General features: G+C 58.2%; 8 protein-coding genes and 2 long non-coding RNA genes across 19 annotated transcripts in view; 5 read left to right on the forward strand and 5 right to left on the reverse strand.

Moving 5' to 3' along the window:
* ADAM12 (ADAM metallopeptidase domain 12) overlaps nt 1-2,721 on the forward strand; it is a 92,214-nt gene extending 89,493 nt beyond the window's left edge. For both annotated transcript variants that reach the window (XM_045582190.1, XM_036438015.2), the window contains one exon: nt 551-2,721. In XM_045582190.1, the coding sequence (XP_045438146.1) occupies nt 551-611 (61 nt within the window). In that variant the 3' untranslated portion in view covers nt 612-2,721. The remainder of the gene's footprint in view (nt 1-550) is intronic.
* A 4,592-nt stretch (nt 2,722-7,313) lies between these two features.
* Nucleotides 7,314-31,891, reverse strand: FANK1 (fibronectin type III and ankyrin repeat domains 1). The gene is made up of 11 exons (XM_036438016.2): nt 31,802-31,891; nt 21,251-21,428; nt 19,298-19,422; nt 13,525-13,606; nt 10,628-10,702; nt 9,637-9,702; nt 9,251-9,416; nt 8,725-8,868; nt 7,958-8,035; nt 7,835-7,879; nt 7,314-7,733 (listed from the first exon to the last, which is right to left on the reverse strand). Exons 1-11 carry the CDS (start codon nt 31,812-31,814, stop codon nt 7,578-7,580), a joined length of 1,128 nt encoding a protein of 375 aa, XP_036293909.1. The 5' UTR covers nt 31,815-31,891; the 3' UTR covers nt 7,314-7,577.
* Nucleotides 31,892-36,965: 5,074 nt separating this feature from the next.
* Nucleotides 36,966-48,714, forward strand: DHX32 (DEAH-box helicase 32 (putative)). 3 transcript variants are annotated; one of them, XM_036439332.2, is made up of 12 exons: nt 36,970-37,396; nt 39,141-39,334; nt 40,354-40,726; nt 42,925-43,170; nt 43,697-43,796; nt 43,886-44,044; nt 45,060-45,251; nt 45,811-45,960; nt 46,508-46,695; nt 47,293-47,474; nt 48,258-48,458; nt 48,501-48,575. In XM_036439332.2, exons 1-11 carry the CDS (start codon nt 37,118-37,120, stop codon nt 48,421-48,423), a joined length of 2,229 nt encoding a protein of 742 aa, XP_036295225.1. In that variant the 5' UTR covers nt 36,970-37,117; the 3' UTR covers nt 48,424-48,458; nt 48,501-48,575. The 3 variants fall into 3 exon arrangements, with proteins under 3 accessions (XP_036295226.1, XP_036295227.1, XP_036295225.1); XM_036439333.2 differs by lacking the exon at nt 47,293-47,474 and having other exon boundaries at nt 36,966-37,396; nt 48,258-48,575; XM_036439334.2 differs by lacking the exon at nt 42,925-43,170 and having other exon boundaries at nt 36,968-37,396; nt 48,258-48,714.
* Nucleotides 48,530-55,874, reverse strand: LOC118719594 (BRCA2 and CDKN1A interacting protein). Of its 2 annotated transcripts, none has more exons than XM_036439340.2 (7): nt 55,661-55,874; nt 54,160-54,234; nt 53,592-53,672; nt 52,348-52,437; nt 51,377-51,564; nt 50,156-50,330; nt 48,530-48,952 (listed from the first exon to the last, which is right to left on the reverse strand). In XM_036439340.2, the coding sequence occupies exons 1-7, from the start codon at nt 55,835-55,837 to the stop codon at nt 48,785-48,787; spliced, it is 954 nt and encodes a 317-aa protein (XP_036295233.1). In that variant the 5' UTR covers nt 55,838-55,874; the 3' UTR covers nt 48,530-48,784. The 2 variants fall into 2 exon arrangements, with proteins under 2 accessions (XP_036295233.1, XP_036295231.1); XM_036439338.2 differs by having other exon boundaries at nt 48,530-48,955; nt 55,661-55,873.
* A 270-nt stretch (nt 55,875-56,144) lies between these two features.
* Nucleotides 56,145-64,219, forward strand: UROS (uroporphyrinogen III synthase). 2 transcript variants are annotated; one of them, XM_045582194.1, is made up of 10 exons: nt 56,145-56,391; nt 57,536-57,620; nt 57,743-57,826; nt 59,046-59,142; nt 59,955-60,029; nt 61,213-61,287; nt 61,537-61,617; nt 61,808-61,893; nt 62,627-62,760; nt 63,766-64,219. In XM_045582194.1, exons 1-10 carry the CDS (start codon nt 56,327-56,329, stop codon nt 63,821-63,823), a joined length of 840 nt encoding a protein of 279 aa, XP_045438150.1. In that variant the 5' UTR covers nt 56,145-56,326; the 3' UTR covers nt 63,824-64,219. The 2 variants fall into 2 exon arrangements, with proteins under 2 accessions (XP_045438150.1, XP_036295230.2); XM_036439337.2 differs by having other exon boundaries at nt 56,149-56,391; nt 62,662-62,760; nt 63,766-64,215.
* Nucleotides 64,220-65,315: 1,096 nt separating this feature from the next.
* LOC118719596 lies at nt 65,316-67,511 on the reverse strand. Its single transcript, XR_004988185.2, has 3 exons — nt 66,687-67,511; nt 65,854-65,994; nt 65,316-65,479 (listed from the first exon to the last, which is right to left on the reverse strand). It is a non-coding gene; the product is annotated as an uncharacterized LOC118719596 (long non-coding RNA).
* Nucleotides 67,512-69,107: 1,596 nt separating this feature from the next.
* On the forward strand, nt 69,108-75,457 carry MMP21 (matrix metallopeptidase 21). Its single transcript, XM_036439335.2, has 7 exons — nt 69,108-69,356; nt 69,643-70,195; nt 71,282-71,421; nt 71,601-71,742; nt 72,626-72,883; nt 74,180-74,352; nt 75,013-75,457. The coding sequence occupies exons 1-7, from the start codon at nt 69,204-69,206 to the stop codon at nt 75,313-75,315; spliced, it is 1,722 nt and encodes a 573-aa protein (XP_036295228.1). The 5' UTR covers nt 69,108-69,203; the 3' UTR covers nt 75,316-75,457.
* Nucleotides 75,458-76,984: 1,527 nt separating this feature from the next.
* On the reverse strand, nt 76,985-101,859 carry EDRF1 (erythroid differentiation regulatory factor 1). 5 transcript variants are annotated; one of them, XM_045582192.1, is made up of 25 exons: nt 101,621-101,858; nt 100,095-100,303; nt 98,246-98,312; nt 97,613-97,738; nt 96,745-96,869; nt 96,337-96,493; nt 92,847-92,948; nt 92,457-92,578; nt 91,719-91,830; nt 90,520-90,667; nt 90,334-90,442; nt 89,918-90,029; nt 88,414-88,674; nt 87,182-87,253; nt 86,821-86,971; nt 86,258-86,446; nt 85,754-85,954; nt 84,428-84,646; nt 83,350-83,573; nt 81,836-81,994; nt 81,528-81,677; nt 80,528-80,681; nt 79,585-79,700; nt 78,535-78,686; nt 76,985-77,726 (listed from the first exon to the last, which is right to left on the reverse strand). In XM_045582192.1, exons 1-25 carry the CDS (start codon nt 101,726-101,728, stop codon nt 77,573-77,575), a joined length of 3,699 nt encoding a protein of 1,232 aa, XP_045438148.1. In that variant the 5' UTR covers nt 101,729-101,858; the 3' UTR covers nt 76,985-77,572. The 5 variants fall into 5 exon arrangements, 4 of the variants coding, with proteins under 4 accessions (XP_045438148.1, XP_036295219.1, XP_036295220.1 ...); XM_036439326.2 differs by having other exon boundaries at nt 76,985-77,729; nt 101,621-101,857; XM_036439327.2 differs by lacking the exon at nt 87,182-87,253 and having other exon boundaries at nt 76,985-77,729; nt 101,621-101,857.
* On the reverse strand, nt 93,215-95,868 carry LOC123652409. Its single transcript, XR_006741747.1, has 2 exons — nt 94,074-95,868; nt 93,215-93,865 (listed from the first exon to the last, which is right to left on the reverse strand). It is a non-coding gene; the product is annotated as an uncharacterized LOC123652409 (long non-coding RNA).
* Nucleotides 101,860-111,274: 9,415 nt separating the features above from the next.
* TEX36 (testis expressed 36) lies at nt 111,275-116,612 on the forward strand. Its single transcript, XM_036439341.1, has 4 exons — nt 111,275-111,325; nt 114,568-114,699; nt 115,527-115,607; nt 116,220-116,612. Exons 1-4 carry the CDS (start codon nt 111,275-111,277, stop codon nt 116,610-116,612), a joined length of 657 nt encoding a protein of 218 aa, XP_036295234.1.
* Nucleotides 116,613-121,896: the final 5,284 nt, after the last annotated feature.

The following is a 121,896-nucleotide window of genomic DNA, read 5'->3' on the forward strand; positions in this document are numbered from 1 at the left end:
GGGCCGCGCTCCCTGCCCTCCCAGGCAGGGTGGGGAGGGGCAGTCGGGAAAACCCCAGAAGGAGGGTGAGTGTGAAGTCAGCGTGTGTCCAGGGGCTCCCGGCCAGGCCCCGGCCCCCAGGAGGCTGGGCTGGACCTGAGCTACGGCTGGTGAGACAGGCCACGTCCCCCGGAGCATGCTGTTGTGAGGGCTGGACACGCACCCAGCCCTCGGGGGCTCTCCCGCCCCGGGTCCTGAGGAGTGGGGGGCGGGGGCGGGGGTCAGGTGAGCGAGGGGACCATGAGGAGTGAGGCTAGCCCAGCTGCCGTGGCCCCCTGGCTCTGGGAGCCCCTGGGGACTCACCTGAGGGACGTCCCGAAGCCGGGTCACCGCGCACCTTCCCGAGGACAGGGCGCCTTCCTGGCCTCGCTCACGGCCAGCCGCTCGGGGTGTCCGGAGTTACACACCAGGAGCCGAGAGGGGGTGTTCAACCCGCCGGCACCGACTAATCCTACCCTCCCAGTGACCTCCTGCTCCTCCTCCTCCTCCTCTTCCTCCTCTCTCCACGCAGACCGGCTCCCAAGCGCCCACCCCCCGAGACCCGGCCCGCCCACACCGCGCCCTCCCAGTGAGCAGCTGGCACCGCCCTGTGGACAGTCTGCGCTGCCGTTCGGCTCCGGGAGCCCCTGCACCAGCCCCGGGGAGCCCCGTACCAGCCCCGGGGAGCCCCGTACCAGCCCTGCACCAGCCCCGGGGAGCCCCACACAACCCCGGGGAGCCCGCACAGCCCCTGGGAGCCCCACACAATCCCGGGGAGCCCCGCACCAGCCCCGGGGAGCCCCGCACAGCCCCGGGGAGCCCCACACAATCCCGGGGAGCCCCACACAACCCCGGGGAGCCCGCACAGCCCCGGGGAGCCCTGTACCTGCCCCGGGGAGCCCCGCACAGCCCCGGGGACAGTCTGTGCTGCCAATCGGCTCCGGGAGTCCCTGCACCAGTCCTGGGGAGCATGTACCAGCCCCAGGGAGCCCCACACAATCCCGGGGAGCCCTGCACAGCACCGGGGAGCCCCACACAATCCCGGGGAGCCCCGCACAGCACCGGGGAGCCCCGCACCAGCCCCAGGGAGCCCGCACAGCCCCGGGGAGCCCCACACAATCCCGGGGAGCCCCGCACCAGCCCCGGGGAGCCCGCACAGCCCCGGGGAGCCCCGCACAGCCCCGGGGACAGTCTGCGCTGCCGTTCGGCTCCGTGGAAGCTCGGCACTAGCCTGGGCTTCGAGGCGGAGAATGCGATCTGCGGCCGGCGGCCGATGCTCGGTGCTGCCTCAGGTACTCTAAGTTATTAATTTATGCGGACGCCGTGGTGTCCCCATCACCGCGTTCTCCTGGCTCCTCACAGTTTTGTGAACCTGGACGGCCACGCCTGGTTGACAGAACCGGCCAAAGACACAAGGCATGCGGCCCGCGGGCCACGGGTTTGACATGCTTGCCACAGACAGAAACAGCCGCTGTCACAGGGGTCAGCTTCTTAACGATCAGGCGAAGGAAGCCCTACGCTTGCAAAAACCGCACCCAGACGCCCTGCTGGGTTCGCCGTGCTGGGTTCTCCCCCCCCCCTTCCTCTCTGAAGCGTCTGAAATCACATGTTAGCACCCATCGGAGGAAGAACCCTAAGTTACTCGAAAGTTCTCTGGAGGCGTCCTATGGTCCGGGCTCAGCTGCAGAAAGAACACTTGCAGCTGCCTGTTGCGCATCACAGAGCGAGATGGGTGACGTCCTCATCCTCACTGCCATGAGCCATCCCTCAGCCTCTTCCTCTCCAGCTGTCTGCCGCAGAGCCATTTGCACAAGGACGTCCTGCGGACACTGTCCGACGGCAGGCGAGGCACAATCCCGCGTCCGCGCTGTCCCCTGGGGCAGCGGTCGGCAAACTCGGCAGCCCACAGAGCCGACTATCCCCAGCACAACCATCGACATTTCTTTGGAGAGCCAAGTTTTTAAACTTAAACTTCTTCTAATGCCACTTCTTCCAAACAGACTCGCCCAGGCCGTGGTGTTCTGTGGAAGAGCCGCACTCAGGGGCCAGAGAGCCGCACGTGGCTCGCGAGCCACGGTTTGCCGACCACGGCCCAGGGGTCACGGCAGCCGTCGTCAGTGCCTGAAGCAGAGGCGGAGCGGACCAAGGACCCCGTCTGCCGCCCGCAAACGAGGCCTCAGCGAGCTCCCCCGAGCCCCCCTCGGTATCTAGGCAACAGGGTACTCGGGACCGTGGGTGGTGAGGCCACGGCACACATGCGCACACGTGCACACACACACGCACATGCACACACACACGCATGCCGCCAGCTCCTCAGCCGTGACATCAGGACTAACTCCCTGGAAGCACCGCGCCGTGGCAGGCGGCGTTACTGCCCACGAGCAGACACGGGGTCGCTGTGACCGCAGTTACACTCAGGACCAGTGTTAAGGCCAAAACAGACGCGGAGAAGTTCTCAGACTTTTTAGGGTGTGTGTGTGTGTGTGTGTGTGTGTGTGTGTGTGTGGAGACGCCCCAGTCCTCCTGCGGGAGGAAGAGGGGGTGGGCTGGGCTGCGTCGGAGAAGCCATCCCCGCGTCATCGCGGGCCCCGGACGGCTGCAGTCACGGCAGCCCCATCCCTGCAGCTCTAGCCTCGCACCCCTGCTGCCCGCACGATATGTTAAAGGGGCAGGACTTCCAAGATGCAATACCCTGTTTCCCTGAAAATGAGACAGTGTCTTATATTAATTTTTTCTCCCAAAGTTGCGCTAGGTCTTATTTTCAGGGGATGTCTTATCTTTCCATGCGCTAGGTCTTATTTTCGGAGGATGTCTTATTTTCGGGGAAACACGGTAGGTGTCCTTAATGTGCAAACACAAAGCGTCTTTAGCAGTAACTCCCGTTCGTCACCGGAGGACAGGAGCCAGGAGCCGGGCCCCGGGCACTACCCCTTCCTCCTCGTACCTCCTCGTGCCGAGGGGAACAAAAGCCAGCTCTGTGTCCACGCAGCCACGCCTCACGCCCGGAGCTCTGGGGCTGAGGCCGGCCCAGGGCCTGGACCGCGGCTGCCCTCCCTGCCCGCTCTCACCGCCGCTGTCCGTCCCGTGGTGCGGCCAGCCTCCCAGCGGCCCGTTGTTCACGTCCCTCGGTGTTTCTGGAAGCTGTCTCACAGCACACGGACACGGGTGTGTAGCCACCGCGAGGAGCACGCCCAACGTCTCCCGTTGTCTGAATGCCGCCCCCTCCGTGTGCACGGCCCCGGCTCACACGTGGCCGACATCACAGAAGCCACGGGAGCAACACACTCCGCCCCATGAGCACAACTCCTCACCCAGCCTCAGAGGGCCTGCTCCCCGCAGCCTTCGCTCCAGGAGCGACCCCGCTGTGCAGAGCAACACCCGTCATCACCCGTCCCGGGAGGCCGGCTCACCCCGCCTGGGCCTCCTGCCGATGCCTCCCTGCCCCTCCCCCCATGTTCCCGAGCATCTGAGCCACTGAGGCCGACGGGCACCCCCCAGCACCCCCGCACCCCCGCCCTGCCGTCTCCTCCTGAGGCTCATCTTCCTGGATCACTCCCTGGGGGGTCAGGGAGCCCAGGCTGGCTTGGGGGTCCTGTCTCCCAGCTACCAAACCACCAGCCAAGCCCGAGCGGCCCAGCTCACTAATGCCTGCCCTCCCGGAGCCTCCCAGTGCCCATGCAGCGCCCAGTGTGACCTCAGCCGTGGCCTCTGCCCAGCCTGGCTGCCTGTGGGCGGCGTGGCAGCAACCACCTCGTCTCCTTCCCACGTTGCAGGGCCGGCCTCAGCTGCGTTGCCCCCGGTTCCCGGGGCCCCTGTTCCCTTCCCACCTGTCCCAGTGCCCCCCCGTGACCCCAGTGCCCCCAGTGCCGGGCTAAGAAGGCCCGTGAGGCGGGGCCGCTCCACGCACCTCCCGTGAAGAGGCCAGCTGTGGCGGCTTCTGGTCCCGCCTTCAGAGCCTGTTCCCTGTGAGAAAAGCCAGGAGGCGCCCGTGTGAAACTGGCGTGATCGGCCACGCCGGGCGGGGGTGGCCGGAACGCGGACCTGGGGGCGATGTTCTGGGTTAGTTCTGGGTGCGGCCCCGTCCTCCGGGCCGAACACCCCGAACCGCACTGGTTCTCGCTTCGCCCTCGGAACCGGCCCTGTGGCCTCGGGGCGACCCCCTGGCAGGGGGAGTGCTCAGCCCCAGGGCCGCTCACGTCCGGCCCAGACCGGGGGATGCGTCCTTTTCGCTTTGCACAGACGTGGGAGGGCCTGAGTTCGTGGCCGGTGACCGGCACTGGAGCGGGACGGTGATTGGAAAGCGGATCCAGTCAGGAAACGCGCTCCCCTCGGCGTCCGCGAGGACAGGAGGGCAGAGCTGGGCCCCGGGAGCCGCGGGGAGGCCGTGGGCGTGGGGGGAGGGGGGTGCGGCCAGCGCTCCGGGCCGGCCCGGCTCTCTCGTCCCCGCGGGGCCCGGCGTGCCCTCGCGGCCTGGGGTGCTGCCGGCCCTTCCTGTGCATCCACCCCCCGTGGGTCCTCCAGGCGCCGCGGCCGCCGTCTCTGTGGGAGAAGCCATCGTTGGGAACACTATAGCAATAAACGGTATTCAGGTGAGCTCCGAGCTCTGTCTCTGTCACTGTGAGTGGCCCCCAACTGTGTCCGTGTCCCTGTTCTCCCTCGCCTGTGGGTGCAGAAGGGGATTCCGGAACAGCTCATCACAAGGAACTAAGGAATGGTGAGCTGGGGGCCGGGGGTCGGGTGCCAGCTGCCACCCCATGAACTGGTCACGTGACAGGACGAGCCGGAGGATGGTTCCCACGCACACGTGGGCGCGGGGTGGGAGGGGGAGGAGGACGCAGACCTCTTGCCGCTCATCTTACCCACAGGAGAGAGCGAGCCAGGGAGCAGGCAGGCAGAGAGGAGCCATTTCCCAGAATGAAAGGCTAAGCAAAATGGAAATCTGGTTACAGTGGTTAAAAAAAAACTGCATCTATCAATATCTTCATAAAGACCCGAAGCAGATAGAGAGAAAAATAGGTACACAGAATGGGAACGAGGTCTTTATATTCCCGGACAAGGCAAGTGGGGGAAAGTAACTATTTAGAAGACCTCAGACGTGGCTAATAGCGTAGATAAAACTGACATACAGCAAATGGAACACTTCAAGCAGACACTTCAAAGGGGCTGTGGAAAGTATAAGTATCGTTTTGTACGTGAAGTAGCAAAGTAAACTCAAATTCTAAGGACTGCAGACAAATCCCCGCGTATAATGCACTGGAAGCAGAGAATATTTCCGTTCTCCGCCGTGGAAATGTGACAAATGGAAGATGGGGTGTAGATCACCCAGGCGACACCACCGAGGCCCCCTCTCGCTCCTGAGCTGCGAGGACTCGCTGGACGCTCCCTGAGACCCAAGGCCGTGTCCGCTCCCCTGAGACTTCGGTTCGGGGGTCTGAGATGTGGCCCAGAGACGAGGGTTTTAAAAGAATCTTTTCATGGGGAAAGTTGACGAAACTCCCTATGGGAATACAAGTAGCTCAGTGCTGAGGGGGAATCCATAACTCTAAATTCACATGTTAACAAACAGAGAAAAAGGAAATATCCACCCTAAAAAGTTACAAAAGGAATCAATAAATAAATAAATCAGGGGGGCGGGGGTGGAGGTAGAAGGAAAAAATAAAAAGTAAAAATTAGCCCGGCTGGTGTGGCTCAGGGGTTGAGCGTCCGTCTATGAGCCAGGAGGTCACGGTTCCAATCCCGGTCAGGGCACAGGCCGAGATTGTGAGCTTGAACCCCAGGGTGGGGTGTGCAGGAAGCAGCCAATCACCGATTCTCTCTCATCATTGAAGTTTCCATCTCCTTCTCCCTTCTTCTCTGAAATCAATAAAATTATTTTTAAAGTATAATTAGAAAAAGTAAAACTAATAAAAAGCCATAGGTGGTTTCTTTGGGAAAATTAAAACATGAGATAAACTACCACCTAATCTCGTTGAGGAAAAAGATAAAAAGCAGAGGCACTCAGCACGTGAGCAGACAGAATCCAGAGACCATGCCAACCCAGCGAGATGACCTCCGTGGTACAAGGATGGCTCAACAGCCAAAACCTAGCCATCCATGCCCGGCCGGCCGGCTCCGTCATCAGAGCGCCACCCCACACACCAAAGGGTGGCAGCTCCCTTCCCGGGCAGGGCACAGCCCAGGCTATGGGTTCAATCCCGGGTCGGGGTGCATGTGGGAGGCAACCAGTCAATGTTTCTCTCTCACATCAATATTTCCCTCTCTCTCTCTCTCTCTCTCTCTTCCTTCCTCTCTGAAGCATCTAAAATCAATAGAAACATGTTTAAATCTAGTAGTCCCAGTCTCCCGATGGATAGATTGTAAGAAACATGCCATCGTATGGTTACAGAGATGCCAAGAAGACATCTGATGAAACCGGTATCCACCGGAGTTTCTAAGCGCCTGGGTAAAATAAGACAGGAGACCATGGCGCCTGGGAGATGCCCGCGGGTTTGTGGACAAGTGTGTTCACAGACGTCCCACGGGGCCCTGTCGGCAGCCGTCTGCGGCTCGGCTGTGCTGCGGTAAGGAACCCCTGAACGTGGACATGGACCGCTGGGGGGAGGGGGACTGTGTGTCTGTGAAAGCCCCCACCTCCGTGTCTCAGCTCCCCGCCCGCCCTCGCTGCGCTGCCTCCCCCTGCCTCTGGGCGGCGCCCGGCACCAGCAGCGTCTCTGCTCAGAGGCTCCGTGTAACGGCTCCTCCGGGCGCGCGGGCAGCCTGCCAGCCGGTGGTGCCGCTGTCCCAGCGGACGGGCCAACAGGTGCCCCGACGGGCTGCTGGGCAAGGGCCAACTCTCCCCTGGACGGCTCCCGAGGGCCGCATCGGAGTGTGGACACGGGGTTTGTGCTGGCGGGAGACCGGCTGCTGAGAGGAGGCCTCGCATGGGGGGGCGTCACTCCGGCAGGAACACCCACAGGGCGCCACCTCCGGGGGCCTGGGGGTGGGGGGACACCGTCACTGAAACCACGCCAGGGGAAGGATCCCACCAGATCCTGGACAGCGGGGACGGGGCAGGATGACGGAGGCCCCGATGTTTATGCAGCTCCGGTCCACGGATGGTCTGAGTCCAAAGGGCACAGGTGTGCCTGGCCACGTGGCTCCGCGGCTGATCGTCAACCCAGGAACCAGGAGGTCACGGTTCGATTCCCAGTCCGGGCACAGGCCCCGGTTGCTGGCTCCATCCGCGGTGTGGGGCCTGCAGGAGGCAGCTGGTCCGTGATTCTCTCTCATCACGGATGTTTCTATCTCTCCCTCGCCCTTCCTCTCTGAAATCAATGAAAATATATATTTCACAATAAATAATTATATTTAAAAATGTATAACGTAAACGTAACAACAGGACGATAGATACACGAATAAATAAATAACGGTTTGGAAGGCACGCGTGCGAGCAGCCCCCCCGCCCCGCCCCGCGGCGCCAGGGACCACACGCTGGAGAGGTAAGAGGTGTATTTCACTGGGGGGCGCTGTGTTACAAAAGTCACCGCGAATCTCTGGCTAAATAAACACTCCACGTCGGCTCAGAGGCGCAGGCCCTCCTGCTCCCGCTCCGCGGCCACGCCGGGCGGCCGGCCGCCCGCCTTCCGCAGACACGCGGCGCCCGGGCCGGCGGGCAGCAGCGCCGGCCGCCTCTTGGGCTTCTGCCGGCTCCTCTCCTCCAGCAGGGACACCACGTTCTGCGGACGGACAGGGCCAGGGCCAGGGCCAGGGCCAGGCGGCGTCACCGGGCGGGGTCCCGGGGCTCCCGCGCGGAGGGGCCGGGGCGGGGGGCACCCACCTGCCTCTCGAACACCCGGGCCATGTCCAGGACGCCTTTGCCGAACTGGAGGGGAACAGGCGACAGGGTGACGTGGCGCCGAGCGGGCGCCTTCCCCCGGGGGCACCGGGCGCCCTCACTCACCTCGTTGGTCACGCCCGCGTCCGCCCCTTTGTCCAGCAGCAGCTGGACCAGCTCCTCGTGGTTGTTCAGCACGGCCACCTGGGCGGGAGGGGACGGACAGGCTGGGCAGCGGGCGCCTCGCTCCGCGCAGGGAGGGGGCCCGCGGTGGGTGACCCAGAGGCGGGGCCGTGGCGGGCGGGCGTGTGCGCGTGAGGTCAGGGCGGCGAGGACTGGGAGGGACACGGACGTGGACCTGCCTCTCCCCGCACGGAGACGGCGCCCTCTGAGGGACAGACCTCTTTGGTCCTGCCTCGGCCTGGGCCCGGGGAGCAGTTCTTAAAGAAAGGGCTGCGGTCCAGCCGGCGGGGATCAGCGGTGGAGCCCATGACCCAGGAGGTCAGGGTTCATTCCCGGTCAAGGGCACAGGCCGAGGGCACCCGCCACTCGCCTGTCCCTGCCGCTGCCGTTCCGCAGGTTCACGTCCGTGCCGGGTTGTGGGCTCCACCCGTGTGGGGCGGGCAGGAGGCAGCCGGTCCACGATTCTCTCCAATCATGGATGCTTCTATCTCTCTCCCTTTCCCTCTCCCTTCCTCTCTGACATCAACAGAAATTATTTTTTTTTTTTTAAAGAAATAGTTGTGAAAAGACACCAAAGTGCGATGGTGACATGGTCAGGCCTTTGCTGACAGGCCGATGGGGAACACCCCCCCCCCCCAGGCCCAGGGCGGGGACACAGCTCAGCGCCCAGAACCGCCCGGTCCGCGGGGAGCCCTGGCCAAGGGGCCCACCATCAGGGGGGTCTTCCCGTCTTTGTCCTTCGTGTTCACGTCGGCGCCGGCGTCGATCAGCAGGGAGGCGACCCTCTGGCTCCCGGAGACGGCCGACACTCTCATGAGGGGGGTCCAGCCCGAGCCGGCGTCCACGGCGTCCACCTGGAGGCCACAGGGAGTGCTCACGTGGTTCCTCCTCCGTACACACGTCCGTGGGAACTTACAGACGTGAGGACCTGCCCAGGTGCCCCTCATTCAGACACGTCTCCCCACTCGGTGAGGCCGGGGGCTGGCGGGTGAGGGTCACACTGACGCAGGAGAAGCGAGGTGGGGCCCTGTGGCCATGCTGAGACGCCCCAAGTGCCCACGGGACCCCCACCCACGTCCCCGCCTCAGAGGCAGACTCACAAGCCCTCCCACATCTCCCGTGGCTCCCTGTCCCCACACCCAACCCTTTATTTCACGGCTTTGAGTGGGGGGGGGGCACACCTGGCAGCTAATGGGGGCCTGTACCCCACAACTAACGGGGAGGGGAGGGGCGTACCTCGCAGCCGTCCTTCAGCATCCACTCCACCACGTGGCAGTGGCCGCCATCGGCCGCCCAGTGCAGCGCCGTGCAGCCGCCCAGGTCACGCGCCCTCCAGGAGGCGCCGTGGCCGCGGAGGCACTTCACCACGTCCAGGTGCCCGGCGTAGCACGCCAGCATCAGGCTGCGGGGGGCGCGGCTGTGAGCGGGCCCCGCGGCCCCGTGGCCCTGCGGCCCCACCCTGCTTCCCCCGAGGAGGAAATCCCGGTCCCTGGGGACGGCCAGGCGGACACCCATCGCCCGCTGGGTGAGGGCACGGGGAACTGTCCCCCCTCTCCTGTGGGGTGCAGACCCGCGGACGAAGCCCAGGGACGCGCCGGGGAGACTGTCTGCCCGCCACTCGCCTGTCCCTGCCGCTGCCGTTCCGCAGGTTCACGTCCGTGCCGTTGGCGATGAGGATTTTCACGAGCCTGAAGGAGAGGAGGCTGGGCCAGCAGCTCCGACGGGAGGGCCGGCCGCCGGCCAGACGCCCCTCACCCGCCCTCCGCTCCGCTCCGGCTCAGCGCTGGCCTCGCAGACCCCATCGCTGGGCCAGCAGCCGGAGCACTGCCTGCCCCCGCTCACCCCGAAAAGGGGTGCCTTTCCAGGAACTGCTCACTGGAAGCAAACTCCGCCTCGTAATCGGAACCACCAAACTATGGTTCAGTCTCCTTAGCGCCCACGTGAAATGTGTTTTAAAGTGGCAGCACTTCATGAAAATGGAGCTCTATTTTGAAAAGTGGGTTGTGGTTAAAATGCCCATGTGACTGACAGACAAGCGATCGGTGTTAAGTCCATCTCCGTGTGGAATAGAGACGATGGTGTGGGTCTCGGAGAGTTAGGTCTTAGCATCCCACCGGGGAGTGTGTTTTCCAGAATTAATATCCTTTCCCCCCTTTTTCCAAAAAAGGAATTTAAATCCCAATGAGTTTTTCCAGGATGAGGAAAGTGTGGTCAACGGCGCCCTCGCTCCCTCGCCGTGAGCTGGGAACCTGCTTTCCTGCTGCTGCGGTGTGACTTCCGGAACCCAGGGAGTGTTGTGTGGGGTGCAGTTGGAAAGAGAAGAAAGCGGGGTTCGTTCCTCCCCACCCCCTTCCCTCCTGCCCCAGCCCCGCTGCAGCCTTCGGAGAAGGCCCCGCCCATCAGTGCAGGTAGGACAGGAGCCCTGCCCATCAGTGCAGGTAGGAGAGGAGGCCCCGCCCATCAGTGCAGGTAGGGGAGGAGGCCCTGTCCATCAGTGCAGGTAGGACAGGAGCCCCGCCCATCAGTGCAGGTAGGACAGGAGCCCCGCCCATCAGTGCAGGTAGGAGAGGAGCCCCGCCCATCAGTGCAGGTAGGACAGGAGGCCCTGCCCACCTGGTGTACCCTTTCTGCGCAGCCACCATGAGCGCGGTGAGGCCCAGCTTGTTGGGAATGTCCACCTTCACGGTGCTGGGAACAGAGAGGAGAGGTCAGCGCACACACACACACACACACACACACACCCGCCGGCAGCCTGCAGCCAGCAGCTGACGTCCCCTGGCACAGGCGGCTGAAATGGTTCATTTTACCAGAACCCCAATCTCTTCCGGCCGAATACATTCAAACTCACAGGAAAAGGGAGAAAACTGCTGTAATTTCACTTCAAATAGGCGCTCCCTTCAACTCGGCACTTCCCCCGAGCTGATGAGGCTCTGGAGGACACGGCCCCTCGAACGAGCCGGGGGCGGGGTCTCCCGCAGACTCGCAGCCCCAGGGACCGGAGCCCCCACGGGGCGCCCGCTCCGCCCCGGTTCCCTTGGGCCCCTCCCTGCACGCAGCTTAGTGCTTCGACTTTTGGGGCCTTCTCTTCCCCGGAGCGCAGAGCCGCTGGTTCCAGAAGAGTCCCTCCTCCTCAGCCGCAGGGAAGGAAGGCTTACCTCCTGCGGCGGCAGGGAGGGGCCTGGAGGGGGGGGCCTGGGGGAGGGGCCTGGGGGAGGGGCCTGGGGGAGGGGCCTGGGGGAGGGGTCTGGGGGAGGGGCCTGGAGGGGGGCCTGGGGGAGGGGCCTGTGGGAGGGGCCTGGAGGGAGGGGCCTGTGGGAGGGGCCTGGAGGGGGGGCCTGGGGGAGGGGCCTGGGGGAGGGGTCTGGAGGGGGGGCCTGGGGAGGGCCTGGAGGGGGGGCCTGGAGGGGGGGCCTGGAGGGAGGGGTCTGGAGGGAGGGGCCTGGGGGAGGGGCCTGGGGGAGGGGCCTGGAGGGGGGCCTGGAGGGGGGTCCTGGGGGAGGGGCCTGGGGGAGGGGCCTGAGGGAGGGGCCTGGGGGAGGGGCCTGGGGGAGGGGCCTGGGGGGGCCTGGAGGGAGGGGCCTGGGGGAGGGGTCTGGAGGGAGGGGCCTGAGGGAGGGGCCTGGGGGAGGGCTTGAGGGAGGGGCTTTGGGGAGGGGCCTGGGGGAGGGGTCTGGAGGGAGGAGTCTGGAGGGTGGGGCCTGAGGGAGGGGCCTGGGGGAGGGGCCTGGAGGGAGGGGCCTGGAGGGAGGGACCTGGGGGAGGGGCCTGGGGAAGGGGCCTGGAGGGAGGGGCCTGGGGGAGGGGCCTGGGGGAGGGGCCTGGAGGGAGGGGCCTGGAGGGGGGCCTGGAGGGAGGGGCCTGGGGGAGGGGCCTGGGGGAGGGGCCTGGAGGGGGGCCTGGAGGGAGGGGCCTGGGGGAGGGGCCTGGGGAGGGGCCTGGGGGAGGGGCTTGGGTGGGGCCTGGGGGAGGGGCCTGGGGGAGGGGCCTGGGGGAGGGGCCTGGAGGGGGGCCTGGAGGGAGGGGCCTGGGGGAGGGGCCTGGGGAGGGGCCTGGGGGAGGGGCTTGGGGTGGGGCCTGGGGGAGTGGCCTGGGGGAGGGGCCTGGTGGGAGGGGCCTGGGCAGCACAGCTCAGTGAGTTAAGCCCCAGACAAAGATGGGCCCTATGATCGCACTTACATGTGGAGTCTAATGAACAAAATAAAACGAACCAAGAGGACAGACTCAGAGATAAGAGAACAGACTGACACTGCCAGAGGGGAGGGTGGGGGCCGGTGAAGAGGGTGAAGGGGTTAAGCAAAGAACAAAGACTCCAAGACACAGACAGCAGCATGGTGACGGCCGGGGGAGAGGGGGCGGGAGGTAGAGGAAGGGAAGGGGAGCAAATGGTGACGGAAGGGGACGTGACTGGGGTGGTGAACACGAACTACCACAAGCAGGCGGTGATTGTAGGACTGCACCCCCGAAACCATAGATCTTATTCACCCATGTCACCCCCCTGAGCTCTACAAACTCTTACAGGGAAACGAGGAGCACAATCACAGCTACAACGGCAAAAAGAAGGACGAGGAGGAGGAGAGGAGGAGAAGGGGGAGAGGAGAAGGAGGAGAAGGAGGAGGAGAGGAGGAAGAGGAGGAGGAGAGGAGGAAGAGGAGGAGGGAGAGTGGAGAGCAGGAGGAGGAGGAGGAGGAGGAGGAGGAGGAGGAGGAGGAGGAGGAGGAGGAGAAGGAGAGGAGAAGGAGAAGGAGGAGAGGAGAAGGAGGAGAAGGAAGAGGAGAGGAGAAGGAGGAGAAGGAGGAGGAGAGGAGAAGGAGGAGAAGGAGGAGAGAAGGAGGAGAGGAGAAGGAGGAGAAGGAGGAGGAGAGGAGGAAGAGGAGGAGAAGGAAGAGGAGAGGAGGAGGAGAGGAGGAGAGGAGGAGGGGGAGCGGAGAGCAGGAGAAGGAGGAGAGGAGGAGGAGAGGAGAGGAGGAGCAGGAAGATGAGGAGGAGGAGGAGGAGGAGAGGAGAGCAAGAGGAAGAGGAGGAGGAGGAGGAGGGGAGGAGGAGGAAGAGGAGGGGAGGAGGAGGAGAAGCCCGATGACATTGCCCGCACTTCACTTAAGAGGCGGCTTCAAACCACCCGCAGCCCCTGCAGCCACACACACACACACACACACACACACACACACACACCGGTGAGCCGGCCTTGGCGTGAGCAGCAGCCGGCCGGGCCCTGGGCTCACCGGGAATGAGACAGGGACGTTGGGGCTGAACTTGCCTGCAGGCTGCGGCCGGTGAGCGAGCTTTCTGGGAAGGAGACACTGCACTGAGGCCTGCCATTGCCTCCCTCCGTTTTCATTAAATAATTACCAAGCGGAGCAGGGACACGGGCGGGACCATCGCCTTTGATAACTGCGCTGGGCTCACCGGCCGCCTGAGCTGCGTGCTGGGGCGGGTCCCGGGCCTGGGGCTCGCTCCGCAGGTAAGATAAAGGGCAGCGAGCGCTTCTGGCCCCACGTGGCGCTGGGCCTCACCCTCCTCGCAGAATCCGCAGCAGCAGGTCCTCGTCGTTCACGTTCACCGCCCGGTGGAGGTGCTCGCTGCTCATGGGCTCTCCTGCGGGAGCAGACGGGGGCGGGGGTCACCCCACACCACGAAGCCCCATCGCAGCCCTCCCTCCCTCCCTCCCTCCCTCCCTCCCTCCGAGGAGGCGCCCGCTGTCCCAGTAAGCGGACCTTGGCTCCCACTCAGGGATGTCATTTACTGACAAGGACCTCATTTCCACGTTAAGAGAGACGTAGCCCGGCCAGCTTGGCTCAGTGGTTGAGCCTTGACCTAGGAACCAGGAGGTCAGGGTTCGATTCCCGATCAAGGGCACAGGCCCGGGTTGTTTGCTCCATCCCCAGTAGGGGGCGTGCAGGAGGCAGCCGATCGTGATTCTCTCTCATCGTTGATGTTTCTATCTCTCTCTCCTTCTCCTTTCCTCTCTCTCTCTAAAAAATCAATTAAAATACTTTTTTAAAGAGAGAGAGAGGAACCTTCAGATTATCCTAAAGGCTTGGGACATTTTCACACTATAAACGTGTTGCCTGGAGACTGCTCAATAGCATTGGGAACAACCCCTCGGCTCTGTGAGCCTGAGCAGGTGCCTGGTGAACAGGGAGACACTCCCGCATGCACTGGGCTCGGTCCACGCGTCTCTGAACCATTTAAACAACAAGAGGCTTCACAGTAACAGCCTCAGGTCTCCCGGGAGACGTCCACACGCCTGTCTCCCCGGAGCTGGGGGGTGGGGGACCTCAGCCGGGAGAAGCAGGACACGGTGACAAAGCCGTTAGGGAGCGAGCCCACCGATGGCAGAGCAGGAGGCCGGAGCCTGAGGCCGGCACAGGACAAGGTGGTGGCAGAAGGCAGGAACTCCCAGAGAGAGAAGGGGCAGGGGGCAGGCACAGGGTGAGAGAATAAAGGGACGCCCGCCCCCAGCCTGCCCCCGGGACTCAGCCCACCCCGACCTGCCCTCTCGCCCCCCAGCCTCCCAGGGCCCTGACGGCCAGGCGGGAGGAAGATGCCCTCCCCCAGCTCCCCACGGAGGAAGGACCAGGCCCCGGGAGAGGGCCATGTTTCCTGGCTTCCTGGGAAATGCCGGGCCGGCGGACGGCGGACAGGGGGAAGGGAAGCAGAGGGATGAGGGTGGCTGTCCTTTAGCTGACAGCCTTTCTCCTTTTCGGAAAACAAACCACTGAAGCCAAGCTGGAAATGTTTGGAGTAACAATTCTGTCTGCAGGGCAAACCCTGAAGACGGTCAGCCACGTCTACCTCCTTCCCGTCATTCCTCACGTTTCAGACCAAAAGCTTCAAGTGAGCATGGTGGCGGGCTGTCCGGCGAGGGCCATGCCCACCGGGCGTTGTGCTGGGGCTATGGGAAGGGCAGGGCTTTGCCCAGACACTGGGCCAGGCTGAGGGCACGGCTGGTGCCGCTGGCATCTGGCAGGTCCAGGCCAGAGGTTCCTACACTGCACAGGACGGCCCACACCAAGAACCACGCAGCCACGGCATCCGTGGCGCCACGGGCAGGACCCTGGGCCCAAGGAGCAGCCTGAAAAGCTCAGCTGTGAGGCCCGCCCGCCTCCGGGGACAAGCGCGACCCACGCAGGCCCACGGAAAGGAGGGCAGGCGGGGTGCGGGGGGGGGGGGGGGCGGTGAGAGGCAGAACGATCCCATCTCACCAAACAGCCCCCGCTCCTGTGTCTCCTAAAAATTCTGACCCTAAAAATTGGGGGGCAAAACAAAATAATTTGCGTAGAATCATCTGGAAGAATGTAGGAAGTTCATCCCATTTTGTCTCAGTTGAGGAAAATGGCACCCCAGCTGAAACCCCATTCCCAGGCTCTGCCTGGGACCCACAGAACTTCTTGGCTCCTCTTCCAGCCCCACCCCTGAGAGCTGGGCGGCTGAGCGGCTGTCCCTGGTCCCCCTCCGGCCAAGGCCACGGCCACGGCCGCCCTGGGGTGCCTAATGCGCTGAGGTGCGGCCGATTCCCCGGGTGCATCCACTCCACCAAGTTTAAAAAAACACTTTGTTTTTATTGATTTGAGAATCATGGACCGGCTGCCTCCTGCACGCCCCCACTGGCCAGGCCTGTGCCCTGACCGGAACCCAACAGCGACCGCCTGGTTCACAGGTCGATGCTCAACCACGGAGCCACGCCGCCCCTGGGTTCGATTCCGGGCAAGGGCACATGCCGAGGTTTGGGGCTCCATCTCCAGTGGGGGGCGTGCAGGAGGCAGCCGGTCAGTGATTCTCATCATGGGTGTTTCTCTCTCCCTCTCCCTTCTCTCTGAAATCAATAAAAAAACATTTTTTTAAAACTAAGGAAGGCAGGCTCTGCCTTTTTCTAAGTGTCCCCCTCCCCCCCCAGGCTGCAAATACAGATGTGGGCGGGGCCCCCAGGGCTTCCCTCTGCTGGACCCCATGAGGCAGGACCCCAGGGTGTGGGAGGGAGGGGGAGAAGGCCTCCCGGTCCTGAGAGGGTCCCTGAGCGGCAGAGGGCACCGCCGGGTCAGCGCTGGGACGCCCGGCCTGGTGGAACCGCCGTCTCCGTCAGGAGCCGGGAGAGAGGGCCGGGCGGCGGAGAGCGATTTGCCGATTAACAGGCAGCAGCTGCTCGCCCTCCTCGGGCTGCGCTGATGAACACTGACGCCCATTCCAGCCGGCTCCGCGCTCCACCTGGGCAGAGGCAGCGTCCTTGACGCAAACACAGCCCGCGCCCGCGACTCCTCACAACGCGCTCCCCAGTGCGAATGGCCGGCCGCAGGGCGGAGGGGCTGAACAATGTGCACATCTTCGTGCCGTTTAGCATGAGCCGCCTCCTGGAGAGACTGGGCTCCGGGCACATGAACCACAGCTGAGGGGGCAGCGAGCAGCCAGGGGGAGAGGGGCCCGCAGGGAGCCCCAGACACACACACAGAGACACACAGACACCACACACCACACACCACACACCACACACCACACACACACACAGACACACACACACAGACACACCACACACCACACACACACACACACACACACAGACACACACACACACCACACACACACACACACACACACCACACACACAGCGACACACAGACACACACACACACACACAGACACACCACACACAGACACACACACACCACACACCAGACACGACAACACACACACGCACACAACACATCAGACACACACACAGACACACACAGACACACACACACAGACACACAGACACACACACTCAGACACACACACACAGACACACCACACACACACACACACACACACACGCCACACAGCACACACAGCACACACCACACACCACACACCACACACACACACACACACAGCACACACACCACACACACACCACACACCACACACACACACACACCACACACACTCACACACAGACACCACACACACACACACACACAACCACACACACACACACCACACCACAGCACACACACACCACACACACACACACACAGACACGTCACACCACACACCACACACACACCCACACCACACACAACACCACACCACACAGCACACACACACACACACACACTACACACCACACACCACACCCACACACCACACACACCACACACACACACACCCACACACACACACACACACAGACACTCACACCACACACTCACACACACACACCACACACCCCACCCCACACACCACACACCCACCCCCCACCCACCACACACACACACACCCACACCCCACACACACACACCACACACACACACACACAGACACACACACACACAGCACACACACACACAGACACACACCACACACCACACACCACACACACACACACCACACACAAACACAACACACACAAACAACTACACCCACACACCACACACACACACACACACACACACACACCACACACACCACACACCACACACCACACACACACACACACATCTCACACACACACACACACACATCACACACACACACACACACACACACACACACACTCACCACACACACTCACACACACCACACACCACACACACCACACACACACACACACACACACACACACACACACCGGCGCCACACCTGCTGCTGAGCCAGCACCAGCCGATGCCCGTGCGGCCGACCTCGGACCACACGGAACCTGGTCCCTCCAGTCCACAGACAAGTCCACGCACCGGGCTGAAGGCCACGTTTCAGAGTCACAGGAAGTGCACACGCATGTGCAATCACACGCATGCACACACATGCACGCACGCCAGATGCTACACTGAATGACACTTTGAAATAACTTTTACTCACTGGAGAATTGTTCCCTTTGTGCAACCAAAAATAACGCAAACAAGGCCCGTGTGCTTCCGGGAGGGGAGAGCATTTCTGACCGTGTGACCGTCACCGCGTCCAGGCAGGGAGGGCGCCGGAGCCGCCTCCCGGAGGAGCTGTCACACTGCCGGCAGAAGCACGATCTGCAATCGCCCAGGTGCCCGTCAGCAGATGACTGGATCAAAAAACCGTGGTACATCTACCCAATGGAATACTATGCTGCCATAAAAAAGAAGGAATTCTCATCATTTGCAGCAACCTGGATGGAACTGGAGAACATCATGCTGAGTGAAATAAGCCAATCAATGAAAGAGAAACACCACATGACCTCACTCATTTATGGATAATAAAGAGCATTATAGACTGATGAACCACGAGATAGATATAGAGACAGTAAAACAACAAGCAGACTGTCGAATTACAGCGGGGAGGGTGGGGAGATCTGGGGGAGATAAGAGATCAACCGAAGGACTTGTATGCATGCATATAAGTACAACCAATGGAGAGAAAAAAACTGCCAGCAGAGCCATCCCGCCCCATCTGTCCTGGGCAGGGGGGGGCGCGGGGGCTCCCTCCCTGTTCTGGGCAGAGGCAGCGCTGGTCTTCCTTCCCCACTCCCAGCCCCCTGTCCCCAGAGCCAGCGGTGTGTCCCCCAAACGCCCCCAGGGACCGCCGGCACCTGGACAGGCATCGGGGGCTCCGGCCGTTCCCAGGGAAAAGACCCGCCCTTTTGTGCCCATGTGCCAGGACGGGCCTGCACAGAGCCAGCTCTGACCGGTTAAGCCAGGGGTCGGCGAACTCATCAGTCCACAGAGCCAAATATCAAAAGTACAATGATTGACATCTCTTTGGAGAGCCACATTTTTTAAACTTAGACTTCTTCTAACGCCACTTCTTCCAAATAGACTCGCCCAGGCCATGGTGTTTTGTGGAAGAGCCACACTCAGGGGCCAAAGAGCCGCCTGTGGCTCGAGAGCCTCAGTTTGCTGACCACGGGTTAAGCCGTCAGGCGTCCCCAGCGACGGCCGGGAGCACAGTGCCGGCCGGTGTGCCCCGGCGGCCGAGCTGGAGCCAGGAGCCCAGGGCAGCAGTTCCCTCCCCGCGGGCACTTGCCTGGGTGGCAGGCACTGTCCCCTGTGGGGGGCCCGCAGGAGGCAGCGAATCAGTGATGTTTCTCTCTCATCGACGTTTCTCTCTCTCTCTCCTTCTCCTTTCCTTTCTAGATCATCCATGAAATATATATATATATATATATATATATATATATATATATATATATATATATATATATTTTTTTTTTTTTTTTTTTTTTTAAAGAAACAGAAAAGAATGGACCCGGTTCTGCTGCTGGTGCTGCTGGTGGGGCCGAGCAGGAGGCGCGTGCTCTGCACGCCCCCCCCCGTCTCCCCCCGGGCCTGGGGGCTGCGTACTCACGGGCCGTGGACACGGAGACCGCCGGGCTGTGCACAGACCCCCCCGAGGGGCTGGTGACCTTCAGGCGGAAGCGGTACAGGGTCCGAGGCTGCAGCCCCTCCACGACGTGCCTGGTGGCGTAGCCCCTGGACGGAGGAAGCAGGACACGGCCACTGGTGCGAACTCCTCTGAATGCTGCCTGCTCGGCAGGCCTGGCCCTGGCCGCTGGCTGCCGCCCACACGTGCCAGAGGGCAGAGGCAGGACAGGGGCAGAGGCAGGAGGGGGGCAGAGGAAGGAGGGGGGCAGAGGCAGGAGGGGGGCAGAGGCAGGAGGGGGGCAGAGGCAGGAGGGAGGCAGAGGAAGGACGGGGGCAGAGACAGGAGGGGGGCAGAGGCAGGAGGGGGGCAGAGGCAGGAGGGGGGCAGAGGAAGGACGGGGACAGAGGCAGGAGGGGGGCAGAGGCAGGAGGGGGGCAGAGGCAGGAGGGGGGCAGAGGCAGGAGGGAGGCAGAGGCAGGAGGGAGGCAGAGGAAGGACGGGGACAGAGACAGGACGGGGGCAGAGACAGGAGGGGGGCAGAGGCAGGAGGGAGGCAGAGGAAGGACGGGGACAGAGACAGGAGGGGGGCAGAGGCAGGAGGGGGGCAGAGGCAGGAGGGGGGCAGAGGCAGGACGGGGGCAGAGGCAGGAGGGGGGCAGAGGCAGGAGGGGGGCAGAGGCAGGAGGGGGGCAGAGGCAGGACGGGGGCAGAGGCAGGAGGGGGGCAGAGGCAGGAGGGGGGCAGAGGCAGGAGGGGGGCAGAGGCAGGAGGGGGGCAGAGGCAGGACGGGGGCAGAGGCAGGAGGGGGGCAGAGGCAGGACGGGGACAGAGGCAGGAGGGGGGCAGAGGCAGGAGGGGGGCAGAGGCAGGAGGGGGGCAGAGGCAGGACGGGGGCAGAGGCAGGAGGGGGGCAGAGGCAGGAGGGGGGCAGAGGCAGGAGGGAGGCAGAGGAAGGACGGGGACAGAGACAGGAGGGGGGCAGAGGCAGGAGGGGGCAGAGGCAGGAGGGGGGCAGAGGAAGGACGGGGACAGAGACAGGAGGGGGGCAGAGGCAGGAGGGGGGCAGAGGCAGGAGGGAGGCAGAGGAAGGAGGAGGGCAGAGGCAGGACGCGGGCAGAGGCAGGAGGGAGGCAGAGGAAGGACGGGGGCAGAGGCAGGACGGGGGCAGAGGCAGGAGGGAGGCAGAGGAAGGACGGGGGCAGAGGCAGGAGGGGGGCAGAGGCAGGCCATGGGGAGGCCCAAGGGAGCTGCAGAGGGGGCACCACGGAGCTGGGCCACGGCTGAGAGAGGAGAGCCGGTCAAGCACGGCCACAGGGTCACGACGGGCTGGTGGTGACTGAGCGGAACCAGGAAGTCCAGAAGAGGCTCTGGAACCCACCACCCAGGCCCAGTGTCCTGCCAGCGCCTGGTAAATCCGCAGCAGATCCACAGTGCCATGCTGCCACCTGGTGGCCGGGCCTGTGCTGCCCGGGGCTGGGAGGGAAGGCTGCTGTTCCCAAAGACAATGGGGCCCAGGGCCGCACTGGGGTCCCCGAGAGGCGCACGGACAGGGACACCGGTCGGGCTTGGTCCCTCGGGGGCGGCGACCCCCTGGCCGCCGGGCAGCAAGGACGTAAATGAACCACACGGCCTCGCCCGCACAGCCTCTGCGGGAGGCCAGAGGGTGACTTTCTCTTTCCCCATCGAAATCCTCACCGGGGGACCCGCCCTCACCTGCGGGCAGGCCGCCTGATGGGCCCCCAGCCTATGCCACCAAGCCCCCCTTTAATTCTGGCTCTACGCTTCGGGATTTTGAACGCGAAGCCCAGGAAGCGCCAGGGTGCGGAGGTCTGGCTTCAGCGTCCCTCCATTTCCCGGGAATCCCGATTCCTGAAGGCTGGACGCCAGTGGCCCCCGAGCCTCCAGCAGCCCCGCAGCGAGCGGAGCGGCACCCACATGTAAATGACCCCGTAGGCGTGCGTCCGGGGGTCCTCCTCCTCAATGGAGAACTGGGCCCACTGGCCCTGCGGGCCCTGCCGCTTGGCCGTCCTCGCCAGGTCCCAGTGCAGCTCGATGCTGTGGTGGGTCACCTTGCCCACGACGGGCGGGTGCGGCCCCGAGGAGGGCGTGGCTCCTGAAAGAGAGGGGGCCGGCCTCAGGACCCGCTCTGAGGGGCCCCGCTCCCCAGGACCCCGCCGAGCGCGTGGCAGGTGCCCGAGGCCAGGCGTGGGGGGGGGCGTCCACCGTGACCTGGACAGCCGCTGGGCAGCTTCGTGACCGGACCCCCAGCAGGTGCAGGGAGCCGCCAGGCTGTCCCACAGGCAGACTGGGTCACCCCCCGCGACTCCTGTGCATTTAAATGAATGAATAACGAGATGTATGTGTAAATGCCGATTTAAATAAATAATAAAATGTATATGCAAGTGCAGGTTTAAATAAATAATAGCACGTCAATGCCAAAGGCCAAGGGCACCCAAGATCAAGGGGGAGGGTCCAGGGCGGGCAGACGCTTTCTGATTGACGGACGAGTGATTAGATGGCCAGCCAAATCCGTACGCTCCCTGAAGCCCAAACCTCACAGCACCCTGTCGCCAGAACAACGGTCGTCCGATGTAAGTGTCCCCAAACTTATTTTAAAGGAGACACAGGCTTTTTAATAATATGTGGCAAGCTGACTTTTAAATGCATTAAACCCATACTGAGCCTCTTTAAAAAAGAATCCCTGACCCAGAGGCCTGTCTGGCACCGCGGGCCTCGGTCTGGGTGCAGTGTGCCCGGCAGGCCGTGAGCAGAGCCGCCGGGCAGGGCCTGGGCCCCGGGCAGGCGGCGGGCGCGCTCCCCGGCGCCTCCCGGTCAGAGCCGGCCCCGCGTCCCGTTTGCTGCCAGCCTGGCCCGTAAGTGGCACAGAGAAAAGGAAATGTGCCAGAGCCAGCCCTCCCGGGGGGTTGCCCTCTCACAGGACTCGCCCAGCCGCAGCAAACTTATAAGAAAGGCTTTTTTTTTAACCCAGAAAAACATTATCAGGGGGAAAAAATCCCTAAATTTCCTCCTTACTAAAGCGAGTGAATGGCCAAGAGTGACAGATCCATCTAGCCCAGTGGTCGGCAATCCGAAGCTTACGAGCCGCATGCGGCTCTTTGGCTGTGAGAAGGCGCAGGCTGGGCTGAGGGGATTTTTCGTGCACTGGGCCTCTAGTTTTTAAATAAAGAGAAAATGAGGGAAAGAAAGGCACCTAGGAAGTGGCACCTCGGAGAATGAAGACACGACATGGTCTCTGTGGGGGAGGGGGCCTGCCGTCCACAGGAGGTTGTTCCTGAGGGAGGGGTTGTGCCCCCCCCATGTCATGGGCATTGAGGGCAAAACACTCGTTCTGATGGGCACCTGGGTGCTGGGGGCACCCCTGAAATTGGCTCACAGTGCAGGGTGCCACGTGGAGCTCATGCTGGCAGTGACCTCGATGGGATCACAAGCAGCTGCAGCAAACCCGCCTGACCCGGAGGGAGCTGTGGCCCAGGCCACTGACCACCCATGGGTGAGGCGGCGCCAGGCCCCGGACAGGGTCTGTGCCGCCCACACGCCTTCTTTGGAGCCCGCAAAGGGTGCAAGCTTAGGTGTCTGCAGAGTGAGGACCACGCGGTGTGGACGTGGTCAGACCTGGCGGACATCGCAGTCCCCGGGAAAGCACGAGTCTGCTGGTACGCTTCCGCAGCCATGCCGTCTCCTAGCAACCTCCGCCTGAAGGGCTGGGGACGGAGGCACGTGTGTCGCTCAAAGGCCTGTCGTTTGGGTCCTTTTCCCTTTTTAGGAAACAGATGCCTGGTGGCTGGGCGTGTTGTCAGCAGACAGTTCTGTGTCGAGTTCCCGTGATTTACGGCCCTGTGTTCTGTTTGGGGTTTTCCTGGGCGTTGGGAAGATTCCGAGTGTGCCCGCTCACACGCTGCACGGGGCGCGGGCTCTGCGTGTGCCCGCTCACACGCTGCACGGGGCGCGGGCTCTGCGTGTGCCCGCTCACACGCTGCATGGGGCGCCGGCTCTGCATGTGCCCACTCACACGCTGCACCGGGCGCGCTCACGTGTGCACGCTCACACGCTGCACGGGGCGCAGGCTCTGCGTGTGCCCGCTCACACGCTGCACGGGGCGCGGGCTCTGCGTGTGCCCGCTCACACGCTGCATGGGGCGCCGGCTCTGCATGTGCCCACTCACACGCTGCACCGGGCGCGCTCACGTGTGCACGCTCACACGCTGCACGGGGCTCGGGCTCTGCGTGTGCACGCTCACACGCTGCAGGGGGCGCCGGCTCTGCGTGTGCCCGCTCACACACTGCACGGGGCGTGGGCTCTGCGTGTGCCCGCTCACACGCTGCACGGGGCGTGGGCTCTGCGTGTGCCCGCTCACAGGCTGCATGGGGCGCCGGCTCTGCATGTGCCCACTCACACGCTGCACCGGGCGCGCTCACGTGTGCACGCTCACACGCTGCACGGGGCGCGGGCTCTGCGTGTGCACGCTCACACGCTGCACGGGGCGCCGGCTCTGCGTGTGCCCGCTCACACCTGCACGGGGCGTGGGCTCTGTCGAGTTCCGTGATTTACGGCCCTGTGTTCTGTTTGGGGTTTTCCTGGGCGTTGGGAAGATTCCGAGTGTGCCCGCTCACACGCTGCACGGGGCGCAGGCTCTGCGTGTGCACGCTCACACGCTGCACGGGGCGCCGGCTCTGCGTGTGCCCGCTCACACGCTGCACGAGGGGCGGGCTCTGCGTGTGCCCGCTCACACGCTGCACGGGGCACCGGCTCTGCGTGTGCCCGCTCACACGCTGCACGGGGCGCGGGCTCTGCGTGTGCCCGCTCACACGCTGCACAGGGCGCGGGCTCTGCGTGTGCCCGCTCACACGCTGCACGGGGGGCGGGCTCTGCGTGTGCCCGCTCACACGCTGCACGGGGCGCGGGCTCCGCGTGTGCCCGCTCACACGCTGCACGGGGCGCGGGCTCCGCGTGTGCCCGCTCACACGCTGCACGGGGGGCGGGCTCCGCGTGTGCCCGCTCACACGCTGCACGGGGGGCGGGCTCCGCGTGTGCACGCTCACACGCTGCACGGGGGGCGGGCTCCGCGTGTGCACGCTCACACGCTGCACGGGGGGCGGGCTCCGCGTGTGCACGCTCACACGCTGCACGGGGGGCGGGCTCCGCGTGTGCCCGCTCACACGCTGCACGGGGGACGGGCTCTGCGTGTGCACGCTCACACGCTGCACCGGGCGCGGGCTCTGCGTGTGCACGCTCACACGCTGCACGGGGCGTGGGCTCTGCGTGTGTAAACAGGTGGAAATAGCTCAGCGACGGCTCAGTGACCAGCCGTCCGGGACGTTCCTAGGGCAGAACCCGGACGGTTCTTGGTGAGGCTCCCAGCGGCCAGGCTGGGCATCTCCGGGAGCCACTGGCCGCGGCTCCAAGGTCCTGATGGCTCGTTCTGTCCCTGGAGCGCTCAGGTCTCACAGGATATGACGACGCTGGCCAGGCCGCACGGCAGTAAGAAACGGGGGCAGAGGCCTGGCCCTCCGCAGTGCAGGGACGGGGAGGAGGGAGAAGTTTCCATTTGTTCCCTTCTCCGTTGGGAAAGCACTCCGGGTGCATCTGCGGTGCGGCTGTCGGTCCTTACAGAGGGAACCGCCACCGGGTTAGCTTCTGTGCAAACGGGTCAGGGCGGGCACCGGGATGGGTCTGCAGCAGCTGCCAGGCGGGGCAGGGCCGCAGGTGCTGCTGGGTTTGCTGATGCCGCCCTGAACCCACCAGGCACCGAAGTGGTCAGGGCGGACGCCCAGCCCCGCTGCAGCCTCTCCCCACGGCTGCCAATGGCTCTATTCCCATCGCCACGCTGAGCTGACGCCTTGCCCTGCGGGAAGGGGCGCCACCTGCCTGTGTAACTCGCCCTTCACCGTCAAAACATCCCAAGGGAGGACCGGAGACACGCGGCCTGGAACATTCTATGGGAATGTCAGTGCCACGAAAGGAAGAGTGTGCATCCGTGACCGCTCGGGGTGAGGGGGGCTGGGGAACACGATAATTACATGCAGTGGGTAATCGTGGGCGGGGTCCTGGCCGTCTGCAAAGGGACAAGACCATCCCTAGCCGGTGTGGCCCAGTGGCTAGAGCATCGGCCTGTAGACTGAAGGGTCACGGGTTTGATTCCAGTCAAGGGCACGGGCCTGGGTTGTGGGCTCGATCCCCAGTAGGGGGCATGCAGGAGGCAGCCGATCCATGATTCTCATCATTGATGCTTCTATCTCCCCTCTCCCTTCTTCTCTGAAATCAATAAATATATATATTTTTTTTTAAAAGGAGCAAGACCAGCAACGAAGGCTGTTAGGAAGACCCCCTTGGAAGCAGGAAGAAGGCTGAGGATGGGGTGATATCCGTGTGCTGAGTTTAGGGGACGCTCTCGCCATATTGGGGCTCTGTGGGCAATGCCCTCGTTCGTAGGAGAAACACACTGAAGTGTGTAGACTGAAGTGCAGGGATGTGCACACCTGCCTTCACCTGTGTGTGCATGTGTGCTTGTGTGTGCATGTGTCCATGCATGTGTCCGTGTGTGCATGTGCATATGTGTGTGTGTCCATGCATGTGTCCTTGTGTTGTGCCTAGGGAGGAGGAGGCGAGAGGGAGAGAGAAAAGGAGAATAGAGTGGGGGAGACTAGACAAGACAACAGTGTGGTGAAGGCCTGGGAGGAGGGGTGAAGCGGGGAAAGGGGGGAGACGTCTATCACGCTGTCAGCAATAAAGAAATAAAAATTTAAATAAATATTTTTAAAGGGTGGGGAGAGACTCGAATGTGGCCAACTGAGGAGCTGGTGTGCTGGTTGCGGGACTGAACTATTCCAGAGCTCTGAACTTCTTCAGAACAAGAGGTACATGGATGTGTGTCTGTGTGCGTGTGTGCAGGCCACACGTTAGCACAAGCGCACGTCCAGGTGCACCTGGTGTGACAGGGGCCGCCTCCATCCGCAGGAAGTGTCATCCCGGAGAAGACCGGAGAGGCCCCCCGCAGCTCGCCGTGGGAGCGGAGCCCAGGCCCCGCCAGGCGAGTCCCCGAGCCACAGGCCAATGGGAGTCTTCCTGGTGACAGCTCCTCTTGGCCAGGTCCTTCCTGTAGGCCTCGAGGGGCGCGAGCCGGGAGCCGGTGGGGTCTCCTGGTCTCCAGCTCAGAGCCCGCGTGGACGGGGGAGGGTGACAGACAGCAGCGTCTAAGCGACGGCGATGGTCTGAGAGGGGCTGTAGGACAGGTAGGCCGCTGGCAGCCAGCACATCGGAGGCCGAGAACAGGAAGCGGAGGGTGTGAGGATGGAGAGGACCCGCCCGAGGAGACAGCCTGGACGGGCCGGGCACAGCTACGGCCACTGGCACCGGGGCTGAGAAAGAGGACCGCTCTGCCTCCCACCCCGGTCCCGGTCCCGGGGAGGAACGCTGATGCAGGAGGGAGGCCTGGCTTTCTCCCCCGCCCCTCCCGCCCCCAGCTGGGCTGTTTACTTAGAGCCCGCACCTCCTCCTCCGGACCTGGTGAGTCAGGCCCCGCAGGAGGCTGAGGCTCCGGCCCCTCCTGGAACCTGGTTGGCTACAGGGTCGGGGCCCTGGGCCGGCTGGCAGGGCCCGGCAGGCAAGCCCCAGCGGTGCTTCCTGTTCCCGCAGAGACCGCGGTCAGGGCCGCGGCGTCGGGAGCAGACGTGGCCGGGGTGGTGCTGGGGGAATCCTCCTGCCCGTGGGTTTGCCCCATCCCTCGCCCGCTGAGCAGGGAGGCCCCGTGGCCAGGAGCTGGCGTACGTTAATGGGCTTTAAGCCACGGCTGCTCATTTAAAAGGCGCTGCTCTGGGGTTTTTTAAAGTTTAAACCTGATTGCATAAGCACATATTTCTGACGGATATGTGAATTATAAGCTAATGGATAGAAGGAATATTTAGGGGCCGAGACTGCTTGGAACAATTGTTACCCAGATCACTCCTGGGCTGAGTGATCATCACGGGCCTCTGTTGCGGGGTCTCGGCCGGCAGCACTCAGGTTGCCGGCCTCGTCCCTGTGTGTCCGCGGGCACAGCGAGTCTCACAGCGCCCTGGGCAGGCGGTGAAGGAGAGGGCTGTGTATCAGCCCCCCGACAGGCCCGTACCGGAGCCCGAGTTCCCTGAACTTGACCTGAAGCCGTTGGACCTCACGGAGCCCAGCCTCCTGTTGTGGAGGGAATGGCTTCCTTCTCAGAGCTCAGGGCACCCAAGAGAAGAACATTCCGGAAGGCCCCTGCTGCCCACAGCAGCACTGCCCAGCAGCTAAGGCCCACGCGGGGCTGGCTCTGGGTCAGACACCGGCTCCTCGGCGGGCATGCGGGGAGGCGGGCCCCTCCACCGCCGGCGCCCAGCAGGGCATCCTGTCTCCTTTCACCAAAGAGCTCCACAGCCCCTGGCAGCAGGAGAGCAAAGAGCCGGCGGGCGAGGATGCCGCCTGAGGGGCGGGCAGGGGGGACGCAGGAGGAGGCAGACAGAGGACGCTGAGGCAGACCCGCCAGCGGAGGCAGCACCGGGCAAAGGGGACCTGGCCCGCCCTCCCAGCAGCTGCACAGGCTGAAGGAACCGGAAGATGGATGTGCCGGTGTAAGGCAGCCAGGACCATCCATGGATGAGTGTGGATGGTGAGCTTGGGGCGATGCCGGCGGGGGAGAAACACAGCGATGACGTGGGGTCGGGCAGCTCTGGGCCCCGGTGGAGAGCAGGCGGGCAGGGCGGGAGGGACCCCCAGCGCCCCCGGTCTGCCACCCCAGCGGGGCGTGCTGGAAAGGCCCAGTGGGGTGCTCTGAAGGTGGAGGAAGCGGCTGCTGGGCGAGGCGGAGGGAGGGGTTAGGGATGGCGGGACTCCTGGCCGCAGCCGCTGGGAAGATGGCGAGGTCCTGGCAAAGGTGAGGAGGACCCGGAAACAGGCTGGGGGTTGGGGGGACGAAGTCTTCTCTCCTGAGTGCCAGCCTCAGCCTCCTAGGCAGAGGGAGACTCAGATCTCCACCTGCTCCGCCTTCCCAGCAGTGAAGGGGTGGAGTGAGGGGCGGGGGGCGGGGGGCGGGGGAGGAGGGGGGGTCTAAGCAGGCCCAGGGTCGGTACCGGCAGCAGTGGGCTTGCACGTGCAGCGAGGGCTTATCTTGATGCTGCGCTTTATGAATATTCTCTTTTTCACTGGGATTGTGTTTGCTCAGGGCGATGGGGAGGCTAAAGCCGCCCGGCACTGCCCCCTGGTGGTGACCCTCACGAGGAAATGTTTTCTTTTTGGTGTCTTTCCCACAGCGGCGTCAGTTCAGGAAGAAAATAACTGAAGATGTGACTGTGAAGCCAAGAGCCGCCCAAGGTCGTTTAACGTGCCCTCCCAAGGTCGTTTAACGTGCCCTCCCCCGGAGGCCGCCCTTGGGTGACAGTGGCAGCCTGGCTCCCAGCCTGATGCCAGAGTGGGACCAGCCGGGTTTGAAGACGTGGTGTTTATTGGGTTTCAGCGACGCGGTTAGTAAAGGTCATGCCTAAAAGTAACAGAAAACTAAGTGTGTGGAAACGGGATGGAAAAGACTGACAGGGGGTAATTCCTAGTGGCCCCGGGTGTTGTCCTGAGATCTATGTTTAATCCTTAAAAGCAATTAAGAAGGATCCTGCCTTGAAATCAATGTTCCAAATACGCTTACACTCAAATACGCTTGTAAGATGCTAAAACCCCTCGGCAACACATGGTTAGCACGCAAACTCCAGGCTTAAAATGTTAGATAATGTCGGCATAACAATATAATACATTCTTAATAAAGTAGTGACTACAGTACAATTGTAGATACATAATTGTAGTACTTGGCAATATCATATCCATAGTGATCTCCAATATCTTTGAGACAATGAAATAACTTGAGTATCCGGTAAAATCTGATTGGAAATTAATTTTGAAGTTAAAAGGGACCTTTAAAAAACCCACTTATTAATCTTGTCCTTTTATTTTTGTTTTTTTAATATATTTTTATTGATTTTAGAGAAGAAGGGGGAGAGAGGGAGAGAGAGAGAAAGAGAGAGAGAGGAAGAGAGAGAGAGGAACATCAATGATGAGAGAGAATCATGGATCGGCCACCTGCACGCCCCACACTGGGGGTCAGGCCTGTGCCCTTGACTGGAACTGAACCCCAGACCCTTCAGTCTGCAGGCCAATGTTCTAGTCACTGGCCTATTAAATAGTTAATAACAGCGAGTGATTTGGTAAATATTTATCCAAAGTGGTGTTTATTAGGCTGTGAAAGAAATTCCTAAGGTAAATGCTGTTCGAATTATTTAAGATTAAATTGATACAAGTGTTTAAGAATACGTAGAAAGGAATACATTTAGTTGTTCGCCAAGCACAGATTACTTAAATATTTTCCACCTCAAAACATATCATTCACGAGCGTGACTCATTTCTGACATAGCTTTACAACGCCTTCCTGGTCTGGCTCCTGTGGCTTTCCCAGCCTCTCTCTCTGTCTCTCTGTCTTTCTCTCTGTCTTTGTCTCTCTCTCTCTTCCTACCCCTCAGTCATCTTAGCTGCAGCCTTACAACTCTCCCTCCTCTGAGCCTCAAGCCCACACCACCCCCGGGCCCAGGCCCCCTGCCTGTCCTTCTGCCCCTATCACTTCCTCCCTAGGCGGCCGCCATCTCTTCCACCGCCCGCCCGCTTGGGCCCGGTGGCTCACTTGTTCTTGGGGAGCAGTGCGCAGTCTTCCTGGGATGGGCCCTCAGCACCCCGCCGTCCGCACCCCGGCCCAGACCAGCGTCCAGGACGCAGGAGGTGCCAGGAGCGCTGGCCTGCAGGCGGCGAGCACTGGGGAGTGTGAATGCTGGGGCACACGTTGGACCGTGACACAACGTGGAAGAAATAAAGCGCCAGTTTTTTAACCATCTTTCCCTCCGTTCATTCCTCCCCACGCAGAGGACGAGCACAGCCCGCTGTCCGTACGACAGGGGACAGACCGCTGAGCCTGTCCGTCTTCTCCAGGGGGCTCCTGAAACGGAGCAGCCGCACACGGCGGATGCGGATCAAACCCACCGAAGCAGCTGCAACTCGCAACTGTAACCTTTCTCTTCGGCAAATGAGTTTAAAAGCAAGTTTTTAAAATCTTGTTGGAAACTAATGACCTGAAGAAAATGCCAGCATTTCTCCCAGGGAACCGGTTTGGTCTAGGTGCTTATGCTTCTGAAACTGTAGCTCAGGAGCTGAGCGTGGACCTAGGAACCAGGAGGTCAGGGTTCAGATCCTGGTCAGGGCACAGGGCTGGGATGCAGGCTTGATCCCCAGTGTGGGGGGTGCAGGGGGAGCCAATCCATGATCTCTCTCATCATTGATGTTTCTATCTCTCTCTCCCCCCCCCCTCCCTTCCTCTCTGACATCAATAAAAATATGTATTTTTTAAAACTGCACAGAGAGGCTTTTTTAGGGTCAAAGCTACAAAAGTTTAATTTTAAAGACTGTTTAAGTCTCTACAGAAACACTGGAACGAAAGGAACAATAAAGCCAGCCGGGGAGAGAAGGCTGAGCACCAGTTTTTTAACCATCAGAAAAACGGTAACAACTCCTGTTAGACCTGACAGTCCCAGGACGCACGCCGCCTGCCAAAGAATGCGGAAAACATGAAAAGAAACCCCCCTTTTTTTTTTTTTTTTTTTGCGTGTCCTGCCTTGCAGAACCGCTGGCCGTTCATCAAATACGCTTGGACAAGGCTCAGCTTTTTCTCCTCCTCTAATGAATGCAAGACCCAGCCTCGCTGCGTGCTCGACTGCTGACATTTCAGAGGCAGGCTGGGTATTTACAACCAAGTCCCAGACCCACCGAAATGTGACCCCGATGACAGGATCCGGGTTCATTCCGGGAGGAACCCAGTGGGGGCGCTGCATCCACCTGTCCGCACTACCGAGCCCCAGCCGGCTCCCAGGGGACCCCCCCGCTCCCAGGGGACCCCCCCCGCTCCCAGGGGACCCCCCGCTCCCAGCGGACCCCGCTCCCAGGGGATCCCGCTCCCAGCGGACCCCGCTCCCAGGGGACCCCCCCCCGCTCCCAGCGGACCCCGCTCCCAGCGGACCCCGCTCTCAGGGGACCCCCCCCCCCGCTCCCAGGGGACCCCGCTCCCAGGGGCCTCCCCGCTCCCAGGGGACCCTGCTCCCAGGGGACCCCCCCACTCTCAGGGGACCCCCCGCTCCCAGGGGACCCCCCCCCGCTCCCAGGGGACCCCGCTCCCAGGGGACCCCCCGCTCCCAGCGGACCCCGCTCCCAGGGGACCCCCCGCTCCCAGGGGACCCCCCCCTCCCAGGGGACCCCCCGCTCCCAGGGGACCCCCCCCTCCCAGGGGACCCCCCGCTCCCAGGGGACCCCCCGCTCCCAGCGGACCCCGCTCCCAGGGGACCCCCAGACTCCTCAGCCAGGTGCACCCCTTCTCTCTCCAGAAGAGGTCGAAAACGCTGACGGCCTGCGGGCGCCCCCTCCCGCCGGGCTTACCCGGGGGCTCCATGCCCGCTGCTCGGCCTCGCCGCCGGGCGCCGCCGCTAACGCCTCTCCGCGGCGGCGGTTGCCCTGGCGACGGGGGCGGGGCGGGCGGACGGCGAGCGGGAGGGCCCAGCCGCGGGCGCGGAGCGGGCGCCGCCGGAGACGCCGCCGCGCCGGTGGGTGTCGCGCCGCCCGGGGCCCCGCGTGCCCGGCGCCTGTCCGCCCCGCCGGCCTCCGCCCCGCCGCTGCCCGGGGCCCGGAGCCCGCGGCCCGGCCCGGCCCGGGAGGGAGCGGGGCCTGGACGCCGCCGCCCGCCGGGCCCGCAGGTAAGGCCGCCGGCACCTGGTGCGGCTCCGGCCCCGCCGCGTCCGGCCCCGGCCCGGCCCCGGCCCCGGCCCCGGCCCCGGCCCCGGCCCCGGCCCCGGCCCGGGGGAGACCGAGGGCGACGGCGGCCCCCGCTGCCCGGGGCCGGAGCCCGAGCCGGAGCCCGGAGCCCGGAGCCCGGAGCCCGAGCCGGAGCCGGAGCCGGAGCCCGGAGCCCGGCCCGGCCCGGCCCGGCCGGCGGGAGGAGCGGCTGCACCCGCCCCGCCGGCAGGGGGACCCCTCGGCGGCCGGGGCGTCGCCGGGCTGGGGGGTCCCTCGTGCCGCCTCCCGGGCAGCGGCGCGCCCAGCGGAGCCCCTGTGGCCCGGCCGGACGGGTCTGACAGGTCCCGGACCCGCAGCGGGAGGTCCGGCCGGCCGCGCTGGGTCCGCACGAGGGTCAGGCTCCTGCCGGGGCCGGGGGCCGGGGCGGGGATCGGGGGGCGGTGGGGTGAGGGGAGCGGGGGGCCGGGGGTTCGGGGGGCGGGACGCCGGGGGCCAGGGGACGGGGGCGCGGAGGGGGCCGGGGCCGGGGAGGGGGGGCCGGGGCCGGGGAGGGGGGGCCGGGACGCCAGGGGCCGGGGCCGGGCCCTCCGGTCCCTGAGTTTCCGTGTCTGTAGGACCAGCCCGCCCGCCAGCACAGGGTGCGGCTGAGACAGGTCCCTCCAGCTGTCCGGACGGGCCCTGGAGCCCGGGTCGGCCCCAGGAAGACGCAGACAATCCGAGGGGCCCGGTCCAGGAGGGCGGAGGTTTAAAGGGGAGGAGAGGGTGCAGAGGGGCCGGGGATCCGGGTCGGGGGTCCAGCCCCAGAGGGGCCTCCCCGGTTCCTGCCTCCGCTGGCGGGTCGGGGAGCAGAGCTTTTCTGGGTCAGGACCGGGGTGACTCATCCTTCGCCGCCAGATTCCCACCCGGGATGGCAGGTGTCCCGGGAGTTACCTCCCTCTCCGGGCAGAGTCTTCAGGGGAAACCGAGCCAGAGGAGCGGGCACCGTGCAGGCCTCGGACAGGGCCGGTCCCCGCACTGGCCTCCCCCCTCTGGGGCCAGGGGGGCTTGTCCAGGCGACCTGTGTGATGGCCCAGAGAGCCCTCACCACCCGCTGAGACACAGGTGCACCAGCTGCTTTTGAAACGCAAGGGCAGGGAGGGTGCCTTCTGCCCAGAACGTGTCCGAGATCAGCAGTGGTCCCGAGGTCCATGCTTCAGACCAACAGCTCAGTCATGAATCCGCCTTTTCATCCAGGGAGCAGGGATGCTCATTAGTAACAGCGTAATCAGACATGGCAGATACCCATACAAACTGGGGGTGGGAACACAGAAATGGCTACACTCCCCCACAGCCCCGGGCCGAGGCGGCCGGGCCGGGCCGCGCAGGGTGGCCCAGCGGGTGTCAGGCCGTGGAGAAGCCCCTCGCGGTGGGGAGAAGGCTGCTTGGGTGGACACGGCGTTGAAAGTCTAGGCACCAGGCGGCTTTGGCAGCTGTGAAAGCAGCAGCTGGGTGAGGGGTCAGGGCGCCCAGGGGAGAAGTGCTGGTGGGAGGGGGAATGGGGTTCGGGGGGAAAGGCCCTCGGGGGTCTAGCGCAGGGACGAGGTTCAGTGTGTCTGTCCCCTGCACCGGGACGGGGTGGAACTTGGTAAGTGTTCGAGAAGCCGCTGCAGACAGCGACAGCGGGATGTGCTCCGTTCATTCCCGGGGAACCTGCGGCTCAGAGGTGGCTGCAGGCACCCGGGGAGGTGAACGGGAGGTGCTGGCTTCCCCCTGGGGTCTACGCTGCTTTCCTGTTTCTCTCTCACTGGCACCTTCAGGATGTCGATGGCCACGCGAAGGGCACTTACTGCTTTTTTTTTTTTTTTAAGTGTCCAAGCTCCTGGCTACAAGGTCCCTCCTGCTTCCTTGGCTGGTTAAGGAAATGTAACAAACCAAGGGCTGCCGGGCAGCGATGCGGACAGGGAGCCTGTCTTCTCGCTGAGCGCTCCGGGCCGCCTCCTCTGATTCAGAGCCAAGAAAACTCTATAGCAGAGTAACATTGTTCAGGCAAGTGGGATGACTTCTTTTTTTTGTAATTATTTTTTTTACAGAAAGGAAGGGAGAGGGATAGAGAGCTAGAAACATCGATAAGAGAGAAACACTGATCAGCTGCCTCCTGCACACCCCCCACTGGGGATGTGCCCACAACCAAGGTACATGCCCTTGACTGGAATCGAACCCGGGACTCTTCAGTCCACAGGCCGACGCTCTATCCACTGAGCCAAACTGGTTTTCGGCAGGACAACTTTTTAAAAAGCAAATGAATGTGTTGTTTCCTAGCCTGACTATCACAAGTTGGAGAAGTTTTTATTTTCGTTGTTGGGTTTTTATTTTGTTTTGTTCTGTTTTTTGTTTGTTTTGTTTACCAGAGTGAGGGTGCTGTTTATCTTTCTTGGCTGCTTTCTGAAACACGTGAGTTTAGTCAATGCTGAAAGCCATTACCTTTTCACTCTCCCCGTATCTTCTCCATACCGGGGAGAGCGTAATGGGCTGCCCCTCCTCTGGGAAGCCCCCCGGGATTAGGTGGAGGCCCACAGAAGGCGCCTCTCCCTCCGGGGCAGGGCGGTGCTTAGCCCTGTCCTACACTTCCTTATGGCTCCCCCCTCCTCCGTGGGCGGCCCTGTGCCTCTGTTTGCGCACTTGGGGAGCCAGGCCCATGGTTTAGGCTTCTCTGTGTGTTTTCCGCTCACGGTGGTTTCCCCGTGTACCTCGTCGTTTGAGGCAGATAATGCTGGAGCCAGGACACACCTCTGGTCAGGGAGGTTTAACTAATTGCTAGCTGGGCGACGGTGGGAAAGCCGGGCCCTATGACTCCTCATTGCTAACGGGGGTAATAAAACCTGTGAGAACAAATGAGTGCATGTGATCTAGATTCGGATGGAAGCAGGTGTGCATTGAAGGCTGTGACTGCTTCAGGCAGCAGTAAGCCCTCAGTGAGCTCCCACACGGCCGGCCGGGGCATCCTGGGTCGAGGGTTGGTACCCCGGGACTGGGAGTGGCCATGGCGGGTGGGCGGGCAGAGGACAGCCGGGCAAAGGCATGGCGGCCGGTCTCCGCAGGCGCTCCCCTGCCTGGAGACCGCGCACAGCTTTCAGCTCCTCCTGGGCTCCTCGTTTGCTCAGCTCTCTCACCAGGCCTTAACCAGCCACACTAATACCTAGCACACCTATTCACGCTGCTACTGCTCAGTAAAGAAAAGTCATCAAAATAATACTGAAAGGCACTGAGTGTGACCAGCCATTTGAAGTTCTAATGAAGCGCTTTGTTTATAAACTTCTGTGGAGGGAGTGGTATGTTATGATACATACGCACTGGTTGAGTTTGGGAAGTCGCTCTGTACGTAAGTCTAAGAATTGTAAATTATCACAGAGCCTAGGATCCTTTAAAAAGTAATGGATTATTCAAGCTGCATATGATATGAACCAATATTGAGTTCTAAGTGAATATTTTACTTGTGTTTTTAAAATCCAATTAATTTGATTTGCTTACTTAAAAACAAGACGTTGTCAACCTGTTAGGACTCTAGAAGTAAGGCTTTTGAAATAAAGTTCTGAAGTTTTACTCTACCTGTTCAAGAAAGGTTCCGGTAGACACTAGAAGTTAAATAGAATGTGTTTGGGGAGCTTGGAGCCAGGAAAACAGACAGAAAAAGGTGCCCTACAAGTTGAAAGTCCCAGGGAGGATAAGCCCTTGGCTTCGGTGACGGTGAAATTGAAGTGTAACAAGCCTGGGGATAGTTACATATTAAACATGTTACTAACTTCATGGAGGTGATTAAACTATATTTTTCAAAGTTTTTAAATGTTTTTTCTTTCTTTGAAAGAGCAACACATTTCCTGTTTTATGGTTATTTCTTCCCAAGCATAGTGTTCTCTCTGGGCCTCAGTGTCGGGGCGGGGGCGGGGGCGGGACGGCCAACTCCCTCAGCCGGAGGCGCTCCCACGTGTGTGTCCTCGGCCCGAGCCTCCTATTCCTTCGGCCAGAACTGGCCTCCAGCCACCAGCACCCACCACAGCCACAGCGCAGCACCTGGGCCCGTGAAGCCATTTAAAGGGCGAAATGCCATGTTAGGGTTTGTTCTTTTGATTGACTTTTTTCTTTTTAGTTTCCCTGGTTACGGTGAAAGGGGCTTGTCCCCGGCCCTGGGGCTGCCGGTTACACCCGGTCACTGGGAGCAGCAGGCCCTTCCTGCTGGGGGAAGGGGAGGGCGGTGACAGGTCTGTCCTTTCGTAGGACATGTCTCTCCTCCGTTTAAGTGGCACGTTGTCTTTGCTGCCTCCTGAACCTGACCTGGAGGCCAGAGGCCCTGGAGCTCCGCAGACACCGGGTTCTGTGTGTTAGACCAGCCACCCCGGGGCAAGGCGGGGGCCCCGGGAAAGAGCTCACCAGGACGCCCGGACCCTGCAGGTGCAGGTGGCGTTTTAAAAACGGCCTCCTCTAACCAGAGGGAATTCTAACTTGAACAACAGCAGACCTCTCGTGGTCGGAGCCTCGGGGCGCTCAGCGGACGCCCATCGCCTCTCCTGGGCCCGCACCTCGGGGAGGCCGAGGCCAGGGCCGGAGCCCCACCGCCCTCCCCGTGGCTTTCCGTTCACTGTGGTCGGCCAGCCGGTGCGGGCATGGCAGGGAGCACTGTCCCCCGTGGAGGCACTTTCCAAGCTGGGCAGCCGAGAGGGCTCAGAGCCGCCCCAGCTCCGGGCTCCGCAGGCAGGGAGGAGGCGGGCGGGGCCGCACAGGAGGGCCATGTTTTTCTTCGGACACTGCGGCCTGACCTGGCTTTTCTGTTTCCAGCCGGGCTCCCAACGGCACTGAGCGGGGTGCTGAGACCCGGACCCGGGGAGGGCCGCCTGGAGCCTGCATCCGTCCTGGGGGTCAGCCCTCCCCGCATGCAGAGGCCCTGGGAGGACTCGGCTGGGATGCCCTCAACGTGAGCTCCTCGGCAGGATGGACGAAGAGCTGGAATGTCCCAACTCCTCGGCGGAAAAGCGCTACTTCCCCGAGTCCCCGGAGTCCAGCGAGGGCGAGGAGGACGGCCTGCCGGCCTGCGAGGACCTGGAGCTGAACCCCTTCGACGGGCTGCCCTACTCCTCCCGCTTCTACAAGCTGCTGCGGGAGCGGGAGGCGCTGCCCATCTGGGCGGAGAAGTACTCCTTCATGGAGAGCCTGCTGCAGAGCCAGGTGGTCATCGTCTGCGGGGAGGCCCGGTGCGGCAAGAGCTCCCAGGTGAGTGTCCGGTGCCACAGGCCGCGCAGCAGTCCCGGTGCACGCCGGGGCCCGGGCCAGGGTGCTGGCGCCTGGGGTTAGCGTGCCTCTGGGTTTCCTGAGGGTGGGAGCAGGCCCACGCCCATGGCCTCAGCTGCGTGGATTTTAAAGCTGAGACACGTGCTGTGCCTGCCAGGGCTTCAGGGTGTGACTGGCAGGATGCCTCGATGGCTTGTTGGTAAAGCTGGGGGGACTCTTGGCTGGGGGCGGATCTTGAGTCTGGGAGGGGGCACTGGGGCCTAAGGCTGCTCCAGGTGTGGGCTCGGTGACTGCTCTGAGTGAGGAGTGAGTGGGGGCCCCTGGCACAGGCAGGCTGGCCTGTGGGAGGAGCCAGGCGGGCATCTGCCTGTACGTGTCCCCCGCGGGCAGCGCTGAGCCGGTCCAGGACGCCACAGCCGCTACAGGTTCTGGTCTGGACTGGGCCCACTACGAGGACCTCCAGCAGCCCAGCGCCCGTGCCTGTCGCCTGGGGCTGGTGGAGGACTTTGCTTTGCTGGCTGAGATGGTGCAGCTCGTGGAATTTCAGTTCCTGGTGTCGAGAAGGCCCTGATGCAGATCAGATCCTGGTCGCCAGGCCGCCTCCCCTAAAGCGGCAGGCAGCCACTCCTGGTGATCGCCTTTTGGGGAGCCAGGGCTGGGCCCAGTCCTCACGGCACCCAGGGCGCTGGGGTCCAGACCTGGTTCTCAGGACACCCATGATGTCTGCCTCCTTTGCAGCCCGAGGTGGCGTCACTGCCCTGGCTGTGAGCCCCCTCCCCACCTTCCCTCCCGTGTCCCAGCGGGAAGCCACCGAGGATAAGGCTGAGAGGCGGACAGCGCACTTCGCTGGCGGGGTCGGGACTGTACACCAGTGTTTTTCAACCTTTTTTGGGCAAAGGCACACTTGTTTCATGAAAAAAATCACGAGGCACACCACCATTAGAAAATGTTAAAAAATTTAACTCTGTGCCTATATTGACTATATATAAAGTAATTCTCTTGAATAGGAATCAAATAAACACAAAGAAAGTATTTTATAATTACTTTATTATGAAATATTAAGAAAACAAAATAGTGAAAAATTATAAAATTCTTGTCTTGTCTGCACCTACAGCACACCAGGCAACATCTCGCGGCACACTAGTGTGGCGAGGAACAGCGGTTGAAAAACGCTGCTGTACACACACGTGGGCTCACACTTCCCACCGGTCACTCCCGCACCAGTGCACCCGAGATAAGCCGGTGTGTTTGCCTTTAAATACAGGAGCTGCTAACGAGCTCATCTGTTTACTTTATTCTGAGCATTTAAATATAAATGCTTCCACCTTGAGTCACCATTTCTCATCTCAATGCTATGCAATGTTTACTTTGCTTAAAACACAGTAGTTGATATGGTAAGACATGTTTCTTATGGAGGTTTCCTGGAGCCAGAAAGTAAGTCATAAATAGATTAGTTTTTTTGTTTTGTGTTTGTTTTTGTTTCGTTTGTTTTTCCCCCCAGAAATATAGCTGAGGTTAAAAACACATGTACTTTGCCTTTTACTTTTACCTGCCCTTTTTAAAAAACATCTGGGAATCGCTAACAGTCCTGCTAACACCTTCCTATCCTCTGGCTTTCCTTCGTTGCCGTGGTAACTGTGGGTAAACAGACTGTTGGGAGGTTCACTCAGGCTGACTGGCTGGTGACCCGCTCACACCGTGACCCGGGGCTTCCCCTCGCCCGCAGGTGCCGCAGTGGTGCGCCGAGTACTGCCTGTCCGTCCGCTACCAGCACGGCGGCGTGGTGTGCACGCAGGCGCACAAGCAGCCCGCCGTGCAGCTCGCCCTGCGCGTGGCGGACGAGATGGACGTCAACATTGGCCACGAGGTGGGCTACGTGGTCCCGTTTGAGAACTGCTGCTCCAGCGAGACCATCCTGAGGTGGGTGGGTCTGCCCGCCGCGCCGGCCCTGGGCCGGGGCCCCGCCCCGGAGCGTGTGCCCCTCATCCCACACCCAGACATCCGCCGTGCTCGTGGCGGCTGTCCCAGCCTGGCCTCGTCCTGGTCTAGTTCTCCACGACCCTCGTGACCCTCAGGGAGGTCACTTGTTGGGTGGCCCCCAGACTTCAGTCTTGTCTTCTCCAGCCCCACCTCAGGGTGGGTCCGTACAGGCTGGCCGTGTGCCCACCAGACCTGGGGTCTCGCCATCCGCACCACCGCTCTGCTTGCTGAGCCGTGCCTCTTCGGGCTTGGCTGATTCCCCCGTCCATGCCAGGGTCACCTCCTCCAGGAAGGCTTCCCTGACCTCCCACAGTGTAAACAGAAAACCCGGATGTGGTTACAAAACTGCACATGAGCCCTCACCATGGTTGTTTAGATCCATGTTTTTCAAACTACTTTCCCAAGTCTCCTTATTTATAAATTTGAGCTAGTAACGTCTACCTTCAAGATTTATCCTGAAGGTTAAATGAGAAAGGCAGCAGCAGTGCCTGGCGCACACGTGGGGCTTAGTAAGTGCTCTCGTCCTTCCTTTTCTTCCTTGGAAGGGGTCAGCTGAGGTCTGCCAGGCCCAGCCCCGCCGCCTCCCCCCCCCCCCCCCCCATGCCGTGGGAGAGGACTCGGACTCAGCATGGCGCTGGCTCACAGCCAGATTTAGTCGTGAAAGCAAACACGCCGTCAGCGAGGGGGATGGCCGGGCGGAGCGCACGGAGCCCGGGCACCACCGGGGGCGCTGAGAGCAGAGCCTTCCCTGGGCTCGAGGCTCTCGGGGCCCGTGGCCGTCTGTCCTGTTTAAAGTGGACGCACGCGCGTTTGCGGTTGTGAGGGTCTGTCAGTTTTTCCGACGGGAAGGACTCGGCCCAGCAAAGGCTCCGAACTCCGGTTACAGCATCTCGTGGTCCCGGGAGGCGGGGTTGGGGGTGGGAGGGAGTCCCCGCACGAGGCTAGCTTTGCCCCCGCAGGTACTGCACGGACGACATGCTGCAGCGCGAGATGATGTCCAGCCCCTTCCTGGCCAGCTACGGCGTGGTCGTCCTGGACGACGTGCAGGAGAGGAGCATCGCCACCGACGTGCTGCTCGGGCTCCTCAAGGGCGTGCTGCTGGCCCGGCCGGAGCTGAGGCTGGTCATCTGCACGCCGCCCCTGCTGCTCGGCGGGCTCAGCGCTCTCTACGGCGCCGTGCCGCTGGTGGAGGTGCCCGGCGGGCACCCCGTGGAGGTGGTGCACCTCAGCGGGGCCCCGGAGGACGCCCTGGAGCCTGTCCTGCGCCTCGTCTTTGAGATCCACCACTCGGGCGAGAAGGGCGACATTGTCGTCTTCCTGGCCTGCGAACAAGTAAGTAACCAACTCTAACCCCGCCAAGGAGCGGTGACGCCGGAAACGCTTTAACCGGCGGGTGCTTTTAGTGACCAGCACACGGGTCCAGTTTGCCGCTGAGCTAGATATTTGGCTCCTCGCTTTGTCACTTTGGAGGACACGTGGGCAGGTGAATAAAACCCGCCTGCAGAGGAAGCGTTTCTAAAACCAGGCGCTACTCTGAGTGCAGGCAGGAGGAGGTCTCATGCAGGTCCGTGGAGCGACCCCGGAGCTAGTTCCCTCCCCAGGACCGGAGCGTCTGCTGGAGATGAGACGGGACCTAACAAGCTAAGGCTGTGGGCGGGGTCAGTAAACAAGCAAACGAGGCCCCACAAACGCTCCCACAACAGCCAGCGGGTCAGGCAGAGGGACATTGACAGTGCGCCCAGGGCTGCCTCCGGATGTTGGGCACCTCGTCTGCAGAGAGGAAGAACAGTCCACCTGGAGTCTTTGAAAGAACGACTGGGAACGTGCACAGTCTGTCGCTGCTTTTAGTGGCGGGCGGTTTGGGGACCCGTGTGTACTGCAGCTGCACGGCGGGCCTTCCCTCCGCTACCCTGACTCTGAGCCTCAGTCTCCAGAACGAGACCTTCCGTCTGAGGGTGGGCTTCCTGGGCCTTCCTACCCTCTTCTCCCTCCGGAAGTCCTGTTTCAGACTGTGACCCACGTAGGTAGTGATCCCATGACCGAACAGAAGCCCCGAAGGAACCTGTTCGGCTCTCCACATGCGGTCACCTGCTTCCTCCGCTGACGGTGGAGCCAGGGAGGGCTGGTCCCCACCCTGGGACCCAGGCTCACAGCTGAGGCTGCATCTGCTCCGTGCGGACAGTAGTTCGGAATCCCAAGTGCATGGCTGCGAGAGCGTGTCATCAGCTCGCCGTGTGAGCTGACAGCTTCCTCAGCAGTGACTCCTCGCCCATCTCGGACTTATATCACCGGGTCCTCCTCCAGCACGACTCGGCTACTCCAGAAGCCCGCAGAGTCCGGAAGTGACTGTGGAGACGGGAGGAGAACTGATGGCGGCGATTCGGTTGTCAGTGTCGCTGGCGAGGCCTCGGGAAGGAGGGCACAGGCTCAGGAGGTCTTCACCAGGAAGCCCGGTCGCCAGGTGAAAAGGTTGATGCTGGTTACCGGGCGACTCTGAGCCGCACGAGGCAGTTCCGTCTCCCAGGAGGGGCTCTCGCGTGGGCGTCCCCCGAGAGCGGACAGCTCCTCCGGCGGGCGAGGCTCCGGGTCCGTGGCCCCGCAGGTAACTCCAGGAGCCCACGGAGATAAACGCACCGCACACACTGAGGGGGAGAGAGAGGACTACAAACCACTTGAAGCCCAAAATGCATGTTGAAAGCACATTTGTCAAATTCTGAAGGTTCTGACCGCCAAGCCCTGGGCCAGCTGAGCGTGAGGCGGCGGAACCATCTGCACCACCTGCTCCTACTTGGCTCTTTCCTCCTCCCCGTCTGGAGCCGCCTCAGCAGCAGATCCCCTGGCAGCTGCGAAGTTCAGGCAGCCAGGAGCCAGTGAAGAGCTAGGCAGTCCGAAGCGCTGGGGGTGAGAATAATTCCCAGAACGACATGGGGGACCCAAGGCAGGATGTACGCACGACGAGACTGGAATCCGGAGACGGGCTCCTGGTTCCTGGTTCTGCCGCCAGGAACACAGTGACGCCTCGCACTGACGTGAGAGTGACTTCTGTGTCGCTGCCACTGTTAACGGAGATGAGAGCTGATCCGGCTAGAAAACTGGGGTGAGCCCTGGCCGGCGGCTCAGTAGGTGGAGCAGACCTGCAGACTAACGGGTCCCGGGTTCAGTCCGGCCAAGGGCACATACCTGGTTGCAGGCTCCTCCCCAGCCTGTGCGCAGGAGGCAGCCAATCATAGTGCTTCTCTCACATCGATATTTCTGTCTTTGCTTCTCTCTCCCACTCTCTCTGAAGAAATCGATGGAAAAACATCCTCAGGTGAAGTTTAAACACAGAAAGAGGATGAGTGTATCTCACAGAGGAAACACCCTGCAGAGAGCAGTGAAACTGCACACTGCCTCTCCCCCCCCCCCAGCGTGCTCCTGCCACGTCCTCATTTACAGTTAAAGCCACAGACACGTCCCTTCCTGTGGACGTTCAGTGGTGACCATGCCTGTGACGTGCCACATCTCATGGCTGGTGTCGCCTTTGCCTCTAGGATATTGAAAAAGCCTATGAAAGCGTCTGCCGAGAAGCCTGTCGCCGGGACGCGGACGGCGGCGAGCTGGTGGTGGTGCCCTTGTACCCGAGAGAGAAGTGCGCGCTGTTCAAGCCGCCCGAGGAGACGGAGCACCGCGGCCCGGCGCCTCCGCGGCGAGTGGTGCTGACCGCCAGCCCCGGGGAGGCCCTCATCGGCAGCAGCTCCGTCCGCTTCGTGATCGACGTGGGTGTGGAGAGGAGGAAGGTAACGCTTACCCAACAGCGGGCGACAGCCGAGTCCGCTTCTGCTCCTGCCCTTTGTGGACCAGAGAGCGAGGGTGAGGGTGAGGGCGCCGTTTGCTCCGGGCAGGGAGGGCCCGCTGCCCTCGGGGGCACCTCCGTGGTCTGGACACGATGAAGGGAAGGAGGCGCTGGGCGGAAGGACACAGCTGGCAGCACAAGGGGGAGGGAGCCGCGTCAGCGGTTTTGCTTCAGCCAGTTGCTGCCTCCTGATCAGTTAGGCTCCCGGTGTTTCTGGTAAACCCTTGATCAAGGTCATCAGCGTCTTCCCACAAGCAACTCACTGAGATTAGTTTCAAGTGCACTGGTGCTGACTTTAACAGGTTTTAGCTCTATAACTACGTAATACAATTCCACCCTAAACCATAAAGACTGTGCTGTTTTCTATTTCTGCTCTGAAAGAAGGAAATGAGTGAAAATGGCATAGGCAGGCTCACCCTCAAAGACTGTCACGAAGCCTTGGGGGAGTGACGCCGGCGCTGTCCCCACAGGTGTACAACCCCCGCATCCGGGCGAGCTCGCGGGTCCGGCAGCCCATCAGCCACAGCCAGGCGGAGGCGCGCAAGCGGACCCTCAGCCCCACGTCGTCAGGTAGCTGCGGGCACCCCCCAACTCACGGCCACGGCCACGGCCACGGCCACAGCCACGCCAGGCAGGAGAGCACGCCCTGTCTCTTCCAGGAAAGCTGTTCCGTCTGTACTCGGAGGAGTTCGCCTCCAGGGACATGCGGCCGCTGAAGCCGGCGGAGGTGCAGGAGGCCAACCTGACGAGCACGGTGCTCTTCATGAAGCGCATCGCCATCGCCGGCCTGGGCCACTGCGACCTCCTCAACCAGCCAGGTGTGCGGGCGGCGGCGGGGCCTGAGGTGACGGCCGGCGGCGTGGGGGGGACAGAGCAGCGGTGTGGTCACAGGGAGAAGGAAGCAGGAATTATGGTGTCCGGTTGGGAGAAGCACAAGGCTCTCCATCAGCATGCAGCACCCCGTTCTCGGTGGTCCCCCTGAGACTGGCTGGTCGCGGGGACGGCGTTCAGGGAGGACTCATTGTCTCCCGACAGCACGCACACAGCTACATGCCGCTGCGCGGGGAGCAGGGCTGTGGGCGCTGACTGCCCGGGGAGGGGACCGTGCAGCTGCCCCGCGTTCAGCTGGTGGAAGCAATCACAGACGGCCAGCTGGCCTCCCTTTCAGGCCCATGAACCGTGAGGAAACGATCTGGCGTAACTGGGCTGCAGGCTGCTAAGTGGGCTCAGATCCTGATACAGCTCTTTAAAAACAAAGCCGGCTGTCTCCCTTCCCTGGCGCTGAGCACTGACCTCCATTGTGAGGGAGTCACTGCTGACCCTGTGTGGACGGGGGCTCAGAGGTCTCCCACCGGACAGCAGTGGCACCCAGAGAGACTGGAGGAGCCTGTCCTGCCGCAGTCCTGTGTGGGCACCGGCACGGGCCCTCTGATCCTCTGGGTGGCTGTCGGGCTCTGATGCTCTCACGTGTGCTACAGACCACGGAGGGGACGCTCGTAGATCCCCCAGGTTCCCTGTGCAGCTGCCTCCTCGCACCCCGACCAGCGGGCTCTGGCCACCACAGGCTCCCCATCCCGCAGCACCATCCCCACAGCTCGGGGTCTGAGGCTCCATCTGGCTGCCCTCCCTGCACCACAGCTTTTCAGGCAGCAGCTGGGCAGTCACGTGGCTCACGTCACTGGTGTCCCCGTTCAGGAGTCGGCCCTTCACGGCCTGGTGTCTGTCTGGGAACTGCTGAGTCTTGTTTGTTCACCGGGGAGGGACATCTGGTCTGTCCCTCCGCCTCGGGACCGCTCTCTCTCCAGCCCCCAAGGCTGACCGCTCTCTCCCCAGCCCCCGAGAGCCTGATGCAGGCGCTGGAGGACCTGGACTACCTGGCGGCGCTGGACAACGACGGGAACCTGTCGGAGTTCGGGATCATCATGTCCGAGTTTCCCCTGGACCCGCAGCTCTCCAAGTCCATCCTGGCGTCCTGCGAGTTTGATTGTGTGGATGAAATGCTGACCATCGCTGCCATGGTAACAGGTACCCCGGACTCACTTTGTGAATCTGCACGGCTAGATCTTTAGATGGGATCAGGCATTTTAACAGATGAAAAGGTAGAAAATTATAACCATTACCTTCGTGTGAAAAAACCTACATCAGAGCTAGTGAATGTCTTAACCTGGCTGGTGAAAGCACACCAGGTTAGCTTTTGCTGACGGCAGCGCAGATCAAGAAAAATTTGAAGAAAATGTGTCACGAGACATGTTCTTCCCCAAACGATGTGTGCGAGGCTTTATCTCCTGCCCGTTCCCCTGGTCTGCATGCTTGAGGTTAAGCTTCAGCTGCAGACAGACCGAAGGCTGTGCTGCAGGAGAACTGTGTTCTGATCTTGCCCGTCCCCACTCCCGCTGCAGCACAGCCCGAGTGACCAGCAGATAGAAAGACAAACCGAAACAAGGAGACACACATAGGACAGCCCCAGGCCCCTGGATGCCCGAGTAAAAGGGAAAACTGACCGTCGGAATAAGACGCCGCTCCACGCCGAGCTGTGCTGCCCGAACGCCTCCCTCACGCCGCCCTCGCCCCTTTTGTCTCCAAGCTCCCAGCTGCTTCTCGCACCTGCCGCGTGGAGCTGAGGCCGCCGCCCTGGCCTGTTGGAGGCCGTTTCTACACCCCGAAGGCGACCACTTCACCCTCATCAACGTTTACAAGGCCTACCAAGACGCGGCCCTGAGTGCCGCCAGTGAGCGTAAGTGCTGCTCGGTTCCCAGGGTCACCACGGAGCCCTCCTTCCCGGGAAGCTGAGTGAAGGCCGCTCTCCAGCCCCTGGCCACGCCGGGGGGACGGGCTTGAGGCCTCAGGGCACCGCAGGCCTCTCCGAGCAGAGCCCTCCCTCCGGCTCCAGAACTCTGGCAGCTGTAGGCTGTGGGGCTGCGGGGCTGCGGGGCTGCGGGGCTGCGGGGCTGCGGGGCTGCGGGCTGGACCCAGCGCTCAGCTCGGCCACACTAAGGGCGTTGCTGGGGGCAGGATGACGCAGCGAGACTGGCACAGCTCCTGCCCTCTCGATTTGGGGAGAAAACAAGGAACTGCCATTGCAGGCGCCCTGGGTCACAGCTGTGCTCCCTGCTGTCCGCAGCCTGGCACATCCCCGCTGGACGGCCCACCTTGCTGTGTGTGTGTGTGTGTGTGTGTCCCGCACGCACCCATGTGACCCCTCAGGCCCGGGAAGCAGAGAGCACCTTCCTGGCCAGGCCCCTGCAGACCCACCCTCGATCCTGACCCGTGCCCTCCCCCAGACTGTGTGGAGAAGTGGTGCCAGGACCGCTTCCTGAGCTGCGCCGCCCTGAGGATGGCGGACGCCATCCGCGCCGAGCTGGTGGAGACCGTCCGGCGGATCGAGCTGCCCTACGCAGAGCCCGCGTTCGGCTCCCGGGAGAACACGCTCAACATCAAGAAGGCCCTGCTGTCCGGCTTCTTCATGCAGGTGAGGGCCACGGGGCTGACCCCAGGCAGGCCTGCAGGAGCCTCCGGTGACCACTTCACTGAGGCTCACTAAAGCAACGAGCCCTGATGCGCCTTCGTATTTACGTCCTTCCCCGCGGGCGTGACGGGCTGAGCCAGAACAGCACCCCTGTCCACGGGGGCGGGGGAGGGCGGGCCGGCTCTGAACTGCTGGCGAACTCGCTCACATTCAGGGGTGGCTAATGCCCAGCAAACAGAAAGCGCCTCCTTCGCTGCTCCTCGTGGAGGCTAACAGCACGCCAGAGAAGCGGGCTGACTCCCCGCACCCACTGAGCCTCCTGGAGGCAGCGTCTCAGCGCGGAGGGCCTCGCCCCCGCGGAGGTCAGGCCTGGCTCTGGGTCTGAGGACTAGCCAGCGAGGCCACTGTGCGCGTGCTCACGCAGACATCGCCGCTGCAGCGCCCCACCGCGGGCCGGACGTCAGCGCTGCTGTCTCACTCCGGGTCTGGAAGCAGGAAGCAGGGTGGGCTCTGCTCTGGGGCCCGGGAGGAAAGGACCCTTTGGGGTTGTTGACCAAGCACAGCACAGAGTGCTGCTCTCCACAGTAACGTCTCTCCTAGATCGCTCGGGACGTGGACGGGTCGGGCAACTACCTGATGCTGACGCACAAGCAGGTGGCGCAGCTGCACCCGCTGTCCAGCTACGCGCTCGGCGGGAAGACGCCCGAGTGGGTCCTCTTCCACAAGTTCAGCCTCTGCGAGAACAACTACATCCGGGTCACCTCCGAGACCTCCCCGGAGCTGTGCGTCTCAGGGATGGGCTCCTACTGCGTTAGGCTCCGTCACAGGAGTTTCTGATCCCCAGGCAGGCCTGCCTCCAGGCTGCAGCAGAGGCTCCGTTACGTAAACACAAAGCGGGATGCCTCTGACCGGAACGAGTGCTGCGGGGGACCCCGCAGGGCCAGGCCTGATGAGCCACGGAGCCGAGTTGAGGCGGAGGGCCGGGAGAGGGGGACTGAAGCCAGGCAGCGGCCCGAGAGGTGGTGCCTGTGGCCACAGGGTCGGGGTTAGGCCGAGGGCAGCACTGCAGCAGCTGGAGGGTAAGGGTGCCAGCTCATGCACGGGAAGACCCTCCGGCTGCCGAGAACGGTGTGGGGGGCGGGGCAGTGTGAGAGGCAGACTGGCCTCCCAGAGGCTGGCACAGTGCGGTCGGTCCTGAAGGTCCCTCCACCACGTGGGCAGCGGGCGCTCTGGCAGGAACCCAGGGAAAGCAAGAGCTGTCCACTCAGCTGGCCGTGGAGCGCTGAGTAGGAAGAGGGAGAGGCGAAGGCCCTCCCAGAGGCCAGGCCTCAGAGCATCAGGTGGGACCCTTCGCACCGGGGGTCGGAGGGGCAGTGCAGATCCCCGGTGTCAGAGGGCGGCCTAACGTGGAGAAGCCAGCTGCCCGGGAAGTGCTAGTGGGCTGGTTCCACAAGATCAGCAGCCAGGGCAGAAGGAGCCACGCTAACGCCAGCCTGTGGCTGCTGCAGGGGAGGGGGAGGCGAGCTCGCTGTCTCCCGCCAACAGCGCCGTTTCTGTGGGCACAGGTTCATGCAGCTGGCGCCGCAGTACTACTTCAGCAACCTGCCCCCCAGCGAGAGCAAGGACCTCCTGCAGCAAGCCACGGACCGCCTGGCCGCTGCCGCCAAAGGGGAGCAGCCGCCGAGCGAGAAGTGCCCCGAGACTACTGAGCAGAGGTGCGTCCTGCAGTGACGCCCGGCCCTCCCAGAGCCCCGGCCTGCGGGTGGCGCCGGCAGCACTCAGGGAGGACGGCCTCCCAGCCGCACAAGAGCGTCTTGAAACAAACGGACACTTTGTATATTATTTAAAAATAAAATATAGAAGTTTTTATTGAGTTCTTTAAATTACTACTCCACGTTTTTCTTCTCATGGGGAAGGTTTTTAACCCACCATTCATAATTTGACCAGAAATGTTAAACACTATTTTGTGACTGTGTCACAGACACAGGCCACAGGACCCTACTTTGTGCAGAAAAGCTAAATCTCAGTCTGGAGTTTGTCGGTGAAGCTCCTGGGTGTTCTGTGGTTGCACAAGCACCCCCGCGGGGAGCGGCTAGACAGACAGGTGTTCCTCCAGCGCGGCCATGACCTCGCCCATCCGGTCACACGGCACCAGCATCACGGTACGCAGCGGCTGCATCGGGACATCGTCGAAGGACCACCGGCCGCCCAGACAGGAGTCGCTCTCCTCCTGCACCGAGTAGCTGAACCGCAGGGCCGCCTTCTGAACCACAAACACGGGGAGTGAGCCACCCGCATGCAGTCAGCAGCAAAGAATACTGTCTGCCACGTTTCCATAGGAACGGGCTGGAGGAAGCCGAAGGGACACTCGCCAGCAGTGGGTGACACCGAGCCATCACCCCTCACACCGTCTACCCCTCTGAAGCCACTCACAGTCACCCCCCGTGACAGGGACGGCAACAGGCACAGCACTGGGCAGCTGACAGAAAACCCTGCAAACGCAGGCCTTCCCCACTGCCCAGCGGCCTCCTTGGCAGAGCTGCTGGGGTGAGGGGAAGCGTGCAGAGCCGGCCGTGTGCCACCACCACACACCCCGAAAGGCTGGCACAGCCTCCACGCTTCAGTCCCCGTCTCCTTCCGGAAGCACCCGCAGTGCGGCCAGTGCTGACCGGAGTCTCCAGAGAAATGCGGGCGGCGGCCATCCCAGGAGCAGGCCCTCCTCGGAGGTTTACTCCTGGGGAGGGCTGCACGGGGGAGGATGTGCTCCATGTGGCTGGCCATCGCGCACAAGCACCTTTCCAGGAAAGAAAGTGCTAGAAACCCACTAACGGGATGACATCCAGGACGAGGGGCAGAGCGGCACGGGAGTCAGACGAGGTCCACCCGGTGGGCTGGGACCTCAACTGACGCCTCTGTCCCTCAGATTCCATGTCCACCTGGAGCCAGGCTGACCCTGCCTCCCGGGTTTGGGAGCACAGCTCTCCCAGCGCATTGCCAACGCCTGGTCCCTCCCGCAGGTGCGGGGTTTCCCTCACACACTCACCACCAACAGGGGCTGGCGGCAATGGCTGTGCGAACCCAGCGCGCGCCCGGCACTGGGAGCTGCCGGCAGGGGGATGTGGAGGAGAACAGGGCCACGCTCAGAAGTGATAGAAAATGGGAGAGTCCTTACTGTCAAGAAAATCCCCATATACAGGGAACCTTGGTTCTCAAACCTAATTTGTTCTGGAAGGCTGTTCAAGAAGCGATTTGTTTGAAAACCAAGTCAGCAAAAGCAAAACACACACATTCCCAGCACCATTCCCTGAAATGTTAACAAGGTGGGTTTAGCAGTGAACTCACTCTCTCCCCTTTGTCCCCTGAGACACACACTGATCACATCGGCATGAAAGGGTTGCTTGTTGAGAACCGAAATGAGAACAGGAGGTTCCACCTAAACAAACACAGTGAACAAGCATCTTACCTCGTAGAAAAATTCTTCCTCTGCATTTGTAAACATTAACTCATCTTTCTTTTGGCTGCTCTGGTTCTTTTTGGAATTGTTTTTTCCTGCTTCCGCAAACGTCTTGCTGATCAGAAGGTAGAAGTGACACTTCCCACACGGCTTGTTGGTCTTGTGTGCCTCCGCCAGCTCTTTTCTACGAGACACACACAGGTCTGCTGCCGGCCAGGCGACATCAGCCCAGCCACCCCCAGGCCCGGGGGAGCGGGACGCCTGGCAGGGCTGCTGGGACCGCGCACAGCAGTGCGTTTCAGTTCTGCCGCCTGCACTCTGGATCGTTCTAACAGTGCTTCATCAAGAACAGGGTGACGAGTCGCTCAGATTAGGCTCTGAGCTGTCAGCAGATGTCTCCGATTTCTCAACCTCACCGCTCTGTGCACAAGTTAAAGACACTAAGAACCTCGAGTTTTAAAACAGCAAACATGGGACTGAAACACACAAAGGCCATGGCCACTCCCAATGCCACGGGAGCCTGGGTCTGCTCAGTCTCCAATCACGAGTCCAGGACTAACCGCTCACGCTGCAGAAGCCACACTGCAGACACCCTAGCTCTGCAGTCAGCCCCACAGCAGTGAAGCCTCCGTTTCCTTCCTGAAAAGTAGGCATCATCCTGTGCACCCGGCAAACAAAAACAAGGGAACGCACAGTAGCCACTCAGCTTCCTCTCCCGGAGGATCAGGAGAAGGCGGCCACCGCCGGGAAATCAGAGAAATGTGAGCTCCCGCTGATCAGGAAAACAAACCCACTTCGGAGATTGGGGGGAGGGGAGGAATCTATTTAAACCCCAATATGCAAATAGACCGAACAGCGGAACGACCAGTTGCTATGATGCTCACTGACCACCAGGGGCCAGACACAGGCGCTGAGTTTCATTCCCAATGAAATTGAGGAATTTTGTTACTGTTGTAATTATTCAGTATTTTTCACGTTAATCTACCCATGAAAAAGGTGAAAAACTAGTCAAATAGGAGTGAAAAGTTTACATGAGACTCACCTACTTGAATGCCACTGAAATCTTTAAGGTTACGAAGACTTGTCAGAACAGCCTTTTCGAACAGAAAAGCCGATAACGACCCTGCGCAGCTCCGGACGAGCACTCGCGCCCACCCCCGGCCGCCCAGCCCAGGGCGGGCTCCACACCCTCTCCGTGCCCCATTCCTGACCCCGGGGAGCCGGGCTTACTGGAGCTGGCGGTGCAGGGGCAGCGCGATCTGCGCGGGGACATTGACGAAGCGCTCGCTCAGGAGCAGGCCCACGGGCCGGGAGCTGTCGCTGAGGAGCCTGTCCAGCTGCTCCACCACGCTCTTCTCACAGCTCTTCGCACAGCCGCGCAGAGCCAGCGCTTTGATCTGCTCGGCACACGGGGTCCCCTGAAAGCAGAGACGGCGCTGACCACAGGCCATCGCTTCCCGCGGAAGCCCGACAGGGAGCACCGCCTGCCCACAGGAGGGCAGTTCTGTCCCAGCCTGTGCTTGAGGCCACTGTGCCTGGTGTAACTGCCCATGACGGTGGTGAGAGGGCCGGGGTGAGCTAGTGCACCTCACAGGTGGCGGCGGGAACTGCAAGCTCATTTAAAGCAGAGTGCAGCCTGCGCCCCGTGAGGAGGGGAAGCAGCTGGGATCCCTTTTCCCTGGATCAGCAGAGAGCAGGAAAGAGCGATGAGCGCCAACTCTGTGACTGTCCGTGTCAGCAGCGCCCTCTCCTTGGCCGGGGAGGGGAGGGGGGCAGACCAGCCACGGGTCAGCCCGGCAGGCGGGGGACTCTACACACAGGAGGAAGGGCTTGAACTGGCACACACCAGTCAAAACTAACGCCTCCGCTGGCCGGAGTGGCTCAGGGGTTGAATGTTGACCTAGGAACCAGGAGGTCATGGTTTGATTCCCGGTCGGGGCACAGGCCCAGCGTGGGGCGTGCAGGAGGCAGCCGACTCATGATTCTCTCTCATCACTGATGTTTCTAGCTCGCTCTCCCACTCTCTTCCTCTGAATAAGAATATTTTTTAAAAACATAAAAAATCACCTTCACTTGAAAACAGGTTGCAGTGAGACTTAGCAAGAGCACACGCCCTTACCACACTGTCAGGCAGGACAGAAACCTCATGTGTTACAGGCGGGGCGGCCTCGGGGGACCGCCCAGGTGCCCGGGGGACCCACCTTGCGTTCGGTTAGATTGAGAAGGCTTATGAAACCAAAAACCTCATCTCCGTCCACGTCGTCGTCACTGTCTTCCGAAACATCCGTTTGCTGTTTTAAAAAGAAAAGTGTTTGATTTACACTTGGTTGGGAAAAACAGAACACCACGCCTGGAATCTAGCCTCATTCCTCTGTTTAAACAACTGTCTTATCACTGTCACCAGAAAAGCACCATGGGTAACGGCAGTGTGGCCCTGTGCCTCCGATTCCATACTCTTTCCACACTGGGCGTGACCTCTCCTGCCCTAACGGATACGAGGCTTTACTAAATTCTCAACATATTACAACCCAGAACAGCTAATGCCTCACCGAAGTGAGGCTCCTAAGAAGGTGACCGATGCCCGGGGGGCGCTTATTCTCAGGCAGAGACAGAGAGGCGAGAACGAAATGGCAAATTCAGAGAACAGCTAATGAAAAGCGTGGCTGCCCCTGAACGTGGCTTAGATGCACCAAACGCTCCTCTTCCAAGACCGACCTGCTCAGCCTCGTCCAACACGGAAGGTCCCGGCAGGAAATGGAGTCGACAATGAGCTGGGCAAAGGGGTGGGCACAGGACCACACCAGTGACAGCTCCACACGGAGCGCCAGCCATGTACCACACAGCTCTAAGCACTTACACTCAGCTACTCCCTGCGTCCACTTCCCACCCTACAAGGTGGGCACACGCATCATCTGTGTCAGACTGACAGCGGCACAGAAGGTCATGACCGCCTGTACTTCCCAGAGGGCCACAAGGACATTGCCTATCCCTCCTTGTCGGACAGTGACCCACACGCTCCTCCCGTCAAGAGGTGGGGGGGGGGTCTATGCGCCCTCTCCTGGAACCCTCCCCGGGACTTCCTGTCTTCAAAAACTCCCAAGCCTCCAGCTGCTGTGCAATAGCTCATTTGCATTGTCACAGGCAAATCACAACTCGAAATGTACCAGTCCGCACCCAGGTTCCCTCCCAACCCACCGTCCTCCATGTGCTGTCCTGGTTGCTTAGCCAGACCCTCGGAGTCATGCCTGACTCCCTTCCCCTCCCCCAGCCCATCATATTTCACCTCCCAAATGCCTTCTGAACCAGCCCACTTCTCTCCCTCTCCACCGCCACCCACCTCATAACCCAGTCCTCCTGCTCCGTGCCGACTGAGGCATCCGGCCGGCCGGCTATTCACCAGGAAAAAGAACCAATTTAATGAGAATGAGCGCAGCCGCCTGCTGACCTTAATCACACTCCCGATGTGGTTCTGCTGGATTAAGAGCTCTGTCAGCTCTGCAGTGTTGACAGGTGCCTTTAGGAAAAGCTAAGAGAAAAACATGATTTTAAATTAAAGTCAGAGTGCGAGACCTAAAAATACTCCTAACTTCCATGTTCAAATAAAAACCATGAAACGCCAATGACCTGACCAGGAAGGTGACTAGGACACTAAAGCTCTCTCACGTGTGGGGCAAGGAAAACGGAGCAGCAGCAGGTGCTGCCGGGATTGACTTCCACGGAAGAATTCCTCTCCTGAGAGAGCCGGGACGTGACTTAGGACGAGACAGAACAGTGGTCAAGTACAGCAGCTGCCAGTGTGGCAGGAGGAGGAACATGAAACAGGTCCATGGAGGAAGGGGCTGGGAGCAGAAGCACAGAGAGGCCTTCCCTCTGGGCCGGGGCTGGGGCCGGGGGAGGGGAAGAGAGGACGGGAAGGGAATTAAAGCAGAGAGGAGCGAGCTGACGGAGCGGTGCTGGCGGGCCTGGATTTTCTCAGAAGAGCGAGTTTGTGCATGAAGAGTACAAAGCAGTACCTGCTGCAGCAATCTCTTAATTCCGTCATAATCGCTGTCTGAGATGGAGTAAGCTTCAAACTCAACGTTCACTTCCTGTAAATAACACACAAACTGGTCATCACACAGAACTCTCTAAGGACGTCAGGCATTCTGTGCCCCTGCAGATGTCCTTCTCCCGCTACCTCCATCCTTCTGGCTCTAACGCGCACAAATCCCAAAGCCCCTCAGCCCTGTTCACAAAGGCGGAAGAACAAGACACTGGCCAGGGTTCCGGGTGAGAGCAGCCACGCAGGAGCGCTCACCGCCGGCCACAGGGGACCCGCACAGGACCACCTCACAGGCCTGCACCGCCTGCGCCCCATCCCAGCCATTCACCTGCCAGATACACCGCCTGGCACACCGCGCACCACGCACTGTGCCCGGCGCTCAGGTGACCAGGTGAGGACGTGAAGGACCCTCCCTGCCTTCAGAAAGCCGGGGTGTAGGTGGGAATACAGACGTTAGGGAAATATTCACGTAAACGTACAGCTGCGCCTACACAGCAACTTGGAAACAAGGCCAGGACAGACTTCCCTTGAGAAGCGCCATCTGAGCTGGGAACGGAGGACAGGAGTCCCTGGGGCAGGGGTACAGGGCCCAGAAGGTGTGCAGCTGGGTCCCTGACCTCCATCTGCAGAACCACCAGGACACAATCTGGGTGACCACTGAAATATCCCACAAATAAATAAATGGAAGGATTACTTCACACCACAAACAAAACCCGAGATGCTTTCAAATGCCACACAACATCACCCTGGAGGACCGGGGCTCCGGTGAGAGGTGACTTGCACGCATTTCCGGTTGTGCAGGTCCTGGGACGTGGGTCTTGGCTGACGGAGACCACAGGGGGACAGCAAACTCACTTCCGCCGCCCGTCCTTGTGCACGGGTGTAAGCACCGGGCTAACTGGCCAGCGCCCGAACACAAGATCCTTGTACGGCCCTGGACCCTGGCTCTGAAGTCAGCTCAGCCAGGTCACGTGGCCAGCAAACTAAACCAAACAACTGTCATGACTCGGGTCCGAACGTAGGTATCCCTTTAAAATACTAAACAAACTCCTGTCCGGCTGGCCTTCGTGGTGGAGCATCAACCTGTGGACCAGATCATCCCAGGCCCGGGATGCGGGCTCCATCCCCAGAAGGGGGCGGGCCGGAGGCAGCCCATCCATGGTTCTCTCTCCTCGTGGACGTTCCTCTCTGCCTCTACCTTCCCCTCTGGAACCAATGACACACACGTTTGTTAAAGTAAAGCCCCGAAGGCCATCGCCGTGCCGGGTTTCCTTGGGGACAAGGGGCGGGCCGGGCCGGGTATAACGCCTGAAGTCATTGTGCGGCCGCGGAGTGCAGAGGCCGCAGGGGAACCGAGTGCGCCCTTTACGGCCTGGAAGTCGCTGCCCCGAGCGCCTGCCCCTCCCCGGCCGCGGCTGCCGCGAAGCGCGCTCCCAGCTGGACGCCAAACCGGCGTCGCGGGTGCTGCTCACCTCGCCCACAACCTCGTCTTCATCCTCTTCCTCGTCGCTGTCCCCTTCGTCGTCGTCGTCGTCGTCGTCCTGGTCCTCCGTTTCCTCGTTCTCTTCTTCCTCGTGGCACGGGACCGGGGCGCCGGGCGGCTGCGGGGTCCCACCGCCCACGGCGCGCCGCTTGGGCCTGGACGCCATGCTGCCGCGCTCACTGCGCCTGCGCAGCCCCCGCCCGGGGCGCAGCCGCAGAGATGGGCGGAACCATTGAGCCAGGGGGGTGAGAGGCCGCGTAGAATCTCGGCGCTGAGTCGGCGACAACCACAGCGTCCATGCCGGGTTTTAAAGCCATGGAACCGAAGGTAAAGTCCGGTTCTGGGTCCTATCTTGCCCTTTTCATCCTTTCTCCTCCTTCCTTATCCGCCTCCCCGAGACTCATCCCCCCCTGGGAGCAATGGTTCCGCCCATCTCTGCGGCTGCGCCCCGGACCTGGTGTCGTTGCGCATGCGCGAGCTCCAGCTGTGCGCGCCGCGGGGCCGCGGGCGGTGGAGGCGGTGGTACCCGGCCTGGCGCGGCCGTCGCCATGGCAGCGCAGGCCACGTGGTGAGGGGCCCACCCACCGCTGGTCGCTCTCGTGTCTCACAGCCTCAGATTGGGATCGCGAGACACCGCCCGCCTGGGCGACTTCCTATGCGATCGGCGGGCTGGGCAGGGCCCCAGCTCCCAGACCTTTCGGGCCTCACCAGCCCGGCGAGGTAGGTGTCGCCGCCCAACCTACCCACGAAGACACGAGGCCTCCGGACGTGCGGGGCCCACCCACCTGCCACTGGCGGCGCTAGCGAGTGCAGGACTAGTCGGGGGCGGAACCGAGGCCGCCGGAGGCCTGGGTGTGGGCCGGGGCCCGGGGTAGTGATGGACTCCAAACGGAAGGTCACCGGGTCGTGCAGCTGCCCCCACGCCAGGCCCAGGCCGGACCCTGCGGGCGTCCCCCCCAGCACAGGGGCTCGGCCTAGTCAGGCACTGAATGCCTGCCCCTAGCGGACTTTCCTGAAGCCCATTTCTTGACCTGAAAGGTTCTTGAAAAGCAGGGATGGGCCAGCAATGCTGCAGGGCCAGTAGGGAAATTTGAGAACCGTGGCCAGCAGTGGGGCGTTACAGAAAGGATAGGAAGTACATGAGGCTTAAATATGTATGGACAAATTGTGTTCTTGGTTAGAAAACTCTGAAAGATTACTTCATGATACTGACAACACTTAAAAAGCATCGTTTAAGAAGTAGGAAAGTCGCCCCATCGGTGTGGCTCAGTGGTTGAGCATTAACCTATGAGCTAGGAGGTCATGGTTCAATTCCCAGTCAGGACACATGCATGCCAGGTTGCAGGCTCCATCCCCAGTAGGGGGCGTGCAGGAGGCAGCTGATCAATGATTCTCCCTTACAGATGTTTCTCTTCCTCTCCCTTCCTCTCTGAAATCAATAAAAATATGTCTTTAAAAAGTGGAAAAGTCAATAAGATGACTTCCTAGGGAGCTTACAAGCAAACAACTTAGTATATCTTGAGCTGGAATAATTAATGACTTCCAATGTGAGACACCATTTCCCTCCTTACTCACACAACCCGGATTGGCACCACTTCTCCCGAGCCTGGCGTGTTTGGCCGGGACGCTGGCTCGCCCCGGGCTCTCACCGGCCTTCCACGCTATCAGGTGCCAGCAGCTGTCCCCCGGCCTTATCAGCGACAGGGTCTGCGCAGGAGCCAGCCCGTTCAAGCTGAGTCAGCGGGCAGGGGCCAGGCCACGTCAGCCAGCAGTTGGTTACCTCCCACCCCCACCCCATCCACCCACATGGTCCAGGCAGAGCCTCTGAGGTCTGATTGAGGCCCGTGTCCCCGCTCTGTCACAGCGCCCTGCACGGCCGCCCGGCAGTGATGAAGGTTCTTCTGCTGAAGGAGGCTCACGATGACGGCGGCCAGGATCCCTACATCAGGGTGAGTGCCGGGCCCCAGGAACCGCTCACCGGGAAAGCCGGGCCTAGAACTGCCCTGGGCCCCAGCACCCGCCCTTCCTCCCAGCAGCCCGGCCAACCCAGAGCCGGGCCTTTTGTTCGCAGGAGTTGGGATCGCACGGACTTGAAGCCACTTTGATCCCTGTTCTGTCATTTGAGTTCCTGTCTCTTCCCACCTTCGCGGAGAAGGTAAGGTCTGCAGTGTCTGAGCACCGTAACACGTTTGTTTCTGGAACCCGTGCCAACCCAAGCCCTGTACTTCCCTCCTTCCCCTCACTTTGCTGCCAGCTTCTACACTGGGCAGCACCCACCAGCTCCGGATCCGGCCCCAGAACCGGCTGTGGGTCACCTGAGCCTCCAATGGCTCCCCGCCCTGACCTGGACGCGGCCAGGAGAGCAGGTCATGGGAGGGCGCTGCTCGCAGTTCAGACCTGGCACACGAGAGGCAGGGTTGAGGCTCAAGACCAGTACGTGTGCCCACAGCCTCGGCTCTGCTGCCTGGGGTAGGAGGGGCCGCACTGCCCAGGCCAGTGGAGACAGGTGTTTCAGGTTAAAGATGCGGTGCCCACGGCTCCACACCCCTCCGCACAGGCCCACCCTATTGTAAAGCCTCCCTGCTCCCTCGTTCAGTCAGAGCTGAACATCCACCGTTCACTGACCTCAGAGACAGCGAGGGGCCGGCCACGTCCCGTGCCCTGGGCTCCTGTGCGAGGGCCCTGTTGGCTTGCTTTTCCACAGCCAGCTTTAAACGGGAGCCAGGCTTCTCATGTGAGATCACTTCTAGGACCTCAAGGTCAGAAAAGCCCTCGTTTCTTCAGCAGCTTCTCCACCATCACCACCGGCCAGGCTGCCGTGAGGGAGAGGGTTCCAGACACGCAGGGAGCAGTCTCAGCTGCTCCCTAGCCCCCGCCTCTGAGTTTAATCCAAGGGGGAGCACAGCCCCATCCCCGGCCCTGCACAGACTCACGTCACCGGAGGTGCGCACAGCAGCCCGGGCCTGCTCCCAGAAGATTTTGTAACCATTGTCTGAAAATCAGCTTCAGCCTGGCCACCACCCCAGTAGATAGTTCAGTTTTATTAGACACAGGTCAAGTCTGCCCTCAGCCTGCACCCCTTGCTAGGCCGCGTCCCAGTGCCCCTCTGGTCCAGTTACACCCACACCCTACGTATACCTGTCTCTCCTCGACCCTGAGCCGCTTGAGGGAGATGCTAGGAATAAGGAATTTGCCTAGAATAGGGCCAGGCACACACATCACTCAGTAAGTGTTGAGTGGGAGGGTGGGAGGGTGGCTGGATGGATGGACGTTGGATGGACAGAATGAATTAGTTTGCCCACCATTCGCGTGAGCATTTGGAATTCTGGGTAATGTCGCGGTCATCACAAAGTGCCTTTGGGTTTGGTATGCAGCTGTCACACCCCGAAGGCTACGGAGGGCTCATTTTCACCAGCCCCAGGGCAGTGGAAGCGGTGAAGCTGAGCCTGGAGCCGGATGGGAAGAGCGAAGGTGAGGGCGGGGCCGGGAATGCGCTGGCTCACGTCACCGATTCCTCCCGTTGGCCATACTAGATTCCGGAAGCCAGGTTTGGAAACTGCGGGGCCCTCAGCTCTAGGGTAGTTAGGTGCCGAGTTGTTCATGTGTGTGTAGCCATGGAGGGAGCGTTTCTTGCTGTCCCACGCAGGCCACCTCAACCCCTGAGCCTTCAGACCGAGCCACCACCTTGGTCTGTCCAATGGAACGCTCCCGCTAACATTTACGGAGTGCCTACTGTATACAGGCTCCGTCACTGTGCAGTCATTGTCCCCTCTAACCCAGGGCACACATCCTGTGGTTTACAGAGGAGAAGACTGAAGCTTGGCAAGAGTGAGCACTAGTCCACGGCCATGGAGCCAGTCAGCCAGGCCCGGCCAGCTCGCTCTAGTGCTGAGTGGAGGCAGCTGGGTGGTGCTTACCCACAGGGCTTGCAGGGAGCTGGGCCTGGGTTCAGGGGTCACTCGGATCTTGGAGAGTCCCTTGACCTCACTGAGCCTGTTTCCTTGTTGTGAAGAGGCCCAAGGATGCAGCATCATTGGCTCATCACGTACACTTGAGCAAGCTAGGACTCGTGGTTGGCCCTGTGCCTGCAGGTGTGACCAGGCCCTGTGCCTGCAGGTGTGAACAGTTCCCGTGCCTGCAGGTGTGAACAGTGTAATGGCGGGGATGGGGGTAGTTTGGGATGCTGCTCTTTAGGTCTGTGTACTATAGGCTGCCTTGCTCACAAGCTGTAGGATGAACAGGCGCTGGTCTTTGCCACACACGTGTGACCTCATGTCTTCCAGTCTGGAAAAAGTCTCTGCGAGAAAAGTGGAACGCAAAGCCGGTGTATGTGGTTGGAAATGCCACGGCTTCTCTAGGTAAGCAATCTAGGTAAGGCAGAAATAACACCGAAACCATGCCGTGGTGTTGTGATTCATAGCAATACAGGGTGCCCCCCAAAAAGGTACACACCTCACAGCCGAGCACTCTGTGTTGGAGATGAAACGTATTTTAACAAGCACTGCCTTTGTAGCTGCTCACAGGCGTGTTTTGGGACAGACACCCTGTACATGGAGTCTTCATCCCTGTTCCTGCACAGAGCCCCCAAAACCTGATGTTTCCAGGTGATGAGCATGAGGTGTCTGGTTATTGGTAACAAACCTCCTGCACCTCCACCCAGTTCACTCTGATGCGCTGACTTCTGAAGGCCCTGGCGCTGGGCAGGTGGTCGCCAGGGAGACACAGCCAGGTGGGGCCGGTGACAGCCTGTGGTTAGAGCAGGGACGTTCAGCTCCCGCTCCAGGGAGAAGCGCGGGGCGTCCTGTGGTGCCAGCGGGGGTGCCAGCTGTGCTGTGCAGACCTGCGTCCCCGTTGAAGTTCTCAAGGTTCTGGGTGCACTGAGCCCGTCCCGACCCACAGGGGGCGGCGCCGCAGCACAGGCAGGCCTGGCCCCGGGACAGGCACGGCGGCTGTGACCTCCTGGGCTCACGCTGCTCGCGATGTACACGAAAGGCTGCCGGGTTGACTGACGTGTTGACCTTAGCGGCAGCTCGGTATTCACCAGGCTCCTGTGAGCACCTCCCTTCTCAGAGACGGTCCACATTCCTCCTGACCCGCCCGGCCCAGCCTCCTCACCGGTGACCAGTGCTCCGCCGGGATGGGCTGCAGCCACAGGAGGCTCACGAAAGTGGGGGGCACAGCCCTCCCCTAAATCACCTGCAGGCCTGCCAGCTAGTGGGCACCTCCCTCCCTCCCGCCCGCCGCCTCATTCCCGCCACAGCCCGCACCTTCCCGGAGGGGCTGGCCTGGCTCCCCCCGAGGAGGGCGCCTCCACCCCTGGCCCAGACCCCCGCCTCCGGAGCTTGCTGCCCTCGCCGGTAGCCCTCAGGCAGCCCTACCCGCTGTCTCCCCGAGGACCCACCTGGCTGTGTCTCCCCGATCCGGGCCTCCCTCCCAGGCCGCGGGGGACTGTGTCTGGGGAGCACACACCTGTGTCCGCACATTGAGGACAGGGCCTGCGCAGCGGGACTCACCGCCATTGAGACGCGTCTGTGTTTGCAGTGAGTAAGCTGGGCCTGGACGCCGAAGGAGCGAGCAGCGGGAACGCGGAGCGGCTGGCGGAGTGGATCTGCTCCGGTGAGTGGGAGGCTCCCACGGGGGCCTCATCTGCCCGCGGGGGCGGGGGCGGGGGCAGGCGGTTCCTTCTCCCCAGTGTGAGCCCCTGGGCCCCGTCTGTGCTGGAGCCCAGCCCGCACTGCTGCCCTGCCCCAGGGACAGGAGCCCGAGCTCAGCGCAGAGCGTGCGGGGCTGGGGCTGGGGCTGGGGCTGGAGGGGGGAGGTGAGGGGCTGGGGCCGGGCGTCCACAGCGCACAGGTGTGTCCGCAGGGGAGCCGCCCGCCCTGCCCCTGCTCTTTCCCTGTGGAGCCCTCAAGGGAGAAGCCCTGCCGCGGATGCTCAGGGACAAAGGTACCGATGGCCCTCCTCCTCGGGAGGGTGAGACCCCTCGGAGCCTGGTCCATCCGCCCACAGTGGGGCCCGGGAGGGCAGTGGCTCATCCAGGAGCACGAGGCCCGGGAGGCCAGCTGGGTGCCCGTGGGCTCCTGACTCAGGCCTCTCCCAGGGCAATAGCTCTGTTTCCGGTTTTGGTCGTGTCCAGGGATCCCCATGGAAAGCATCGTGGTCTATCAGAAGGTCCCCCACCCGGGAATCCAAAGGAACCTGGACAGCTACTACTCCGAGCAGGTGGGCGCCGTTCCGGGGAGCGGGGGCAGGCGGGCACCTGGTGGGGCAGGTGGGGTCGCTTCCAGGGAGTGCGGGCAGGTGGGCACCCTGGGAGGCAGCAGAGAGGCGGCGAGGCATGGCCTCTGTGTGGTTCCCTCCCGGCTGGCCGAGGCCTCGCAGGGGCTTCTCCCGGTCCGGGAGCTGGAACAGACCATCCGGTGGGTCCACGGGGCTAAAGGAGACAGACCTGGCCTGGAAGCCTGAGACAGGCTTGGAGCTGTCGGGGAGGGGCTGGGAGTCGGGGAGGGGCTGGGAGTCCGGGTGGCTGGGCAGCCGGGAGAGGGCGTGCGCCCTGCGAGGGGAGGGACGTTTCCACGCCCAGATTCAGCAGCGCCTTGCAGGTTCCAGGCACGGTTAGCTCCCCCAGCACAGGAGGCCTGGACTGCCTGCTGTCCGCTTCGTTTCCGGGAGGGAGGGGGCTGCTGGCCGGTCACAGGCTCCATGCTGCCTTGATGGGTGCGGGCACCCTTGGCCTGGCATTAGGCCTGGGCCACAGAGGACCCGGAGCTGTGCCAGCCCCTCGTCTCAGCTCCTCTCCTTGGAGGAGCTGGGCCAGCACCCATGGGGGGCCCGGCCCGCCTGCTGGGGGCTGCCTGGCTGCCTGGGGCCTGCCTTGGGGTTGGGGTCCCTGGGGTTGAGCTGGGGGTGTCTCTCTCTCTCTCTCTCTCTCTCTCTCTCTCTCTCTCTCTCTCGGCACCACTCGAGTCACTGCTCTTGTTCTCCCCATAGGGCATCCCGGCCAGCATCACGTTTTTCAGCCCCTCTGGCCTCACATACAGCCTCGGGCACATTCGGGAGCTATCTGGGAGCAGCATCGATCGGATCAAGGTGAGGCACTCCATGCTCTTGGTCTTTCTCGGAGTTAAACTTTTTTTTACTAATTGTCTTGCGCTTCCACCGGAAGTGCAAGCTCTCCCGACCTGAGATGCCCGCAAGGCCCCGTGGACCCCCTGGGAGGCAGGGCTGTAGGACCCCAGCCCAGCTCCGAGCCCAGCAGCGCCCCTTCCTGGCTGGGCGGTGGGACAGCTCACCAGCCTGAGCCCAGTTCCGCATTTGGCTCCAGTGTTAGCGTCCCATCCCCTCTTCCTTTTTTTTTTTTTTTTTTTTAATGTATTTTATTGATTTTTCACAGAAAGGAAGGGAGAGAGATAGAGAGCTAGAAACATTGGCCAGTTGCCTCCTGCACACCCCCTATTGAGGATGTGCCCGCAACCAAGGTACATGCCCTTGACCGGAATGGAACCTGGGACCTTCCAGTCCACAGACCAACGCTCTATCCACTGAGCCAAACCAGTTTCGGCCCCCTCTTCCTTCTAAACATCGGAGACGAGCTGGTCCGGGCGCCCCTCCCCTCTCGTGTCTCCCAGTGAAAGGACAGCGCCCGCTCCGGGGACTAGCCCGATGGCCCTGCAGGTCCTCCACCTCGGGGCCTGCCGGGGCTGGAGGTGCTGGCCTGAGGCGGCTGGGGTGTGGCTGAGCTAGAGGACAGACGTCAGCATTGCTGGCCTCCCCAGTGAGAATGGAAGCCTTTCCCCTCCAGCGCCCCTGTCCCCGTACACTCTGTTCTGAGTTCCCCTGACCCCACCCAGGGCCTCCAGGCCTCAGGGCTGAGCCATGGGGTCCCCCTGCTGAGACCTTGTGCTGCCCAGCAGGACCCGCTGGGCTGGTGGGAGGCTGTGATGACACACGGGGAGGCACTGGGATGGTCTGTCGGGGAGTGCTGTCCCTTGTAAGCTCTCCCACGCCGAGAGGGTCCTGCTGGACGGGATGGCCAGTGAGCCCTGCACACCGCGTCCCGGGCGCTGCGGGCGCACTGAGCCCCTCTCTCTGCAGTTCGCAGCCATCGGCCCCACCACCGCGCGCGCCCTGGCCGCCCAGGGCCTGCCCGTGAGCTGCACCGCCGACAGCCCCACGCCCAGAGCCCTGGCCGCGGGCATCCGGACGGCCCTCCAGCCCCACAGCTGCTGAGGACGGGCTGCCCTCCAGCCCCACAGCTGCTGAGGACGGCCGCCTGCAGGGGAGGACGCCCGCCCGGTGCCCAGTGAGCCCCCTGGGCACCGCGATCCGGAGGGGACGTGGCAGCAGCAGGCCTGGCAGGTCACTTCCCTCCACCAAGGCTACGGGGACCCTCACCCAGTGTGCCGGCCCGCCGTCAGAGCGTCCGCCAGCAGCAGGAGGGACGCAGCGACGGGGGGGCGGGCTGTGCACTGTTCCCAGGGTGAGGGCTGTTGGGGAGGACGGATGTGCCCCAGTTCTGAGAAACAACAGCCTGTGGAGTGGCACAGTCCGCTGTGTGTGACCTGGTTCTGTTCATCCCCCGGAGAGAACCCGCTCCGTCCCCTGGCAGGAGACCCCTCCTGCCTTCACTCCCCTCCCCTCCCCTGGAGCCAGAGGAGGAGCTGGCGCCCAGCAGCGCTTTGGGCGGGGGAGGGTGGCAGGTGGCGCTCACTGCCCCCGGCCGTGGTGAACGTCAGCAATGGGAGCCCTGCTCCGGGTCAGCCTCCGCTGTGAGGCTTTGTCCATGGGGACGGAACCTGCTGGTGTGTGACAGGCCCGGTGCCCAGGGGCTGGGCTCTTCCTGCCACCGGAGATGCGTACTCGGGGGGGTTCGGGGCATTGGGCGGAGGACGGGGAGAAACGGGAGCCCTCCGTCCTGATGGCCACCGGCGGGCACCGTCCACAACTCAACTTGGTGATAAGCCTCGTGAGCACATCTCAGGGTGTCCACACAGAACAGCAGCCCCGGTGACCGGATTGCACCCCGGAGCACCCGCCCCCGCCCCCTGGGAAACAGACTGAGCCAGAGCCAGCGTCCCGCCCTCCTGCCCTGAGCGCCTCAGGAGGGGTGGGCGCTCCTGCTGCCCGGAGCAGGGCAGGTCGGCGCCACAGTAACGGATGGGCCATGAGCAGCCGCTCTGGTCAGCGAGCAAACGCTCTGGCTCAGGGCGCTGCTCGGCCTGAGGCTCAGGTTTACCTGGTGGAAGGGCTACCCGACTGGCAAAGCTGAGCCTCGGGTCACTGCCTGGCCCCGGTGGGTGGGCCTGTGCTCGGCGCCCGGGGCCCGGACAGTACAGCCCCTGCCCTCGGGGCCCAACCACCTGCAAAGAACAGCCAGGAGGCAGCTGAGCTCCGCACGGACGTCTGTACTTCACAGTCAGCCCATGGGCATGGCACACGGGCAAGGCACACGGGGGACACGGCATGCGGGGGGCACGGCACACGGAGGGCACAGAACACGGGGGCACAGCACACGAGGGACACAAAACGGGGGCACTGCACACAGCATGGCACACGGTGGGCACAACACGGGGCACAGCACACGGGGCACAGAGCACGGGGGCCACGGAACACGGGGCATGGCACACGGGACGGCACGGCACACGGGGCATGGCACACGGGGGCGCCAGCTCAGGGCAGTCTCTGCATCGGCGCGCTCGGGGCTCCATCCGGCGGGCTGGCCGCGCAGTGCGGGCGGCAGCATCTCAGCACGGCCTTCCACACCCAGCCGCCTGCCTCGGCGGCGGATGCTGCTGATCGTCATAGTTTCCTTCAGAGATTGGACAGAAAGCTCAGGTTCGCTCCGAAGCCCGGGGCACTCAGCTCGGGCAGGGGGATGGCTCCGGCGGTCCTCGGTCCGGCCAGGCTGTGAGGCCCGGGCAGCGGACAGCGCTGACCCTCGCGGCCGCCGGGAACCTCCCTGTGAGCTCAGCCCAGCCCGGGGAAGCGGCCAGGATTCCGTGCTCACCTGCCTCGGCCTTTTTAAGATGTGTTTTTATTGACTTCGGAGAGGGACGGGGAGAGGGAGGAGAAGCTGATGCCCAACCATGGAGCGGCCCAGCCTCTGCCTTTTAAACTTTCCCGCTGTTCCTGAGCTGGTGGAGGGTGCGAGGGGTGTTATTCCCGCTTACCCACGTCACTCACCTCAGGGTGCTGGCCAGCTTGCAGTAGAGACAGAGGAAGCAGCACAGGAGGAAAAAGGAGGAGATCAATAAGGCACCACCGATGGCAATCAAGACCTCCACGTCCACCTTGTCGACCAAGCCTTCAAATCCGAACATGGTTCTGGGCGGAGAAGTGCAGGGCGGTGACCGTGGGTCCCTCCCACCCAGCCAGGCACAGCTCGGGAGGGTCCTTCATGGAGGAGGCGTGACCCCGCCCAGAGGACGGGTCTCCCAGGGCGGCCGAGGGGCCCAGCCTCCCGGCCACACGGGGTAAAGGGTTTGCTCACGGAGGAAAAGGGACCGAAATGCAAAGGCAAAGGAAGGAAACGGACAGACGGAGGGAAGGGCTTTCTCCCTCCCGCAGGCAGTAACGTGCAGCTGGCGGTGAGTAACAAACAGGCCGCACGGGAGCACGTGGTTTCACTCCCCAATCCTGAAACAGGTTCCTTTTCAGAGTCAGGTGCCTCCCTGTACATCAGGCTTAAACATCTTCCGTGGGGATAAGCAAGGGAATGTCTTTTCCCCAAATGCTACGCTGTGCATGCCGAGAGTGTGGAAACCTACTTTGTAAATAATAGGTATCGTAGGAAAACACTTCCATTCTCCCGCTGGCACCTGTGTCATGCCACCTCAGTGTTCGAGGAGATTCTGGAGGCTCCAGCCAAACCCTCCGCCAGGCTCAGGGACGGCAAGTGTCCTGCACGGCCCAGGAGCCAGTTTCTCCAGGAGCCCGTCCCTCACTGTGGAGGGCACACAGCTTCCCCTGCCACGTTTCCTCCTGAATTCAACCAATTTCCTCAAAACCCAACTCACCTGGGATCCGCACTCCGGGTAATCAAACCCTCTGAGCCTGGAAGCCGGTCCGCGCAGAGGCGGGGCCGTGCCGGCGCGAAAGGCACCCCCTGGGACAAGCAGACCGCCCGGCTGGTCGGCACTCGTCCCTGCGTCCAGCCGTCCGGACCCGCATGAGGCCAGCCGCACCGGACGGTGAGGAGGAGGACGCGTCACACACAGAAAGGGCCCTCGGCAGGAGCCACCTCCCCTCTGACCCCGGGCGGCGGCCCGGCAGCCGGCACCGGCCCAGCCGCCGGCAGAGCTCAGACCTGACTCTCAGGAGCGGTCCTCGGCCAGAGCACTCCACGCCACAGGCTCCATCTGTCTCTGCCAGGCCCTCCGGACCCGGCTGTGTGACATCAGCTCGGGAGCCACTCTCCGTCCAGGTTCTGAGTTCTGTTCCGCGGCAGAGTTCCAGCCTCCCAGCAGGCAGGAAGTCTAGCCCAGGGTTCTCCACCTTCCTATCGCCGCGGCCCTTTAATCCAGCTCCTCATGCCACGGTGACCCCCAACCATAACATTATTGTCGTCGCTACTTCATGACTGTCATTTTGCTTCTGTTATGAATCGTAATGTAAGTATCTGTGTTTTCCGATGGTCTCAGGCGACCTCTGTGAAAGGGTCGTTCGACCTCCAAAGGGGTCGCGACCCACAGGTTGAGAACGGCTGATCTAGACACTGTTTTGAATAATGTCCTAAGTCTTGCACCTTCCCAGGTGTCTGTTTCCCTGGAGAAAACACTTGGGGTTTGTTTTCTAATTAAAACAGTTTGAGATCTCAGTTTTTAAAAAGGAGCGAGAACCCAGTGAAGCGGGGAAAGGAGCAATGCCCTCACACCGAGAACGCTGCTGTGTCAGCCGCACTCCGCAGTGAAACTGTGCAGCATCCATGTCCCCTCACATTGATGCCCCTCTCTCCCCCTTCCTCGCTCTCCAAAATCAACAAAAATTAAAAATAAAAACAGCCCAGCAGGCGTAGCTCAGTGCTTGAGCGTCAACCTATGAACCAGGAAGACATGGTTCAATTCCAGGTCAGGGTTGCATGTTTGATCCCCAGTGAGGGGCATACAAGAGGCAGCTGATCCATGATTCTCTCATCACTGATGGTTTCTCTCTGTCCCTGAAAATCCATTACACACACACACACACACACACACACACACACACACTAGAAGCCCAATGCATGAAAATTCGTGCACTCAGGGAGGGTGCACCCTCTCACAGTCCAGGCGCCCTTGGGGGATGTCCACCTGCCAGTTTAGGCCCGCTCCCCGGGGTTCCAGCTAAGCTGGCAGTCAGACATCCCTCTGGCAGCCTGGGTGCCCTGGTGGGATGCCCAACTGATGGGCCTAAGCTGCAGTCGGACAGCCTCAGTGCTGCTGCAGTGGTGGGAGAGGCTGCCTCTGCTGCTGGGCTCACAGCCGTCAGCCGGGCTTTGGCTGAGTGGTGCTCCCCCTGTGGAAGCTTCCCCCTGGTGGTCAGTGTGCATCATAGCAACTGGTGGTTCCTGGTGGTTCCAAGTTAGGGTCAGTTTGCGTATTATCCTGTTATTATATAGGATTATTCTATAGGATTGTATAGGACACCCATCTTCAGGTGAGGATTAAAAAAAATCCAGAACCCATAGAAAGGACCCCGTGTTGCCATTACCTGGGATGATACACCTGTCTTCATGAACACGGGAAGATGACGTGCTGCTCCACTGAGCTTACATAGAATAAAACAGAACACGTGACTCACACAAAACTGCACACAGGTGCTTCTCTGCGTGCACACATGCATCCACCCGAAGGATGTTCCCGAAACGCTGCCGTCTGTCAAGGCGCCCTTCGTTCTCAGTACTTTCAAAACTCCACCTCCCATGCTGAGGCGTTCCTTTCGGAAAGAGGAACAGAGCAGTAAGAAAAAGCTGGTAAACAAACTAAAACCTCCCTCCCAGAAAAGGACCCAAACTCGGGCTGCCAAGTGCAGCGCAGGGACCGGCTGTGGTGCCAGGTGGTCACTTTGTAAATTATGTGTCTGGCCACTGTGCTGCACACCGGAAACTAATAGAATATCGAATGTCCACTGTAATTGACAAATAAAAAAAGGTAAAAAAATTAAAAGGCAATTTCCACTCTAAAAAAATAAATCCCAAACGACAAGCAAACGCATGGTGCTGGGCTCACCGCGGCGCAGTTCGGAGGCGGGTGGCGGGTGTTGCGCCTCGGCCCCAGGCCCATGGACACACGTCGCCAGGGAAGCGCCATCGCAGGCGGCTGCGAGCTGGCGGTGGAATGACCGGACTGGCCCCGAGCGGGGAGGGTCGCACCCCCGCGAGAGGGGCGGGCGGGTCCTCACGGGCGGGCGGCACGCTTGGCGCCGGGGTGCGAGGGCGGGGCCCGGAGGGGGCGCGGGCGGGGCCGGGCGCGGCCAGGGCCCGGGGCTCCGCCGCCTACAAGAGCTCCGGCCTCCCGGAGGGAGACGCACGCAGCGCAGGCGGACGGCTCCAGCCGGCCATGCTCGCGGCCTCCATCCTCCGCCCCGCGCTGCTGCTCTGCTGGCTCCGCGCCGCCCGCCCGGAGGCGCTCTTCCACAGCCGCGACCGCTCCGACCGGGCGCCCGCCCCGCTGCGCCGCGCCCCGCCCATCGCCGGCCTCCCCGCCGCGCAGGTAGGGAGCCGGGACCAGGACCACGCACATGCGCACACGCGCACACAGGCGCACCTGCACGCATACAGGTATGCACATGCACATGCACACGCCCGCAGGTGTGCACGGTCACTGGTGCGCACTCACACGTGTGCACACGCCTTCCAGGTGCTGGGCCTGGGACGCTGCCCAGCACAGGCAAACACACAACGTGGTAACATGGAAACCGCCAGCACACCGGCCTGTGCAGCTGGGAACAGGGAACATGCGGTGCAGTCCGCCCGCTGACCAGAGGTTCTCTCCGCAGCGGTTCCTGTCCAAATACGGCTGGGCCCCGGGGCCCCCGGGGGCAGGTCCCCGCCGCGATGGGCCGCCCGAGGGCCCCCAGGGCGCCGCCCTGGCCCAGGCTCTGCGCCGGTTCCAGGAGGTCAACGCGCTGCCGGCCAGCGGGCGGCTGGACGCGGCCACCCTGGCGGCCATGAACCGGCCCCGCTGCGGCGTCCCCGACACGCGGCCCCCGCTGCCGGCCGCGAGCGCCGCCCCCCGGGCCCCGCCCCCCCCGCCGGGCCCCCGGCCCAAGGCCCGGCCCAAGCGCTTCCTGCACCTGCTGCTGGCGGCGCCTCCGGGCCCGCACCCCCAGGACGAGGGCGCCGCGCGGGCCGGGGGCGCCCAGGCCTTCGCCAAGAGGACCCTGAGCTGGAGGCTGCTGGGCGAGGGCTACAGCCGCCAGCTGCCCGCCGACCAGCAGAGGCACGTCCTCCGCCTGGCCTTCCGCATGTGGAGCGAGGTGACCCCCCTGACCTTCCGGGAGGACCCCGGCCCGGGCGCCTCGGCGGACATAAAGCTGGGGTTTGGACGAGGTGAGGGCGAAGGCGGGGCGCCCTGCCTACCTGTCCTCCCAGCTGGCAGGCAGCTGAGGCGGGACCTCAGCATAACGGGAACTCGGGGTCACACAGACGGGCTCAGGAACCCCACCCTGGCCTCCAACCCGCTGCCTGGCTGTTGTGAGATGGCACCTGGGGCCACAGTGTGAGCCTCTGTGGATGTGGCTTCATTACAACTCACTGGGAAGGGCTGGTGTATCCCCCTGCACAGCCTGAGGGTCTCATGGGGACAGGTCAGGGTGGGCCAGCCGGGACGTGGGCTTGGCGGGCGGGCTCCTCGGGGCGCAGGACACATGGCCTGTTTCCCCCCAGCCGCCCCCCCCACCCCCCGCCTGGGCTGCCTGGGTTTGGACACAGTCACTTCTCAGCAGCCCCATCGGGGAACTGGGGGTCCCATGGCCGCCCCATCGGGGAACGGGGGTCCCATGGCTGCCCCATCGGCGAACGGGGGTCCCATGGCTGCCCCGAGTTCTCCCCGGAGTTGCTTCCTCGTGAGAGAAGCACCCAGGGCACAGGTGGTTGGGAACTAACTGAAGTGACCGTGGGCCGCGCCCACTTTAGTTCCTGACCACACAGCCCTCAGGGGCCAGCGCAGACCCTCCTCCTCCTCCTTTTCTTCCTCCTCCTCCTCCTCCCCCCCTCCTCTTCTTCCTCTGGCTGCAGCCCCACACACGCCCCCAGCTCCTCTCCTCCCTCAGCACTCAGTGTGCAGCTGCTTGTCTTTAGACTTTGTGGGCTTTTATTGATTTCAGAGACTAAGGGAGAGAGAGAAACATCCGTGATTAGAGAGAATCACCCCTGCACACCCCCATGGGCACTGAGCCTGCCACGGGGCATGTGCCCGACCAGGAATTGAACTGTGACCCTCAGGTTCATAGATGAGGCTCAGCCCCTGAGCCGAGCAGCTGGGCTGTGTCTTTAGACTTTGTGACCACCGCGGCTCATGCAGCCTCAAGGGGAGGAACTAGCCCAGGCCGGACAGCAAGCCCCTGGCTCCCAGGTCCCACAGGCAGGGAGTCTGTGCCATGGGCACTCCTCGTTCACCGCCCCCTCCCCGGCCAGGCCGGCACCTGGGCTGCCCGCGGGTGTTCGATGGCGTCGGGCAGGAGTTTGCACACGCCTGGCGCCTGGGCGATGTCCACTTCGACGATGACGAGCACTTCACCCCGCCCACCAGCGACGTGGGCATCAGCCTCCTCAGGGTGAGTGGTCGCCGCTGAGCGTAGTGACCGGGCAAAGGGCAGCGTGGGCCGGGGGGCCTCTCCCCGGACGTGTCCGCTTCCTCCCGAGAAAGTCCCCTCCCCCTGCCCAGCCTCTGCAGGCACAGCCTCCCCCCCACCCCGAGGGCTGGCGCTGCACCCATGGCTGTGTTCCCTTCTAGGTGGCCGTCCACGAGATTGGCCACGTCCTCGGCCTGCCTCACAGCTACAGGGCGGGGTCCATAATGCAGCCAAATTACACTCCCCGGGGGCCCGCGTTCGAGCTGGACTGGTCAGACCGGAAAGCAATCCAGAGGCTGTACGGTAAGACTGGTGGGGAGCACCCTCCGCGCTGACAGAGGACCCCGCCCCTCCTCCGTGGGAGACCCCGAGCAGCTGCCCCAGGCTCGGGGGTGCAGTGATGGGCGGCCCTGCCCGGACCAGGCTCGTGGGGAGCAAAGCGAGTGCTCTGGGGTTTGTCCCCATGTCCTCTCTTTCCCGGCCCAGTCTGTCCCTGGGAGGCAGGAGGGCACCCATGGTTTCCTGGACCAGGGGGCCACCCGGCCGGGGTGCCAGGAGAGGGACGAGAGCGGGGAGCCGGGGAAGGAAGTGTAACCTGGAGGCAAAGAGCAGTGTGGCCTGGCCGGGAGGAGTTTTCACGTCTGTCTGATGGTTCGGGCTGAGGTGCGGGGTTAGTTACCTGGTGGAAGTGGTTCAGGACTCGGCACGGAGGCCTCAGGGAGGGAAGCTGCCTCTGAGCTTCTGTCAGCAACAGGGACCGTCCCCGTGTCTGTGGCCTCATGCCGCCCTGTTCTCCGCACGTAGCGCGCTTGGAGAACGCCATGTGCCAGAATCCGTTTACCTCCCTCCATGGAGACCCCCCCGTGCGTGCCCAGACCCCCTCCTTCCCTCCAGTGGAGTCAGACCCGCCTCCAAGGGGCCTCAGCTGCACTTAAACCTGCCCCCGAGCAGGGCCACGTGAGAGATGGGGGGCTGTCAGTGATGAGGCCAGGTAACTCCTGTGCCAGCAGAGGCCACGGGGCCTCTCCCGCCCCCCTCAGCCAGGGCCTGCTGCCCCCCATGGGTGCCTGCTCCCAGGTGACTCCACGGAACACCCGGCTTAGCCGTGCTCTCTGTGCAGCCACACGTGGCAGCAGGAGCCGTGGCTTTGGCGCCGGGTGGCCAAGTGGCCGGGGTCTTTTTGCAGGTTCCTGCGCAGGCTCCTTCGACACCGCCTTCGACTGGATCCGCACAGAGCGGAGCCCCCGCGGGGACGCCACCGCGCGGTTCAGCACCTACTTCTTCCGCCACGGCTGGTACTGGCTGTACGAGAACCGGAACAACCGGACCCGCTACGGCGACCCCCTCCCCATCCTCGCCGGCTGGCGCGGGGTCCCGGCTCAGGGCATAGATGCCTTCGTCCACGTCTGGACGTGGGGCAGAGACGAGCGCTATTTCTTTAAAGGTAGAGGCTCCCGCGGGCGGGCGGGCGGGCGGCGGCTTCTCCTCGGGAGCCCGTGCTTTCAGAGCGGGCCTGTGCCCTGACTGGGGAGCCGTCCGTAAGGCTCTGGAGCTCCTGAACTTAACGTCTGTCGGTTCCATCGGCTGTCAGCTCTGGGCACAGGGATCGCGCTGGGACGTGTTTTAAGCAGGCACTGAGTGGATGCATTGGACGGATGAGGGAGGGAGGGAGTGGACTGGGCGGGGCTCTGACGAGGTTGCCGAAGCTGGAAGAAAGCGCCCTCCTGTGGAAGTTTCCTTCTGGTTCTGGAGATAAATCCCCTGCCCCAAATGGAAAGCATGTGGAGGGGGAGAGCAAGCAGAGGGACAATTGCTGTGACCCCGAATCAGTGCGGGAGCCACCCCAGAGTCAGGACGTGGCCCAGACTGGAAGAAGGGGTAGGACCTGGAGTGCCCAGAAGGGGCACTGGAGTGGGGGGACGCAGCGGGCTGGAGGCTGAGAGCGAACAAGCATATCAGTGAGCGCTGTGTCCGGGAGGTGGCCAGGCGCTCATGCGATGGGCTAGGCTGGAAGGACAGGGTCAGCCGGGCATGGAGCCTCCAGTGCAGGGCCAGGGCAGTGAGGAATGGAGGCAGCTCTGGGTGGGAGGGTCAGTGAGGCGGGACCTGAGGGGGGTCCTGGAGGTCTTGGGGAGCACCCGAGCAGCCAGGCCAGCAGGCTGCCGTGGCAAACCGAACTCACGGAGTCTGAGCCCAAACACGGTGTGTGCAGGCGCTGCCTTTCCCTGCCCTGCGGCCGGAGTCCCAGGCGGAGCCATGTTGCTTTAAATGACTCCCCGTTAACCCCGAGGCGAGAGCCAGACTGGCAGAACTCTGCATCAGCTTTTGCCAGAAGAGATCCGTGAATACATTCAGTCCTGATTTTCCTTCTCATCATACAAAGAATTTCCAGTTCAGTGACACGAAGACGTGGTCTCCGGCAGACTTCTGTCGTTTGGATGTTTCAGAGTAGGGAGCACACCCTTCCGTGGTTTAAGTCCTGACTGTGATCGATATTGGCAACACCGGGACTCCTGGGGTCAAGTCTAGAAGTAACCCAGGAAAAGCGCTCATCTGGGGGGAGGCCTCACTCAGATGCAGAAGTCCCACCTCCTCCCACAGTCCCGCGGGGCTCCGCGGCCGGCTGGGGCCTGGGCAGGGCTCCGAGGCCGGCTGGGGCCTGCACGGAAAGCTGTTGCTCTGTCTTTCCCCCGGACTTAGCAGTCATAGGCCACGGCAACCCTTTTTGTTTGGCTCCCAGGAAATCGGTACTGGAGGTATGACAGCGACAGGGATCAGGCCTACTCGGAAGATGAGCGAGGACACAGCTACCCCAGGCTGATCTCAGAAGGGTTTCCGGGCATCCCGAGTCCCCTGGACACCGCCTTCTACGACCGTCGAAGGCAGCTGATCTACTTCTTCAAAGGGCCCTGGGTACGTGGAGGCTGTGCAGCTGGGGGTTGCTTTTATCATCCCCGACTGAAGTGTCAGGTGACCGAGTTCTCGGTTAACAGCTGTGCTGGTACTGCCCTGGCTCGGTGACGGGGTGGGTTCGAGCCTCGTCCCAAGCTCCAGAAGGTCCATCCCGTCAGGGTACTTCCCAGGAGGCAGCTGATCGGTGTTTCTTTTACACAATGTCTGTCTGTCTCTCTGCCTTCCTCTCTTTAATGATCAAGAAATATATCCTCAGGTAAGAATTAAAAAATTTAAAAAAGGTTGTGTTGTTAGTGCCTGCCTATATGGCAACAACAGATCACCCCATCATGTGGAAAATTAAGAACTTTAATATTTTTTAAAGATATCTCTATTGATTTCAGAGAGAAAGGGGGAGAGAGAGAGAGAAACATAAATGATGAGAATCATGGACAGGCTGCTTCCTGCTCATCCCCTATTGGATGGAGCCCACAACCCAGGCCTGTGCCCTGACTGGGGATCGAACATGACCTCCTGGTTCCTGGGTCAACGCTCCACCTGAGCCACAGGGGCCGGGCGAGTATGGAGAACGTGGAGCCCGAGGAACGCGCGCTGTGACAGGCGGGCCTCCTTGCTGTGAGTCGGCGATCGCAGAAAGGCCGCCGTGCCCTCTGCCCGCAGGTGTTTGCGTTTGATGTCCCCAGAAACCGAGTCCTCGGCTCCTCCCCGAAGAAGATGACGGAGGTCTTCCCAGCGATCCAGCCGAGGAACCACCCGCTCCGCAGCCTGGACGCCGCCTACTACTCCTACGCGCACCGGGCCGTCTTCCTGTTCAAAGGCAGCGCCTACTGGAGGGTGGCCAGCGACGGGGACCGGAAGCGGCGCCCGGGGCTGCCCCCCAACGGCCTGTTCCCCGCGCAGCCCATCCCCGACAAGTGGTTTGACGTGTGTGACGTCCACGCCTCCACCCTGAACATGAGCTGAGGACACAGCCCACGGGTCTCTTCGGAGAAAGAGCCGCCTTCTCTAGAGAAAAGCCCCCCGATTCCAGAAACTGAAACCAACAGGCCCCTCCGTTAAAACCAAGCGGAAAGTATTAATACTACTGAACTTTAAAATACTTGATTTAAAAACCAATTTCTTGATTAATTTTTTGAAACAATTTTTTTGCCAAATTATTTTACAGACTTAAGAAAAGGTTAAAAGAATTGTTGAGGAATCCGCCTGTTTCCCATGAATGCTAGGGCTCCCAGCACGGCTGCCAGCACCCGCACCCCCATTTCCAGGGCGGGCAGGGCACCAGGCCGGCCCCCCAGAGCAGGAAATACTGGGCAGTGTCCTTACGCTCCGGGCGGTACCAGTGTGAGGTGCCTGTGCTCCTGCATAAGCTTGTCCCCATGTCAGTGACCTGGAGGCCAGGCACTGCGTCCCTTTAACTTTCACGTGACATCGCTTCACACAGGCAGAACCCATGTCATCTGGAATGACGGGGACAACACATGCACAAAGGTGAACCGGGAAAGGTTCAACAGTCTCATGATCAGGCATAAACACAGTTCTTTTATTTTTGTTTTTTGGTGCCCTGACAGACTCTTTAGTTCACAGGCACATTCAATCCATTGAACTAAACCAGCTAGGGCCATAATCCTTTTAAAGAAACAGCTGAAACGCAAGCGCTTTGAAGCAGCTTTAAATTAAAATCAGCAAATCATAGAGCATTCTGAAGCGCCTCTCCCCACAGGAACTGCAACCCACGCTGACAGGGAGGCGGCCGGCTCGCTCTCTTCTCGCTCAGAGACCAGTTTCCCTGACTGAGAGGCCGCTCAGCCGAGGAGTGCGGCCAGGACTGGCATTGCTCGGGTGCCTGGCTTGGCTCTTTCCACAGAGACAGAAACCCTGTGACTCAGGAATCCAGACTGGAAAGGTCCAGGGCACAGTGCAGGCCAACTACCGAGGGGCTGCGATGCCGCTGTGCTCACTGCAAAGACAGCGGGCTGACCGACTGACTCACAGCCGCTTTACCATTTAGTCAAAGCATTAAGTGCTTCAACGACGAGCTTTTAAAAAAATATATATTTTATTGATTTTTTTACAGAGAGGTAGTTAGCAACATCGATGAGAGTCATTGATCAGCTGCCTCTTGCACGCCCCCTACTGGGGATGAGCCCACAACCAAGGTACATGCCCTTGACCTGAACGAAACCTGAGACCCTTCAGTCCGCAGACCGACGCTCTATCCACTGAGCCACACCGGTTTCGGCATGACGAGCTCTTGGAAGTGGGTGCAAACCTGTCCCAGGACGATGCACATAAACACGGACGAGGACAAACAGCGAGAGGCCTGCAAGTGTTGCCGGGCCAGCGCAGTGTTGGGAAGCCGCTGACAATCTGCCTGAGGACCCAGTGCGGACGCCCCAGCTCAGAGCAGGTCCCGGGTTCCAGAGCAGGTCAGACTCCTTCGGGGTGTAGCCGAGGGGCTGCCAGCTGACCTGCAGGATTGACCCAGGGCTGGCACTGAGGGCCGCCGGGAGCCACAGCGCAGTGACAAGTATGAAAGTCTAGTGAGACGCCAGTAGATGGCAGAGCCTTATTTTTAATGTTTTTTAAAATGACAATTTGTAAAAGTTATGTGAAATGAAAAAAGACAAAGACGTTTTAAATAAATAACTTATTTATTCAAAATAGTTTTCTGACCTTATTCACAGTTTCAAGTTTGCAATAGAAGTGGGGTAGAACCTACGGTTGGTCAGCTGTCATCCTGAGTCAGAGCGGTGGGTCCTTCGGACGCGCTCGCACGGAGAACTGCACGCGGCTGGTCTTCGGACACCCGCACTGCCGCTCACAAAGGCGACTTCTTTCCGCACCATCCGAGGGACCGCTGAGGCTCTAACCACGCGACTGCCAACGTCCCCAGGACAAAGGTCCCTTGGCCTAACGTAACATTTATCCAAAGTAATCGTGTCTGAGACCCACGTAGCTTAACAAACTCAACAACACGTAGTGTGGCTGCACCACACCTCCGCTCCGGAGCGTGCGCGGAGCTGGTCTCACCGATTCCGGCCCTTCCCACGCGGAGGCGGAGAGCTCGCCTGCCCGTCAGTGGGGAAATGAGGACGCTGTGCTGCCGCGCGGTGCCCACTGGGGCGGGTACCTCCCACGCGTTTAATTAATGAAGCACCGAGTGGACAAACCGGCCCGAGTGCAGAAGGCACGGACGAGGCACCTGGGGGTGGCCGGGCGGTCAGGGCACGGCGCTGCCCCGCGCGAGCTGGTCCAGCAGGTGGAGGAGGACGTCGATCCGGTCCGGGAGGCTCGTGTTTTTGTCGGCGGTGGCTCTCAGAAGCTGGGAGTAGATGTGCTTATTGGTTTTGAGGGCCACATCTTCTTCCACGTTACCGCTGGTGGCAAACAGACAGGACAAATAGAAAGAAGGGACGTAAACAGTGACGCCCCCCACTCCCTCCATGTCTGCAGGGAGCAGTGCTCTAGTCATGCCTAGTCCACACCTTGTGGGTCTGCTGCTTGGGGGCCTGTTTCTAGACGTTCCTTTCAGCACGTCAGTGGAAACCCGGGCCATTCCAGGGGTCCTCAAACTTTTTAAAGTGGGGCCAGATCACGGTCCCTCAGAGAGCTGGAGGGCCGGACTACATGAACTACTAATTCCTACGGTAACACCGCGGCTGCGCTCACTGCCCAAAAAACCTGGCGGGCCGGATCAGACTCCTCTGCGGGCCGCATGTGGCCCGCGGGCCGTAGTTTGAAGACACCTGCCAAGTGCCTGCCACGCAGGCCCTGCGCCTGGCGTGAGCGGACAGCCTGCTCTGCCTCCCTGGCCTCTGCGCCCTGTGGTGGAGGGGGGCAGACAGCACTGCCCAGGAGGAAGGAGTGTCCAATGGCACACGCTTGGGAAGGACTCCAGGGAGCGGCTGGCTGGGCGCTCCCTCAGCTGGTGTTTCCATCGGAAGCCTCTGGGGCTGCCTCCCTGGAGGTAGACTTCCCTCGGACTTGCAGCCCAGACCCGACTCAGAACTACTCCGCCTCCACCGGCTGTGATGCTGGTGTAGTTTCTGTGTGAAGGCCCGGAGCTGGTTCCAGAAGTTTCCCACGGAACCCCACCCCCAGGTCCTGGCGCCCACAGGAAGGCGGGCAGGCCAGGGCACCCGTCCCTCCGCGGCCAGTGCAGGAGACAGCACACGCGCTCACCTGGTCTTCTTCCTGGTGGGAGACAGCAGCTTGATGGACTGGAGGAGCAGGAACGCCAGCCGGGACTCGAAGATGCTGAGCAGCTTGAGCACCTCCTCTCTGTTCAGACCAGGAGTGGCGTCAGCCACGGGTGTCGGCTCCTCGCTCTTAGGCTGCAGACAGAGAGTTGCTCACCCAGGTTTCCCAACAACCACGGTTCACGCTGAAGTGACGGGCGGGGCTGAACCCAGTAGCTTTAAAGGAAAACCCAGGGCTGCACCCAGGTCTCTTCTCCAGGGCAGGCCGATGGCAGCAGCGGGGGCAGAGGTGGCGGCTGGGAGCAGGCACCGCTCCCTCTTCCCCCCCAGCATCACTTAATGAGCCAAGCACAGCACAACGCTGTCTCCAACCAACAGGCACTTACGAAGGAGAAACTAACCCTAACGACCATCTCTAACTTCCCAGTATCGGAAGCAAAAGGCACAAGAAGGAAATGGGAACCCTACAGGGCCTGACAAACGCGGGCCGGGAGAGTCCCAGCTGGGCAGCACGATGGCAGCAGCAGGAACGTTGGATGCCCACACACCAAAGGGCCTCCCGGAGCCCTCTCAGCCTGCTCACCGCTCCACTGCCCTGGCAGGTTAGCAGAGATTACTGAGGGCAGGCGCCCTTCTTTCTCTTAGGAAAACAAAACAAAACTTAACAGACTGAACACCAGGGCCTTACTAACCAACGTCTATGTGGTTATTTTAAAATGTAAGATACACTTGCAACGTAGAGTTAATAACAATTCCACCAAGAAAATGTACTAAATCACAGTGAGTGTTTTATCCAGAGCTGCCACATGGCTATGTTTGTACATACAGGGTGGGGCAGAGTAGGTTTACAGTTGTGAGGAAGCCAAACAGCTTACTCTTGTATTATTATTAGTTGATTGTTATATTATTTTCCATATGGACAACTGTAAACCTACTTTTGCGCATCCTGCATACACTCACACGCCCCCACATGCCTGCTACACGCATCCCCCCAGTGTAGACACGGGACACACAGAGCTCCCTTCTCCCGGACCTGGTCCAGCTCCTCCATGAGCTCCGTCCTGATGAGCTGGAACGCGTGCTTGGTTCTCACCATGATGTCGAGAGCCCCGGACAGGGTTTTCCATTTCCCCACGTTGCTGTTCTGACCTGGGCGGGAAACACAAAACGGCCGCTCTGTGAGTGAAATCTACACCGTCCCATGTCCACGCGCCTCCAAGCATAACATCTTCTAATCTAACCTCAACCCTCCCTAGGAACCACCCCAGAGGAAGCGAGCGTCCGCCCAGAGCAGTGGCTGGCAAACTCATTAGCCAGCAGAACCATTTATCAACAGGACAACGATGGACATTTCTTTTGAGAGCCAATTTTTTTTAACTTAAACTGCTTCTAACGACTCTTCTTCAAAATATACTCGCCCAGGCAGTGGTATTTTGTGGAAGAGCCACACTCAAGGGGCCAAAGAGCCGCCGTCTGCCAACCACTGGCCTAGACTCCTAGAGCAACAATTAGTCCCCAGACCCCCAACTCTCTGCTTGGTCCTGCCGAGTGAGCACAGCTCTTTGGAGAATCTGGTTCGAGTGGACCAGCCAGGAGGAGCCTGCGGTACGAGGGCCACCTCACCACGGACCAGCCCCATGATGCTGGGCAAGTCTCTGCGGCCCTTAGTACCAGCTGTCCTACCAAGCCGCTGTGGCATCGGGGCGTCACAGGGCGGCAGGGGGCCGCCCCCTTTCCCGCTGCCCTTCACTCCCAGGGGTCTGCCATGCCTTACATCTCTGTCTACACTGACCCGGCATTATTTTCTAATATGGGCTCCTGGATCATGTTTCTACATTACTGGCCGCCGAACATAATCTAACCCACTTCTCCGAGTTTAAAGGCACTCTGGCCCCCACCCAAAGCCAATGACTGGGAGAAAGAGCGGAAACGAACAACAGCCACTCCTCATGCCTGAGAGAGACACCGGGACTCACCGCTCATCTGGAACTCGGCGAAGGCCACGCGCTCCAGCTGCACCCGCAGCAGCTCGCAGGGCGTGTCCTTGAGCAGCTGGAAGAGCCTCCCGGCCTGGCCGTAGTGCAGGTCGGCCAGCACGCGGTGCTGCTTCCTGAGGTACTCGTCCCCGACCTGCAACCACGGAGTGTGAGCAGGCGGGAGCAGGGCTGCGCCACAGCATCGCCTCGTCTCTGCCTCGGCCACGCATAATTTTAGAGGCGGTTTTTGTATGTGTTAGTTTTGGCTGTCACACTTAGGCCTTCTCTCCCCCTCCCTTCCTCTCTAAAAAGCAGTAAAAGATTAAAAAAAAAATGATCAAACTGTCTAAGTGGTAGAACACAGAGAAGGATAGAACATGCAGGAGTGGCTACTCTGTGGGTGTGGGTGTGGGTGTGGGTGTGGGTGTGGGAGTGGGTGTGGGTGTGGGTGTGGGTGAGGGTGTGGGTGTGGGTGTGGGTGTGGGAGTGGGTGTGGGTGTGGCTGTGGGGGTGGGTGAGGGTGTGGGTGAGGGTGTGGGTGAGGGTGTGGGGGTTTGGGAGTGGGTGTGGGTGTGGGGGTGGGTGTGGGGGGAGACGCTGCAGGGAGGGCGCCCAGGAACCCTGCAGCAGTCTTCCATCCTCCACCCCGAGCGAGCATGCAGGCTTTCCTTTGGGGATTCTTTGGTACATGTTTCCCATGAATCCCTATGTGCTCTATTTCACGATAATAAGTTGGAAAATGGGTACTTCAAGATGTACAAAAAGCTCCTCTTACAAAGCCTAACCATATTAAAAAAAAAAAAAAATACTAGACCCCTAATTTTGCAAACTAAGACCCTATCGATTATAGTACAGAAAAACATCTGGCTTAAGAGGGGGAAAATGCCTACTCGCCAAGTTTCTCTAAGTAGCTAACAGGACAGGAGGCATTTACAATAGAATCGTAAGCGAAGCACCCCAACACTTTTAAGGGGACCTGGCAGGTGAGCGGGGCGGCTACCTGGTTCCTCAGGCAGCTGTGGTACATGGACGCCAGCCGGTGGTGGATGGTGGCGGCTCGGTACTGACAGAGGGGCTGGCGGGCAGACGCCGAGTCCACGTCGCAGTATTTCAGGGACTTCATCATGGCCTCACTGACTTCCTTTTCAATCTGTTTGTTTTTAGGGGAGGCAAACAGGAAAGAGACAAGCCTGTGACTTCACGTGAGAAAGGTAAGGGCGTCTAAGAACTGCCCCCCGGGGAAGCCGCTCAGCATCTATCTGTGAAGAGCCCCACAGGGGAAACGTCCGTCCGGCCGACAGAACGTACCTGCTCCTGCGCCTTCCGGGACAGCGGCGCGTAGTCCTGCTGCAGCGTGGCCATGGTGAAGTAGGTGGTGGACAGCTCCCAGTTCACCGAGTCCCAGACGGCGGGGTGTCTGTCCCGGGTTCCCAGCGACCGCAGCGCTTTCAGGTAGTAGTCCACGGCCTGCGGAGGAGCGCGTCAGTGAGCCCCGCCCAGGCCCGGTGGTGACTGGCTGTGGGGAGGACGGGTGGGAGGACAGTGCTGGGGGAAGGCAGTGCTGGGAACATCCTCCCTGAGGAAACGTATGCGGCTCTGAGGCAAGCGCTCCCATGAAACCCCTGGTAAGCCGACTGGCGTAACACGAAGACGCAATTACCATAATACAGGGAATGTTTGCGTGTTGTCAGACCTCACGCGTTTTCATTTCGTTCACCATGACCAAAGGCTTCACTCCGCATGGGTCACGGTAAGGGTCACACTCTGAGCTCACCTAGGCTTTTCTGACCCAGGACACGGCTCCCCCTGGGACGCACAGACAGCGGAGAGGTAGCCGGACACCTGGAAACAGGTCAGGCTCCAGGCTGGCTGCTCAGGCGCTGAGTGTAGTTCCGGGAGGGGCCTCGCTGGGACTCTCACTGCTCAGGGCGCTCACTGCCTTAGGAACAGCTCACTGCAAAGCAAAGGCTGAATGCTTTTTTCACTTTCCCTTTCATTCTATTGTAAAAGCAAAAGTCCTCTTTGGTTTCCCCTGGTTGGTGAAAGCAGGCTCTCACGTAGAGCTTTTGTAAAAAAAGGGAAAAAGGGGCTCCCTGTACGCAATCAGATGTGCGCTTGCTTTGGCACGCTTCCTCCAGCACTGGATGTGACCACTGGCCAATAAGTATTTGATAATCAGTCAGTGAAAGAAACTCGAGTGTTAAATCCCTTAGAAAATAACATTTTGAAATGTTGCTTCCATATTAAACATTTACTTCCTCCACACATACGAATTTCTTATTCATTTGTCCTTTCTTCGATGGGGACAGTATATTTTCAATGCTTCCTAACTGCTATCCACCTAGAGTTTATTAACCTTTGATCTGTCCTGTACTACAGCTATTTCTCCTAGATGGTGGTTTGCTTTTCAGCTTTGCTTTCTGCTGTGTCTTTTAAACACTTTATTTTTGCACATTTAAGTTGACCCCCTTTTACTTTGTGGCTTCTGCTCGTGACGCTGGGAAAGTCCTTGCCCAGCCGTGAGCTGATCCCCTAGTCCCTTTACAGTTCCACCTGCTCATATCCAACTTCAACCCACCTGACATTTACTCTGGTTACACCCACACACCTCGCCAAAGATCACCTTTTACCCACCAAGCCAGGGTCATCTCCAGTCCTGAGTCCTTAGTGCACTCAGGCCTGTCTGAGTCTCTCAAAGGTCTATCTGGTCCTGTGCCAGCCCACGCTTTTCATTACTTCGGTTTTATGATGTTTAATGGAGCAACGGCAAAGGTAAGTGGCAGTTAGGTATGAATGGATGATGCCATGAGCAGATGTGTTACCTTGTTATAATACAAGCCTTCCTCTGGTGAAAATTCACGTTTAAATTCGTCCCCTGCACCACAGTGCGCCTGTGCACAAATCCGCATGAGCCTTCCCGTGTTACATAACAAGAGGGCAGCATTTGTAGCATCATCAATGGACTCGAAGTTGTGAATTCCTTTCTCAAAGCAAGAAAAGCTTTTTTTCCACAACTGTTGCTCTGCAGTCGACACACTTTTGCTCACTTCATGAGAAAATTAAAACAAACAGTGTAAGTAGGCATCCGAGTGAGCCCTGAGGACGGGGCAGGTCCAGCAGCGCCCTGCCCTCCACACACCTGCCATGGCTGACCGGCGCCCCTCACCCTCACATCCATGCTGAGCGTGACTGTTGGAGAGAGGGCTTTTAAAGAGGTAAGTAAGGTTAAATGAGGTTATAATGTGGGGCCCAAACCCTACATGACTGGTGCTGCTATAAGAGACACACCAGGGACACCCACAGGGAAAAGACACAGCAAAGAGGTGGCCGAGGACAGAGCCTCAGAGAAAGCCAACCTGGCTGGCACCCTGGTCCTGGCCCTCTGCTTCCGGGGTGAGAGATCGGTGGTCGATGCGAACCCCAGGGCTTGTTACGGCAGACCATACACATCAAACGCAGCCACCTCAGGAGCTGGTGCCACAGCAGCAAATCAAGCCACCTGGCTCACACTGCCTCATGAGACTTGAGTTTTAAGAGCAGTCTGTGCTTCCTCATTTCCTAGCGCAATGTGCTTGCACTAATGGCAGCGCACAGCGAGGCAGGCTCCCATCGGCCTCCTCGCCTCAGAGAGCGATGCTGCAGCCACTGTGCACCAGCACCAGGCCTGGCCTAGCTCGCTGCTGGCTTATCAGATGGAGGATGGAGGGCACTGAACTAATGAATTCCAAGGGAAAATTATGTTTTATCCTATTTCATTTCTTGAAAATTTAAGAAAAAAAGGTTGTTTTAACAGAGCATCCAGGACTTAAAACCAAGTGCCACGTTCCTTGGTTGAGCCAAAACCCATGTGGTTTTCTGACAGAAAAGGCAGTGAAGGGAGGACTCCAAAGGGATACTCACCTACTCTCTCACTCTGTAACGCAGCAGCCTGATTCATATAAAACACACCGATTTCGTTCCTGATGTTACCCATTCTCTTCAGCACTTGTACATAGTGGTCTGGATTTTGGCTTTTTAAGTCACTGAACTGCAGGATTTCATTGGCAGCCTCATAACATTTACAACTGACTGAAAGTTGACTTTCCAAGTCTGTAGACAAATCAGTTGCCCACGCAAATCCTTAAAAGAAAGGAAACGTCACCAGTGATTATGCAAATACTACTTCCTTAGTATCCAAGTAATCTGACACTTTCAAGGTAATAAAGTAAGTAATTGCAATATAGTATAAATATACTAAGATTCAATCAATAAAACTGAACACTTAAGCTTCGAAGTAAACATCTTTTTATTTAAGAAACTTACTTTCTTGGGACATGTCTGATTAAAAGAAGTATTTTCCTGCCTAGAAATACCAGCTGCCTGTGTGCCCCAGCTTCTGCCAGGTGCACCCGCTCACCAGCGAGGGCCTGACACAGGGGTACCCCTTGCTCTCTCTTTAAGGGGACCAGCTCTTGTAGGAAAGCTCTGCAGCTACGGCAGGCAGGCAGGCGGGCGGTCATGGACTATATCGCTTGTCAATCAATGTCTGACTCAATGAAGAAGCCTCTGGATGGGCCCTCAAAGACTCACGCTCACAAGCGGGGATGGGGGACGCAGAGCCCCCAATTCAAGAGGGAAGGGTAGCACTCCTGATGCCGCCCAAATACTCGAGACCGTCATTCTCACAAGCCACATGAATACAACAGGAGCGTCAGAACACACTGAGGGCTTCCTCACGTGTCAGGAGAATAAAATGAGGGGCTGCCGTGGGCTACGTGCTCCTGTCTCCAGCAGAAAAATCAGACTACTCTAAACAGAGTGACATATTTGGTGAGACTGCCAACCCTGAACGGAGTTTAAAGATGACCTCAATGTCTGAGGCCCAGGCATCATTCAGAAGGCACTCCACCTACTTCTACCAATGCTATTCCTTCTCTAAAGACATCACGGCCTGGTCAGCTGACTACAGGGCCACCTGGAGAAACCTCCTGAGAAGACAAGTGCAGAAAGTCAACACAACTGTCCGAGAGCTTGTTCACAGTCAGTTCTAGTTGTATAAGCAGTAATTATAAAACATTGCAAAAGCATTGTATACACACACACACACACACACACACACACACACACGACCATGTTCAACATTAAAACTGAGAAATAAGGGGCACAGAGCAGCATCAAGCACCAACACTTCTGCCCCTTTTCTCCCAGTCCCCACCCCGGGCAGGAACTCGGGGCCTCGCCGCCCACCTTGACAGCTGGACTCGCGGTGGAGGCTGTGCAGGATCTCCTGGTCCTCCTTCGTCTGGTAGTTGAACTCCTCCAGGTGAGCCGCTCGGTTGTTGGCGTTCTGGGCCAACATCAGCTGGATGTCGCCGCAGAGCGTCAGGTACTGCGAGAGGAACAGCAGCACTTCGGAGAGCATGTTGGTGCAGAGGCAGCAGTAAGTGTCTGTGGGAGAGTGGGAAGGAGAAAAAGTGCGTAATGAACACAGTAAGTGTTAGGAAATCTGCTACCAGCTGTCTCCACTCTAAGTTTATTTTATATCAGAGAGCAAACATGGCTTCATGTTTTTCAAAATGAAGATGTCATTAAACCACTTGAAGCAGAAAATAAAATACTAAGTGACACCCAAGATGCAAGAGGGTGGTTTTAAAATTACATTTTACAACAGGAGTAGGAGTAGAATTTTACTGGCACGATGCCTACTGTTCCCCTCCCAATGCCTGAGCATGCTCGCTCGCAGGGACTCACCGTGGCTCTGCAGAGCTAACTTGATGTATCGCAGCGCGCGTCCATACTTCTGCAGGCTCATGGCAGCGTCCGACAGCACGTAATAGGCTTTGGACGACTTGAGGATCAGCTGGAGCTTCATCTTGTGCTGCCAGGAGCCAGGGGTCATGCCGGACTGGCTGGAACAATTGCCCTTCTGCAGGGAGCCCACTAGGACAGGGAGAGGAGCACGTTCACGTTCCCGTAGCTCACCATCAACAAGCAATGTCTGCTTCCCAGAAGCCTCCAGGCTCAGGTACCGCTGTTGTGACAAGACTGGTCAACACCAGCTTCAAGTAACCACACCGAGTGGACCTTTTCCACAGACGCCCCAAGTTTCCCAGGCCTCCGCCTCCCAGCAGCAGCAGCCTCGCTCCCTCTCAGGGTCACTGAGCTCACTCACTCACCACCGCCGCCGCCGCCTCCTTCCTCCAACTGCCCGGGAGCCAATGAATGCCTCACTGACACAAATAGGTCGGCTGCTGGCAAAGGACTAGCATCTTGTTCTACAGAGAAGGCCTTATTTGCACATCGATTCCACTTACTTTTGTCCAAGAACAAAGCCATCTGCTTCTCCAGGCCCTCAGGACCCCCCCTGGCAGATTCATCTTCATATTTCAATGGGATCGGGGTGCTGGGGTCAGCTGCAGGCAGGTCGCTCTCTTTCTTAATGCTGCTGTCCACAGACTTTAAACCCTTTAAAACAAGGAGAAACCCTTACTGTACATGAACTGAAGGTCGACGAGAAACTAAATGTAAGGCAGTATCTGGACTACTGAGTACATTTAGCAGTTTTTGTATTTTAAAAACTACATTTGATCCGAGTTGGAAAAAGTTAATTTTCACTTTAGGTTTCAGGGAGAGAAAACCCACAGCAGGAGATCCTTCCGCCACCAACAAACTCACCTCTAGAACATAGCTAAGCACAAGTCTGCAGCGTTCTTCCGTGTCATGGCAAACTGGAAACGCACAACTGGGCTTCAGAAACAAACATTTAAAATCATTACTATGCGACCAGTGTGACAATTCCACACCCGTCAGTTCCTGGGAATCACTAAACCTCTACACACCAGCAATTTCAAAATGCGGTTGTGTACTCACCTTACTGAGGTATTAAGGTTAATGTACTGTTTTAATTGCAAGTTCAACTGATATAATAAGCATCATCAACACAAATCCTGCTTAACAAAAAGATCTCCTGGCATACATGTTGCTTTTAGTACTTATAACTTTAAAAATTATTCTACTTGACAAAAAAGTGAACGAAGGTAGTCATGTTTTAGATAAATGTACACCTGACCTCCCAGGTCACTCAGCGTCTGGTCAGCACTGGTACTGAGTAGCACAGCTCACACCCATCCATTTACAACAAGCTCAGCAGTACCGGTGGTCTCACTGTCACTGGTGCTCCTTGGGGGCAAGCCCAGCAGCCTCCACCACTAAGTGGTGCTCTGTGGGTGGCTTCTGCCAGGCTCTTGGTTTTGGTGAACCCGTGAGGCTGGGGTGACTGCTGACCAGACTGCAGAGAAGCAAGCACAGGGGAGTGGTCTGTCACAGGGCACAGTGAGTCCGTGCTGGGGCCAGGGCTCTGGGCGGTACTGACTCCTGGTTCCCAAAAGGACACTGAGCCCTGGCTGGTCTTGCTCAGTGATCAGAGCGTCAGCCCACGAGCTGAAGGATCCTGGGTTTGATTCCAGTCAAGCGAATGTACCTCGGTTGCAGGCTTGATCCACAGCCTAGGTGGTCAGGACGCATGCGGAAGGCAACCAATCGCTATGTCTCTCTCACATCAACATTTCTCTCCTTCCCCTTCCCTTTATTCCACTTTCTCTAAAAATCAGTGGGAAAAATATCCTCAGGTGAGGATTAACAAAAGGGACACTGAGAAGGCCAAACCAACTAAAGACATGTTTATATGAACACTGACGACGTTCTGGAGTGCTTTGGAGAATGACAGTGTTCCCTCGTAAACAACTGTAAACTAACATGTCACTCCGTCTTTAGTTACCATCTAACTGCTTCACGAGCTCAGGGTCTTGGTTACGATGCAGCAACGCCATCTTTTGAGAGGCTGATTGTACCCACCCACTGTTGTTTTTCCACTGGTACCTCTTTAATACACACCGCAACAGGCTTACTCTGATCTGATGGATGGATTTGTACTTCTCCGGAACTGACAATTCTCCAACAGACTTGATTATGGCCACGGCTTTGTTATCGTCGGGAGGGTCAGAGCTGGTGCAATAGGCCCCATTTTCATCGCTGTCCGGCATCTCCTCCTCCTCCTCACTGTAACTCTCATCAGAATTCTCATTTAAGGGAGACTCTGCACTTTCTTCTTTTTTAGGTTCATCCAATTGAAAGAGTTCTGAAAGCATGTAATTGGCTGAAGCAATAATCTTACAAAAAGAAAGAAAAGGTGTGACTGTCATCAAACCGGAGCACTCGCCGGTGAAGGAGCTTCACTGCTGAGCGCCTCCAGGAGCCCCGCACAGGCTGCCCCAGCACAGGCCTCAGCAGAGGCCCCCGAGCACGCTGAAATCCTCCCGGGGGAGTGTTCCCTTCCTGAAAGTACCCCATCCCAGCACTCTCTTAAGAAGGTGGCTCCTGTACTTCATGGGAGACTAGTCTCCAGGCAGAGTCATAACTACATTAGCAAGTATCCTATCAACTGAGAAACATTCTCTTCCTAAGCTATAAATAGGCAGCTGCTATTTACTCTGCAATCTATGGCCCCGGGGGAAACCCCCACTAGCTTAGTGAGGGAAAAGTCCACTGTGGGATTTCTTAAAATGGGCATGTATATATTACTACTTGTTCCACTCTATCATTTATTACTAAGTGGTTCTAATAACGTTTAATAGTTGTAACACCATATTCTGTCACATTCAGTATTCATCAAACACCACCTTTTCAACCAGCAATTAGATAATTAAGTTAAAAATGGTTTTCTGTTTTTCTGCAAAAAAAAAAAAGTTTTCTCTTGGTTTGGTCTCTAGGATAATCTTTATCTCTAAACTGGATGTGACTACAATAAATATTGGAGCTTAAAAAAAAAAAAAAAAGGTCCAGACTGCAGATCTTCTTGATTTAAAGAGCTTCAACTTAACTTTGCACCCAAAATACAGACACTGAGGGCACAGGGATAGAAAATCGGGGGCCCATGATTGAGGGACCATTCAGTGCTTTTATGCTACACTGAAGTATGGACTTGAGCCTTACCCATACTAACAGTGATTAACAAGATCCGGCTGTGTACACAGAAACTGGGAAGTTCCACGCCCCGGAGCGGCAGCGGGAAGGAAAGTGCACTGCACACATGTCCTCCCTTAGGAGTGTGACGTGAGCCGCACGCAACATCACAGACGTCCTAGCAGCCACGGTCACTCCTGGATGGCTTAATTTTAATATTATCTTTGATTTAAAAGGCACATAACAGGTGCACACACGGTCCCAAAATCCGGGTGTACTTTACACTGAAAGCACACCTTAACTCAGAGCGGGCGGCTTTTCAGTGCTCAGCAGCCACACGGAGCTCCCCCCTCCCAGCCCCCCAGAGGCAGCTACACATGAAGGCTGCAGTGCCAGGCACATCGTCAGACGCTAGGCTGCTGTCCCAGAGCATGCGGGCGTTCCTCTTACTTGAGGGTGTCTGCTTTTGTCCAACAATTTAACGCAGTTGAGAAGCAGCGTTCTGATAGTTCCGTAGTGTTTCTTGTTTTGGTTCTTTTTCATCATCATGTTGCAGGCAACCCTAAAAAACATTTATATCAGCTTGACGACCACTCACTATTCTCTGCAAAGTTCAAGTGTAGGCTGCCCCTTTCCTCCCACTGAGTAAGGATCACAGAAACAACCAGTTACCCTCCCCGCAAGGGTGTGTGTGTGTGTGTGTGTGTGTGTGTGTGTGTGTGTGTGAGAGAGAGAGAGAGAGAGAGAGAGAGAGAGAAAGAGAGAGAAAGGGAGAATACAAATACTTGGCTCGGGTGGTGTGGCTGTGCACTCTACAATTTTACACAAGGCTCCTCGTCCTTGTCTCCCCTGGCGACAGCACTCACTTGTATAGGAGAATCGCCACGGGCATGGTGAACGGGTTTTGGTATTTGTCTTCGGTTTCTTCACAAAGAGTCGTGAGATCATAGAGCTTCACGATGTCGCTGCCACTCGCTGCGGAAACAAGCAGAGTCTCACTCCCAGCAGCCACCCAAACCCCTCAGACCATGTTCGGTCCAGAATGAGCTCACCTTTAAAGAGCCAATAGGTATGTCCTTCTTTGGTGCAGTTAGATTTCAGAAAGGATAAAATATTCTGTGCAATGTCTTTTATGACTTTAGTAGAAAAATTAGAGTTTTCCAAATTAGGAATCTCTTCTGTCTTTATCATTTCATACTTCTATAAAACAGAGAGAGGGCGGGTTAAGAGAAATCTCGCAGCAACACTTCTCTTCCTACAAATCGAGCACATGTGTAAGTCCTGTCATTAGGGTCCTGTGCAGCCTGACCGAGATGGGGGGGGGGGGGGGGGAGATTAGGGGCACAATGAGCCAAGGCTGCTTGGACAGCACCACTGCTCTTAAAGCACCTCTGTATTTGTCCCAGCTTATTTTCTGGTCACACTTCCCTAAACTCCGCTGCCCACATTTCTGAAATACTCCAAGACTAGGAACTCCAAACCAGCTGGGAAACTGGACCCCAGGCTCCTGAGGCTGCTGTCCACCCCTGGTTCAGCTAAAGCCCTCCTGGATTTCAGAGAGCCCCTGGCCCACCTAACTGGACGCATCACCAGCACCTCATTTATTAACACTCGTCTTTTAGAATCCAGCTGGCGTTTTGGGGGATGCTGTCACTCAAGATCCACTGAAGATGCCACCCCCAGGAAGTCTGTGTTTCAGATCAGAAGAGACATGACCTCTCCTCTACAAACATCAGACTTCTGTGTGTGCATCACCCTTCCAACGCTTCACCTGCGTCTCCTATTTTCTCTGCACATTACTCCCTTCAGATTCTATCTTTCTGGGTCAGGACCATACTTTATTTTCTCCCCAACATTTAAAATGGGGACAAGGTGCCTCATCATAGAGCATGCTCAGCAACAATTTGCTATATAAGTGACCTATTACTGTGCCCTTTCCCTAAAACTTTGCATATACTGAATAGATAGCTGTGTACTGAATAAATACCTCTACTGTATAGACACTGTTAACTACAATAGGTGTCTGGCATTAAAATTATAGTCCTATGGCTACACTGAAGGTTCAGTGTATTTATGATCTTCTCACAGATTACCTGTAAAATTATCCTCAACAACTCAAATGTGAAATACTTGAATTTCAGTTTATTCACAGCTACGGTCCTTGCTAAAAAGTACACCTTGGACTTTCAGTGAGCACTATTCTCCACACCCATTTGCTCTGGAGAGATTATTAGAGACGCACGCGTCTTACCTGTACAATCCCATTTACATGGAAGCACATCACAAGCTCTGGAACATTACAGATCAAGTTGTCCAACCAATAGTCAATTCCAGTTAGCACATTAATTGGCTTGTTGTTATCCCTAAAAATATAACATTTCTGGTGTTATTTGGGTTAAGATGTTTCACAATGAATCACTTGAGACTTTTTCTCCCATTTAACTATTTTAATCTGTGCTCCTACGTGGGAAATGCCATATAAGCTCTTTGCAGATGAAGTATGCACACATAGCTGTCCTATTCACCATTTCTGCATAAGCTCTGCTTGCTCTCTAACTAGAACCCATAGCATTTTCAGTAGAAACAGGAGAGATGGCAGCAGGTGACTGTGGGCCCACTGCACGCTCCTCCAACAACGTGGGGTGAAAGACTGCCCACCATGCCTGCTGGCGCCCAGGCCGGAATGCACACATGCTAACATGGGCACACACTCTGGAGCATTAACAGGCGCTGGAAACCACCTCCTTCACTGTAAGTAAATTCTACCACACTTCACAAGCAGACGCAGACGGAAGATGAGGCCAGGTCAAGACCTCTGAGTCCATTCAGCAAGGACCAGGGCGAACCCCCAGCTCCAGGGCACCCAGCATTCCCTGAGACTAGCTCCTTCTTCATTGTGCATTTCAATTCCACCAAGAGGAGAAGGGTGCCCAGATCGATGGGTGCGAGCAGACGGACAGAGGTCCTAAAGGAGAACGGGAGTGGTTACCTGAGACGTAAGCTGACTGCTGGGTATCTGCCTCCTCCAAATATAGGCATGTTGGAGCCAACCAACATATGTATGTCTTCAAACGTCCACAGAATATTCCGAACAAAGTCATTTTTAAGACCCTTTGATTTAAAATAAAATTGGAACGGTGATTATATAACACACAGGAGAGCTGTAATTCCCCCCACGATCCACAGAGAGACTAGAAAAAAGAAAGGACAAAGGAGACGAAGTAAGTGAAGAGGACAGAGCTGTAAGATCAGAGCTGTTTAAAGATGGACTTTCGGGATCAGGTAGATCTCCCCGCTACGAACTCTAATGGAGACTAGTTTTTAGTGACGAAGCAGGCTGGGGCTGGGTGTCTGGACGCGGACACCCTGGGAAGCATACCTGACTGTTCTCCCCGTCATTGAATAAAGTAGTCAGGTTTTGTTCTTTGGGGGCTGAGGCCAGATGCCCCACTATGTATGAGGGTTCGAGAGGCTCACTTCCCTGTGAAAAGTGCAAGGATAGGAATGACTCTGCTGCCAGAAGTTCTTATAAAAGGCCTACTGTTAGAGTATCACCTAAGCATTCAAAGCAGACACCTCAAAGCTCCTGCTGTCATCAGGCTAAGACATATTCTCAACGCTTGTCCCTGTGGCTTCCAACAGCGCTTAGCTATCCCAGCCACTGCGCAAGCCAATCACATTTGGCTCGCACTCAGAAAAGATTAAAGATTACTTTAGCTTTCAAAGTTTTATATTTCACAGTTTTGGGGGGTAAATTTCAATACCATTGATCTTTAGCCTACCCCATCTCCAATCAAAACATTCCTGAGAAACCCCAGCCCCATTCTGGAGACACCGTCATGGTAATAGTCTCTAGTTTTGCATTTTGTCTATCAGACCTTGGGATACTTGGTAGAAATTTCCAGAGTGAGCGGTGAGAAAGGCTACTCGCTGTAGACTTGCTTCTGGAGAGTAACAATGCTTATGAGCATGGAAAAGCCTCTAAAAGGTTCTGTAGTAGAAAATTGACTTCTCCTCCATGTAATCCAATGTTCTTAAACTGACTTAATAGCAGACCACTTTTAATTCTTAATACATCCTGTGGATTATACTTTCAAAAACACTTTTAGAAAGAGGAACTTCTGACAGTGGGTAAATTCAGTCCACCAGTCATTTTTCCAATCATTAGGCAGCTGCCATGAAGACACATTACTTTAAGTCAAATGTCAATGCCACCGTAGTCCCCAAGATGGGCATGCTTATGTGTGCACACACTGTAGTTCATGAACTCTCACCCTCGGTGTGTGCTAACAGGCTTCATCTGCCTGCAACGTGCACGTGACTGTACACACGCTGTGTGTGTGGGTGAGTGCACGTGCATGAATCTCCAGCACTTTTGCTGTATGCTTAAAGAATACTCTAGAGCAGTGTTTCCCAAACTTTTGATATATGTGTACCCCTTCTATAATTTTCGTAATGCTGAGTACCCCTCATACTCATGAGAATGTAGAATTTAGCGCAGCTAAGCACGGTACAGTGCATATCCCCACCAAACTCCGGTGCAATGCGTACCCCCCCCAAACTCTTCCTGTACCCTTGGGGGTACGCATACCACACTTTGGGAAACACTGCTCTAGAGCTTTAAACTTTATTATGTATTTACACAGACAAGTTATTCACCTGGGGACCAACTCTCAAAATCGTATTTGCCAGGTAGTTGCTTTAAATGAGAGTTTGGGCTCTAGGTTATGATGTTCCAAATAAAGGTCTGGCTCTCAGGCCATTACAAAGATACCTAGTTCGCCTACTTCAACTCTATTATTGCTTAACCTAGACCTCAAAATAGTGGTTAAGGTTTGGGGAACAAGGATTCATAAAGTAGTGGCTTGCAGACAAAAATAAATCTCTAAATGCTGAAATTAAGGCTGTATAACATGTTCTAAAAATATTCTGAGAAAGGTTTATTTTATGGCAGGAAAGCTCTTCACGGTACTTGGCATTGCTAAGACAATCTGACTGCTTTGAGGCCATTCTGAACATGTGTGGAACACGTGGACACAGTGGAGCACGGCTCAAGAACAGGCCTCTGAAGTCACAAGGATCTTAACACTAGCTTAGATTTCACCAGCCATGCAACCAGGGACAAACATCACTCTGTATGAGCTTTCGTTTGTTTACTTGTAACATTCAACACATACCATAACACATATGCAGTACTTTATACGAATGGCATGACATGCAGGGCATAAGAAGCACTAACTAGATGCCAGTTCACGTCCTCCTACAGCTTCTCAACAGCCTCCAAGGTCTTTGAGAGGGAGCCCTACACAAGCTAAGGACAGAATGGGAAGGGGAGGTGGGTGGTGGGAGATGGTATTCCTATCGTGTCTGTTTATAATGTGTGGGTTTTGAAGCCAAGGAATACAAAAAGAATTTTAAAAAACTCCTTTGGTGAACTATAATCACATACATGAACATGTATGAAACAAATAACACAATATAATGGTTAACTACAAAGCAAATTAATCATCCTGTGTTAATACCAGTGTAACCAGTTCCCAGGCCTGACCTGGGCCTTGCGTGTGCCCGGCCCCCACGCCTTTTCATCCACACCACCCCCTCCTGCTAGTTCCTGTTGTCACCTTGCATGGTAATTACTTCCTTTCCTTTCCTCATTTTTTCCTAACTTGGGAGAGATTTGAACTCATTACATAGTTTAATAAGGTTTTTTCATCTTAAAACCTACAAAAACTAAAATCAAGTTAAACATATTTGCCTCCTTGTAATCCTATAATTTGTAAAGATAGCAACAATTTGGGTGAATAATTTTCAATATGTGAGAACACGTAGCAAGAGGAAAAATAATTTACCAAATTAAAGATCCTATTTTTATTTACTTTAAGTTTATCAATAGGTTTACCTGAAACAGACATACAATTCACATCTGTGGAGTTCTTTTTTTCTTTGACAGAAACAATGACAAAACTAAACAAGCAATAAGAGGAAACCAAGAATATAAGAGACAAAAAAGAGACAACATGTTCACTCTGCCTTCCTTTCTAAAAACTTTCTAACATTATGATAGGTTAAAACCTCAGGAACCTCATCCAGAAAATCTTAAGGGTGATTTTAGCCCTAAAAATCTGACTAAAAGTTAAGGTCAGTATTTAAATTACAAGCAAGTCTCTGAGTCAATATTTGATAGGCACTTGCTTTACACCTAAAGTTTAAAATATACTACATCACTGTATTTATTATATATTAAATACTCTCATGACTTCAAGGAGATAGTCAGCATTGATAAACATATTGGTGAACTATGTTAAATGCTGAGAACATTTTTTAAATTTTTTAATTTAAAAAAATCTGATCTAGCCATTCATCTCTCTTGCAAATTCTTAAAATTAAAAAAAGTATGTGGCCGAAACCGGTTTGGCTCAGTGGATAGAGCATCGGCCTACAGACTGAAGGGTCCCGGGTTCGATTCCGGTCAAGGGCACATACCTTGGTTGCGGGTACGTCCCCAGTAGGGGGTGTGCAAGAGGCAACTGATCGATGATTCTCTCTCATCCATGTTTCTAACTCTCTATCCCTCTCTCTTCCTCTCTGTAAAAAAATCAATAAAATATATTTAAAAAAAAGTCATTTAAAAAATAATAATAATAAAAATAAATAAAAAATAAAATATTCACTTATGCCTGGGTTTGACCATTATTAGACTTCAAACAACTGAAGATAAACATTTATTTAAAAAAAAAAAAAGTATGTGTTCATAATTGTGAGACATACATTGAATATTTTATATTGCTGTTCATCTCTTTTATTGGCAAGATAATTGGTTCTGTCTTCTTAAATGAGAATGCTGAGTTAGCCTTGGGGTACTAACTGACCTGACTGGAAGCACTGGGATCTTCGGAAACCGGAGAAGGCATTTCAAAGGGCGCGGGCCATGATGCCCCATCCGAGTCACCTGTCTGGTCTGAACTGGACGACTCCCGCTGTTCGGCAGCAGACGGGACAGGCTGTGCGGCCCCATCACCATTGATACTGGCCAAGTCAAAAACAGAATATCACACTGTCACTCAGGGTAAGCTCATGCAAGCCTATTATTTTTTAAAGCCAGACTCTATAATCAAGCATACATCTTACTTTTAAAGAAAAAAAATATAAGACATTGAAATGTAAACAATAGCATAGTGACAAACCTTAAATTATTTTTTTTTTCTGGCTTCAAATTAAATTTTAGATCAGAATTTAATTTTTCATCTTTAAGATAAAATAAACAAAGAGCCAAGTACCTGTAATATAAAAACTTGGAAAGAATAGCCTTTTGATACCAATGCTCTTTGCTCTTTTTCTTCCTCTGCCACTTCTGGTCAATAAGTCTCTGATAAAACTCTTTCAGCCATGTCCAATCACCAGTCTGAATAACATAAAAAATTAATCAATACAACAAACATATAGTCAAAACAATTTGTTACCTATTACTCTTCTTACAGGAAGTACTCTTTACTTTTTGAATACTGTTTCGTAAATACGTCCTCAATGTAAACCACCGTAACTTATCTTCCTTTACCAACGCATAGAGGAATAGTCTTAAACAACCGCTGTGGATTGGTGGGACCATGAACTATTTGTAGACAGTGCGGGAAAAGTTAAGTACAGAAATAGAGAGTAAGCCTTGGGAAACAATAATATGGTTATTTTGTACAAAAGCACTCATCATCAATACATGGGGGGGGGGGGGAGATAGGCATCTACCAACATTGTTTGAGAGGCACTGCTTTACATGAACCAGTTAATTCTAATAATTATATATCTGGAAAAATAACCTTTTTCACATTTCCTGGCAGCCATGTTTCACAAGTATCTCTTTAAAGGAGACATCACAGGGTTTTTAAAAAATTTAAACTAGTCCCTTAAATTTCAGACTTTTCATCTTTTCATTGGCTTCATCCTTTTCCTTGCAAGAATCCTGCTGGTTGGTATCAGTAAGTTTCTTGGAATTCTCTCCTTTCTACTTTTTATTATCTGTGAAACTCTGGCTCCTAAGTTGCTGATGTCCTCAGCTTTGTCTCCACGTGGGCCTTTCTTGGGAACAGATCACCTTCCTAGTGCCCTCAGGTTGCTGACACGCTGCTTTCGGGTGGCTCCTCAGAGTCCTACCTGGGAAGACCTCATGAAGAGCTCCTGGATGTCCAGCTCGTCCAGCAGGAGGGTCCTCCCCACGCGGTGCACCGCCATGCTCACGTGGGACTTGCTGTAGGGGATCTTCAGGAGCTTTTTTATGTTCTTAAGGAAATTAAGAGGAAAGAGTTTAGAATCCGGAACTTCCCATGCACAAACCTTCCTTTCCTAAGGTTATACAAATGCACTTCCCACAGGAAGCTAAATGCAAACACGCGAAGGACAGTTCTTCAAAACCTCAATCACCTGTGCTTTACAAGCCATGCTGTTAACCTGACGTCACACCTGCACCGACCTAGGCTTTTAACATATCAGATAAAGATGACCAACCAAGGAGCAATCCATTTTGCCAGAAGCATCATATCTCATTCTCAACTGGAAACATACAAAATCATCCCAAACATTCTAATCACTGTAACTGCTCTTTTTAAGACACTACCAGTGTTTTGGGTTATTCCTTCCTCTCTGAAGAATGGCTGTGTGTTTGTTTAATAACAAAAAAAGGCACTTAATAATCAGACAGTGGTCTCATTTCATCAGTTTTTCAAGACTCCTGCATAGAGCATGCTCTAAGTGCCTGGTACCGATGGCCTTCCCCACCAGGACACTTACCTCAGAGTCAGAGACAACGTCCACATCGTTCCCCACGGAATCAATAAAGTCGTACGCCATCCCAAAGCTAATGGAGGGAATGAAGGCCACAAAGGTCACGCCCACAGTGATGCAGGTAGTTTATCATAGATAATGTCAACTTCAAGGACACACATTTCCCACATTCTGACATCTCTGTATCAGCATACCTCTCACCATTACAGCTGGCTATTTTTCCTTCTTAGTGGCATATAAAATAATGGTGTTACTTAAAATCAATGGCATCTTAGATTTGATAAAGTATAGTAATAATCATTAGGAGCAATTAAAAGGAAACACCTAGAATAAAAACAAATAACTATTTTCATTTTGGTAATCACACACACACACACACACACACACACACAAAAACCCTCCAAGAGAAAATAGTTCAAGATGTTATTCTTTTTATGTGAAAAGGTAAGAAAAATAGAAACAAACATTTTTCAAGATTAAGTTTGGGACTGTTCCTAGCGATATACAATATTACTCTTTTAAAGTATATATGGGAAAAAAATACACCCGACTCCAATTCAGCCAGGAGGAAAGAAAAACAATGTGTGCCAGATGCCACACGTGGCACATCCATATGCGGCATATCCCTAACCCACAAGCCTGAAAAGCGCCCGTGTCCGCATTTCCCAGCTCGGAGCCAGGACTCTCACCCGGCACCACCTCACTTCAAAGCATGCTCTGATGAGTTACTGTGTGGGCTGGGCAAGCTACTTAACCTTCCTACGCTTCAGTCTGTCCACGAGAAAATTAGTCAGCAGCACCGAACTCAAAGGTGGTTTTGAGAACTAAAAGACATCAATGTATGAAGTACTTAACATAGGGTGTGCAGTCAATATAATTACTGTGTAAGTCACCTTATAACATTTTGTTGTTGTTAATCCACACGGATACCCTTTCCACTGATTTTTACAGAAAGTGGAAGAGACAGAGAGAAAAACATTGATGTGAGAGAGACATCGACTGGTTGCCTCCAGCACGCACCCCAACTGGATCAAGCCTGCAATTGAGGTACGTGCCTGTGACCGGAATCGAACCTGAGATCCTTCAGTCAGAGGGCAGATGCTCTAACCACTAAGCTGCACGGCTAGGGCTCACCTTCTAACATCTGTGTTCACGTTTCATAATTCACTAAGCCATTCTTCTAGAAGAAGATACACCGACTACTAACAACTTTTGCTAGTAGATTCCACTAAGTAGAAATACTGCTACAAACACACACCATTGTGCCAACAGAACTTTTACCTCGAGTGGCATTAGGATAATTTCCAAACTACTGGCTCATAAGGCATTGATGTATTTATGGCCCTGCCATACATTGTATGGGAATACGTCAGGTTCAATCACTGAGAGGGAGAACCCCAGACATGACATGGTCTACAAGAATATGGTCGTTCATACATGATCCTCAGTAAGACCCAAGCTACCCTCTCAAGCACCAACAGCAGCATTTCCAGCAAGTGTCCAAGTCAAGGGCTCGAGCCACCCGACCAACATGCTGGATGTCCGCGCCAGGCCTCCTCAGACCCGACAACCCAGCGCCATTAAATGGAAGACTTCGCAGGAGGGACCCCGCCGCCCTAGGTTGGGGCGCCACCCTACCTCTCTGGGGTCAGAATCCAGCTGTTCATAACGAGACGCAGACCTGAGAGAAGCCTGTGCCATCTAAGCTCCCTCTGGCACCATAACCCTATTGGCGGGGGAGACGGGGCTCTGAAGTCAAAAAGGGCCTTTTTCCAGAGAGAAACCGCACCCGGACGAGGAGCTGAGGCACCAGGCGGGAAAGCAGGGGCGCTCCGTGGCGGAGCAGGGCACTCACCTGGAAAAGGGCTTGCTCTTCTTCCCGGTGCCCAGGATGGTGGTTCCCGCGGGGCCCAGCTTGGCGCTCTCCCGTAACCAGTTGGCGGGCGGCAGTTTCAAGTCTGTTTTCTCTTCCAGGCGCGCAAAGGCCGCCCGAGGGGGCGCCGAGGAGTACTTCACCACCGCCCGGCTCTTCACCTCGCTGCCCCCGAGGAGCAGCGCCGAGCCCTGGGGACACGGCGGACACTGGGTGAGCACCCAGGAAGAAGAAGCCCATCAGGAGGCACTGAGCCAGCTCTTCTCCCTCTTTAACATCCCGTCCAGGAGAACACCCGTGGAGGAGGAGGAGGAGGAGGGGGGGGGGGGAGGGGGAGGAGGAGGGGGAGGGAGAGGAGGAAGAGGGGGAGGGAGAGGAGGGGGAGGGGGGAGGGGGAGGGGGGAGGGGAGGAGGGGAGGAGGAGGAGGGGGGAAGAAGAGGAGGAAAAAGGGGGGGAGAGGAGAGGGGGAGGGGGAGGAGGGGGGGAGGAGGGGGAGGAGGAGGGGAGGAGGAGGGGGGAAGGAGGGGGAGGAGGGGGAAGGAGGGGGAGGAGGGGGAAGGAGGAGGAGGGGAGGAGGGGGAGGAGGATGAAAAAGGGGGGGAGGAGGAGGGGAGAGGAGGAGGGGGAGGAGGGGGAGGGGGATGGGGAGGAGGGGGAGGGGAGGAGGAGGGAGGGGAGGAGGGGAGGAGGAGGGAGGGGGAGGAGGGGAGGAGGAGGGGAGGAGGGGGGAGGAGGGAGGGAGGAGGGGAGGGGAGGGGGAGGAGGGGAGGAGGGGGAGGGGGAGGAGGAAGAGGGAGAGAGAAGGAGGGGGAGGGGAAGGGGTAGGGTGGAGGGGGAGGGGGAGGAGGAGGGGGGAGGGGGGAGGAGGGGGAGGAGGGGGAGGAGGAGGATGGTGCCGGCTGTCAGCTGGGTAACAGGCCAGCCAACCTGCCTTCCGATTGTTCCTGAATGTTCCTGCGAGAAGCTAGAGAAGCCGGGCCAAGGGGAGGCGATACCATCACGTGAACTGAACACACCATTTGCTAAAACCTCTGCTCAGCCCTCCAGGCACTAATTCCGGTTTGTGGTAAGATATAGAGGCTCTGCTGTCTCGTAAGCGAACGTTTAGTAATCGACAAGCAGCGCCTGCCAGGCCGGCCTGGGGCCCCGTCCAGGGCCCGACACCCTCTTCCCCTCCACCTCGGCACGACTGTGTGTCTTCCCCGACCGCCAACGAGGTACTCACTTCCAGGGCTGAGCGCTCAGCTTTGAAAATGACAGGCATGTCAACAAACAGCGCCTGTGTAACTGCTCCGTGTGCGCGTACATGTGGGGACACCCTGTGTTTACATGCGCGCCTCAGAGCAGAGCCGCTGCGAAGCCGAGGCCGGCGGCTGCGGGTAAGATGACGGCAAGGCGACGCCTGCGTCCCGGGGCTGCCCGGGGGGCGGGGAGGGCGCCAAAGCCGCGGGAACCGTGACATCCCTCCCGGCGGGGCGGGCCGCAGCCCGCAGCCCCGCGGACGCACCTGTGCAGAAGGTTCCTCGGACTCGCCCTGGGACAGGAGGCTGAGTCCTCCGCGAGCCGTGGCGCCGGCCGGCGGAGCCTCGGCCCCGGCCTCCTTGGAGTCCCCCATCACCTCGGTCCGAGGGAGGCGAGGCGAGGCAGGGCCGGAGCGGCCGCCACAGGAACCCGGGCCCGGCGACGCCGCCGCACAGCAGAGCGCGCTCCTGGGACGGCCCTCGCAGTACACTTCCGGTCTCTCACCGGAAGGAGTTGCGGCGGCGCGTCCAAGTCTCGCGAGCTTTGCGCCCGAGTCCCGGCCCCGCCTCCCACGGCGGCAGCCACCTTCCCGGCGGGCCGGGCGCTGTAGTGCGCCTGCGCCTGTCAGAGCCTCCGTGGAAGACCACTTCTCGCGATAGCTGCCTTCCAGGCTCCACCCCTTGCCGACGGCTGGTCTTTGTTGACAAACAGTTCTGGGCGCTCGGACTCGGCGCACGGGGTCGGTGTCGCCCGGGTCCTCGCCGCGTGGGAGGCGGAAGGCTGCTGCCCACGCCGCCGGCGGCTCCGCTCTGTGAAGCGTGCGGTGTGAGCAGCTCTGCCCCGGGCCGCCTCGGTTCGCACGGGCTCGCGGAGACGCGCCCAGGTGCGGGCACTCGGGTTCCAGCGCTCCGCCTGCGCGTCCCGTCGCCGCATCACAAAGCCCGCGGGCCGCAGTCCGAGGGCGGCAGCGGCGCAGAGGCGTCCTCCGCCTTCCCCGAAGGGACGGGCTTCGGAGGCGCAGGGTTTTGCCAGGTGCCGCCTTCGCAGCATCCTTGGAGAGCCCGCTGTGCGTGGGGCCCGGCCAGCCAGCCAAGGGCGGTCCGGGGTCCAGGGCCGCCTCCGGCGCTGCGGTGGCCTAGAGACGCCTGGGGGCTGGGTGACAGGCGGCTGAGGGTGGGCCTGAGCGGCCGCGTGGCTAGCGGACCCCCTGGAGAGGATGCCCGTGCTTTGAGGAGCAGGAGGCGGGGAACCAGCCCAGACCCGGGTACTGCTTTGCAGCTGCAGGGCGCGCTCAGCCTCGGGCTCCGCACCCAATGTCATACCAAGCGTGGTAAAATGCAGCCGTGCCCTTCATACAAATTCATGATACTGGGAGGGCTTTTTATTTTTTTGAAAAAATAATTTCTCTTGCAGTTACGTTCGTGCCTTTCTCCATTTATGTTCGCCCCTGGTAACTCACTGTGTGTACGATTTGTATTATAGATACGTCAACACGAGTTGGTTTTGATATTTTGTTGTCAATTCTTTTTTTGTTGCAAGTAATACATTGTTATAGAACATTGATCACTACTTTAATGTCTAACATTAGGAGATGGTTAAGTCTATTTTCGGTCCATAATAACATTAATGTGTGTGACTATTGTTTTTCAGGAACATTTACAATGTACATGATATGATGTTAAGTGATATTTTAAAAAGCAAATATGCAATGTGATCCTAATTTTAAAGCATGTCTATTGCTGTATTTATGTCCATAAACACGAGTGATAAGATGAAGTGATTTAAAATATATTCTTTAAATAAAGCTTTCTTTTCTTCTTTCTCATCATGCACTACAGGAAGACCTCATTTTGTGCGTAACTTTATTGCACATCACAGGTGTTGTGTTTTTTGGTTTGTTTTTTTTTTACAAACTGAAGACAAAACCCTCCACCAGCACAAAAATGACCACTCATTGCTATTCTTGCTATTTGATATGGTGATCTTGAACGGAACCTACCATATCTCCAAGGTATGCCTGTATTTTATAGTAAAAATGTAATTAAAAAATACATTTTTATTGATTTTAGAGAGGAAGAAAGGGAGAGAGAGAGAAATATCAACGATGAAAGAGAATCATTGATCAGCTGCTTCCTGCATGCCCCCTACTGGGGATCAAACCTGCAACCTGGGTATGTGCCCTGACTGGGAATATAACTGTGACCTCCTGGTTCATAGGCTGACCCTCAACCACTGAGCCACACTGTCCGGGCAGTAAAATGTCATTTTTATGATGGTTTTCAACATATACATACATAAAATCTAGCTTCTAACTTTCAGTTCTGTTTTATTGTATAACTAGAGGCTCGATGCACGAGATTCATGCACTGCAGGGTGGGGGGAGTGTCCCTCAGCCCGGCCTGCATCCTGTGGCAGTGCAGGGGCCTTGTGGGCCTCAGCTGCCAGTTGGACATCCTTGGGGCTGCCCAGAAGGCAGGAGAGGCTCTCACCACCGCTGCGCTGAGTGGTGCTGCCGCTGTGAGACACACTGACCACCAGGGGGCAGCTCCTGTGTAGCAACCGGTAGTTCCATGGTTCGGTTGATTGGCATATTAGCCTTTCATTCTATAGGATTCCTTGTAAGAAAGGATTTCTGAGTTAGTGATTCCTGTTCACATAGATTGCGAAGTCAGTGCCAGAGCGCTTGTTGGCGGTGCTCAGTGGGAAATGTGCCGGAAACAGCCTGTGAAGAGGCGGAGAGTGACATGGAGGGAGCCAGGGACTCAGCACAGCAGAGAGTTCAGCAGGAGGGTCCTGGGAGCAGAGGGGGTTGTCAGGCTGGGGGGGCTGGGGTCTGAGAAGGGGCGGGGTTTCCCGGGGCCACTTGTAGGGCTAGGGCACGAGAGATTAGGTGATAAAGGAGTGTGACCCCGGAGGGCAGGAGAAGTTACGTAAGTTCATTCATTCTTCTAGTTTTGAATGCTTTTTAATTTTTCTTTTCCCTATTCAAAAACTTCTGTGTGCTGTGGGTTTTAAAAGAAATTATCATTGTTTTTAATGTGATTGAAATAGTGGGAAAACATGAATCATTACTTCCAGAATTTTGCATTTTAAGATGCTTATTTAGGCTCACTTTTTGTATTGTTCCAGCGTATGCCCTCCCCCTTCTTCCTGCTCCCCCCCACCTCCCCGCTCCCGACACCCCTCAGATGCACTTCCCCCCCTGTGGCCTGCTCCGCACTGCAGGTGGTTATCCCGGTTCTTGTCGCAATCTGCACTCTCCCCTGTGCCTGACGTTCTCACCACCTAAACACTGCTTGTTGAATAAACAATCTGCTCAGTCCGGCCAGTGTGGTTCAATGGTTGAGTGTTAACCTATGACCCAGGAAGTCGAAGTTTGATTTTTCCATCAGGGCATATGTCCAGATTGTGGGCTTGATCCCCAGGAGGCAGCCTATCAATGATTTTCTCTCATCATGGATGTTTCTATCTCCCTCTCCCTTCCACTCTGACATCAATAAAAAGTATATTTTGGGAAAAACCTGCTCATAGATTTCTGCTTAGGGTACAGGCTGTCTCGACGTGTTTCAGAACGGTCTCTCCTGACACCCTCCTTTCCCCTTAGAGTCCCTGGTTTCCAAAGCTTTGTATCCCGCTCTTGTCACTCAACAGAAAGACTGCCTGTTTGCAGCTGCCTCCCTCTCCGACTGCGAGCTCCTCAGGGAGGGCCTGGCTGATCATCTGCTTTACCGACACCGGGCACAGCACACCGTTAGCCCGTAGGCCAGGCAGGTAGGATAGCGAGTGCCAACAGGCTTTCACAATGCTCATCAGAATGTTCGAGACATAGGAACAATGTTGTTGGCTCTGAGATATTTCTTAACTCCGCAAAATCAAAGCTAAAGATCTTTAATGAAGTGTCTCCTAAATGTGCCAGGGTTGTGCCCGAGCCCCAGGTCCTTCCGGCTGTACTTGCCGAGAAAGAGAGAGGGAGGGAGGGAGAGAGAGAGAGAGAGAGAAGAGGGGGAGAGGAGGAGAGGAGGAGAGAGGAGAGAGGAGGAGAGAAGGATTCTCGGCTGTCCCTGCCCACCGTGGCCCTCCTGCCTTTCCCCTGGGCTCGGCCTTTGCAGGCCCTGAGGAACCAGTTGCTGTTGAGGGCCTGCGGGCGGCGGCTTCCCGGGAGAGGGCTGCAGGGGAGCATCACGCAGTGCGGCAGTGAGTGGCCGGCCGCTGCCCAGACATCCGCACTCTCCGTGCCCGTGACATCTGCCTTCCTCGCCGGCATCTTAGGGCCCGTGTGATGTCCTCAGGGTCCCTCGGCCTCAAGGCTCCCGTAGCAGACCCCACCATGCGCCTGTGGGCAGGAGGTGGCCCCTGCGCCCCTTTCTGACTCTGATCCACAGAGTTTTCTGTCCGAGTGGAGCCGGCATCCGGACGCCTGCCCCCCTCTGCACACGCTCGTTCCTGCCCCCCAAGGCGAGGGCGCCGCCTTTTAAAAGGGTCCCGGCCTTCGTTCCTTCTTATCACAGAGGACAGGAGCAGCCCCGGCTGCTCACATGGGCACCGAGGGGCAGTGCCAGGCAAAGCCTCGCTCCCGGAGAGCTCGGAGGCGCTGATGCCAAAGGCGCTTATAAGCACAAAGCGGAAAAGGCATTTGCATGCGTTTGCTGCTGGTGGCATTTCTCACTGGAACCTTCTGTCTGTCAACATTGCTGGAGGACTGGCCTCGGCTCCATCGCGAACATCACTCTTCTCGTGGCCTGGGCGGAGGAGAGGTGGCGGGAGTGGGAGGATGGAGAGCTCTCCCGGGGAGGGCCTCAGGCCTGTCTCTCCTGGAAAGGGCTGGGCATGACCTGGGTGGGCGTCTGGAATTGTTTGGGAAGAACCCGGGTGAAGTCGGATGCTTTGTGCCCCTGGGCTGGGTGACTGTGTTATCTGAGCGCAGTGACTCCTGGGAGAATCCAGCTGCAGGGAGGAGCCTCTCAGGCAGGGCTGGGCATCTTTTTCCTGCCAAGAGCCACACGGATATTTACAACATCACTCAGGGCCACACACAGTCACCCACTTAAAAACCAGCCTGTTAGCCTGGTCGGCATGGTGCAGGGGTTGAGCATTGACCTATGAACCTGGAGGTCAAGGTTCGATTCCCGATCACAGCACATGCCCAGGGTTATGGGCTCCATCCCCAGTGGGGGGCGTGCAGGAGGCAGCCCATCAGTGATTCTCTCTTAGCATTGATGTTTCTCTCTCCCTCTCCCTTCCTCTCTGACATCAATAATTAAAAAAAAAAAAAAGGCGGTCCAGGCTAGTGATTCCCATGTGAGAATCACCTCCAGGGAGGCGGTGAGCCCAGTCTGGGTGTGAGGCCTGGGGAAGGCTGCCTCCTGACCTGGTGGGAACACAGCCACGCAGCCGTGAGCCCTCAGGATGAGACCCCGCAGCAGTGACCTGAAATGAGAGTGGAAACCGCCCCGCACCATTGCCCGTGGCGCCTGTCACCGCAGGCAGGCTGTCACACACAAATCACCCGCAGCGGCGGAGAGGGCTCCGGGGGAGGGGGTCCCGGCGGCGGGGGCTCCGCTCCTGGGAGTGTAAATGGGTTCCTGTGACTGGCGCCCCGTTTGCAGCCTGTGTTTGTAAATCTGTCTTGCCGGCATATTTTATGCTTCAGTTAATTTGGCTGACATCTAATTTAGTTGACATCTAAAAATAAAATCAATTTTCAGACAAAATACCCATAAAATAAACGAAATGCTATAATAGGTTTCCAGAAATTAAAATGTAATATATTTAGGCTTCTACTCTAAAGCAATTTCATCTAGAATAGCAGATATCGTAGATGCAATTTTTTTTTCTGAGTCTGTCAATTACACAAGAATAAATGGAGCTGCTCTATATTCAGAAATGGGCTGCTTGGAGAAGTTTGTCCTGAAAAAAAATGGAGATTTTTTTTGTTTTTTTTGTTGGGGTTCCCTTAAAACATGTCAAAGAACTTGACTCTGAATACTTTGTGCGTTGTTGTTGAGCTGTAATTAAGCCTTGGCAATGGTTACTTTTGATACAAACATGATCAAATTTTCATTGGGCGAGTTCTTTTATAATTAACATTGAGTTACGTGCTGTTTATTATCCCATTTGTTTACGTTTCCTGTCATTTTCCAGTTGTTTGCTTGAAGTTCATTTTTTAATAGTGAATTAGTAACTGATAATGTATATTGATTTCAGTGTTGCTCCCAATTTACATTTTTTATCTCTCTGGTTGGTGTATTTGGCTTCATCGTTTATTTCTGTAAGTACTGGTGTGACTTGTTCATTTAGCTCGAAGGTTAGATGTAGCTTCTAAGAGAGTCTGGTTTAGAAAATGGTCCCCACGTACGTGAGTACTTGGCATGTTCGACACGTCAAAGCGACTGGTCTCTGGAAGGTCACGGGGCACGCAACCCTGAGTTCCTCACAGCGGGCTCATCGTTTCCGAACCTCGGACTGTACCCTCCAGTAGGTGGTGCAAACTGCCTCCGTTTCCAATGGAGATGTAACTTAAAACTGTGATGTATCCATTCCCACTCTAAGAATAATATGTCAACGTGTTTTCTCAGCTGCTGTCATTCTCCCCAATTTCTAAGAGAAGCTCTCTCAGTTACCTTAGGTTTTATTCCACAGGTACCACGAGGGTGACCATCATCACAGGAGAGGTGAGAGGCGAGAGGGAACATCAGGGGTGGGGCTACCCACACTGGGAGACAGACCTGTTACAAATGATGAAAACAATAAGTCATTTGCTTCTGTGCTTCAGTCCCGCAACCAAGTGGGCATAATGACAGCCCCACCAGAAACAGTGGCTGTGGGCACCAGATAATGACATCACGTAGCAACATCCAGCTTCCTCTCCCTAGCAACTAGCCTCCTTGCTGTTTCTTCAGCCCAGGAACAGACTTACTTTATAGCCAGGTGCAAACATTTTACACTTTAACCAAATGTCTGGGAAGTGTTTTCACGTGCCTCATCTCATTTGATCCTCACAGAAGATCCTGGAGTAGGGAGATAGGAGACTCGGTGGAATCCTATTTTCTTTTCATTAGCCGGAAAATGGAGATTTAGAAAGTTTAAAAACTTGACCCGACAGAAAAGAAGTAAGAAATGGTGGACCTTGAAAATGACTTCAGGTTTTCTCACTGCGCAGAATAAAGTCAAACACTGCTGCAGTCAAATATTTTACCCTTTGCTCTCCCTGCGTGATCTACAATAATCACCTGCTTCCTGTTGATATTTACTGCTGTGTTTCTGACAATTACCTGAAAGAGAAGTTGGGGTGCTTCGCCGGGCTGGGAAAAGTTTAGCTGCATCAGAAAGCAGGTCTAATTAAGCAAGTTTATTCTCTATCTTTAAAAGGCTAAGTTAACTTGCACATGTGCGATACATGTAAAGCTCTCCCTGGAGCCAATTGCACCCATGTGTTTCCATCTGTCATTGTCAATCGTGAATTTGGTTGAAACTTCAATTATAGAGAAAGGGTAAATAGAGATATTAAAATATTTCTTCTATCAATTTCCTTTCAATTTGCATGAATCCGTGCACTGAGCCATATGTATATATATATATGTGTGTGTGTGTGTGTGTGTGTGTGTGTGTGTGTGTATATATATATATGGATTTATGTGGATATTCACGGCAGGTCCTGTGGGTAAGGCCCCTCCTGAGAACCCCAAGCAGGGCCTTTGGGTAAGGCCCCCCCCCCCCAGGGCTCCTCCTCAGAGCTGCTCCATCCGCAGACAGGGATTATGGGCCCAGGCTGCCTGTCTGCAGGGTCGGCTGGGACCCGTTTCCTGCGAAGCGCGCTGAGGTGCGGGCCCGGCAGTCCTCTACACCGTGGCTGACCGTTCTTCGTGGCCGTTTCAGGTGCGAGCCACACGTGGCCAGACACAGAGGGATTCACCGGAAGTCCCTGGGCGGCCCTGCACCAGGCCGGCTGCTCGGCCAAGGGAACCCCTTGCTAAGGGCTCCGGGGCCCGGTTGGCTGGCGGGGCCTCGCCGGCGCTTTGAGGCTGTTTCCAGCCGCAGCGGCCGGAGGGAGCAGCGGGACCAGAGCCTGTTTCCCGGAGGCCTGTGGCCCGTCCCCGCACAGGAGAGGCTCAGTCAGCGGCGCCGCACGTTCCAGAGGAAGCGTGTCTTCTCTCACTGCCTCACCGCAGCGCGTCTGAGCTCCAAACACACAGCACAAATTAGTTCTACGTGTTTGGCAGTGACAGGCTGAAGGCAGTGAGTGCATGTGTGTGTGTGTGTGTGTGTGTGCGCACGCGCGTGCGCTCTCGCATGCGTGTCCAACATGTTGCATGCGTTTTAGATAATCCCGCATCTCCCCCTCTAAAAGGAAGCAGGAAATACAACTACAGACTTTGAAATTTAATCTTTCACAGGACGTGTCTTTAGCCCTAACACATCAAAAGGAAAATGTATCGCGAAAGCTTTAAAAAGATTGTATTTAAAAAGTAATGGTGAAGCCAGCGAGGGGCCTTTAACTTAAACGTTTTAAGGACGGCGGCATCTGAACACGGAGCACGGCATTTCCACTGACCATCAAACCAGAGTGGCAGCAGCGCCCCCGCCTCTGACTCGCCGTTCCTAACGGGTCACCACAGGGCCATTGAGAGCGTGGTTCGCTCTTCATGAAGACCTGGTCTCGGTGGCTGCCTTCTCGCTGTGTAAAACGGTGCCGGGCCTCGTAAGTGCTCGGTAAACTTGCCGAGTAAACCCTGCCGTGTGCTCAGTGCTGCCTCGCACTCTCCCGTGGGTCGTTCCCAAGCTCTGAGCTGCACGCAGACCGGCCAGCGCGTTCGGAGGCCGGACAGGCCTGACCTCCGGAGTCCTCAGCCCCAGGGATGGATGGACCCCAGGCCCCAGGCACTCCGAGGGCTCCGAGCGCCCTGAGATTTGTTTTCGGAACGACGGGCCACCAAGTTCAGCCCTGTAACCCAACCCTCTGAAAACAAGCACATCCATCACGAGCAGCCCTACCCCAGCCTGGGCCTGGGAAACCCTAGCCGAAGGCAAACAGAATCCTATGTTCCCTGCCGGGGCTCCCGCACTCGGCTTTGCTTGTCTTGGATCCTTTGTCGGAACTTTATACACGAGCCTTCCGAAGCTGGGGAGCCGGGGCCCACCCTCACCCGGGGATCGCAAGCCGTGTTGACAGGACGTGAGAGCGAGGACCGAGGAGACGCCGGAAAACACTGCGGTTCTGACGGGCCCCCCGCTCCAGGGAGGCGGCACTGAGTCCAGGCCGGAGAAGGCCAGCGCTCGGAGCAGCCGTGGCCGCCCCTGGACCTACGGCCCCGTCCGCTGGCCACCGGCCCTCACTTTCTGACTAAATGCCAGAGGCTGTCGCGGGAAGGAAACAGAGACAGGGGGCAGCACTTGGTGTGACACAGCCCCGGGCCCTTCTACGTCCCCGATGCACCTCCTGTGGCCTCGGCACGCCGTCCGGTGAGCGAGCGGCCAGTGCCTCCGGGCAGTGCGTCCGAGCTGGGACTCCGAGGGGCCGAGGCAGGGGCCGCCCCGATGCGGACGAGGCCACCCGCAGCCCAGACTCACTTTACTTCTCTGACAGCTCGGAGGCAGATCGTTCCTATGGGAAAGCTCAGCTCAAACGTTGTTGATTCAGGGACAATAAACACCCGCCACGATCCCGAGACTGGCCTGCACGTGTCTGATATGTCTGTGGGGTTCCTCTGACACGGGGGCGGCAGTGGCCGGGGCCGGGGGCAGGAACTCTCGGGGGCCTTAGAAGACCCACACCCTCCTCCATTGTGACGGGCGGGCTTGCCTCTATGACAGCGTGGGCCTGGGAGGCTGAGGGGCCCGGGAGCGGCGCCAGCTGCGGAGAGCTCAGGAGGCGATGGGGAGATGAGGGAGCCCGCCTCGGCCCCCTCGGTTCCGGCAGGACATGGCCAAAGGGAGACGCTTCAACCCGCCCTTGGACAAGGACGGACGATGGGTGAGAACCAGTGCCCCGTCTCAGGGCTCTCAGGCCTCGTGGGTGTGATCACAGACCCGAGTCCCGGTCCCACCTCTGCTCCTTCCCGCGGCATGACGTGGTGACTCACTTCACCGGCCTCAGCTTCTCCATCTGTGAAACGGAAGCCGCAGCACCTGCGCCTAACACGCCGTGTGCTGCTGTCTCCGCTGCTGGAACATACGCGTTGTGGGCGCTGGACCCGGGCCTTATTCGCTGGCTGCATCCCGAGTGCCGAGGAGGGGGGGTCTGTACACAGGAGGACCTCAGAAGACATCTGTCGGGGGGTCACCGTGACACTGGGGACCGCTGATCCCATTCCCGTGGCCCCAGTCTGGTCCCTGAGCCCTGCCCCCTGGGCTGTGAACTGGGAAGAGGCCAGCAGTGCACCATTTCCCCAACTCGGTCATCAGTAAACGTCACCTTTTCAGCTTCACGCTCTTCCTCAGACCTCTCTCTCTCTCCCCACCTCTCTCCTCTCTCTCTCTCTCTCTCTCTCTCTCTCCTCTCTCTCTCTCTCGTCACTGACAGAGCCCGGTGGGCTTGTCACTCTCCTGCCATCCCCCAAAAGCGTATCCCACACCTCTGCACGCAGTGCTAGCCTCAGCAGCACCCCCCCACACACACACACGTGTTCAGACGCCCCTGCTTCATGTCAGAAAGACCTGCCCCAGGAACACGGGAACTAGTGTGATATGTTTGTGGGGTTCCTCCCACACTGGGGGACACTAATCCGTGACGAAGAGAAGAAACGCACATTTCCCGGACTAAGCAGCGCCCCCTCTTCCTGAGGCCTGCAGGGCCCGGTGGGGTGTGCTGCCTGGGCGTTAATGGAGGTCGGGGACGGTGTCTTCGCCACTAGGGGTTTGTGTTTCTCAAGGAAAAGTAAACCCAGAAGCGGGTGGTGGAGGGCTGGCACCTGCTCCGGGCATCGCTGAGGCCCCGGCTGTGTCGGGCCTTCTGTTCTGACATCTCTGTGTGAGGCTGAGGGACTCGGTGTGCAATGAGGGGAAGGTCAAAGGGCAGCAGACAGAGGTGCGTGTCTGCCCCTCCTCCGAGGTGACGCAGCCCCTGCACAGCCTCCAGAGGGCCCAGTGCACGATGGCTAAGGCTTGTGTGGCCGCTTCATTGATGCCCATTCCTGCTCTCGCGGGAGACAGACACATCCACCATGAGAGAGAATCACGGATCGGCCGCTTCCCGCACGCCCCACGCTGGAAACCAGCCCGCCACCCGGCCTGTGCCCTGACCGGGAATCGAACCGTGACCTCCTGGGCGATGCTCAACCCCTGAGCCCCGTGGGCCGGGCTGGGGAGGAATTCTTACCGCCTCACTGCCACCCCACCCGGGCCAGGCTCCTGTCACCACGGAGGAGCGAGAGTGAGCGTCAGCTCCTGTGCCAGCCCCTCCCCGCCGGACGGCGGGCTCCCGAGCCAGGCCGCTCTGAGCCTTTGGGGGCCTCTCCCGCCAGCACCGAGGGGCATGGGGGTCTGCTGGCCCTGGGTTTCCAAAGTGACTGCCGACGAGTCGGGAAAACGTTCTTGGCTTCGGGCGGTGGCCCGCGGGGAGGACAGTGATGGCGTTCGTGTTGCCACTGACGTCGCTGGGGGCAGTCTGGCCGCCGCCCAGTAGGACAGGCCGCCCTCCCGGTCGCCTTCCTGTTTAGTATTTCAGTCCTTGCGAGGCTGGATGCAGCAACCATTTCACCGCCGCTGAGCTAAAAGGCGCCATTTCACGCTTTCCCCAGCGAACAGAAGGGTTTATTTCACAGCTGTCAGGGGGTAGCCATTAAGTACATATTTTAAAAGAGTGAAATTAAAGTGCTAGAGCCATTTCTTACAGCGATTTAGCCCACAGACCTGCGGAATGCAGATGAGCTCACACAGGCTGCCCCGTGGGCGGGGGAGGATCATTCCTGACAGCAGGGCACCCCCTGGGGGAGCAGCCGCGGTGGGGATGGGGGGGGGCGGGTGGCCCTGTCCCCTCACCCCAACTCAGGGCACCTGGGAGAGGCAGGCCACGCCAGGAGCTTCCTGTGGGCTGCTGCGTCCGGTGCCCCTCCCCGCCTTTCACACGGGATAGGAAGCCCCATCACTTCCTCCTCTGCCACCTGCCTCCCCACCTGGACCCTGCACTCCTCGGCCCCCGGTGTCTGAGGTCCACTCCTACCCGCAGGAGGCTGGCTGGCTCCCTCCATGAACATGGGCGGGGTCTTGTTCCCAAGCACAGGGGCCCTCGAGCAGAACGGTCTCGCTTTACACGTGTGTGTGAGTGTGTGTGTGTGTGTGTGTGTGTGGTGTGTGTGTGTGTGTGTGTGTGTGTGTGTGAGTGTGTCTGTGTGTGAGTGTGTGTCTGTTCTCTGTGTGTGTGAGTGTGTGTGGTATGTGTGTATGTCTGTATATCTGTGTGTGTGTGTGTGTGTGGTGTGTGTGTGTGTGTGTCTGTGTATCTGTGTGTGTGTGTGTGGTGTGTGTGTGTGTGTCTGTTCTCTGTGTGTGTGAGTGTGTGTGGTGTGTGTGTGTGTCTGTGTATCTGTGTGTGTGTGTGTGGTGTGTGTGTGTGTGTCTGTGTATCTGTGTGTGTGAGTGTGTGTGGTGTTTGTGTGTGTCTGTGTGTCTGTGTATCTGTGTGTGTGTGTGTGTGTGTGTCTTGGAGTTAAAGGGCTCACCCCGCAGGGCTGCACCCTGGCACCCCGCCGGGCGCAGGACTGCTTCCAGCTCCAGGACAGCGGGGCGCCCCGAACCGGGAAACAGCCAGCAGCGATGGCCTTGGGCCACAACAATATTTTCTGTCTTGGGAAGGACTCCTCAAAACCACCCATTCCCCTCGCGTGCCAGAGGCACCCAGATTGCATTTTAATCACTTCACGGAGGAAGCCTGCTGCCTGGCTCAGGCGTGCCAAGGTGCCTGGTTTTATTTTATTATTTTATTTTGTTTTATTTTATTTTATTTTGTTTTGTTTTGTTCCATGTTATTTTTTATTATTTTAAAATGTTTTTAGAGAGAGGAAGGGAGAGGGAGAGGGAGAGAAACACCCGTGATCAGAGAGAATCACCAATCGCTGCCTCCCGCACGCCCCCTACTGGGGATCCAGCCCACAACCCGGGCCTGTGCCCTGACCGGCATCGAACCCTGACCTCCTGGTTCAGCGGTCAATGCTCAGCCCTGAGCCTGCCGCCGCCGGCAGAGGTGCGGGTGTTAACGGAGGCCGTGCTGTCCCCTAGTTTCTGCACATCGGAGTGACGCAGAAGACCCCGGAATCCATCACCAGTGAGACGCTCAAGGAGCCCCAGAACCCGCGCTTCACCCGGCAGATCGAAGACAGGCTGCCGCCCATCTACCGGGCCCGGGAGAAGGTGCGTGTGGCGCTGGCCACGGCCCCCGAAGGACCCCTCCCTCCGCCTGGACTCCCCAGTGCTGGCCCCATCCCGCCTGGGCCTGGGCGCCCCTGCTCCTCTCTAGAAGGAGCTGCTCCCTCCCGGCCCAGATGCTCCGGGGGTCTGTGCACCTTTGGTTCCCGCTCCCTCTTCATTGACACGTGTCCTGCCTCCTGGCCAGTCCCGGCAGCTTCGGGCATGGGGTGCCTCCAGGAGCAGCCGGCGTTGATGGCACGCCTGGCGGGCCCACCTGCCCCAGGCCCAGAGGCTCCGAGCTACTTTCCCCTCTCGGGTCCACAGCGAGCCGTAACCGTTCCTTCTCCCTCCACCGAAGGGGCGTGGGAGGGAGGTGTGATCATTAGCAACCAGGGCTGAGTTTCCAAGCCGCAAACAGAGGAGCACGCCTCTGAGCTCACCTTCCTGTGCTGGCTCCTTCCCCGGTGGTGGGATCATTCTTTCTTTAACAATGTTTTTTTTATTGATGTCAGAGAGAAGGCAGAGGGAGAGAGAGAGAGAAGCATCCATGGTGAGAGGGAATCATGGATCAGCTGCCTCCTGTGCCCCCCCCCCCCCCACACACACACACACACTGGGATTGAGCCCGTAACCTGGGCCTGTGCCCTGACCGGGAATTGAACTGCCACCTCGTGGTTCATAGGTTGATGCTCAACCGCTGAGCCACGCCGCGGGGCAGGTGGCTTTGTCCTTACTCAGTGTCTCTGGCCTCCCGGCCGCCTGAGCCGCCATAGGCGTCCCGAGAGCAGGCGGGGCCTGACGTGGGCCCCTCTCCCTCCCTTGCCTTCCAGCAAGCGGCCCACAACAACTTCCCCTTCTCCATGCACGACAACCGGCACAGCCTGCGGAGTTCCGGCCTCTACGCTGACTCCGTGAGCACCCCCCCCGCCCCCCGAGGGGCAGCGGCCTCGGGCCTCTGGCCCCCTGAGACGTGCTGAGCCAGGGCCTGGCCTCACAGGGGGAGCAGGGCCGTTTCCAAGGCCCGTGAGAGGCCACAGAAAACAAATGCACGGAGCCCTCCAAGTCCCAGGCGGCCTCGCTCTCTGGGCCGCCATTATTTCCTCCTTTTCTCCCTCCTTCCCTCCTCCCTTCCGTCCTCTCTTCCTTTTTGTGGATTCTTAAATTCTCAATATCTTTCATAGTTACAGTTTCAGCAAGTAATTTTTTAAAAATATATTTTTATTGACGTCAGAGAGGAAAGGAGAGGGAGAGGGAGAGAAACATCCATGATGAGAGTGAATCACTGATTGACTGCCTCCTGCACGCCCCCTACTGGGGATGAGCCTGCAACCTGGGCCCGTGCCCTGACCAGGAACCTAATGGTGACCTCCTGGTTCCCAGGTCGACGCTCCTCCCCGCGCCCTGCCGGCCGGACTGCCATGTTGTACGCTTACACGTAGGCTGTCCCCCGCGGGTTGTTCCGCAGACCTCAGAGCTGTGTGACTGCACACATTTGTCTCCTCATCCTCTCGGTTCCTCCCCAGGCCCTGGGACGGAGGAAGGTCGCCCCGGAGAAAAGGCAACACGTCTCGAGGAATTTCAACCTCTGGGCCTGCGACTACGTGCCGTCGTACTTCGACGGCTTCTCCAACAACCAGATCTCGTACGTGTGCCCGGAGGCGGTGGTGGTGCCGCCGTTCCGGCGCTTCCCGCGGCAGTACGACGAGGTGTGGGCCACCTGGCGGTTCCTCCCCGAGGGGAGCTACGCCGAGCTCCTGAAGAAGAAGCCGAAAGTCCGCTTCGCTACCGACAAAAAGGCCACCTCGCCCCTGGAGCTCTTGTGCCCGCCGGGGAGCCTGGATGAGTTCCGGGAGGCGGGCATGGCCGTGGGCATCCCGTCCGGCACGGCCGGTGAGCGTAAGGCTTGCCAGGGCTAGAGGCTGTGGGTGCCGAATGCCCAGGGCACGGAGGCCAGTCTCTGCCGCGGAGAGAGGGCCGGTTCTGTGGCCACACCCCGCCCGTAAGATATATATTTTTTATTTCTAATTAGGTTGAAAAGCATTCAAGCCTTACCCAATAAAAATATGTGAAGATATACACATTTTTAAATGAATGTGTTATAACTAAATTGAATGCATTTCAAAAAGGCCACACTCACCTTGAGGGGAGTGTTAACAGCTGTATAACTGAGATGTGGTTATATTTTCGCTTTGAAATGTCGGACCATGCAGAAAAAGTAGGCGCCCCCCGTGGTTGGGACACATCGCCAATCCTTGTCCCGTCCTCGTGAGCTAGCCGCTCGTTTTCATTCTGTGCCTTTGCCATCTCATAGATGGACGTGGAAAATGACGTAAAAATGTAAACATAAGCGGTGTCACAGCACATGGCAATCTACAACTTCCTTTCGATATGGAACCATGTATCTTGGGGTTTTCACGGTGGCCGTGTAAGCAGACAGCTTTGCTTCTTATTTTTTTAAAATATTTTTTATTGATTTCAGAGAGGGAGAGGGAGAGAGAGAAATATCAATGCTGAGAATCATTGATCGGCTGCATCCCTACTGGGGATCGAGCCCACCACCCTGGCCTGTGCCCTGACCAGAAATCGAACCATCACCTCCTGGTTCATAGATCAACAGTCAACCACTGAGCCACGCTGGCTAGGCCCGTGGTCAGCAAACCGAGCCTCGAGAGCCACATGCGGCTCTTTGGCTCCTTGAGTGTGGCTCTTCCACAAAATACCACGGCCTGAGAAAGTCTATTTTGAAGGAGTGGTGTTAGAAGAAGTTTAAAAAATTTGGCTCTCAAAAGAAATTTCAATCATTGTCCTGTTGATGTTTGGCTCTGTTGACTACGTGGTTTGCCGACCACTGGGCTAGGCCAATGTGCCATACTTTTTAAAAATTATCTTCTTGTTAATGAGAGTTTGAATTGTTTCTGATTTTTGGCTGCCAGACCCGACACTACAGGACCCCACTGCGAATGCTCTTTTGGACAGTGAAGGATAGATAAGGATGACCAAAGAGTGGCCATTGTTATTTTTATGTCTTCATTTCTGTGGTTATGAGTGAAGCTGAGCATCTTCCTGCTGGTGGCATTCAGAGTTCCCTCCGGAAAACGGTCACCATCACTCTCTACCCCGAGTGTCTTGTTTATATTTGGATATTTCCCAACAGAGGAATTTTAGGCACTTGTCACATGAGTCCATTGGCCATTTCGCAGGAATTTCCCCGAATTTGAGGTGGATTAGGGGAGAGTTGACATCTCTGTGCCCCAGTGCAGTTCTCCGTTTATTTAAATTTATTTTGTGTTCTTCCATAAACGTCCAGGGTTTTCTTCACATGCCTCTGACGTGTTTCTTTTCTCTGCCTGTCCCTGCCTATTTTGAACGTTTCTGGCAATTTTGAATGTTATTTTTTTACGTGACAGCTTTAGTTTGGTTTCGCCTGATGCGTAAGAAAGATGCTGATTTCTGTATGTACACCTTGTATTTTTGACCTGCTAACCTAATAAACACGCAGAGTATTAAAAATAAAACTCTCGTGCGTTTTCAGTGGGTTCTCTGGTGTTCTGTGTGGATGGTTCTCTGGCAGAAGTGAGAGTTCCCACCCTCTCTCTCCGGTCCGCGCCCTCACACACAGGGCGCATGGCTGAGCCCCTCCGTGGTCAGTCCCCCGAGGCCCCGGCACAGGAATGGGTTCTCCAGGTGCTGCCTGCCATTCCCGTTTCTTCCCCGGGGTGTCCTCGCCGTCCGCACCTGCTGAGCCTCTGTGCCTCCGCCTTCTCTGCCCCAAACCCACCTTCCCCAACAGGACTGATCCACACTCCACTTCCTGGAGATGAAACCTTAAAAACTACCAAGTTACCCGGCACATGAAGGAGAGCTGTGTGGGTGGGGAAAGCATGGCTGGGGGAGGGGGATCGTGACCATTTTTAAAAACACAAATTAGACAACCTGCCCTTAAAACCAGTCTTTTTTCACTTAATTGTTTCTGACATAAAAAATAAACCACACCGATCGATCACTCTCCAGTTTTCAGTCCAGTAAACCGAGAACAGAAGGACACAGCACATTCACGGGTGGGGGGGAGGGGAGGTCTTGGGGGTTCCAGGGCTGACACCCCAAACACAATCCCCCTCACAAAGGAAAGTCCTCGATAACCAGGCCTGGTCAGCGGCCTGCTGCTGCTGTGGGTCTCAGTCTTGCTATGTTGCTTTGATCAGAGGACCAAACAGCCCGATAAACAAGCCGCTCGCTAATCAACCCATCAGGGTTTATAGATTTCTCCTGTGTTAACCGATTGGACCTGGGCTGGTGCCATCCTGGCCATGGCTCAGGCACTGAAAGCAGGGCTGATGGCGCAGAAATAACGCTCCTGAGCGGTGCGCCCAGGATCATTCCAGAACAATAGCCTCAGCTCCTGGCTGCCGATGACGGGCAAGCGCATAACCATCAAAGGCTCATAGACATGACCCTTAAAGTGCAGAGGGATGGCTTCTTATGTATAACCCACTCTCCTTTTAACTATTTTTATTGATTTCAGAGAGCAAGGAAGAGATTGAAACATCCATGATGTGAGAGTCATTGATTAGCTGCTTCCTGCACACCTGGGCCTGAGCCCTGACTGGGAATCGAACCGTGACCTCCTGGTTCATAGGTCGGTGCTCAACAGGCCGGGCTGTACCCCATTTTAAACGCTGGAGAAGCACCCTCAGCTGGCCTGTTTGACATTCATGACTCATTTTAAGGACTGCCTCTCTTTGTTTGGCACATTGTGTGTGGGTCTTTGGCCACAGCCACCTCCGTTCTGGTGGCCCCCGGACTCAGGTGTGGCCCCCAGACTCAAGTGTGGCCCCTGGATTGAGGTGTGGCCGCCGGATTCAGGTGCGGCGTGTTTCTCCTTCCACGACTGATACCACAGCCCTTCCAGGAGCCACATCACCTCTGCAGGTCAGAGGTCACTGCAACTCCAAAGTCCAGGACGCCTCTCTCCTGGCCCGCGGGCAGGGAGCAAGGACCCCGCCCAGCCCAACCATCGCTCTAACCCTCAGAATTGGCACCATGGTGATGACTGCTGGGGGAGGGGGTGCAAGGGGGAGCAGCCAGGCTCATCCTCGGTCTTAGTGCACGAGGCCTAGACTTCAGACGACAATACCCAGCATCCTTTGCAACCGCCAGAACGGCTGGGCAAGAATGCCGCTCAGGTGACAATACTCCGAAAGGTCATCGTCATTTTATTGAGCTGTGATCGGGGAGATAAATGTCACCTGGACGTGTTTAATATTGGAAACAGATTATATTGCAGAACAATTATGAACGCGTGTTTCTTGTACATTAAGAGTTGGGTGTGTGTGTCAGGTTAGAAGCTGAGTGATGCTCTGTCTGCTGGAGGAGGGGTTGGGTTTAATTCCTTCTCTCCTCAAGGAAAAGGAGAGCAGCAAACTCCTTCCTGAAGCACGGAGTGTGTTCTGGTCTCGCGTGGACATGAGCAGCTGTTTTGGTTTCATGTATTCACTTCCTGAACGTGTGGTGAGAGGCGACGTGGAGAATTAACAGCGTCAGGGTGAGGGGTTCTGGGTGCACTCAGCCGGGGAACGGGGCCAGCTGGCTCCCCACCTTCTCGCTGGGAGCGTGAAGTCGGGGTGTTGGCTCTGGGAACAGGGAGGCGGCATCCAGCCCCTGCTCAGTCGGTAGCAGCGAGGCTGGGCCGCAGCAGAGGCAGCGGTGGGGGGACAGTGTGTGGGTGGGGCTGCAGCCGGGCGGGTGCCAGGCAGCTGGGGGCACGGGGAACCCTCCCCGGTCAGCTGGGCTCGAGGCTCAGCTCCGTGTAGGGGAAAGTGGGGTGAGAGTGTGATGGAGGAACAGGGTCAGCAGAAGGATTTTTTCCCCTTAGAACAACAAATTTATCACCTTGTGGTTCTGGGGGTCACAGTGCTAACCTGGGTGTCCGTGGACAGGATCAAAGTGTGGGCGGCCGGTTCCTGGTTACGGGAAGCCCTGACCTTCACCCTGGCCCCCTGCCGGGAGTGCCATTTCTCCCTCCTCATCGGAGTACCCCCCTCTCCCCCGGCCCCCACTTAGCAGCCCTCAGCTGCCAGGATGGTCAGGATCCACATCATCACCTTCCCAGGATGCAACAGGGCTCCCCCGTTCTTCTTGACCTTCACAGCGTGTGTTCCATCTGCCTCCCCCCAACCACCTAGTGCCGTGGTCGGCAAACTCATCAGTCCACAGAGCCAAATATCAACAATACGACCGAAGTTTCTTTGGAGAGACACGTTTTTTAAACTTAAACTTCTTCTAACGCCACTTCTTCAACGTAGACTCGCCCAGGCCATGGTATTTTGTGGAAGAGCCGCACTCAAGGGGCCAAAGAGCCATGGTTTGCCGACCACAGACCTAGTGCATTACGGATGAAGGAGGGGGTGTTTCAGCACTGCCCAGCCCTCAAACCAGTGTGTGCAGACCTGGGCGTGTTTTAACCGTCCTGCTTTTTAACAAAAACTAGCCTCTCCCGTCCGGAGGCAGGATGATCATGTTGCTTTAGAAAGCGCAGCAGGTGGGTGAGGCCGGGTCTGCAGAGATGACTGTTTGGCTGAGGTCACATTTGTGGGGAAAAACGCTGTAGCCCTGGCTGCTGTGGCTCATTTGTTTGGGTGTCATTCCATGCACCTGGAGATCAAGGGTTCGATTCCCAGTCAGGACACAGGCCCGGGTTGTGGGCTTGATCCCGAGTAGGGGGCGTGCAGGAGGCAGCTGGTCAATGAGTCTCTCTGGTCATTAAGTTTCCCCAGCACGCTAGCTCTTCCTGCGTCCCAGTATTATCCCCCTGAATCAGATGTTTCTACCTCTCTCTCTCTCTCCCTTTCTTCCTCTGGAGTCAATAAAATTATATATTTTTAAAAAGTCAAGTGCATAGCAAGCACCCTTTCCTCAAGTGACTGTACAAAGACCAGTTCATTGTTTCAAAAATTTAGACAAAATATGCCGAAACCGGTTTGGCTCAGTGGATAGAGCATCGGCCTGCGGACTGAAAGGTCCCAGGTTCGATTCCGGTCAAGGGCATGTACCTTGGTTGCGGGCACATCCCCAGTAGGCGGTGTGCAAGAGGCAACTGATCGATGATTCTCTCTCATTGATGTTTCTAACTGTCTATCCCTCTCTCTTCCTCTCTGTAAAAAAAAGTCAATAAAACATGTATTTAAAAAAATTTTTAAACAA

This window comes from Pipistrellus kuhlii, unplaced genomic scaffold (assembly GCF_014108245.1).
Source record: "Pipistrellus kuhlii isolate mPipKuh1 unplaced genomic scaffold, mPipKuh1.p scaffold_m20_p_15, whole genome shotgun sequence".
Lineage (NCBI taxonomy): Eukaryota > Metazoa > Chordata > Mammalia > Chiroptera > Vespertilionidae > Pipistrellus > Pipistrellus kuhlii.

Excerpts from the sequence above, each read along its gene's own strand:
- FANK1 (XM_036438016.2), bottom strand. Across the intron at positions 8,869-9,250 it reads TGCTGAAGGACGGCTGCGAG|GTGGACGCCGTGGACGCCGG; the intron begins GTACGCCCCTCC and ends TGTGGCCTCCAG. Across the intron at positions 7,880-7,957 it reads ACGCGGGCGTGACCAACGAG|TTCGGCAAAGGCGTCCTGGA; the intron begins GTGAGTGAGGGC and ends GTTCCCCTCCAG.
- DHX32 (XM_036439332.2), top strand. The coding sequence starts at position 37,118 with ATGGACGAAGAGCTGGAATGTCCCAACTCCTCGGCGGAAAAGCGCTAC. Across the intron at positions 45,252-45,810 it reads CATCGCTGCCATGGTAACAG|CTCCCAGCTGCTTCTCGCAC; the intron begins GTACCCCGGACT and ends TTTGTCTCCAAG. Across the intron at positions 45,961-46,507 it reads CCTGAGTGCCGCCAGTGAGC|ACTGTGTGGAGAAGTGGTGC; the intron begins GTAAGTGCTGCT and ends GCCCTCCCCCAG.
- LOC118719594 (XM_036439338.2), bottom strand. The coding sequence starts at position 55,837 with ATGGCGTCCAGGCCCAAGCGGCGCGCCGTGGGCGGTGGGACCCCGCAG. Across the intron at positions 50,331-51,376 it reads CCCCTGCACCGCCAGCTCCA|AAAAGAGCTGGCGGAGGCAC; the intron begins GTAAGCCCGGCT and ends TGTGTCTCGTAG. Across the intron at positions 48,956-50,155 it reads AGGAAGAATTTTTCTACGAG|AAGGCGGCCCTGCGGTTCAG; the intron begins GTAAGATGCTTG and ends TTTGTGGTTCAG.
- UROS (XM_036439337.2), top strand. The coding sequence starts at position 56,327 with ATGCGATCGGCGGGCTGGGCAGGGCCCCAGCTCCCAGACCTTTCGGGC. Across the intron at positions 57,621-57,742 it reads GCCAGGATCCCTACATCAGG|GAGTTGGGATCGCACGGACT; the intron begins GTGAGTGCCGGG and ends TTTTGTTCGCAG. Across the intron at positions 60,030-61,212 it reads AAATGCCACGGCTTCTCTAG|TGAGTAAGCTGGGCCTGGAC; the intron begins GTAAGCAATCTA and ends CTGTGTTTGCAG.
- MMP21 (XM_036439335.2), top strand. The coding sequence starts at position 69,204 with ATGCTCGCGGCCTCCATCCTCCGCCCCGCGCTGCTGCTCTGCTGGCTC. Across the intron at positions 69,357-69,642 it reads CCGGCCTCCCCGCCGCGCAG|CGGTTCCTGTCCAAATACGG; the intron begins GTAGGGAGCCGG and ends TTCTCTCCGCAG. Across the intron at positions 74,353-75,012 it reads ACTTCTTCAAAGGGCCCTGG|GTGTTTGCGTTTGATGTCCC; the intron begins GTACGTGGAGGC and ends CTCTGCCCGCAG.
- EDRF1 (XM_036439326.2), bottom strand. The coding sequence starts at position 101,728 with ATGGGGGACTCCAAGGAGGCCGGGGCCGAGGCTCCGCCGGCCGGCGCC. Across the intron at positions 91,831-92,456 it reads GCAGTCAGCTTACGTCTCAG|GGATAACAACAAGCCAATTA; the intron begins GTAACCACTCCC and ends TTATATTTTTAG. Across the intron at positions 78,687-79,584 it reads TCATGGAGGAGCTGGACCAG|CCTAAGAGCGAGGAGCCGAC; the intron begins GTCCGGGAGAAG and ends CTCTGTCTGCAG.
- TEX36 (XM_036439341.1), top strand. The coding sequence starts at position 111,275 with ATGGCCAAAGGGAGACGCTTCAACCCGCCCTTGGACAAGGACGGACGA. Across the intron at positions 111,326-114,567 it reads TGGACAAGGACGGACGATGG|TTTCTGCACATCGGAGTGAC; the intron begins GTGAGAACCAGT and ends GCTGTCCCCTAG. Across the intron at positions 114,700-115,526 it reads TCTACCGGGCCCGGGAGAAG|CAAGCGGCCCACAACAACTT; the intron begins GTGCGTGTGGCG and ends CTTGCCTTCCAG.